The 112,532-nt window shown below is 39.0% G+C and overlaps 9 protein-coding genes across 21 annotated transcripts; 6 read left to right on the forward strand and 3 right to left on the reverse strand.

Annotated features, from left to right (window-relative positions):
• Window positions 1-458: 458 nt before the first annotated feature.
• Window positions 459-4,389, forward strand: LOC117552436 (overexpressed in colon carcinoma 1 protein homolog). The gene is made up of 6 exons (XM_034225844.1): window positions 459-664; window positions 1,319-1,343; window positions 1,490-1,525; window positions 1,657-1,733; window positions 2,448-2,514; window positions 3,023-4,389. Exons 1-5 carry the CDS (start codon window positions 604-606, stop codon window positions 2,495-2,497), a joined length of 249 nt encoding a protein of 82 aa, XP_034081735.1. The 5' UTR covers window positions 459-603; the 3' UTR covers window positions 2,498-2,514; window positions 3,023-4,389.
• Window positions 4,390-4,661: 272 nt separating this feature from the next.
• dclre1c (DNA cross-link repair 1C, PSO2 homolog (S. cerevisiae)) lies at window positions 4,662-11,533 on the reverse strand. Its single transcript, XM_034225843.1, has 15 exons — window positions 11,303-11,533; window positions 11,116-11,167; window positions 10,707-10,791; window positions 10,392-10,451; window positions 10,218-10,273; window positions 9,931-10,032; window positions 9,658-9,730; window positions 9,378-9,518; window positions 9,148-9,249; window positions 8,254-8,390; window positions 8,036-8,090; window positions 7,713-7,801; window positions 7,499-7,596; window positions 6,178-6,264; window positions 4,662-6,019 (listed from the first exon to the last, which is right to left on the reverse strand). The coding sequence occupies exons 1-15, from the start codon at window positions 11,409-11,411 to the stop codon at window positions 5,310-5,312; spliced, it is 1,956 nt and encodes a 651-aa protein (XP_034081734.1). The 5' UTR covers window positions 11,412-11,533; the 3' UTR covers window positions 4,662-5,309.
• A 290-nt stretch (window positions 11,534-11,823) lies between these two features.
• On the forward strand, window positions 11,824-13,792 carry meig1 (meiosis/spermiogenesis associated 1). Its single transcript, XM_034226127.1, has 3 exons — window positions 11,824-11,916; window positions 12,851-13,007; window positions 13,545-13,792. The coding sequence occupies exons 2-3, from the start codon at window positions 12,861-12,863 to the stop codon at window positions 13,671-13,673; spliced, it is 276 nt and encodes a 91-aa protein (XP_034082018.1). The 5' UTR covers window positions 11,824-11,916; window positions 12,851-12,860; the 3' UTR covers window positions 13,674-13,792.
• Window positions 13,793-15,006: 1,214 nt separating this feature from the next.
• Window positions 15,007-22,863, forward strand: tmem243b (transmembrane protein 243, mitochondrial b). Of its 3 annotated transcripts, none has more exons than XM_034225879.1 (5): window positions 15,007-15,141; window positions 17,958-18,222; window positions 18,625-18,675; window positions 19,551-19,655; window positions 20,275-22,863. In XM_034225879.1, exons 2-5 carry the CDS (start codon window positions 18,145-18,147, stop codon window positions 20,392-20,394), a joined length of 354 nt encoding a protein of 117 aa, XP_034081770.1. In that variant the 5' UTR covers window positions 15,007-15,141; window positions 17,958-18,144; the 3' UTR covers window positions 20,395-22,863. The 3 variants fall into 3 exon arrangements, with proteins under 3 accessions (XP_034081770.1, XP_034081772.1, XP_034081771.1); XM_034225881.1 differs by having other exon boundaries at window positions 15,118-15,136; XM_034225880.1 differs by lacking the exon at window positions 15,007-15,141 and adding an exon at window positions 15,187-15,403.
• A 394-nt stretch (window positions 22,864-23,257) lies between these two features.
• On the reverse strand, window positions 23,258-34,367 carry LOC117552452 (CD9 antigen-like). Of its 2 annotated transcripts, none has more exons than XM_034225877.1 (8): window positions 34,105-34,367; window positions 27,667-27,769; window positions 25,493-25,590; window positions 25,258-25,332; window positions 25,057-25,158; window positions 24,529-24,618; window positions 24,040-24,123; window positions 23,258-23,874 (listed from the first exon to the last, which is right to left on the reverse strand). In XM_034225877.1, the coding sequence occupies exons 1-8, from the start codon at window positions 34,171-34,173 to the stop codon at window positions 23,809-23,811; spliced, it is 687 nt and encodes a 228-aa protein (XP_034081768.1). In that variant the 5' UTR covers window positions 34,174-34,367; the 3' UTR covers window positions 23,258-23,808. The 2 variants fall into 2 exon arrangements, with proteins under 2 accessions (XP_034081768.1, XP_034081769.1); XM_034225878.1 differs by lacking the exon at window positions 34,105-34,367 and adding an exon at window positions 31,087-31,330.
• Window positions 34,368-37,093: 2,726 nt separating this feature from the next.
• Window positions 37,094-49,188, forward strand: cunh12orf56 (chromosome unknown C12orf56 homolog). Of its 2 annotated transcripts, XR_004569980.1 has the most exons (15): window positions 37,094-37,505; window positions 40,164-40,359; window positions 40,920-40,935; window positions 43,868-44,039; window positions 44,120-44,275; window positions 44,641-44,729; window positions 45,001-45,145; window positions 45,675-45,769; window positions 46,219-46,308; window positions 46,408-46,495; window positions 46,579-46,653; window positions 46,875-46,952; window positions 47,697-47,878; window positions 48,049-48,221; window positions 49,052-49,188. XR_004569980.1 is itself a non-coding variant. In XM_034226096.1 (14 exons), exons 1-14 carry the CDS (start codon window positions 37,236-37,238, stop codon window positions 48,152-48,154), a joined length of 1,758 nt encoding a protein of 585 aa, XP_034081987.1. In that variant the 5' UTR covers window positions 37,094-37,235; the 3' UTR covers window positions 48,155-48,705. The 2 variants fall into 2 exon arrangements, 1 of the variants encoding a protein (XP_034081987.1); XM_034226096.1 differs by lacking the exon at window positions 49,052-49,188 and having other exon boundaries at window positions 48,049-48,705.
• On the reverse strand, window positions 48,822-69,515 carry LOC117552538 (acyl-coenzyme A thioesterase 1-like). 7 transcript variants are annotated; one of them, XM_034226099.1, is made up of 11 exons: window positions 69,324-69,515; window positions 68,180-68,427; window positions 55,112-55,211; window positions 54,474-54,664; window positions 54,215-54,378; window positions 53,992-54,111; window positions 53,758-53,840; window positions 53,582-53,675; window positions 52,876-52,956; window positions 52,562-52,697; window positions 48,822-49,251 (listed from the first exon to the last, which is right to left on the reverse strand). In XM_034226099.1, the coding sequence occupies exons 2-11, from the start codon at window positions 68,370-68,372 to the stop codon at window positions 49,127-49,129; spliced, it is 1,287 nt and encodes a 428-aa protein (XP_034081990.1). In that variant the 5' UTR covers window positions 68,373-68,427; window positions 69,324-69,515; the 3' UTR covers window positions 48,822-49,126. The 7 variants fall into 7 exon arrangements, with proteins under 7 accessions (XP_034081990.1, XP_034081989.1, XP_034081991.1 ...); XM_034226098.1 differs by having other exon boundaries at window positions 69,313-69,515; XM_034226100.1 differs by lacking the exon at window positions 69,324-69,515 and adding an exon at window positions 68,758-68,778.
• An 853-nt stretch (window positions 69,516-70,368) lies between these two features.
• On the forward strand, window positions 70,369-86,196 carry ssbp1 (single-stranded DNA binding protein 1). Of its 3 annotated transcripts, none has more exons than XM_034225874.1 (7): window positions 70,369-70,458; window positions 71,892-71,962; window positions 72,065-72,122; window positions 72,219-72,359; window positions 81,769-81,856; window positions 84,612-84,700; window positions 85,257-86,196. In XM_034225874.1, the coding sequence occupies exons 2-7, from the start codon at window positions 71,939-71,941 to the stop codon at window positions 85,298-85,300; spliced, it is 444 nt and encodes a 147-aa protein (XP_034081765.1). In that variant the 5' UTR covers window positions 70,369-70,458; window positions 71,892-71,938; the 3' UTR covers window positions 85,301-86,196. The 3 variants fall into 3 exon arrangements, with proteins under 3 accessions (XP_034081765.1, XP_034081766.1, XP_034081767.1); XM_034225875.1 differs by having other exon boundaries at window positions 70,393-70,458; window positions 71,877-71,962; XM_034225876.1 differs by having other exon boundaries at window positions 70,404-70,458; window positions 71,908-71,962.
• A 248-nt stretch (window positions 86,197-86,444) lies between these two features.
• creb3l2 (cAMP responsive element binding protein 3-like 2) lies at window positions 86,445-111,954 on the forward strand. Its single transcript, XM_034225873.1, has 12 exons — window positions 86,445-87,553; window positions 102,732-102,978; window positions 103,756-103,970; window positions 104,057-104,135; window positions 104,817-105,019; window positions 105,483-105,629; window positions 106,043-106,101; window positions 106,243-106,311; window positions 107,609-107,708; window positions 107,962-108,091; window positions 109,513-109,751; window positions 110,149-111,954. The coding sequence occupies exons 1-11, from the start codon at window positions 87,455-87,457 to the stop codon at window positions 109,725-109,727; spliced, it is 1,563 nt and encodes a 520-aa protein (XP_034081764.1). The 5' UTR covers window positions 86,445-87,454; the 3' UTR covers window positions 109,728-109,751; window positions 110,149-111,954.
• The last annotated feature ends 578 nt before the right edge of the window (window positions 111,955-112,532 follow it).

The following is a 112,532-nucleotide window of genomic DNA, read 5'->3' on the forward strand; positions in this document are numbered from 1 at the left end:
CACGGGATTGATGAAGTTGCCTCGAGGCACAACTCTTAATTGTCTTCTATTTAGAAGTAGGTTGCTTTGGATTCTTGACATATAATATGAGCTTTACTTTACTTTCAGGAGAACTGACTCTCAAAAAAGGTCATTTGTATTATTTGTTGGTATTTTCAATATTTCTTTGGCTGTGTTGCTAGCTGTACTGCATCTATTAAAAAAAGAAAACTTCTGTCCCCACTCTCCTTTAAACCCACTCAATTAACCTTAACTGTATTCTGGCTGAGCTGCAGATATGAAATAGATTCAAGCGCCTTCATCCTACATCTTTCAATTGTGCATGGATTTTAAAGACACACTAAAACACACACACTCCCTCAACAGCAGGGGTGAACACACTTCTCGCAGTTTCTTTTCTCTCTCTCTCCTCCCCTCCTCCTCTTTCTTCTTGCCGTCATTTTAATCCTTCCTCCATGCTGAGAGTTCAGTGCAGAGTGGAGAGAGGAAAAGAGGAAAACAAAAAGGACCCGATCCCTCGTTATTTTTTCATACCTGTCTCGTTCTTTAATTCTTCTTCCTGTCATTTGTCAGATCTTCTTCCTCTGTGGGATAAGGTAAGACATGGGATGTGGAAATTCCTCACCAGCCACCAAGAACAGCAGCAGCAGCAGCAGCACTGCAGGTCAGAAACAATGTGAGAGTTTGTGCTTTAGAATATTTCAAATGGTGTTTATCTAATAGCATATAAAACATAATAATCCTATAATTTACATAGCACCTTTTAAAAGATTCTGATTCGAAATCAAAGTTACAACGTGCTTTTAAAACATAATTTGATAATTAGGTTTTGTTTAAGAAAATGCCAGATGATAAAAGTGAGTTTTAAGAAGAGATTTAAATGTTTTTTTTGCAATATTAGAGAACACAGGAAGATTATAAAAAGATTCAAAACTTTTGAACGACTCAAGTCATTTAGGTAAATTGTTCTGTTACATTTTGCTCTTAAAGGCATCGTCAGGGATTTATTTAACCATACAAAGCTGATTGGACAAACCCATACCTGTTTGATGTTGTTGACAGCTTTGCTAACACCCACCACCTGTCTAACATTGTTTCTAAAGACACCATATTCTATCATTGAGTACACTGAGTAAGTGGTATTTGTTTGTTTATATTTTATATGATATTCAACGACTAACAATAACAGTCAGTGGAGGACGGTAGCACAGCAACAGGTGTAAATGTGCTTTTTTAAAATAATGTGAAAAGAAATATTAAATAGTAAAGTCATTTACACACTTATTCATTTTATACATCTGTCTGTTTGAAACTTCAGGGCAAGCCGAGTCTTCAACAAAGGTGTAAGTTCATTTTACTCAGACACACGCACACACACACAATTTTAAGAACACATTTGGATTTTAAAACGTGTCTGTGTTGTTTGACCTTTCTCTGAAGTTTTCCATTAACGTATTCAATTTGTGTGTGTGTGTGTGTTTGTTGACAGATTAGAAGAGTCTGTGGCAGAAGAGGAAAAATGGAAGTGAGTCATTGAATAGATGTTTTTAGTGCATAGTCATATATTCTGTACGTTTATACATGAATGGATTATATAAAGTATATTTTGCATTAACATTAAGGACAGTGAGTTTGTGTGTGTGTTTGTGCATATAGGAACTACGGAGGTGTGTATGTAGGTTTTCCTACAAACCTGAGTGACATTCCTACAATACACATCGGATCACTCAGAGGTAAAAGACACACACACACACACAACAAACAAAATCCAAAATGTCAACAAAATCCATTAGAGATCAAATGCTATGCTTTATTTTCCTTCTTCTTTTTTTTAAATGGCATTGGGCTCCATGCAAGAACCCAAAATGATTCCTTCGTATGTGGCACATTGAAATGATTTGACCAAATGTGAGCTTTCACAACATTTTTCAAGTTTATAGTCGGCCACTTATCACAGGGGAACATTTTACTTTAACAAGTATTGCCTTTAATGTTTAAATATCATGGGTTTAAAAAAAGTGGTTGGGTTTGATCTTTAAAATGTGTTGAAGGCAACATACTTACGTGCCAGTTTAATACATATCTAAATCCAAATAACATACACACACACACAGCTTCAATTTCCTGTTGAGTCTCCAGGGTCATGAGAGCATGGGAGACAGAAAACACTGACGACCACTTCACAGTCGGCACGTGTTTGTTTCCTTTTGTATATATTTATGTACATACAGTATACATACATATAAATATATTCACATAACCTGTGTATAGCATTTATATTTTGTTAATGCTACACATGCATTTAATTGTTATGAACGACAATTTATTTTCCAATAATGCCGTAAAGCTGTCAAAGGATTTATTAAATATTTCATTTTATTAGTGCTTCACGTGTATTTAATTGAATGTTTGATGTGTGTGTTAATTAATGAAACTGTCGTCCACAGAGCACGACTTGTCGACCCTCGGGAGGCCGCTGTGGAGGGACGGATCCTGATTTTAATGAAGAGCCAGGTGTGTGTGCTTTGCTTCAGTGTGTGTGTGTGTGTGTGTGTGTGTGTGTGTGTGTGTGTGTGTGTGTGTGTGTGTGTGTGTGTGTGTCGACCTCCAGTTTCTCTTTGCTTTTTTCTCGTTAGTGAGAGCTATAATGCCACATCAGCTTTTAAAGAGCCGTGCCAGGGTTGTTGCTTTAGGCTCCAGAATGAATGAAACAGTTTAATAAGTACATTTGAACTTATTTGGTGTTTTGATTGCATTTGAAGCAGATTCCATTTACCACTAACTGTTTACATCTATGGCTCTGAAGCCATAACTTTTTTGCAAATTATTAATAATCTCTATAGTTTAGATTTTTGTTTTTATTTTCACTATATACATTTGCTCTCTTTAATCCTTCAGGATAAAGCTCAATGTTATATTAACTAATTAAATATCATGCACTGTAATGTGCTTTTGTTTCATTTCCGACCAGTTCAATAAATCCCTTGAAGTCAATCCTGCTGCTCTTCTTTATGCCTCTTAGTGAACTGAAAGACGGAGAAGAACTAAGAAGAGGAAACCCTGCAGACGTCCTTCAGTTTGCCATCAGAGACTCACAGAGTGATGAGGAGCCGCTCTCATCTTCTCTCGCTGCTTCGTCCTCCGTGAGGACTGTGCTGGGATCAGCTCCTCCTGGTTTTGCTTGCTGTGTAGCCTGTTGTAAAACACACTGGTTAAAGACTTGTGTGCTTCTTTTGGAAGCAGATGGACTCATCACACAGTTGCAGTTTAAACATATGAAGGTGCTTAGATAGTTGACTCCACTTCATTTGACCTTATTGGCTTGTTGTGTATCTGCTTAATGAAACAAGAGGCAGACGCTGTGGTAACTCTCCTTGTTGAGGGAGTACTGAGTTCATCCAAATATGTAGTAGGACTAAATGTTAAATATAAATAGGGATAAGTGTGGTGATATTCAGTCAACAAAAATCAACAAGTGTCAGTGTATCCCAATCCTTTTCTTATGTGCCTCACTGCTCTATTGTAGTCAGAAAACTATTAAAACCACACCGATGAGCAACACGGTTGCACTGGTTGGCATTTACCTTCATTATCATGAACACACACACACTGTATTTTTATTTTAACAGCCTGCTTCAATCCAATGTGGAATCATTTGCTGCTGAAAATAGTCCCTAACAAAAGCACTAATGACCATTATTTTACTAAATGACGTTAGCCTTTTAGGAATATACAAATATAGATCAATGAGCTGTTTTCATATATTAATTGTACATGTCCATGTTCAATAAAACATTTGATTTAGGGAGCATGTTTCTGTAAGGTTTCCACAGTATAATACCATAGTAATGAAGGCTGGATTAACGTTTAGTACTCACGTGTAGCTTGTATAGTTTGAAATGATAACGTGCAGACTCTTGGCGTCTCCAGGACACGAACAGCATTAAGTGGCTCCTGCTGTGAGAGGACGTCAGAAAATCATCTCTCCTTTGGGCATTTACACAAAATGAAAGCTTTATGAATGTTTTTGAGTGTGCTGTTCTTACCATTTGTGCTCAACGTGAACCCACCTGTTCTCTCCCACGGACAATACCTGTTGGTTTCTTAGGAAGTGGCTAAAAGAAAGCACATTATGTCACACACATGACACTGGCTCGGATGTTTCTCAATTTGATTATTTAACAGAAGAAATCCTTGAAATGTATTGTATATTGTAGCAATTTGTTCAAGTCTGTTCAAATCCACCCAAATAAACCACAACCTGCAAATGTCTTGAGGTTGTATTTCAACACGTTTCAGCCAATTTGAATTAGTAACACATTCAGAGAATAGAGCTTATTAAAATGACTTTGTATCCTTCCTTCTCACCACATCAATCCTATAGTACACATTCACTGTATTTGAGTTAATGTAAAACAATCAATCGTAATATTAATCTTGCTCTGTGATGCTGTTGTGACATTTCTACACAAAAATGTCTGTTTTTGTTGTTTCGTTTTTTACTGTCTTCAAAATGTTTTCCTTTTGAGATGCTAAAATGTGTAAGAAAGTAAATGATTTCCCCTGAAAGCTGCTTCTCTTGTTTCAATCAAGTGATCCTTTTGCTGACTTTTGTTTAACCATGAAATGTAAAAGACAAATAGATAATATAAACGGCAGGATAAAGTGAGGAACAATGGTTTATTGAGCAATTATGTTAACCAGCCCAAAGAGAAATACATGAACAAAAACAACAGTGACTAAGGATGTATTTGAATAATTCATATTTGAGATACATTGTATTGTTTTCAGCATGTCGGCCAATAAGTAATGAGAAATTGCAGGACAGAAGGGTTACAGGTTTAGTTTTTAAATATAAGTAGAATTTCCCAGAATACATCCCAAAATATGTGCTATTTCTCTCGAGGATGAATATTCAAATGTTATTATCAGTATAATTTTAATGGTTGAAAGAAAGCTTTTCTGTTGAAATGTAAAACTTTATTTGGTTTAAGAAACTAAAAAGGTTCTGCTTTGATACACAAGGTTATCTACTTCATAATAAAGAAGGAATGTTTTAAATAATGAACAAAAATGTCAACAAAAAGGAACAAGTCACAGGTGCAATAATGAATGTAGGGCGGAAGTGAACTTAAAGTGCCTCGGTGAATAAATGGTTCGTGCATTGCTTTGCAAACTGAGGTGTGTGAGGTTTAGAGGTTCCACTGTAAGGCATGTGTGGTCTTATAGAAAGGCATTAAGTGTTTATGAAACAGTAATCCTGCAGCATGTAGGTGGACGAGTAGAGCGAATGTGGCTCAGCAAAACCTTCACATGGAGCCCTGACTACCCTTTCTGATGACCACCTCCTCTCCTGACGCCAGCTTCCTGTACAGCTGCGACAGTTCATCAGGATGAGGCGCTTTGGACTCAGGCGTGCAGGGGATATCGAAGTCTGACGACGCCTGAGACTCTGAGAGCTCCGCCTTGCTCTCCTTCTCCTGAGTATTTATCCTGCAGTCTTCATGTTGCTCAGGGCGGAGGATCAGCGTGTCGGGGAAATACGAGTCCTGGTTCTGGGAGGAGTGGTTCGACAGCGAGGCGGAGAGCGTCAGACTGAAGTTTTCATAGTCATCTGGGGTTTCCTCCTCCTCACTGAACAGTTCTGGGGTCTGTGAGCCCGCCATTTTGGAAGGGGAGGGGCTGGGGACAGAGCAGCAGGATTGTAATTGGCTGCTGAGGCTGTTCTGGCTGTCAGGAAGCGTCTCCGTGGTGAAGAAGTCCTCCCATTTCGGCGGGTGTGAGGAGCCTGCAACCTCAATTTTCTCAGCTTCCTCTATCGTCTTTTCCACCTCACCCTGACATAGATTGTTGTCCTCCTTTTCTTTGTTATCCTCCTCTTCCTCCTCTTCATCCTCCTCTTCACCATTGGACTCAGTGCAGTCTGCGTAGTTGCGTGAAACAGACTGCGTGTCTGTGACTGTCAGAGGAAAAGACTCCTCTGCAGACACAGGGGGCGCCGCTTCCTGAAGAGCTTTCACTAAGGATTACAGATGAACAATAAACGTTTGTTCATAATAAATCATTTAAAAAAAGTATTAGAGCCATTGTAGGCTTCAATGTATAATAATAACACATTTATACATGCACCCAAATATAATCCCCCCCCAAAATTAAGGGGTTAAAATAACTACGCACCATTTTTTATTTCTTGGTTCAGCGCCATCTTCTTCCTCACTGGTGCCAGATCCAGCCCGTCAAACAGCTTCTCATCGCTGTCTGAATCTAAACAGAAGAGAACAGACACTCAATACTTTAAAGGTCCCATGTCATGGCCATTTCTACTGATCATAATTCCATTGTTGAGGTCTACTAGAATAGATTTATACTGTGCAATTTTCCAAACTCACATTGGTTTCTCATACAGCATCTCTGTATAGTATGTGTATTCACTCTCTGTCCTAAACGACTTGCTGGAGCTCCTGCCCCCCCCTGGGCCTCTATTGTTTGTTATTTAAACCGGTGTTTGTGGCAATTTGTTTGTTTCAGGCTGCTTGCCTGCCATTTTGTTCACCTGTTGTGCATTAAAACAACTTATAACTTTTACCAATCCCATTCTGGTTGTGTTGCTTCCCTTTGATTCCCCTAGCTCAGAAGGGAACGTAATAATACCCAAGATGTAAACAATGGAAAAAGAGAAATCTCCAACGAGGCGTTCTGGGGCAGCATGGACAGGTATTTTCTGTGTTAGAGTTTTACTCGCTACAGGGTGCACTTTGAGGGTTTGTGACTCTGCAGACCGTTTACATGCAGAAAAAGATACATAACACACAAGGGGACGGGTAATAACCGGAAAAGCATGACATGGGTCCTTTAAGTTTGTTAAATGACAAAACGTTGTATAGCGTGTTGTTTTGCCCATTATCTGCTGGCAAGTCATCCGTTCTCCTTATTATATCTTCGGAATATCATTTGCTGTACCAAAATAAAGAACTTCATTAGAGATGCACATTCACTTTTAACTCTATTGTTATTTTTCTCACAGACACACACACACACAGGCCCGAAACACACACACATGCACACACAGGACCCAGACATGCATTCATTGGGCCGGCGTGTTTACCAAGGAGAAGTTATTGGGCTTCAGGGGCGTCAAAAAGGGAAAAGGGCCGGGGTCGGCGCTCTGTTGGGGGACACATCTTCAGAGAGGTAACCTGGTATCTCTAAGATATCCAGCTGTAAGAATGCTCCTAATTCTCTTTGTGGTTTGTTTTTGAAAGAGAAGCTCCAAATGAAGCTTTGATAACAGAATGTATTATTTTATATTTTCAGATGTAAAGAATGAAAAGTCCTTCCAAACGTTCAGCTAGCTTCCACGAAACAACATTTCATATATCAATTTCCACATACTGTAAACCGGCATTGAGGCTAAGGAAACTGTAACAGATGTCACATTTTGCACAGCACCTGTTGTGGTTATATAATGTATATGAAAGTGTGTGAGTGTGTGTCTCACCATATGTAGGTCGCTTCACCATGCAGCGTTTGAGGGCTCCCAGAGGTTTGTATACTGTCGCTGCTTGATCCGACTGGTTCCTGCACATCAGCATCAGCCTGTTAAAGTACAAAGTGTCAACAAGTGTCTGGCAAATGCAATAACAACTCAGACTCTTACAACACGTCTTAAAATAGTTTTGGAGGTTAACGTGTTGTATCAAATCTTCACTCACATCTGTGTAACTTCAGTGAGTGTGCGACCAAGAGGGATGACACTGGGGTAGATGTTGACGGGCTGGAGGTAGGAGAGGAAGTCTTTCAGCTGAAATCAGAGAGGCACATACATTTTAAAGCACATTATTTCAAGAAGAACATTAAGAGATATTACCCATTTCAAATGAAAAAGCTCAAAATGAAAATAGTATAAAACATATAAAGAAAAACGGTTTAAATTGTACTTTCTCAGGTTCTTTACATTCAATTGTACATTTTTGAGAGTGATATGCAAGTGCATATGTGCAGAAAAATAAACATTGTAAGAATCTATATGTAGTACCTCTAAGTAGGAGGAATGGAAACTGAAGCACGCTCTGAAGGAACTTGTTCCTGTTCTGGAATAAAAAACAGAAAAAAGGCATCCATAGATTTATGTTGAATTCTTCTTTCAGTGTTTTTTTTCACTAAGCACTTTAATTGACTGCTAAAATGTTAATATATCATGACAAGCGTTTGTAATTGAACAAATATTCTGGATACATCTGAAGTTGCTCTTACTTTATGACAACGTTTGTTTTCCTCGTCCTCTCTCCGAACCACATGGTGGATGGTTTGATGCTGATGATTTGAAGAGGGGTCCCGTCAGACGCTGTGCAGCCACACGGCAGCCGGCTGCCCTGGAAAAACTCCTCAGCCTACACACACACACACACACACACACACACACACACACACACACACACACACACACACACACATCACACACACACACACACACACACACACACACACACACACACACACACACACACACACACACACACACACACACACACACACACACACACACACACACACACACACACACACACACACACACACACACACACACACACACACACACACACACACACACCACACACACACACACACACACACACACACACACACACACACACACACACACACACACACACACACACACACACACACACACACACACACACACACACACACACACACACACACACACACACACACACACACACACACACACACACACACACACACCACACACACACACACACACACACACACACACACACACACACACACACACACACACACACACACACACAAGTTGAAACGACACTGACACAGGATTATACACACATTTGTTTTGAATAATAGTGTCAATGACAAAAACATTCTAAAATGAATGGCATGCAATGGGAGAGGTTATCTTATGGGTTTTATTGAAACTACATGCACGGTAATAAATACCCTTATCTGTTATCTGCTGCTTGTTTTTTTATTAGCACAAATGCACGGCCCTTCTTTGTGTGTGTGTGTGTGTGTGTGTGTGTGTGTGTGTGTGTGTGTGTGTGTGTGTGTGTGTGTGTGTGTGTGTGTGTGTGTGTGTGTGTGTGTGTGAGAGACATTAAGTGGGACCTTAGGGTGTCGACAGGCATGGATCTGCGTCCGGCGGTCAGTGGTCACGTAGCTCAGGAGCTCCGGCATCTTCTTGAACATCTCTAGACTGTTGACATGGATCTGAGAGTAAAATAAATATAAATGCAAACATATCATTGTGCACTGCTTTAGGAGGAGATGGCCACACCTGCATGTTTGAATGTGTTCATGAAAGGATATTATGGAAAACAGAACCATGTTTGCGCTACCTGTGTGTTGAACTCCTCTCCCAGGTTGGTGAACAGGTATTCATATCCATATGCAGCTTTACAGTTGAGCCACACAACATGATAAGCACTCTGACTGATCCAGTTTCTAACAAGCTCTGAGATACCGTCCAGACACACCTCCTGCACACAGAGAAATTACAATCATTGCATCTATGGTTCAAATACATTTTAGATCAAAACAAATGAACTATTGTTAGTATGAGTTTTATCAACAATTCCTCTTTGTACTTCATAGCCAGAGACCATCCCAGAAACGTACCCGAGTGGGAATCTGGAAAAATCGTGGGTCATAGAACGTTGAGTCCAGATAAATGCTCTGAATATCCTTCACTCTGAAACATGAAAGAACAGCGTCACACATAAACTGTGATAAGGCAAAGGTGACAAAGAAGAGGGGGGAGAGTGTCTGAAGACGGGGTTTAGGTGACATTTTTACATTTAGTCATTATCCAATTCCTAAACTTTTACTGTCTTGTTACTTTTGAGAAACTTGAAGAGGCAGAAAACTGTGAAGATGTTCATCAGGACCGACCTGGTGCCAGAGTGCAGATGTTCGATTCTTGACACATCTCCAGCTGCAAACCTGAAGTCTCCTGTATACAACACGTTCCCCTGAGAACCCTCAAACAGGAACCTGCAAACACACACACCATTTCTCAAACCAAAATAAAACCTTTAACATGGTTTGAATATGTATTTGCCCTGACAGACCTGTATTTTTAAAATAGCCTATACATATGTTACATTTCAAAATATTAATTTGTATTAATCAAATCAGACAACTTTCTTAAAGTCTAAGACAGTTGAGGTTCAACTTACATAACAGAGCCGGGACAATGTCCTGCAGCGAGCAATGTGACCAGAATCTCTTCTTTCTGTCAAATTAACACCAGAAAGAGAGTTACAGAAAATCAAATAGGGAAACACTTACAATTAGGAAACTAAATCTACATGTGTGACTGAATGACTACAAAACAATCCTCAGTTGTTTACCTCTCCAGATGCCTCATCAACCAGAGAAATCTGAGTGGGACTCTCCAGCTCTAATGCAACCTAAAACATGTAATTTTACCAGGATAAAAAAAAGAAGAAAATTATTTTTTTAAAGTTTTTGGGAAAAGGGACAAAACCTCTAATTTGACCAAAATACTAGAAAGCAAAGCAGAGATGAACATGACATGAAAAACAAAACATATTTTCTGACACACAGAGAATCAACTTAAGGTAGAAAACGTCTGTCACAGGATGAATGCTCTAATTATCACATGCATACACAATGAAAAATGAGAGGAATAAAAGGTAACTTACAATGTATTCCTCCCAGAAAGCGTACTTGGGATTGTTCAGAAGAAGTTCTTTGGTCACGAAGGAGCAGTAAAGCCTAACTGTACGACTATAAACCAAGAGAGAAAACAATAATATAGCAACATATAAATGATATCTCCCCCATTTAGTTTATGTGAGTTACAGTATGTGTCCAAGTAACTTTGTGGAATTCTTTATTTATTTTCAGTTTAGCAATAAAGCTTCATCATATAATCTTGCATCTGGCATATAACTTAAATTATCCATAATGTAACAAAATACAATATTTTTCACTACATTTTAGTGGATTAGAAGGAGAACATTTAAATACTAAGGCAAAGTACAAATACCTAAAAATGTACTTCAACTACAGTACTTAAATAAAAATAAAGTTATAAAATAAAAACTTCACCTGAACTGCAGTTTTCTCCTGAGTATCGGTGCTTTTAGTCCTTTCATATGATCTGTCAATAAGATAAAACAGATAAACAACAACGACAACCTGTAATTTGGTGTTATATGTCTGTGGATAATCCATTTTCATCCTAACTTCCATTAAACACTCATGGTTTGTGATGCTAGCTGGCTGCCAGGCTCACCTTTGTGGCAGTGGGAGAGGAAATATGCCCGGGAATGTAGGTTCTCCCGGTCGAACCGATCCAAAGACATGGTGGGATACTCCTTCATTCGACCTGCAAATGAACTCATGTTTATGCCAAACTGTTTTAGTGGTATCTGGTGAAATTATTGTAATGTTATGTCCAGCGGAGAGAGCATATTTTGCTGTCATCTCCAGTGTTTGTCCCGCCCATTAATTTCAGTTCCTCTTCTTCGTCGTCTTCGTCGTTTCGGACGATTCAAGTGCATTTGGTAAATATTACCGCCATCTAGTGTCGATGTATACTCATTGGTGTTCTTCTTGAATTGAGCCTCTGCTGTAAATATTGTTTCACACTTTTCTTGACACATGCTTCCCTTTAAGGGAAAACCATGTTAACAGATCCAACAAAACGGTCCGTCAGTAGTTCGTTTATGTATTGTTTTGCTGCTGAACGTATTGCCTTGTCGTTTGGCCCCATCTCCTGGAAGCTTTTGGCTGTTGTCCTCCAACACAGAAGAAGAAACCTCACGGTAACCAGGCAACCAAAGAAAAGCTAATAAATATCACCGCATGCTAACTGACGTCCGAGAGAAACTAGTTTTCCAAACAAATGTAAGTAAACAGTTATCAGTATTTTATATCAAGTAATTGTAGGGTAATGTATGGAAATTGAACTGTATGAGAATGTAAGATATTTTTAATGGACGTTATAAAAAAGTAGAGGTCATAATATAGTCTTTGTTTACAGTAATGCTCGAAACTCTATTTAAGAATGTTGTATTTCAAAGAAACTAATCGAGGAACACAATTTACTTTTCTTTTTAATATGTCACAATGCTTAGTGCCAATTCTTAAGTTCGGCACGCATTGTAAAGCATCACTTATTTTTACTGAAATGTCACTTCGACACTCACAGTCTGACTGACAAAATGCGTCAGTTCCGTCTGCCATCTGTCGCCTGTAGGATCATGTTCATGTCTAATTAGCCTCCACATCTTAACTAAATGTTTAAACTCTTGTGCATTGTTGATTCAACACATGGTTTTGATGAATATAAAAGAAAAAAACAAGAAATTAGCCGAATATACATTTTCCTAATCCCTAGAATACATGTTTGTTTTTGTGTTAATCCAATAAAACCAGTCAGAAATGAAATAAAGGAATATAAATCAAAAGGTGGTATGGTAATCTTCTACTGCTCCCTCTTAAAGTGTAGAAACATTTTTTTAAACATTGTATATTTTTAAAGTTATTTTACAATGCTGTATAATATAGTGACTGACATACACACAAAAGACAAGAAAAACAGGATGGAACAGAGTGATAATAAAAAAAAGTGTAACATACAATAATAATGTAAACAAATAATACATAAATAAGGATAAAAACAAAGGAAGCTGAGCTATTGACAGGTTGGTGTGCATCTTTCCAGTGAAACAAAGCTAAGCATATGGCAAGTAAGGCCAATTATAAAGCATTTTTTGTTATAACTTGTCACTCTGTTTAGCAGAAATGTAATAACTTGTGCATTTTGTAATATTTCCAGCATCACCACCATGTCCTTTACTACTGATAACAACTCTACACCAAAGTCCATGAGCCGAGCCAAAGGATGGACCGCAGAGATAGAAAACCTTTTCAGATTCCAGCAGGCCGGCTACAGAGATGAACTGGAGTACATACAAGTCAAACAAGGGTCCTTGGTAAGTATAATGATATGAATGTGGAAATGATTCACAAATAGGATCACTGTCATCTATTGTTTTCTTTATCGAAACATCAAACACCAAATGTTTCTTGTAAATGCAACCCAGGAACAAATGGTCATTGTGTCAGGAATATTGTGCAAACAAATTAACTTAGACATATAGACAATATACAAGGTCCTGATTTTTGTCTAGGACCATTTTTAATCTATTAAATCTATCTTTAGAATTTGGTCAACTTAAAACAGATATCATTCTCTGTACATATTATTGTTATTAGTTTGTTGTTGTGTTCATTGGTACATTTAATGGCATATCACTTGTCTCACAAACTCTATTTTTGTTTGTTTATATGAAGCTTCTGTTCTCCCAAATTGACAGCATACTAATTTATTTTCATTGTGAACAAAATACTTGTAGGCATTGTGTCCTTTCCTTTTAATGTAACAAAAGATTAGAGGAACCAGGAGTTCCAGTAAAATAACCAATTTTAAATGATGTTAGAGGTTATTAAAAAAAATGTTTCTGTCTCAGGTTGACAAATGGCCAGAGTCCGGCTTCGTGAAGAAGCTCCAACGTCGAGACAACACATTTTATTACTACAGCAGGAAAAGGGAATGTGAGGAACGTGACATCAACAAAGTCAAAGTGTATGCATATTAAAAGGTGTTCTGGCCTCCATCAATATAATAATACAGCCTGTTGACACACACTATATCTCAGATTCACCCCTGCCGAAGAAGATGACCTCTGTTTTCAAATAAAGGATTTTTTAAACAGCTGATAAGATTGTTTTTGTGATCATCTAGGTGGGTGATTGTATTTTTTGGACCAGTGCATTTTGTTCCCCACAATGTGAACCTGATTTTCCTCCTGCATGCATGGTTTTACCAAAGCCATAGTTCACTTAAAAGTCCCTGCCTACTCACTTTCAGTATATGATAATAGTTTAAAAGGAGACAGAAGACGGCTTACTCTGTGTTTATGGATACTTTTGAATTATTATTCCCCAAACATGAGATTTTTGAATGAAGTTATCCTGGAGTTGCAGTTGATTCTGAACAGTTAAAAACAAATAAGGCATGTTAAACTGTGTGTAGGATTTTTTTAATGCGATCACTTTAATGCCTTCAGTTATAATTACATCATTACAGTAACCAAACATGTTTTTCTTACTGTATTAAGCTGCAGGGTTTAACGAGGAGAGATGTTATTCCCACTCATGACCTGTTTAAACATTTGATGTTTTATTTTGCTGGGATTAGGCCTGTCACACTCTCCTCATGTGATGCTAACATGAGGGGTGAGATTACGAATAGAGCCCCCATTGCTCTCAGATCTGTTTTTTTCTTCCCCACATCAAGGACATATCGCTGCTTGGTTAATGAGAAATGTATTCTTTATTCATTAGAAAGATAGTTTACTCGTGGTGTTGCAAAGAGAAGTATACCATTTGAAGTGACTGACTCCTGCTGCACAGACAGCCCTGCACACCAAGGCAGGTGAGAAATGCAAAATGACATTACTTACATTACATGATAAAACTACATCAATGATTCAATAATCATTCTAAATCATAAGGTAGTAATCATCATTTTATATTTTAAAATGTATCAAGGCATTTTTTGGATCTTCAAAAAGTTAAACTGTTAACTGTATGTCTATTTTGTATACTTACAAAACAGTTGTTTGGACTTAAACACCATGAATGGTGAGTTACACATCCACCCACCAAACTCCGTTCATGATTTTGAAGATTTAATGTTTTCTATAGTATTGTATGCATAAGGTAAACAAACTATCTGTCTCTTAAGGTTATTATTTAACTATGTTATAATTCTTCTTGTTGATAATATTATTATTTTCTTGGGTTAAATTCAATGTAGTTTTACAGGAAAACTGTTCTTTTTTTGTAATTTAGCATAATAGCATCCACAGTTTAAATAGGTTACTTTCTGAATGAAGTTTGGCGAGCTGCGTCAGTGAACCTGCTACACAAGCTCTGTCGGCTCAACAGTAAACTCGCCTTTAACAGCTTGAACTGAAGCTACCTGGCTTATTCCCTTTAATTTATACTCGACACTATTATCAGAAGTTATGTTTCCATTGGAGTCAACATGGAAGCTGTAAGGTAAGCGAGCCAGTAAAGTAGAATAGTAGAAACATTAGCTTACAGCTTCTTCTAAATGTCTTATTTTCAATGTAGTTCTGGCAGGTTAGCTTAGCATCGTTAGCTACCTGCTTTAGAGTTGGCCTCGTAACGGGTAAAGCTCAAGTTAGCTAACACTACAGAAGGTAGCCTTAATGGTGTCGTTTATATTCGTTATTTTATACCTGACTTGTAGGATGAACTGATATAGTGTGTAGTTTCGGTTTATTCTATTCACTTAAAGGTAACGTATGCTTAGGTTGCTATTTGGCTATGACTTACAAGGCTAACAAGCTGTGTATGTTAAAGTTTCATTTGTTTTCTTACCTATTGCTGGCAAGGTACGCCATTTACTAATCAAGACAATTGCTACTATAAATTGGTAGATGTCACAGACATTGTGTTCATTTGTGTGTTTTGCTCCAGATTTAATCTCTGAACATCCCAACAACATGCTACTGTTATGACTGGAGCAGTACAATGTCTTCTCTATATCTAAAGCTTTAAGTTAATTTACTCATCTATATTTTCTAATGTAAGCGTCTATTCCTACCCCCTTGTCTTTCAAGTTCTTAGTACCGACTGTCACTGCAACTCGTTTTGTGGATAATATGGGAATTAACCCATTTTATTATCATTATTTTACACATTGCAAAACAGTTTGAATCACATGGCAAACACACCCTGACCCAGTGAGCCTGCAGGGGTTTGAAGAAAAAATCTAACAATCGATACAAATCTCAAGCTGTGAAGTCATACAATTATCGATGATTTTATTTAGTTATTTGTTGTAATTACTTGTACAGCTGTTAAGATGAGTTGATTTATCAGAGAGTAATATATTTTTGGTTTCTGAGGCATTTCTCTGAACTTGTAAATGGCATTTTTCATTGCATAGACTATATCACTAATCAGTTAATCAAACATACAATCCCCACATAAATAAATGATGAAAGTCTGAATAAGTGAATTCTTTTAGATGTTGGTGGTCTTGTAGTGGACAAGTTGACAAAACCAATATAAAGCTTACCTAAATGCACAAATGAATGTGTCTTTAGTATTGAGCTGATTTGAAAAGAGATAAATGATTGATTTGTTTTGATAAAGTCTCAAGGTTTTATGGAGCTACTATCAGCCCACACATGCCTAAATATTTGTCTTCCTAGCTCAGTTAAGTCGTGGGTTTTCTGTTTAAGAAGCCTAGTGAATCACAAGGCTCTGGAGGAATGTAGCTTTAGGCCAGGTTTATGCCTGGTTATAACGAAGCTCTTGTTTTCCACTGTGGGCTTTTTCTGCTGAGAAAGCTCTGCAAGGGTTTTATTTCCTTTCCTGCTGCCTTCTGACCCAGAAAGAAAGCAACTGCAGCTGTGAGAAAGAAACGTAACCGTAATTCAAGGAAGCTGGAAAATCAAAAATGTTTACAGCTTGTTTCAACAATGTATTGCTTTAAAATGCCTCATGGTGGTTTCCCCCTGGGCCTCTTTGATACTTGGTGGAAAAACTCTTCCTAAACAAATACTTTTATACAAGTAGTGGTTTTTGTGGGCGTGAGAGGAAGCTCAGGGTGGTAAAAGTACTTTTACCATCCTCTGGATGTTGTTCGGTTTAAAATCTCTTTCAAAAATGTAATGGATCCAAGATAAGGCCGTACAAGCTGTTCTCTTTTAAGGTCTCTATTGTATTGGGTAAAACGTCAAGTCAAAGTTCAATCTTGGATGTCGCAATATCCATTTTTTTTTTTTAGCTGATCTGGAGCTTGTGGTGAGAAAGCTTTAAGAAGATTAAGGACATCACCAAGACAGAGATTCACATAAGATTTCAAAAACTGACATTATGATGAATCAATGAAAAAGAGTTGCTGAATAAAAGCACTGTTTTTATTGGGGTTTAAAGCAGGTTCAAACTTTAGATGAACTAGACTGTTAAACAGAACACTATTATTTTGTTTACATTATAGCTGAATCATTATGAAGTTAAACTTTATTTTGATTTCAGCTTCCTCCTTTAAACCGCTATCATCATCTTGCTGTTCTGTTTCTGTGAGATGGAACTGACTTGTGGTTGTTATCGCACCTGAGAAAAGAGGAAGTGAAGAGGATAAGCTTCAATAAGAATCTGTTTTCTTTTGCGTTTTAATAATCAGCGGATTACTTCCACGGTGTGTGTGTGTATATATATATATATATATATATATATATATATATATATATATACACACATATACCGTTTCTCTTAGAGTTTTAACGCTGCCATAGTAATCCAAAACTTGAAATATATTCTTCGTCTTTGCATTTTAAGAAGCAGGAAACAGCATTTTGCTTTTAAATGACCTTATCAACTGAATGCTATGCAGTATTGTGGTTTATAAAAATGTCTGCTGATAAAATCATTGTTTAATTTAATTTTGCATTTTAAAATCACACAGCTATTGCTGAAGTTGAGTACGTTTAACTATCTAAAGTTAAGCAATAAAAAGCTGTGCTAAAGATAATAAGAAATATAAATGAATAAAAACAATTGTTTAGTGGATTAATGAAGGAAGAGTATACATTTGATGTGATACTCATAAACTTAACTTCCCTGCAGCCGTACTTTCAACACTTTGATTTTGTGAACTCTTTATTGCTTTGCCAGAAATAATAAAACATGTATTTCTTTATGGCTTACAAGAAAAGCAGGAAGTTCCAGAACATGATGAGGATGATGATGATGATGATGATGATGATGAGAGAGCTTTTAGTGTCTGATTGTGCACTGCACCCTTTGTAAACATTTCCTGTTGTGATGTTCTGCCACAGATAAAGAATCCCACCCACCTGATGATCCGAGTCTCCCACTCTGCTGACGCCGTGCAGCGGGACGCAGACGGAGGCTAGCTTGTGAGCTAGCTAGCATGCAGCACTGGCCCGGGGTCTCCAAGAGGAGGCGCAGCTGAGAGGGCGGGGGGGGGGCGCTGCAGAGGGTTTGGTGTCTACAGAGCCGGCCATGGATGACTTCAGCACCAGGACGTACGGCACCAGCGGCCAGGACAACAGGCCTCTGTTCGGGGAGACCTCGGCGCGGGTAGGAGCCTGGAGGGAGTGGGATGAAAACATTCGAATCAACAGCCTTACTTTATTGAACCCGGGGGGGGGACTTGGATTTTGGAACAGTTGCTTCATTTTAGAATATTGTAAAATAATATAAAAACACTTCCTGAATGTAAAGAAGTAAACATTTGCACATTGTACTATATAACAACAATACATATGTAAAAATATGTATGATACAATATTTTTAGCGTTTTAATGTTATGAATAATAATACATTACATGCATATATGTTTCTTTCTGGCTTCCCTGCCCTGTTGTGTCTCTCACATTCAGTCTTTAACAAATGTAGAACTCTAAGGAATACAATATATCAGGCTTTAAATAAACGGACGATGCAAATCTGATCATCTTTTATAAACGTTGTCCCTTTCAGGATCGAATCGTCAACCTGGCTGTGGGGGGAGTCACGTCTCTGGTTGTTTTAGTAAGTACTCATTATTGAATGTCCTTTTACCACTTACATATGTAGATGTTGCTCCAAAGTAAAAGCTTGAGAAATCACCCAAATCTTTTACAGCGGCTTACTTAATGTATAAAATAAAAATGTTTGTTCTATTTGTTTCTGTTCTTAATGACTGTAGTGAATGTGTTGGTGATAGTAGTGTGCAAGAGTATTTCTTTACCATAACTTTAGAGCTGCAGTTGCAAAGGGGCATTTACTGTGTGTGCACCTCGTTGGAATGCATAAAGCGTTTTATTTAGCTTTAGACTTGGTAGGGCGTAGGGTTCCTTTTAAGTCTGAATGGTTATAACTGATCTGACGTCTGTACTTATTTCAAATTCCTACATGCTATTATGCATCTTTTTTAAGTTTGCATAAATTCTATGATCTTTTTAAAAATCAATTTTCAATTTTCCTCATTGAACCCATTTATAGTTTTACTTTCAGCATTAAAGTGTAACCTGTGCCACGAGTTGTACGCAATGTTTCCTGATCTCTGAAAGAAATCTATTTATGGATGCTGACACAAGAGGAAAAGGGAGTTTGCAGTTAAAACAATGAATCATGTGTTTTTACTTCTCCTTCTGCAGACAGACAGTGTTTCTCCACACTGTCTGTCTGCAGAACATCAACTTACACACACCTCCAGCACAGCGCTGTCTGCTATTCTTAAAACGAGCTGCGTTCTAACATGCACCATAGAAGGTCTAATAAATAAATACTGCAATTAAAGTGCAAAAGTCCTTCAGTAAAAATAACAGATAGATGAAACTGTAAATGCCAAATATGTTACAGCTGAAAAGCTTTTGATTATTTAAATTATTTTTGTGTTAACATTTGTCCTTTTTGTCTTGCAGGTGACTGTTATCAGTTCTTTTGTGTTCCCCTCGTTACCTCCGCGACCGCTTAATGTCTTCTTTGCCGTGTGCATCCTGTTAGCATGTGGATCTAATATAATGCTGGTAAAAACACCATTTTGTTTTTTATTTGAAAGGCTCATTAGTTCCTGTACAAATGATAACTTAAGTACATCAAAATAGGTCATGTAAAATGACTGCCCTTTAGATTTTTGTTAGATGTTTAATGGGAATGGAAACCAGGTAAATAGTGAATCTTAAACGTACTTTTTCAGATAAAGCTTTCAGTCATTTCATAGGTTTTTCTTTAAATTGCTTTGAGTCGTTGCAATCAGGGCTGAAACAATTAGTCAATTAATTAATCAAAGTTGACAAATCATTCAAATCATTTTTATCGAGTAAAACTTAACCGATTCTCAGAATGTCAGGTATTTATGCACTTTGCTGCATGTATTTATTTTATCTAATTTTTTCTATTTATTGAACAATGTGTGATTTTTGGTTAAAAATTCAGACATTTCTTTCACTGTTTTCAGACATGTTTGGTGAAAAATAAATGGTGTTTAAATAGTCAATATGAGCCGCCTTGCAACTGAAAGTTTCTTGTAAAAATGTAAAAAATAAAACTGTGAAAAACAACGTTTTGTGGCTTAGTGATGTATAACATTTCTACTCCAGCCAAACTGCCATTATAAATAAACCTTTTCATGTTTCTCCCTGTCAGATATACTGGTACCGGCAGGGTGATCTGGAGCCTAAATTCAGGAACCTGATTTACTACATGCTGGCATCCATCCTGCTGCTGTGTCTATGTGCCAACCTCTACTTCCACGATGGCAGGTGAAGGTGAAGAGGAAGAGGAAGAAGGGAAGACATGGCCTTGACACATGAAGGACTACATGGACAGCAGGGCTCATCTCAATCTAACTTTTCCCAGCTGACCCGCAGCAAACTGGAGATACTTGGACCAAAACCAGTGAAGCTTCTAATGGTTCCAGCTGGAGGAAAACTTGTCAGACCTGTTGGTGCTGAAACACAAAGCACTGAACACACACACCCACACACACACTGTGTTACAGTGTAGAAATCATGTACTTATAGAGGCCAAAACTCTGCCTGGAGACACACTGCTGGAGGGTGAAACAGGTGTGTCTACATGCTCATTTATTTCATTTCTTTCTCATAATAACACACTCTTAAAGTCATGCAGGAAAACATTGTGTTTGATATCATGATGCAATAGTTAAAGGAAAAATCTGCCTGTTCGTCTGGTTTTTGTAGGTCATATCTCTTCTGTGTCATTTTGAACTTGGTATCTTATCTAAGTTGCTCATTAACTAAATGAATATCTTCAGAACGTTGGAGTATAATAGTGAAATTGTGAATACAGTCATTGATGGAGGGCCCCAATGGTCTTCACCTACAAAATGTATGTATTATGTTCCTCTAAACTCCAATCAGATGCCATCTTTTGATTTAATGGTGCATTCAGGGTCAAAGAATATTAAGTCATATGAACTTGACAAATGGAAAAGCCAGTGTGAGGTGCAAATGCTGGAAGCGGAGACGTGATATCTCCCAAATCTGTAGTATATATAAAAACTATAGAGTATGTACTGCAAACATTGTCATGTCTGAGTTTAGGGTAGCAACCAGCAAAAGAAGCGGGTTGTTATTTCGATCATTCCAATCATTATTAAGAATATAAAATGTCAGAAAATAATAAAAAATGACCTGAGAAAAGTGGTCATCTTTGAACGTCTGAATCGGAGAATAATTGTACAGAAAGTGTTTGATAATTGCTTTATTAATGAATGAATGGTCCAAGTAATGGATTTTATTTATAAATCAACAAACTATGCTTCCGCTTCTCAACACATCAGTAAATTGTTTATCATTTCCACTTCAATTCTTGTATTTAAACCTATGATTTAAACCTATGTCAGGCATTTTTGAGTTGACAAATTTCTCCTGAATGCTCCATTATAGAATCTGTGAATTACTATATTTGAATTTATGCTTTCAAAATTGATTTTTTTTTCCACATACATTGTTGCCTCATTTGCCAACTGTTGTTTTAAAATATTTGAACATGGTGGGTTTTTCCTTTCAGCAGGAAGTAAATGATGAGCATGTAAACACTCCGCAGCAGTATTCAGTACTGTAGACTCTAGTAACAAAGTAGCTAACAAAGCAATAGCACAAGCAGCTTCTGTGACAAATATATGCAACACTTTGTATGTTTTATCTTTCTCTGTCACTGCTTATCTGATTATCGCTGTGGATTTCATTCATTTTCCACTTCTAAGAGGATTTTTTAGAATTGAAATGCTGAATTACACTGACTCACTGCCAATCCTTGCACTAAGTATTGGTACACACTTTAGTCGAAGCCATGCATTGCACACACAGCTGTAGCACAAATGGGAACAATAATTGTTGTACACTGAATTACCCCAGATATTTAGTAACTATATCACATTGATGTGTCCGCCATTTATATTTTTGCACTAATTATTCTGCCATTCACAAATCTGAGCTGGGTTTTTTCCAGAAGTAGCTTTAATTTTGACTGTTTGATTCGCTGTCTCTTTGTTTTGCATTTAAATAAGAATTATAATCATTGAAACATTCTGTATTTTAGCTCAGAGCTAACCGTGTTATAAAGAGGTTTGTTTATGTTTTTGCAGGTTAGGGAAACACTACGGTTTACAGACGTGACCCGTGACATGCAAACAGAATAGTTGAACTAAAGCCAGACTGTCTCCAAATGTAGCTCAGCACTAAAGTTGAGTGGATTTTGGGACGAATTCGTTTTAAGTACACTTTCAAACTTTCCCAAAGCCCAATGTGATGATTTTCAATTATTACCTGAAGTCCAAGACCAAAATACATTTAATTTACTGTCAGAAGACCAGCAAATATTCACATTTGAAAACTGGAAGCCAGATAACCGTTGTCATTGCTTTAAAGAAAATGGCTTGAACAATTAATCAAACAGCCGTATTCTCACTTTCTGCCAAAAAACTAATTCTGGTGTCATGTTTGGTCACAGGAAATACCAAGTGTCAAAAGTTGATCGTAAAACAAGATTTCATCAAGAAATGCCATAAGACTAAAAGTGTTCCTCTGAATACGTTATAAAGTGAAAAATATGAAATGTATCATGACTTCTAATGTTTTCCAGCTTTGCTCCTCCAATGACAAACATCTCAGTGCTATACAAACTGAGGAGTCGACCTCACCACAACTTTAGGATCGTCAAAGCCATGTATTTCATTGTTTTATGGAATAAATAATCCTGTACCCTGAATGCCTCTTTGCTTCTCTCTCACTGTGTGTAATGATGTTTACAGCAACACAGATGAAATGCAGAGTTACAGACTCTTCTGGACCATTTGGAATTTAGATAACTCAAATGCAGATGAGGGCCTGCAGATTAAAGGCCAGTTATGCATTTACCGTGTTAGGTAATAAAAAATTACTTCATGTGGAAGCCAATATTCATTTGCATGAGACTTTTAGAAGTATTTTCCTCCATCAAAACTAGGACGTGGATACTGTAAGCTAGCTCAGAGTTTGTTTTGTACTTTTGAGAAATCTCTTATGATTTAGTATCCACTTTAATTGTACTCCATCTTCCCTTTCTGCTCAGTAAAATTACCTCCCACCTACAATTTATCACAAAATATCTGAGTAGCACCAAACAGTGGTTATTCGTTAATTTATTTGGCATTTTAAAGATACATTGGAACTGCATTCATCAAAAATATTTGCATAAAACTCCACAGTTCTGCGTTTATAAAAATCAAAATTCATGTAAGTTCAGGCAAACGTAAAATACAAAGTAAAACCAGTTAGCTACAAAAAAAAAAAGCCTGTTATATTACAAACCAACCACAGGCAATGTTATACATAAATTGATCCGATATTATTCTAGATTCTTTCTTCAACGTCCTCCAGAGGGCAGCAACGTCTTTAAAAGTAGTGCGGACACGCTCTCTGTGAAACTAAAAAGTAGCACATTAATTATTATTGGTACTAGAATAAAAAGTGTACAATTTCCCAGGCAAAGGAATTACATTTGTACCCAAAGTGAAGAAAAGCAAACAAATGAGGATCCATACGGTCGCAGAGTGGTCATGCTGTATGGATCCGGGTAGTAAACTATAATATGACTGTTATGATCATTAAATAGATTTAAACTCTTAAGCAGTTGTGTGGGAAGACATACATTTAACACAGGTGTTTTTTTTGTTCAGACAAAGTCCCGGGACTTCTTAATAGCACAGCAGAGCATCATGCTGAAGATCATCCCAAAGATCTGAAAGGAGAAGGACGACATGAATATACAAAGGGTGAAAAACTTAAACTTTGGTAAAAGATCAAAACATGTATGTGCATGTTTCTTTTAATGTCAACTGCTAAGTAATTAAAGAATTATAAATGTTGGCATTAAAATCTTTTCAGGATGTGTCATCACACTCACCATGATGATCCCGATACCAATGCCCACCCCTCCGATAATGTGCAGTTTGGTGTTGAACATCTCGTCGATGGCAGCCGGACAACTCTGACGGAAGCAGAAAGAAAAGGCATGTCAACATTTATTTTGAAAAATACGGGTATACATTAAAATTGTATTCATACAATTCTTAAAAAGGCTGTCACAAAGAAGTGGTTTAGGAAAAGCCACCCAACATTGATCAATGGATGTAAGTAATAAAGACAATGGACATGTTGCTACTAGATTTCCACAAGTGGATCGGGTACATAAAACCTAAAAAGTCCAACTCTAGCGCACTTTATTGAACAAGTAAAAAATGAATGAAAATAGAACGTGATTGAAATAGAACTGTGATTTTTTTACCCTTTTTGAGATATTCCCCTGTTTAACCTTTCTTGAATTACAGCAGTAACAGAACATCAAACTGAGCCCCTGTATGGTCAGTGAGAAACACTGAGTGTGTGTTGTTACCGTGGTGATGAGGACCTCCAGTCCTTCCTTCTTGGGGCAGATATCTTTAGCAGCATCGATCACCGTCCCTGTGGGCCCGCAGCAGTCCAGCTGCACACACACACACATCACAGCGTTTATTAGTCATTTATTCCTACAGCAGCACACCCCTACTTTATATTTAAAGATGTGAGAAATCATTTATTTTCAGATCAACTGTTGTGTTGCTATTTTTACTTAAATAAAGTGTTCTTCTTCTTCTTCCACAAAACAAAGAAATAAACATATATAAAAAACAAATTAATAAATATTGCTGCATGGCTTCTTTGTGCCAAAATATAGTGACTCCTAAATCTGCCTACCTATTGATACCATCAACCTATTCTGTAGAAATATAATTTCATACCATTAAATTACAGTAAGGTCCTGATAAAAAAAGTTTCGCAAGAACTTTCCAGAATAAAAAACATCCTTGTATACATGATAGCAAAACTCTACAACTCAAGTAAGCAAAGACACTCAGGTGTAAATGTACATGTGAGTACTCACTCCGAAGTGGATGAGACGCAGCGTCTCCTTCAGTGCTTCCTGTTTCGTGTCCTTGTAGTTGTTGTAGGTCTGCTTATAAAACTCTGTAACATCCTCCACCACCTGCAGACAGAGACAAAAGACAAAGAAACAGCAGAGTTCAATGCCAACTCCACAGGCAAATAATGAAGTCTAAGAAAGGGTGTGTGTGTTTTTGTTTACCCTGTCCTTGTTGGAGAGACCCCAGATCCCAGCAGCCACCTCCACAGCGAAGATGAGGAGCAGGAAGAAGAAGAACTAAAAAATAAAAATAAGAGTTCAGTTTCTCAGCATTTTGTAGACGCATAGGTGAAAGACATTCATACCATTCATTCAGCAGACACGTGAGTTTCTGACTGAACATTATGTTCAGTTTAACCAATTAAAATGTTCCACTGCTGATCAGAGAATAACTCACCAATCCCAGCATGCACGGTGACTCCTTCATGGCTCCGCAGCATCCCAGGAAGCCCACCACCATCATCAGAGCCCCCGCCGCAATCAGGATGTACACACCTGCACAACAAGATGCACATTAGAGATGGACAATATAAACCCTGCAGGGTACTTTCCCATAAACTTTTCTTTAAATAAATACTCTTATTGAGTCATGATATGGCCATGCTGATGAGATAATGAGTACAGCTTGTACATATGTAACCTTGTTAGTGGTCCAACACATACAGTATATAACTCTGACATCAAGGTAAATCCAGAGAGCCGTTCCTGATTTTCTACTGAAGTCAGACAGACATTCAGGTTATGGAAGACCCCTTTCACGAGGATACCCATGTTTTTCTTTACACTTTCACATTGAAACCCCACCTGACTTTCTGTTGAAGCCATTTGCCAGGAATTCTCCAATTTGTAAAAAAACAGGTTCTTGTTTTCTCTTCAAAAATGGTGGCATGCTGCTCTGATTTATCAAACGTACTATCTGTCAACCGTCACTTTACCTGAATGAGACTGGAGATTATGATGTCTAATCTAAAATCAGTAACACATTAACTCAAGAGATTTACTCAAGTGCTCTCATGCTACTTCCTATTTCTACTACCTATATATTTCAGAGGGAATTATTGGTACTATGATTTGTCGATATTTTTTTGCATCAAGTATTTATGCTTTTATACCCCAAGTACATTTTTCTGATTATACTTTTATAAATCTATACTACAATTTTAATTAAGTAACATTTGTAATGCTTTAATTGACTTTCTTATAGAGTATTTACACTGTGGTACTTCCACTTATCTAAATGGATGTTACTCTGCTAAACCCAGGCAGATACACAAGAGTCCATACTTTGTGTTTCTTTACTGCCCTGCCTCTGCATGTGTTTATGAATCATGTTCAGCATTACATTTAATCAAACAAGTCATAAATTACTGTGGACACATTGCCGAAGTCAAATTCCAAATATAAATTGTAAAAAGTGATTTCAGTGCCATACATTTTTAAGACCCATTATCTTTAATGTGGCTTTCATAATGATTAATCATCACAAAAAAAAAATGTAGGAAACAATAAGCAGCCTGCTGATGTCATGGGTTTACCACCACACAAATATGTGTCCTCCTAAGCTATCATTAAGATGTTTGTCATTTCTAAACAATCCTCTGTCGCCTCTCTGCCCACTTCACTTATCAGTTTGATGGAAACACAAAGACAAGAAGGAGGGCGAGAGTCTTTTTTTCAGAGTGCTTCAGAGAACAACAGTGGAGATACAAAGACGTGGCTGTGAGTGTGTGAAGAATGAAGCTATGTGAGGAGGACGGACCCTGGCCTCAGCTACCCTCTGCAGCGGGGGGGTTTCTACAGTCAAGTTGTTCCTGTTGCAGCAAAGGTGCATCCTTCTGATACACACACAAAATCACTAGACCCCTTCCTGTTTACCCCGTAGTAGTACACTTCAAGACTTTTTTTAGGACAAGGACAACTCACGATTGTATCTATAAAACATTGAAGGGACATTTTGTGGTGCCGAATTGCCCAAAAGGAAAGACAGCTATGTGAGTGGCATTGGGCCTTTATTGTTATTATTAAGTGCAGAGGATGTGTGGAAGCGGTCCAGATGAATAATCTTATACCTACATACAGTGAGGTGCTAATCATTTAGTAAAAAGCCTGAATATCTAATATATTTGAATATCATGTACATGTAGGGTGAAGGGTGGCCTGAGTTGATTAAACGCATTATGCTTCTGCCTTTTTTGGGGTAAATACTTGCCTTTCACTCACCATTACTTTGTTTACACTAATCGTGTTGTGTGTGAAGACGGAATACAAATATAAAAGTGAGGGCTGCCACCATATCTAACCAAACCAGGGACAACGTACTTGGGACTATTTGAGACTGGGTGCATGAAGACAGAATTTGGTCTAACATCGTGTCCTAATTAAAAGGTGTCTCAACACTGGTTCATGTGTGGTAAAGTGAAGCTCGAGGGTCAAGCTTTCTCACTGTGATTGAGGAAATACTTTGATTTGATGCTCTGGCAATACAGCTGCAATGTTGTTCTACTAACTGAAAGACTATTATTGTAACCTGGGTGCAATTCTAAAGAAGGTAGTGTAATGTAAAGGCCTTACCGGTGAAGAAGACTGTAGGTGAGTCATCTCCTGAAAACAGTCCCTCTGTCCTGGTGTCAAAACGCAGCCAGAGGCCCACAGCCAGCACCCCCGTACCTGCCAGCTGCATTAAAGAGGGAAAGAACCCTGTATTCAAATCTATATCCAGATCTTTCAACATCAAGTCAATGAGTGTATTTCCTGCATAAAGATCATCTTTAGATACAAAATCTGCTGTTAAACAATTCACACACTATTTAGCTATGCAGGAATAATAACGGTTTACACTGGAGAAGGAGGGGATAAAACGTACAAAGAAAGAAAGTCAAGAACACTTCACATTCATACACATTTCCCTCCTTAACACACCCAGAAGAACCTGATCAACAAGCAGAACATTTGACCCTTAACCACGGTTGCTAGACATATGTGGCTGAAGGCTTTATTATTAGAGGTTTTACTACATTTGCCACAGCCACCACATGCATAAAATGTTGGATTAAACATTTTATTATATGAATTCCCATATATCAATCCAGAACATTGGAATAATTAGTAAAAGACAGTGAAAAAAGTATGTTATTGTTTGTGCGTCTCCCATAGTGTTCCCACAGCAATGGGGGATGACTCCTCAGCAACCAAAGTTCAGCTCTTTGTTGCCACCCAAATAACTTTTCCATCACGTCCTCAGCGTACGGCTGACGTCCTGTTGTTGTGCAACTGGAGACGGGACTGACACAGAGTACCCCGCGCTAACTTGTAGCATTGTGTCCCAACATGTCTGCCTTCCTGCTGCAGACTGATGACCAATTCATCATCACATGTGACTCCACCTCAGTGTGGGTAACAAATAACAATTAGGGATACTGTGACATTGCTTATTTTTAACAGCTTACTTTTTATATTAGCTGCTCACTTCTTTTATATATTTGTATACTTCCTGTAGCACTTTCCCTTGGCTGATCCAACACTGCAAATTCACCCTTTGTGTGACTAGTAAGGGATTATCTCAGTTTATAAAAGTGGTTATCTTATACAAGCAACTGATTATTAGTTTCTAACTTGTTTTTTACTGCCTGCTAAGTAAATAATTCAAATCAGACACCACATAATGAACCAGACAGACAATGGTCTATTAGGGTCATTGTAGGTGTAAAAAGATTATTTAGTTAACTTATTTTATTAAATAAGGGGCCATTTGTAAATGTATTACTTTAATCCAAGATGATATCCATGTTTTTCTAGTACATTTGAATCTTGAAAAGTAGGGAATGTATTAACTATGACCACAACTACACTGAACACCCAAATAAAGCCTCATTTATTTTAATACTCTAAGTATAATTTGGCCAGTAAAGGCAAGCACTAAGTGAGGGTATACAACATCAGTATCTGAAGAGACTCCCAAGACACTTTGTCATAAAACATGAAATCAGAGCTTTTCAGACTACGCGTTCTACTTGGTTGTCAGAAATATTTCTCAAGTGAATTGTATCCTTATGTAAACCCAGCAGCAGTTAATGTACAGCACCATACTGAACCGTCTTGTCACTATAAATCGTAAATATTTAACAAAGAAATCCTCTGGCAATTCCAAGCGTAATGTGAGGTCCAGAGACCTTTGACCTACTGGTCTAATCAGTTCATTCTTGAGTAAAAGTTATGCCAAATGTGAAAAAATGTCCTTAAAGCGTTCCTGAGATGTTCAGGAGTATGGGACTGACAACGCAAAAACTGAAAAAGAGACAAAAAAATGTAAACAGGACATTTCCTGAATGATAAATGGATATTTGTGTTAAAGTGCAGTAAACCCTCTCAAGAGAGTTTTGTTTGTTTAGTCGAGGCACTAGGGAGCTGTCCTAAATATCCTGGAAGAATCAGTAGTTTCCCCGAGGTTCACATTATTAACTCTCATTAAACACAAACGGCACTCCGCAGCAACATAGCCGTACAGGCAGTTTACAAGAGAGAAATTAATGATTGATAGCTTTCATAAGCCTCAAGAAATGTACCATAGAGCCAATACAGCCATAACACAGGTTCAACACTAAAGCAAAACTAGTTTCTTGTGAAGAAAGAAAAAATGAATCCCCCAGGACTTGTGGGAAATGTAGTTTTTTTTCCAGGACCAAGGAGCCCAATTTGTTTACAGTAAGAATTCCTTACCAACAGCCCAGTCATTACATGTTAGAATAAATAACTCCCTGATGTTTATGCCTCTGTGAATCAGACCTTCAGTTGTCATCTCATTTGTCCACCCAACTGCAGACTAGAAATGTCAAAACAGTCATTAAGCAAGGACTACAAGTCACTGTGTTATTCTAACACTGCAAACAGGTCATTAGAGTAATTATATAGAAAGCCATGTGGATATTTAGACAGAATTCTAACAAAACAAACGTTTCTGTTATGCCTCCTCTGGGTGTATCAAGCAAGAATTTCCTCTGCGGAAGTCAATACCCTTATTTTTGTTTTTAAGATCAGGACGAAATGGAATGTTAAACATGTGAAAACAATGAGAGTCCAGTTATTCCTGATTAGCTGACTTGTATTTCAAATGGAAACTTGAAGGAATATAGAAGTGGTGGAAAAAGCTTTGCTGCAAGATCAAATTTCTTATAATTAAACATCCATTAAAATAACATCCAAGTCATTTCATAAACAAACTTAAGGACTGAGTGAATATTAGTAATAACTTTAATTTCCATAAAATGTGATCACTTGGATAACTGCCTCATTCACCCTAATTTTAGTAATTTTTCTTAAATAAAAATGTGTGTTAATACCAATGAATACATTTCTGAAAGTGTTTGCTAAAATCTGATCTACTTGTCCAAACACTGCTGATTACTCATTCGATAAGGAGGAGAATATTTGTATCTCCATTGGCATCACCACATGCATTGTAATGTCATGACCGGCATTGTTTAGTCAGAGAACACCTCACATTATCCAGTGACAACTTCCTGAGGCAACAATGAGGCTCAGAAGACAGCAGGTAAATACGTTTACCCAAACTAGGATACTCTTCAAGCTAAAGAAAAATGTATATTCCTTAGGATTCTATTAATTAATTCACCTACATTTTTTAAACATTAAAAAGGTTTTTAAGCTTGGAAGACCCGAAAAATAAATGTCCTTTAGTTTTGAGTTTGATTAAAATTGCCTAACATGCCTTTTTATCTAAATGTATCCTCAAACAACTATTTAAACAATGCGGTACTAATAGAGCATTTCTGATGTATGAACAAGCAACCTCACACCTCAGACAAAAGCAGAAACAAAGACTTGAAACTCAAGCATTTAAAACGTATTTTCACTTCTCTTTTTTCTTTCAAATTCCCTGAAACCAGTTTAAGAAGCTACCAAATGCCTAAAACTGCTTAATCTGACCAAGTCTCATGTTTCAACCACAGCTACTACTGTGTGAGTGATACATACCCAGAAGAGGAAGTTGAACACAAACACCAAGTATTTGATACATTGCAGTGCCCCCATGGTTCCGGGTTCAAGATTGAGAAGGTTTTTTGTAGAAGCAAAATCCAAAAGTGAGAGGTTTCTCTGTTCAAGCGGTAAACCGTGTTCTTTGTGGGCGGCAGAGACAACACAGAGTGTACAGAAGATTTTTGTTTGAACCGCACCCTTGCATGGCTCACCTGGGTGTACTTAATAGGAAGTGAGGGGGCAGGGAAAAGGGGAGGGAGGAGATGAGGGGGAGGGATATCTGTTGCAGTGGATTTCACACAGAGTAAAATGAGAGCAGGTGAATGCAATTCAAAGAGCAGGGTGATTACTCTGCAGCATAAAGTCCAACAATGTTTTATCCAAAGCCACTTCCAAATTCAGAACAGCAAGATTCCTTTAGACACAACAGCTTTAAACCACAAAAGTTGCTTTTCCAAGATCTAGTCAAACATGTGGGTTTTTTGTATATTAAAAAAGACATGTATACTTTAACATGTTTACATATTTACCTAATTTGTTTAATTGTAGATGTCATCAAACATTCTTGTCACATTTGGGTTGTAAACATGTATTGATCATATCATTTTATTTTTATTTTGTGCTGTGCCAAGTATGCTGGAAATTAGATTAGCCTTGGTCTATTCCTCCATTAACAAACGCTTAACGTATATCTATAGGCTTCTTGTAATTCTCTGACATGGGGACAAATCCGGTTTACGTGATTTAATAAGGAAGTAAAGATGAGAAAAAAGGGTACACAAAAATGAGGGCTGCAACTTTAAAGTTAAATATGTCCCTATTACGCCCTTGCATGAGCGGTTACACTACAGAATATGTGCGCTCACATGCGTTCACTAGTGAAAGTTGTTTGAATGATTGGATCACAATGTGTCTTGGTGTTCCTTAACACTTTTACTGTGTTTAAAACATTCCACATTTGACCCAATCACCCAAAAAGCATTCATGAAAACAGAGACTTTGATACGTTGACCCAAAGGTCAAAGATCGACCAGTTTGTTGGGGAACATAGAGTTACATTTGATGCTAAAGTTCACTATTGCATCCTCATCATCTGTTGAGCAGTGGACAAAGTGGCTTTTATCCAGATCTGAGGTTTAAAAGTTTCGCAAAGCACTTCATGACAAAAAGGCACGGTACACTCAGACACTTAACAGATCTGGAGGATTTAAAACATGTTGGAACAGCAGCTTGCAGTAATGAGAGGAGCTAATCAGAACATGTTCCAGCTTCTGCTCTATTTTCTAATTTATAGTGGAACATTTTGTACCACAGTACCATTTTACCTGTCCAAAATGTCCCTATACCAATATTAATTTTAACTTTCAGTAAGCTCTGTTCTCAGGTGTCTTTGCGTTCAATATTTGTTTGCATATATAAAAAGCGATTGGCTGCACATTTTATTTTGAATGAAGGAGAACTAAATGTATGATTAAATGATAACACAGTGAGTAAAAGATACTGGAATACTGACAGATAGGAATAGATGAAAAATATGTATTATTGAATAAATATATCACATTAGAAATCATGGAACTCGATCTACCAATCTCCGCCTCGTTTTGAATAATGTGTCTTAAGAGAAGTGAGGCTTCGCAGGTGTATTCACAGACACCTCCAGGGGCTGTGGTTCTCTGTTGTTTGCTATGAAACTGGAGCCCTCTCTCCCAGTAGACCCAGTGAAACCAACAACACCAGCTTTGTCTCCAAGCTGCTAGAGCCTCCCCCATCTCTCACTCTCTTCCTCCTCCCTTCCTTCACCCTTCTCTGCCATGAAGTGTTCTGTTAGCGTTCTGTCCAGACTGCAACATGTTCGGTTTGTGTGCATCTCCAGACTGGACCTTTGTTTAGTAATTGTTTTAAAGATAAGGAGATCAATGGAAGAGTGAGAGGGGTTTGTTACAGAGGGGAGAAGACGCAAAAGAGGGAAAAAAGAAAAGGAGGGAGTAAAGAAGCACAACTTCTCAGTCCTTTCATTTGCCTCAACCACACCCCCTGTTAGGATTTATCAGCATTTTCAAAACTACAGCAAGACCAAGAAAGGTTTTTATAAACCCCAACCATGTGTCCGAGAACATGAGAAGATGTTTCATTTAGAAGTCAATTGCACAAATTAAAGTATATTTCTTTCCCATATCCAGGACAATCCTCATCTTATATCTTGCTTTTGGAGCAAACAGAGTTATCTGACAACGTTATCATTTAGATATGACAATAGGAGAGTATACGGTGTGGAAAGAAGTCATCTGAAATGTCAACACCTTAGGATAGCATTTTTTAAATCAGCAATGGAGACTTTTCAATAATTATTTTGCCATATTTGACCCATTTTAAAAGACAGTTGATTAAAGGTTTCAGATATAGTTTGAATATTTTCAGAGGGACAGTTTTTTGTAACGTTAAATCACATAAACAGTAGAAACCCAAAAATTTGAAGCTAAAAATGTACATACTATTTCCCCATTTAGTAAGAGTAGCTATACCATGTATGTTGCATTCAAAATGATGATGAAGTAGAAGCATCAAAATACACTTAAAGTGGCAACATTTGTGATACTGTTTATAATGTATATACTCTGTAGATTAACTAATAATATTACATCACAATTTGTAAGTATATTTATATTGTGTATTACTGCAAATCTGCAGAGCAACTATCAAATACATATTTAGTTTTAAAACAGTGCAATATTTGCCTCAAAAAGGGTAGTTGAGGAGTATAAAGTCGCATAAAATGGAAATGCTCCAACTGACATAGCCCTAATGATGATAATATACAAAAAGCAAACATAAATAAAATGATAATATTGACCACAAACATAATTATTATTATTAAAATATGCACGGTTTTTGGTCGATTCTGGCTCGATCTTAGACCTATATTGAAAATAAAACAAATAAAAAGGGATAACCGTTTTTGGGGTAAGATTAATCTATCTTCCTCTTTAACTATTATTTTTGAATATTTTAACTTACCCAGAAGACGAAATTAAAGATGAAGAGAGCGTGCTTGAGGCAAAGCTCCCAGCTGCTTAGAGCCGACATCTTGATGTTGGTTTTAACGCTGTTTGTTTGGATTAAAACGGTTAAATATCTGAAAATCTATCAGCGGTTGTCCGTTCTTATCTGTTGCGTTCGGCTCGGCTCGGTCACTTCCGGCAGTTGTCGGCTGTGTGATGTGTTGAGAGGAAAGCGAGAAGATCAACTGCTGAACACCCACAGATAAAGCCTGTCTTTCTGTTTATTGTTTGTCTTTCTTTCTGGCTCACACCGGAAGAAAAACAGGAAGACACTATAAATAAAGCTATATTCTGAATGTAGGTATGCTAAAAAGTTAAAAACCCTATAAACACATGGTGTCAAATTCCACTCAATTGCTGTACTCAACTAGGCAAAAATAATACTTAACCTAGTAGTATTTCATTTCATGTTACTTTATACTTCTCCATACAGGCACTCTAATACAACCACTCTCATATTGTTTTGCAGATAAAGATTCTATATAAACTATTTTAATACAACAATTATTTAGCATTTAAAATATATCTGTTCATTTGTTGACAGATTGTTTAATTCATTAAGATAGATATGTGTGACTGAAAAATGCATGTTATTTTTTTATGCTTGGTAAAGTCAGTTTGGCTGCCTGTGAGGGGAATCATATTTGAAAATGCACATGTGATTATTTTAATTCTCTTTGTGTTTGATCATGATGAATCTGTGTGATCTTTAGCTGAATTAACCTTGGCCTGATTGCCTTAACTAAGGCATTGTTGCCTGTAGCCCTTTGTCTTGAGAACACAGGCATGCAAAGTAGCGTAAATTAACAAATATAAAACACTAATAACTCAACAAAAAATAATAATAGTATAAAACAGTGAATATTAGATCACTTAAAAATAGTTCCCATACTGTCAGTGGTTTCTGTAGACGGCAACAACATTCATGAATTTGGCAGTGAGAAAATAGTCACATGTTCAGAGTTTGAACTTCAAACCTCATTGCCAGCTTTCGAAATGCCATCAAGGTCAACACCAACGATAACCAGTGTGTGTGTGTGTGTGTGTGTGTGTGTGTGTGTGTGTGTGTGTGTGTGTGTGTGTGTGTGTGTGTGTGTGTGTGTGTCTGGCTATACTTTCTCTCTCATTCTCTGCTGGAAATGTGACTGTTTTTCTGTTAGTGCAGAACAAAGACGACAGTGTGAGCAGTCAGCCCACAACTTTTGTTTGCAGCTGCGCAGAAACACACAATGATGATGATAAAGATATGGATAAATATGATGAGGGTGATGAAGGTGTTAGCAACCAGAGTGACCAGCTGACCAGAACCACAGCAGAAGGAGTAAAATAACTCCAAACACAGAACTATTGAAATAACGTTTATTGACATCCGTTGCACTTGTCTATGGCTCTGATGTGCCTTTTAAGTAGTGCAGTATATCAATGATTAACTCTTATTCCACATGCACACATTTTAACCTCAGAGTATGAAAATAAGCTGGTTGCACCACATTCATGATGTCATGTCCACATCTCCATGATCACATTATAGCTACATACTTAGTATATAGTTACATACTCCTATCATGCCTATTTAATGTTTTATTGTATTATATTCATCATATTTTAATATTACGGGTGCTATCACTACAATTCTGCATGCAATCCTGCATTGTCTGACAGTAAATCTCTGAAAAAGAGGCATTTGAGGCAATTTAAAAAAAGGTCAGACTTTTTATGTGAGTGCAATTGACTATATGTGTTGGTTCTGATGGGGATTTTTGAAATACATTTTTCAGTTTCATCCTTAATAAACCTGCAAAAGTTTGTGTGTCTACAATGTCTCAGTCTTCTACTGAGAGGCATAAAGACTGAGTGTGTTCCTCTGTGAAACAACACTGCCTTCATCTCCTTCATGGTGTGTGTGTGTGTGTGTGTGTGTGTGTGTGTGTGTGTGTGTGTGTGTGTGTGTGTGTGTGTGTGTGTGTGTGTGTGTGTGTGTGTGTGTGTGTGTGTGTGTGTTTGTTTCAGTTTGCAGAACAACTCGGCGTTCATCATTGCACCCCTTTACAAAGCCTTCCTTCAGAGCTGCAGCCGCCTGTGTGTGTGTGTGTGTGTATGTATGTATGTGTGTGTGAGTTGTGTGACAGAAAGAGGATAAAATGAAACAGAGAAGGAGAATGAAGAATTAATCGTCACATTTTCAAAACAAATCCAGGTTTCGATCAACCCAAAGTGTCTTATGATAAACCACAAAAGTTCCAGGGTTATAAAAACACCATGCACACACTTAGACAAAGGATATGTCTAATACATAAAAAACCCTCTGAAGTCAATATAAATCTTCATCTGATGTCAAAGAAGGCATTTAAGGAATGACGAATCTGCTGTCCTATAGTGGTTACATTCAGAAGCTAAAATAACATCAAACCTTTCACTAGTGATGGACAGACAAAGCTTTATGAAGATTTTGATCAAACAGTGACATCTAGCGGTTTGAAGTGAGTATTGAATTGTTTAATTTTGCTCAAAAGCACTTACATTCACTGAATTTCTGAGAAAATGTGTGAAATTATGTTAACTACAACATAAAAGAACAGTGTTAATACCCATAATTCTTTAAGGATAGAATATATTATTAATTGTGTTTCAATGCAGAAATAGCAAGGAGATAACCACATTGGTTCAAATGTACATTAAAGATGAGATGCATCATTAATGCCATAATAAACAAGATAAAAAAATAAAACAATACAGATATTTATATTTTTACACTTAGCATGTAGACCTAAAATAAATAAATCCCCATCCACAGCTCCATGTATTCTGGTGTTAAGTGGCTACAGAACTTTTAACAACAACAATCCTTTATGTCCCGGCCAATCAGCAGGGTTGCTCCTCACGGCGCGGACCAATCAGAGAGCAGTGTGTGCTGATGGAGCGAGACAGCGGCGGTTTACCTGTCAGTCAGTGTCGTTACCGGGACGAGCACCGCCACCTTCCCGGTAGATTGTATCGGCGTCAAATCCAAAGTTAAACGATGGAAAGCAACGCCGGACCCCCTGCTTCGCCTCAAAGTGGAGGTTAACGTCACAAAGTTGTCACCAAATGCTTCCCGGTACCGTCATGGCTCGGACCGGCTCCGGTGCCCTCCTCTGGCGGCGGAACATGAAGCTGGACACCTTCCTGAAGCGGAACACGGAGCGGGCGGTGTACGAGCGGATCCGAGCCTACGAACCGTGCGTGGTGATATCAGAAACCGTTAAAAAGGTGTATATGCATGTGGTATTGAGCGACGAGCGCGTGTATCTTACAGAGTACCCGCCACGTACGCTCACCGAAGCCTTTAACTTCAGGCGCGTGCGTCACATCGAGCTGGTGAGTTTAAAAATCATATTAAACTTCTTCTATTTTCAGTGAAAACTACAGCTACAGCACAGTAGTGAGTGTAATCATTACATTACATTGCATTTAGCTGACGCTTTTATCCAAAGCGACTTACAATAAGTGCGTTCGACCAACACAATAATAAAATAGTAATCGCCTCCAATATGTTTCATTTTGATTCAAGACGGAATTGTTTGATATTTAAGATAGGCCTATCAAACATAGTGAAATGTCCAGAGCTCAATCTATCATCTTTGAAATATTGTTTGACTTCTTAACATTGACAACTAGAGATCCACTTGCTTTTCATTTGTAATTTTCTTTAACCACATCTCTTGGCCATTATAGGTGTTGCAGTTGTCATGGAGATAGCAAGTGGACTTTCTGTTGAGAATTGGCCTTCAAAAATGTACTTAATAAGTTATCCAAATAGTTATGATTTTCGTGCATCAACTAAGCAATCATTTATCCACAGCTATTTGTTAGTCGATAAATATATTGTACAAGCTAATACGACAGTTTCAGCTCCCAGTAAATAGTTGAACTAAACATTTTAAAATGTTGTAATTGGCATTTTGTTGAAGAGTAATCCAGATTTTCTTTTATTTAGATCAAGCAATAATACAAATAATGATTAGATGCAACTTCAACTGTGATTGTAGCTTCCAGCTTTCAAATTCAGCATATCAACTTTAAACTTGTTGGCTTTATTAGATGGTTAACTGAATATTTTGAGATTTTTCTACTGGTTATCGAGAAAATAAAGCAGTAATTAAACTAATGAGTTGCAGCTCTTTCTGCGATTTAAAGCAAAAATAAAGACCATCATCATTACCTCCTCTGTGGTAGATCCTGCTTCTAGTATTTCCAGAATCACATTTACCATCTTGACACATACAGACAAGCTGAAAACAATACCGCTGCGTAGTGGCTGGTTATTACCTGAACACATTAACTAATAGCCTACTGTAGTTAAAGTCTTAAGGTTACAGATGTTTTGATTTACAGGTTTCACCATTATTTAGTTGAGTCCTTATAGGTTAGTAATCCTGCCTCGATTCTAAATGTCCCCTGTGCTGTTTCAAATCAAATATAAAGCCCTGTGCAGCAGGATTCTTTTATCAGCTTGGAGTCATTTTATTAAATAACTGCAACTATTGATATATATATATTATATGATTCAATACATGTTTAGTGCTGCAACTAATGATTATTTTCATTTCATTGAAAATCTCTTTCTTTTGATCTTTTTATGTTTTAATTGTCTTGGTTAACCAATGCAAGGTTTTGTGCACCACCTGAGACCCCAAGGCTCAGGGTCTTAAAAAACCTGTTTTGTCGAATACAATTTAAAAACAGACATCATTTGAAAATGTAAAACAAATTAGTCAAGATCAAACAATCAACCTGATCAATGAAACAGCAAATCAGGTTAGCTACAATCCTCTGGGACTGCAACTATACAGTACATACATCCATGTATGTATTTGTTAATGGAAGACAATGGAAGACATTCAAATAAAAAGTCAAGAACCAAATAATTTGTTCTTTGTAAATTATTAAAACTTGTTCAAAGTTGAAAGGATTAATTTATAACAAATATCCTGCAGTACTTGCAACACAGATAGTTGATCTGAAGAAGTCTGTTAATAGTTGACAAGAGCTTCTTTCTAGTATCCCATATGTTTTTTATAGGGTAACAATATACATATGTTAAGGTGTTTTAGCCTTAAAACACCTTTAATTCGTCATGATAATATGAGGTTCTCAATAATTAAACATATCAAAATGTGGATAAAGAACAATTAAAACCCCTGAAAGATCAAGAACAAGGTTTTTTTTGTTTATCTCTGTTACAAATAAAAAACTTGAATGGCCGAGTCTAGAGTTTTACAAGAGGGTCAAAGTAGATTCAAGCTTAATACTGTGTTATATGTAACCCCACATAACACGAGCTGTCCAAAATAGAAGCTGCGTCTGTGTTTAGAGAGTAAGCCTCTCATTAACAACCTTATGTCAAGTAAGTCAGGTCGAAGAGTTAAATTCTTCCTCGGTTTAATCCTGTCTGCATCACACTGTCAGCCTCTGGTCTGTGTTGAATTTATTTCACCTCACTATGACTGTAATAAAGAAGATAATAGATGATTCAAAATACAGTAACATTAACTCTTTCTAAATAAATAAAAGAAAACATGTAAAAAAGTCTTTATAAATATTTGTGAAAATCTTAATAAACACAAGGATACAAATACATATGTAATATAAATTAATTAATAAATACAATTGTAAATAAATATTCAAAATAATTAAATGTAGACATGTATTCTTATAGTAATTCAAAATTATTAAAATGTAAATTACTTTTGATAGGTGTGACTTTTGTAAAGTATCTTTTTGTATTTTGAACATACATTACATGTATTATTATCATTATTATTATAGTTATACTATTATATTTAGATACATTTGACTTAACTATCTTATAATATATTTTACTAAGTACATAAGCACTAAAATGTATTCTTCCTATACTAGCCTGTTCTATATCAATTAATGCCCAAAAAAGTATAGAATATAAAACTGGGCTGAAAAGATGGCGTACATCGAACATCTGGAACACAGATCCGTATTTCCATTTTCTCTCTGCAGGTCAACGACCTCCCAGACTTCCTCCACGGGAAGGACCGGGAGCGCTGCCAGCACATCCTTATCACCTACATCACGGACAAGCCTGCAGCGAGGGGCCGTGATTGGCTGAGGAGAGACAGGAGGGCGGGACTTCGTCTTGCTGCCCCTGCGTCCCGCAGACCCAGCGACTGTCTTACAATACCACACACCTTAGGAGGTAAAGAACCTCTTCAAATGCACGAATAATCGATTATCATACTCTAACAAATCATTACAAATACCATGCAGTGTGTAAAAGGACAGTGAAACATTTTGGCTTTGCACACCAGCACATTGGGTTAACACATTTGGCTCGTAAGGACAAGGTTTCAGCTTAGAGGCCACATCTTTAATGGTGCTTAGACTCAGGAAGTAGAACAGGTCAGACTCTAATTGCAGTGTTGATAGTACAGTCTCTGGCTCTTCCTGTCTTCCATATTTGAAGTTCCCTCAAGGACTCAAAATGTCCCTCCCATAGCCAATACCTTGCATTTTATGTGTAGGATGAAATCTCAAGTGTCACATTATTTTCTTTTAATCATATGCTATTTGTTTTTGTTCTGGTTTTGTTAATGACTGTAAATATATTTCATTTATTCACTCACCTGCTTCAGAGTGTGAGTGGCTAAAATATGGGTAACAATAGCAGTGAAGCTCATGTGTTGTATTGTTTGTCTTTCTTATTTGATACTTTAAAGTATCGTTTTAACTCTCCTGTGTCTTTTGTTTCCCTGACAGGTTATCCTGCTCAGAGGTGAGCTTCACACCAACACACACACTCTCTGGTTTGTCAGGTGATATCCATGAATGGAAACTGAGACTGGCTGTGGTTTCTTTTTATTTGTATCCGTCGAAACTGGTTCTTAAAGAAGCATAATATCCTTTTTAAATCAAATACATTCTCGCTAGCCTGAACTGTACTCTAAACTAAAACTTGTTTCTATCAACCACTATTTTTTCCCCAACTTAAAGGATTATTAACACTTGTTTAGCATCCCACATGGTGTATATTTATGTGTTTTATTTAGCATTTCCCTTCTGTCTATGCAAAGTGTGCCGGAAGGATTCTGTATGGGAGTCACGGAAACAGACAAACTCTTCAAGCTATAAAATCTTTACAGGTGTTTTTGTCAGCTGGACTACAAGAGAGAAGGAGGGTTAGACTTTAAGAGCTCAAATACCTGGATTTATATATATGGTAAAAGGCTGGTGTTTGCACTGAAATGCCAACACATTGCACAAAAAGTCAAATCTCATCTTTGCGGTTTCGGTTGGGAAACATCTAAATAATGCGTAAAGTGAAAGCTGGCTCTGTTGTGAACCTCCTCAGAGTCTCAGGTAGCTCATTTCTTATTTAATAAGAGGCATGTTCCACTTCAGTTTACCTGCTGCTCATTGTCATTGTTCACTGAGGGATTTAAAGAAGTTCATCCACGGCCACTTCTTTTTACAATATGCTTAAAGGTAAAGGAACAACATACAATACATTTTACATTAAAGGTGGGGTAGGTAAGTTTGAGAAACCGGCTCGAGATACACTTTTTGTTATATTCCATGGAATGCTCTTAACATCCCGATAGCAATGAATATCTTAATTGCTTTGACAAAAAATCCATTAAAAAATGTCATCTGTGGAAGCCGTAGTACTGTAAAAAGTACAACCAATCCGTTTAGCCGGGCCGGCTAAACGGATTGGATTGCCGCCCTGTCTGTCAGCCTTCCATCTCGTGCACGCACAAATGTATCTCGTGCTCTCATTGGGCGTGCCGTCATTGGGCGTGCATTGCAGCAGTACTTCAATGACTCGCCAGCAACAGGCGGCCACTTTCACCAGTCTGCTGACGTCATGTGCGCGTTCATGTGTGTTGGAGGAGGTGCTCTGTAAGGAAGTCTGAAGGAAGGGGCGGATTATTTTCGGCTGTGTACTTTCAAATTTTAGTGCACTCGAGCCGGTTTCTGAAACTTACCTACCCCACCTTTAAGGTCTGAGACCAACAATGGTTTCATTAGCGTTACATTTGGAGATAATTTCTTTTCAAATATAGAAATTAGTAAAAATCTGTATTACAAGTTCATAGACTGAGCTCTGGTCTTCAAACTCATTTTTCCAACCAAAGATATGTGCTCTCCAATGTGATCAAGAAAACTGAAAAATGTCCCATTTAGAAAACACATCTTGCAAATGTATGGCATTTAAACATGTGTATCATTTACAGTACCTTCATCACATTTGTACCTTTTTATATACATAACATTTTCCTGGGTAATTTCCGTCCTTTTCATTAATTCCTCTGTGTTTTGTGTTTGTGCGTCAGTCAGGTAACAGGAAGTGATTTACGCTTATTGAACACTGACTTGTTGCCTGGTTACAACAAATGACGCACTGATTTTTCGACGGTGTGTGTGATGTTAACTCAGGAAAGTGCAAATGCTGCTGTCTAATGCTCATCTGTCTCTCTGCCTGAGTGTAGTTCACCCCTGGGAGATCATTTAACACACACACACACACACACACACACACACACACACACACACACACACACACACACACACACACACACACACCCACCCAAGGAAGTGATGATGGATCTTTAGGGACATGAAAGCAGCTTACAGCCTTTGAAATCCTTACCTTCAAATGACTGAGCAGGCTGCTGGTGGGATGGTGGTGGAAATAATCCCATGTTTACTACTTGCAAATGAAATTGTGTTCATCAGACCACTTGGTGTAAACTGCAGAGACAAGATACAAATGAGAACCATTGAAGATTATAAACTCAGGATTAAGGACTATCTGACCGCTTATTGCACACATTAATATGTCATTGTTTTATGTAAAATGCTGTTTTATTACCGTGGTTAGTTTCTTTTAAGGGCAATTGGTTGTTTGTAACTTCTTGTTGTTTAGCTTGATGCCTGTTGCTTTATGCACATTGTGAAATACATTTTGAATCTCAATGGGAAACACTCGTTGTTAATAAAGGTTAAAAAAATGATTGCAGAGGTTAAAAAGTTCTGTGCCGGGTCAGTTCAGGACCTGTACAAACTAGTAAATGCACATCAAAACATTATTATGACAGTGCCTTACTGTATGTTCTGGGAGGAAATGATTTGTATTATCTGTAGGCAGTAGAAGGAAGACAGGAAATGAGAGTGATGCAACAAAGATCCCTTAAAATTAAGCCATTGGAGCTCACTGTACTGTATCACCTTTTCTCAATATAGCACTGTATCCTTGCAGTGCTTCTCAAAGTGTGGTCCGCGGACCACTGGTGGTCCGTGAGCGCCCCCTAGTGGTCCGTGGGTATATTGGTAACATTTCACATTTGAAATAAATAAATTTATTTAAGTTTTTCGCACTCTCGCGGGAATATCTCCGCAATGGAGCGAGCTTAAGTTTCACTTTCGATTGCATGATATAGCCCAGATAAACACCTTCATCACACATGTTGCCACTTGTTTGTACCATTTTCAGGCGATTTGTAAAAAACGATGTGTTTTTGGATATTTGTGGCGTTAATTGGTCCGCGAGTGTTTTTTTATTGGTTAAGTGGTCCTTGGTATGAAAATGTTTGAGAAACACTGCTTTAGAGCTAGTATAGTCAATATTAGTATTGGTAAAACTCATGCTTTTCTATCCACGTTAAGTTAAAGTTAACCTCCTCCATCTCTTTCCTCTCCATCAGGAGCCCCAGTGAAAGTGCGACAGAGCATCACATGTTACCGCCGCCGCGTTCTGCCTCCTGTCCAAACCCCGACACTTTGGGCCTCCTGAGGGTCCCTCACCCCCCCTCCACAGCCTCCTCCCTCTACTCCCCCACCTCCAATCATAGACTGTTCCTCTCCGATACAGGCCAGGTACCCCCTTCAAAAACCTTTTTCTGCATTTGGATTCAATCATTTAAGAATACAGAACATGACGTGTGTGTTGTGTTCAGGTACCGAGGAGGCTCATTACAGTTTTGTCTCGCTTGTTGGGAAGAGACTGTGTGAACAGTGGAGAGGAGAGGGAGGCCGAGCTGCATCTGTACGCAGTGTCACCTACGTCCAGACTCTACCTCCACCTGCAGAGCTCATGGAACAGCTTCATTATTGTGAGGGATCGTTATTAAAGTCTCTCACCCATTTAGCATTGCACTCCCAATAAATTAACAGACTTAAGACGGAATGTACAAAAAAAAAATCAAAGAATCACATTTTTTTTTACACTCATTCTACTTCCTTATCAAAACTTGGTGCCTACATTACCCACAATGCTTTACATAGGTCCACTGAATCGTTTTTGATGTGTATTTCAGTGGAGGTCCACTTTAAGGCCTAACAAATTTGTTAACACCATGTTCACCTCAAAAGCTATCTGAGGAATGTTTCTGACATTATCGGATTATTTGCCATCCCTTTTGAAAAGCAATATATATGTACCTATATTTGTTTGTTTATGGTCCTTGTGTGTGTTCAGAGGTCCACTCTGTCATTAGACCCGCTCTACAGAAGGAGGTGCAGTGTCTCGTCTGACTCTTCTCCTGGAAAAGCACTTCCTGGCATCAGGTAACCACACACTTGATACACAATACGGGGCTCTAACAGGAAGAATCTTTAGTTTATCTCATAGACATGTGAAACAAATCTTCTGCTGGACATTTGATAATCATTGCACTGGTTATTTCACAGGTTTTCCTCTATTACATTAACTTAGAATGTACACAATTTCAAAGCGGATGAGATTGCCTGACTTTAAATAACATCACCTAGGATTTTGAGAAACTTGGATGAACATTTTCACTATTTTCTGACATTTTATAAACCTGTGTGTGTGCAGCTGGGAGCGGACTGCTCACCTGTTTGCTCAGCTGAGCTCGGAGCTGCTGCAGGAGGGGATCGGAGTGGAGAGTCTGTACCTGCTGCTGCAGGAGCTGAGCACCGCTGCGCACCGCAACATCGCTCTGCGCCGACTCTTCTGGAGGGTGAGGGCTCCAACAGTCACACTAACTAATAACAACGCAACATATTCTAGAATAATTGTGTCTTTACATTTTCTGGACCAAACTATTAATTGATTATTGATAAGGGAAATAAAATGGTTTCAGTATTGGGAATTCAATTTTTGGCTCCTCTGCTTACCTTCCACTAGCTCAACATATCTATTTGCAGTTTCAAGATAAAGAAATCCTAATAAATATGAAGTGCCCAGACATGTGGTCAAAGCTCTTTTCCTGTTGGAAGAAGTATTAATAACTATACTTGCTCTACAACATCTGTGGGTATTGTCCACAGTAGATGACCATTACATGTATGATCTGTATGTGTAATGTGTATTTGTAAAGCGCTTTGAGAGTCTTTGATAAAGCGCTATAATAAATACAAGGATTATTATTATTATTATTATTATTATTATAACATGTCCTCACAAAGACACACTTACATTCAGACAAATGTGAGTGTGTTCCACACCCAGAATAAACTTCAGTAGAGATTTGTCATGTTGTGTTTCAGTCCAGTGAGGTGTGCGTGTTCCTGGTTCAGACTCTGGAAGAATCTCTGCACGGCTGTCAGAGCCTCCATGGAGTCTACACGGCAGATCAATTACTGTAAGAGTGTGTGTGTGTGCAGGATTGTGTGTGATCTGAGGTTGTAAGCTGCTTTGATTTTACACAACACACTTATGGCTATTTTAGAAGGCAGAAGGCTTGGTATGTTTGTGTTCATACTCCTATATTTATCTCCCTGCTTCCTGTTTGTCAACCAAACGGAAACTAATTGTATTGACTGTATATATATCTTTTAAAAGGATTAAAACACAACAGCATACTTTTAAAACAGTCAGCAGTGAGGAGTTTTAGGAAAATAGTTTTAACATGCAAAAATATGTTCAGTGTCATCCTATAAGTTAAGTTCTGTGTTCATTTATTAAGTCAACCACGTGCACAAATCATTCGGGCTAAAGAGAAGATTTGTTGGTCCAGAGAGTAATTGTATATGTTATATGTATGTTGTATAAATGCTCTGAGTCTAACACTAACTCGATGTTTCTGCATAGACTAAGCACTCTGATCGTGCAGACGCTCGCCGTCATGTTCAGAGAGACGGAGGTCGAACCAGCCAGATTCAACCTGCTCTCTGCCAAAAAGTAAGCATCCCACCTGTGCTCTAAATATTTCAAATCTATATAAATATCTAAATACATTTTTATCCTGCTGTAAACTCTCTTTTTTCTCTCTCCCTGCAGAGGTGCCCTGGCCTCCAGAATGCTGCTTGCCTTGATTTGTGATGCAGAACTACAAACACAGAAGCAAAGATCTCTGGTAGATTGTGAGGTCAGCGGCTCTCTGCTCAAATATATATCATAAATATTATTTATGTAATCCGTTTTAATGTAACCCTTGTCCTTCTCTGTCAGCTTCAGGCCTTACTAGCGGAGTATCTGGACTCTGCCTGCTCTCTGCTCTTCGAGCTGCTGCTTTTAGGCCACGAGGTGAGTTTTAACTGCAGGTCGACATACATAAACGATGGTTGCTACCTTACCTCCACATACGAATCAAAGTTATTAGTATGTGATCCTGTTTTGAATTAAAACATTTGCAGGTCTATAACAATCAAACTATATATACTAAATATATTCTGTATTTGTTAAAGGTTGAACCTCTTGAGTCAGCCGGTGACTCTACACGTATCTGTAACTTTTCTGTGTTTTAGGCCAGCAGATGTTCCCTGACAGAGAACTTCCTGTCTGTTGGCTGGATCCTCCGAGTCCTGCAGCCTCATCCTCACCTGGTAAACTTCCTTACTGTAACTCAAATACTGCCAGTCCTTTTTTTACTGTCATTTACTGTGTTTTTTTCAATGACATACTGCTCGTTCTCTCCTACAAAAGCTAGGCTCTAACAACACTGTTATCAGATCAGTTTTCTCTCCTTATCTCTTTCTTATTAGCATGAAAAATGTACCGGTTGCAGCCTCAAAATGTAACCAGCATTGGTAATATCAGTGCAAAATAATTCTAATTCGATGAGATTAGTAAAATCTTTTTTATTTTGGTTCTTAAAACTTTGAAAGAGTGAGACATCTTCTCTTTAGTGGATAGTGTAAACTTTCATTCCTAATATGGCAATAACTTTTAATTAAGTCCACTTAATGTAAAACCCTGACTACACTGACTTGTATCTGTGTAGTTTTTCAACAGCATAGAGAAAAAACACTCAATATGTTTATTGTCTTTATTCTGTTGTTAATGTAAAGCACTTTGGGCTGCATGTCTTGCATGAAGAGTGCACAAATGAAATCAATAAAGTATATCATTACTATTGTTTGAGAGGTGTTTTCACATTCCTTTACTAAAGGGGAAGGTGTCCGTGCACTTTTCCAAAATTTAAGATGTAAACGTAACATGGGCAAAGTTAAATTCGGAATGTCACAAATTTGAAAGCTAACCATAAAAGCCAGACACATATAGAACTTCACTGCTACATGCTGATTATTTTGTGCACAACACACTCCTCATCTTTCTCCTCTCTGCAGATGTCCTTCGTCAGTCACCAGGCCCAGCAGGTGGTCGTGGTTCTGTCCGACTTGCAGGACTCCCCCCTCGCTCCCTCTCAATCGGTGCTGCTCTTCCAGCGCTGTCGCCTCCTGCTGGCCTGCCTGCAGTACAACAACATGCTCGCTCAGCATCTCAGGTCTCACTTCAGGGAGGAGTTCAGGTCTGTGCTCAACATTCAAGGAATTTGGGAATAATTAACCCATATCATTTCAGTAATTTATGTACAGTCACAAACTCAAGTGAAGTCTGTCAACATTGCACACGTTGTATCAGGTTAAAATAAGACCCTAATGATGCAAGTTTAATGATCTGTTTATGTCTTGCCTGCAGGTACTTTGTGAAGCTGTCCTGTGTTGAGGTGAAGCTGCCCCCTCTCTACCCGATCAGCCCCCCCACCCTGCGGCTGGTTGAGCAGATCCTCACTCTGCTCAAATGATTGCACAAACACACGAGTGCACTTACACCTGGAGACAGGCTGTGACAGCGTGTGCCTTTACCAAAGCGTGAGTGAGTTTAAACTCGTAACGCATGAAGCATGTCTGCTGCTGTTACAAGTGAAACTCAAGATCCCAGCAGAAAGAATATGACTTTTATTTGTTTTATTAATAAGTGTTCCTATGATGCTGTGAAGCAAAAATCTTCTCTGGAATTCATGAATGTAAGCATTGCTATAAGCTAAATGCTAAAATAGCGATGTTAAGCAGGTATAGTGTTTACAGATTTCACCATCTTACTTTAGCATAGTAGCGTGAAAATATGATATTTAGCAATGAAAACAAATGTTCCTGATGTTTGTTTAGATTCTGCCTGTGTTTATAATTTAACCTCTAGATGTCAAAACTAAATCTGCAAAGTGTTTAGGTGATATGCACTTTAAATAAAGTTAAAGATGAAACTTTGAAATCTGTTATAAATGACAGCTGAATGTGATAGAGATCACTCAATATTGTTTCAGTTGAGATCAAAATAAAAAGTATTACACATGCATAGATGTTAAGATGTTTGGACCATGGTTTGGACAGATGAGTCTCCGCTGTGTTTTTTGTTTTGGTGCTTAAAAAAATATTAAGGGGTAATATTCTTTGAAAAACAGTAGACCGACATTTTTTGGAAGGTTGATTTAATAATTTAACAAAATAAAGCTGATTTAAAATAGTATAATCTTTTTGTATTTAATATCATGTACAATTTTTAATAACATACATTTTCTGACACATTCACAACCTATATTCATTCACATTATGGCACATGTTAGAGGCACAATTTGATCAAAGGCACAACCTAATGTGATAATTAAAAGTAATAACATTTGATTTGTTCTTCAATCCATCAGAGGAAGTGGTCAACACATTGAAGAACCAGTGAACATGTCTTCATGTTAAATCATGGGAATGGTTTGTGTAATCCGTCACAACTTTGCTCTGGGACCTGAACTGGAGTACATATTCTGCTGCAGGAAAGCTAAGATCTTTTTCCAGGAGTCTTCCTGAGCATCTGAATGGGGTTTGGTTGTTCCTCCCCACAGCAAAATCACTGAAACACACAACGCTGTCTGTGAGATTCACAATTGGAGGATTATAGCAGTTACTTCTAACATCAACACCAGGGTATTCTAAAATAATAATGTATCTTTGCACTCGGAGGAAAATAGCTACACCTTATGTAATTGGCTATTCAAGCCAACCTCTAATGTAATTATTAAATAACAGTTAGCATGTGTCTGCCATGCTATATACAAGTTACAACCAGGGTGTAAATTGCCAATTTGGCTTGTAACGGAGGTGATCTCTGGGGCCATAGATCTTGGCCTCCGTTACGGATTATATAACTTCATTATTGGCGAAGTATATTCATTTGTTCCACCCTAAAACATTGCACAAGAAGCATGTTATGAAGGTAGATATAGTGCAAAATGCAAGAGCGTGAAAACCTGATGTGAGCACTTGCAGAAAAAAAATCTGAGTTTGTGTGCATACATTTACACTTCTTCTTGACCCTCAGAGAAGGAGAAGATGTCGTGTCTTTCATACAATATAACTGATTCTCTTCTGTTGAACATGTTGGATTGTGTATTGTCCGAGTCAGGGTCCTTTTTATTTTACTGTAACTTTGGAAGTTGTGTTACCAATGCTTACTGTTTATTTGATACCCATTTGGTAATGCAATTAATAAAAACAACAAGATTTGGGTTCGTTCTTCAGATGACTGTGACGTTAACGTGTAAGCTCAATAATGAACTCCAGCTCAACCAACCATATTGTAATATCTAAGTAATCATCTTGAAATATGACATTAATAATTGTAATATACACACATCTTATTGTGAGGCTGATTTCACATACACTACTTTGACGTTAGCTAAATAGAAAATAGCATGGATAATTTACAAAGGCTTTAAAAACACAGCAGGAGCCCAAGACAATTATAAAACTTGTCATTATTTCAGTACAGTTCAATTTGTTTTATTTTCATAAACGGTTATCAACCGTTAGTGCCAAAGCAGTAGGCTATAATATATTAATTACTGCTGTAGCTAGCATAAACTCAACAAAGCTAGCGTTAGCTGGCTGGCGGACGTTATTTTGCCGCTAAAATGCACGATATAAAACGGTGGTCTTCAAAACGGATTTAATCCTCAATCACAATAATAATATTCAAAGTAATACTGGGCAAGTAATGGGCAACATTTACCGTTGATTGATGCGCCATGTCAGCGGACTGGTAGCGACACGAACCGTTAGCCACGCAGTCATCCGGTTCGACGTGACTGACTGTGGCTGTGACTGTGTGACTGACCCGAGCCTTGTTGCCCCTCCCTCCCCCCACATCTACAGGTGAAAATTACTTTTGCAACACATTTATCGCAAGAAGTGTAGCAAAAGTCAAGACCGCAGATTCGTCGATTTATACTGCCACAGAGCAGATTCGTCAAGTTGTAATGACTGATTTGAGAGGTTGTAATAAATAAAGTTGCAGTTGTAATGGAAAATATATTTAAAAAATATGTATTTTTCTGCAAGTGAACATTTCATCACTAAGTTCATTTTTTTTCCTACAAGCTACAAAACTTTTTTTTTCTTCTGTGACTTCAAATTTGGTTCACAGTTACGTGGATATTTTATACAAGTGTAAATGTATGCACACAAGCTCAGATTTTTTTTCTGCAAGTGCTCACATCAGGTTTTACACACTCTCGCATTTTGCACCATATCTACCTTCATACATGTGATTATATGTAATGTATGCATCTGTTTGTCGCGATCTGTCTGTGTTTTAGTTTGTCTGTCTCTGTTTCCTGTTTTAGTTTGAAAAGTGTTCCCCCTCCCGTCTTGTCTGTTGCTAGTGATTGTGTTCACCTGGTGCCCTGTGTTGTCTCCTCCCCCCTCACCTGTGTCTTGTTGGTTTGATTGGTCCTGTGTGTATTTAGGCTCTGTTTTCTTGTTAGTCTGTGGCCCTTTCTCATTTCTCTAACTCCCCTCCTCGACTCCTATCCTCGAGACTTAGTCCCGCCCACAGGAGATGCGAGCGGAGGAGCCGAGGAGGGGATCCGAGGAGAGAGGAGGGGAAGCAGCAGGCGGTTAGAGAAATGAGAACTCCTCTCTGAGCGGTCATTTTAAAGAGACGTCCATTAATGATGACAGGAGGCACAGCAGCCTCTGTCTGATGGACAGATGTGTTCATGATGACTTATATATTTACTTTTAATTCATTCACAGTGCGGTATAATGAGACAATAACAGGCTACAGATGCGGGGACACACACACATATATATATATATATATATATAAATATATACAATTTCAGAATCAAACAGAGCACTCATAACGTAACACTATCAGAGACTGGATATATCCCCCCCCCCCTCTCTGGTCGCTACAATGAGGAAAATAAATTACGCAGAGGACACCAAACCAACTGAGACCTGTCTGTCCGCCGCATCTACACACACACTGTACCACACACACCTACACATAATCAGGCTACAGCCGTTGTGTATTTTATTATGTGAAGCACTGAATGGTTTTAGAAAAATATTGACTCTTTGTTTGTAGATATCTACTAAACTAAAGCAAATAAAGAGAGAAGGCCTGTTATACTGAGTGATATATATTTTACATGCTTTCTGCATGGACCTCACAGCTGTTCTCTCTGTAAACATCGCGTCCCGATGAGAGCAGTTAATAAAATAATATCCAGGGGATGCATGCAGAGCTGTCATTGGCTGAGATAAGTCCGGCCGTGCGTCACGACTCTTTGAAACATCTCTGTTGCCGGAAATGCATCCGCGAAGGAGCCGTGGAGGACCGTGGAGGACCCATCAGTGTATCCTCGGTTATAGCTCCTCCATAGAGCCTCCTCGATGCTCGGTCCTCGACGTGCATTTAGAGAAATTAGATGTCATTCAACATGGCGCGCTAAAATTCATTTCCGGGTCACTACCGGAGGACCGAGGAGTCGAGGAGAGGGATTTGATGAAATGAGAAAGGGCCTGGGTGTGTGTGAGGTCCTTGTTGCTGGTCACTGTGTTCAGGGGAGACAGTCATATTGAGGCTGTGTATCCTGTACCACAAAGAGGAATAAATGCCCACACCGGGTTATATTTGAACTCTGCCTCCTTACCTGGCTGCTCAACGGTCAGCTTCACATGACTATATACACACACACACACACACACACACACACACCGTAGTGTTGACTATTTTCACTCAGACGCAAATAGAATTGTGCACTATAGTCAACAAAAATGTTGTTTATTGCTGCAGTGATGTAGCGTTGGATCCTGGGAGTTTGTCATTGAGGCTTTCACTGCCTGTGTATCATGTGGGACCCTGTATAACTCACCTTTCTGTCCATCCTTTAAAAACTTAGTAGCTCTGAAGTGAGGGGAGTAGGGCGGCTCAATCAAATGTCCAGCATCCGGGTATTCGAGTCTCGTCAGCAGGTGCTCGTTTCCTGCTGCACGCATCATCTGTGCCATCTGAGGTCAGATAAAAACATCCAAAATGTAAAGAGAAGGTATGGAAGAAAAAATGTGCACACTGTTCAATATATAACATTACATATTTACAAATGTGTATATGACTTTATATAATTAAAATATATATTTGTGAAGTGCTTCTTAAGGTACTCATAGGTATGTGTGCGTGTGTTCTCACATCCTCAGCAGACTCCACTGTGGGCCAGTTTTGATCATCATCGCCGTTCACCAACAATATCGGACAATTTATTTTCCCAACCTCAAAGAGAATACACAAAGAACAACTTCAAAATGCCTTTTCAGAATAAAGCAAAAGTAATCAATAAAAAAAGCGATAGTAATGAAGGGCACTTTAACTAAAACCCGGAAATGTGTTAGCATTTTAGCCATTTCTGTTCTCTCGTCTCAAACTCAAAGTTTTCTCTTTCGATTAGAGGACTAAAATAAATTCTGCTGTAAATAGAAGCTGAAGAGATTTTAACATTTTGTTTTTACGACATAAAACGTGTCAGTAAATACCCAACACGTTTTCTAAAGCTTCTATGTGTGTTCAAAATAGCGTTTGCTAACAAGTGCCTAAATGAGACTACTAAACGTCATCATGCTTAACATTAGCCACCTTTAGCTCAGCGGTGGTGAAGTCATGTGACCTAGATGTAGTTAGTTTATTGCCTTCAATTAGATCTCTGCTTCTGTAGGTTGCATTAAGGTTTCAACATTTATAAAAGTGTTGTTAATATGTGGAGATTATCTTGCCGAAGCAAAACATGTTAGCCCTTTAGGCGTACGAACATTTTGAAAAATGTGTCATTAATGACTTGGACACCATTTATTTTAGAATTTAGGCCAATAAAAAGCCAGTTTCCAGTTCAACAAGTACTTACGTCCACTTTCTGTGAGATATCATCGGGAATCGGTAGGCCCATACCTCGCCAAATCTCGTAGTTGTTCTCATCCATGCGCACCTTGTGTACGTTCCTGTTATTACAAATAATTGTTCCCATCAGTCCAGCTTTTGTGTACAGTAGTTCTGTGACTGACAAAATAACAGAGTACCTACGTGATGAACTCATTGAAAACATCTCCAATGGTCCCCCCACGTGCATGTGTGTGGTTTCCACTAATGCAAACACAGCAACGAGGCTGGAACAGAACACAAAGAGAGTTATCACAGTTTGTTATCAGGGCCAAATCTCAAACTTGAAAATGTTCAGCCCTCTGTTGCACAATGTCTAACAGCCAAGACTTCTGATTGTAGTTGTTTTGTTCTATTGCTGCTACTATTGTCACTTGCCTTAACGACACTGCTCCAAGCTGCCAAGGAGATGCTCACGATCGAGCCGAGGGACAGTCCAAAAAGTCCAACTCTGTCCGACATCACCTGAGGATGGTCCCTGACGATATTAAACGCTGTCTGTATCGATGATTGGAGAAAAACAAGAACGTTTGATACTTGTCTTTGACACACATGAAGTCTGAATATAGTATATTAATAGAATATCATAACCAAGACAAACCTCAAAATAGTTGAGCTCTAACTCTGCTGTGTTAACCTCTGCAGGGTTAAAATACTCCAGCGCCATAGAAGCATAACCGTGAGACGCCAGCAAGGCCGCACGATATTCCAGCAGCCCCCCGCCGCCCCCCCACATATCCAACAGGCCGGGGAACGGACCTGGCCCTGAGGCACGCACAGACATAATAAAACAGATCACTTATTATGCTATAATCCAACCAAATGCAGGGTAGTTATTTAGCTGAGGCAGGTGTACCTACCATGGGGTATGAACAGGGTCCCTCTCACTCCTTTCTCTTTGATGTCGATCCTCCGGACCCCCGGAGCCATGTACCATCTCTCTGTGAGCACGGAGGCCAGAGGATCCTGCTCCCTGAAGCCCACCCCAACATGTCCACTGTACACCGAGATGTTGACTAGCTGAGGGATGCACACGTTCAACTTTCTCAACCTGACGGGTAAAAATATTTTCATTTAGTTCCGTTTTTAGAGTGAATTTGCTAGTTTATAAATGCAGTTTTATGTTACACATACAATCATTTGATCATTTATGAGTTCTGTATTATTGATAGTTCTGTATTTTCTAATTTATTTTATTTTATCTCACGTTTTTTTTTTCTTTCTGTAAACATGTTTGTATTATTGTATGAAATTAAAGTATGTTTGAGTACTCAAAAAAGCGCTTTATCAATTAAATGTACTGCTATTATTAACAAATATATAAGCAAATATTATATATTGTATGTAATGTTTATATTAGCTTAGGAAATTGATATGAACTCCATTCAAAAAGCAAGCGTTTAAAGTTTGGTTGCTTGCAATCCTAACCTGAATAAGCTTGAATTAAAATAAATGTCTTGGCTAATGTTTAGATTCAGTCCCTCTGCAGGTGTATTACCTGAGGCCTTCCCGGCTGCCTGGGACAGGACGCATACTCCACAACAATCCCATGGCTTCTTTCCCTGTGTAGGTTCCCCCACAACTCAAATCATCTGCAACTAAAAGAAGCATTGCAATATCAATACAACAAAGATTAACAAGCAATTTGGCTGTAAACGGAAGTACAGGAGGAGCTGATGTTGAACTTTGTTACAGCCGCTGCTTTCCTGGTGATATTCATTATGTTGTGTGTGTGTGTGTGTGTGTGTGTGTGTGTGTGTGTGTGTGTGTGTGTGTGTGTGTGTGTGTGTGTGTGTGTGTGTGTGTGTGTGTGTGTGTGTGTAGAGGCTTCTCAATACTCAAATTTCCCCTCCTCGACTCCTCGGTCCTCCGGTAGTGACCCGGAAATTAATTTCAGCGCGCCATTTTGAAGGACGTCTCATTTATCTAAATGCACACCGAGGACCGAGGATCGAGCGTCGAGGAGGCTCTCTGGAGGAGCTATAACCGAGGATACACTGATGGTTCCTCCACGGCTCCTCCGCGGATGCATTTCCGGGAACGGTGGAGGCGTGACGCACGGCCGGATTTATCTCAGCCAATGACAGCTCTGCATGCATCCTCTGGATATTATTTTAGAAACTGCTTTCATCGCGTTGCGATGTTTACGGAGCGTCCACACTACAGCTCCAAAAAAAGCTTGGAGCTGGGCGTGTCTGAAGCTTGGGGATGTTATTCAAGCAACACGACCAACAACCAATCACATGAATCTCCCGCCCCCGACATACAAAGCAAAAACCCCCGGGGATTTTATGGGAGCAATATATATATATATATATAAACTCCCCAAACAGGCGAAAACCTACCAGTTTCACCCACTGTCTCTGCCACCTCCCTCCATGCCTGGTTCCTCCGGTTTGTATCCGGGTAGGTGAAGAGGGTCTGGTCATACAAAACCGGGTGATTCGCTACGGCGATAATTAGTTTCTCCTCATCTTTTTTTGAAATATAGAAATGAACGGCGGGATATCTCTCCCAGCTTAGACGCGGTTTGATTGGCTACGGCTTGATCTGTCAGATTTTCCGAAACGGGATTTGATTGGCTGGCGCTGGCTACTCCGGCGTCGCCATTGTACTTTCAATGCAGAATGGTACAAAAACAGAGAGTGGTTAATTATTTGCAAAACCACTAAACGAGCCTTATGTGAAATATGCAGATGTGATGCTGTCAAACGGCTTGTAACTTTCTCCAAATGTGGAGATGACAGCTTTGTAAATACCGAGTTAATAACTGGAACTTTTCACAGAGCTTACTTCAGTCAAACACCAGCCAACATTCAGCTTGTCAAACAAGAGCGTAGCAGGAAAAAAGAAGAGATGGAATGAGCAACTGCGCTGTCATATGTGGGCTGGTCTGTATAGTTTAATGTACAGGAAAGGAGTGAGCAGAGGGTTGAGTTGTCCATTCTTGTTCTGTTTTCTCTGACTATCTTCCTCCTGAAGACCCTCTCAGACTTTCATTTGCTCGCGCTACTAAAGAGACACGTTACCATGGAAACCAAACAATGGTGTAGCTGTATTGAAGTCCGAGTGGAAACAGTAACATTTGGTGCGTTATGTTAGAATGAAACAAATCAGATTTAGTCAGAAATCGGGAAAAATGCAGGATAAATATGACCCCGGGAGGAAAACGGGAGTCTCCCGCGAAAATCGTGAGGGTTGGCAAGTAGGCTATGTCACATACACACGCACTTTTTGGCCCCCCCACTTCTGAAATGAATCCGGCGCCGCTGGTGTGGATGGGTCGTCACAGAATCGAGACGAGGCAGTGCATTGAATCGCGCGAATGGACCGTGAACCAGTCAAGTGATTCATTCAGGAAATGAAGCAGTTGCTGCTTCGGACGTCACATGTCACGTGATTTGAAGCAGTTGCTGCTTCGGACGTCATATGTCACGTGATTTGAAGCAAGCTTCGAAGCACTGCTTCTATGGAATAGGAAGTCCAGGGTTGAAGCTCCTTTCGAAGCTTCAGTGTCAAACTGCCATCACTATTCAGTAGTGTTCTGTGTTTAGTGTTGTGTGGGTAAAGAAGACCCAGGTTAGCTCCGCGGTTAGCGCCTGTCGGTTTAGCAGCAGCTGTGTTTTTGTGCAGCCTTTTCACTATAGTTCTTCAAATCTTTATTCTTCCCCTTAATCTTATTATTAGTGCGAATGCTGTTTACAGCATTCCACTATAGTACTTTGATTCTTTATTCTTTCCACTTATTATTATTTCAGCCATAACTTCAGCTTATTTTCAGCTACAGAAACCATTCAAATATTAAACTATTCAGCCTGTTCGGGAATCGATGGGATACCTTTAACTTCTTCAAAATATTTCATACTTTTTGAAATATTCAGCTTTTTTAACTTTTTTTAACATTGAAGTCAATGGGAGATGCCTTCAAATCCACTTTTCCTAAACTTTGCGCCAAATGCTTCTCCTTCCACATAATTTCAGCTAGACACTTCATTCTAACTTTCAAATGATCACAAGACCTTCAGCTATTCAATTCATATTCAGGTTTTTGATATCTTTTAAACTTTTTGAGATATTGAAGTTAGTTTGGAGCTTAGCAGAGTATGGGATTAGTTTTGTATCATAAAGATAAAGCAACACTTTCTCAGAATAAAGCAAAAACTATAGGTTTAAAAGAAAAAAAACTGAGTCAAGCAAAATAAAATAAATTTCAAAAATAAAACTATAAATTGCAAACAAATCATTTGTGTAATCTTATAAAACGGACAAGTCAAATCAAGCAATCTGATTGGTTCCTAGCCGTGATATACTGAGCATATACCACGGGTAGAATTGTAAGTTACTTTTCACAACAAGTCAGTATCCCTCCGCGTCTGAGAAAAACAGTATACCGTTGGGCTGAAAAGCAAACTGGAACAAGAAAGCAGCGGAGAAGTAACGGGGCAGAAACCCTCCTTTTTACGCAGCGGTCCAGACATAGACATCAAACGGCAAAACCTATTCAGTGTGCAGTTCCTTTGGCATTATGGCAGGGATATCTAGATACTTTCCAAGGTTTGACATAATGAATTGAGCTACTTTTAAAGCAAGCAACAATGTTTTCAAATCTGTAATCAAAGAGGTCCGCAAAAACACTATCGACCAATCAGATTGCTTGATTTGACTTGTCAGTTTTATATATTTACATTTCTTCCATTACGAAACAAACTTCGCGTTGGGCCGAACCACGCCCCTTAGCTGTGATATAATGAGCATATACCACGGCCTGTCGTGAGCTATTGCTTAAATGTAAACTCTAAGTCTTTTTTCTTTGTTTTAACATAGGTTTTTGTTTGCCGTTCTTGTTTCTTCTTTCTCAATGATCAGACTTTTGGTCTCGCTGCAGCACTCTCATTTGCGCTCCTTCACTTTTTGTTTGAGATTCTGACACAAACCTCCCAGGTGGGCGGGACTTGTTGCTAAGCTTCCTGTACTGAATATCATAGTCTATTGCCTTAATCAATATCTAGTCAACTCTAAAATACCACATATATGCAATGGCATGATAATATTATTGTGACAAGTGGAGTATTCACCTGGTGTTTCCAGAAATTAGACGTAGATGCAGCCAAAATCGACGAAGGCCACTTTCGTTTTTCCATACATCTGCAGGCAGTCTGTAAGGGCAATCCGACAACCCACACAGCTCTAGTTTACGCTGGTAACGACCTAGAGCACACCCCTCAAGTCCAGAGATGTAATCCGAAGACATGCAGCGATTTCTTCGGTCGTTAATTCAGAAAAAAAACCTAGTGCGCTCTGCCTGGCTACGTTAGCTAGCTGTTTATGTTTGCACCTCCAGGATATTTGCACCTCCAGGAAAATGGCGTACTTATATATATATATACAGAGTTGGGTGTAACGCGTTACAAAGTAACGCGTTACTGTAATAATATTACTTTTGTCGGTAACGGAGTAGTGTAACGCGTTACTTTTATAATTTAGTAATCACACTACAGTTACTAACATTGCCCGACACGCGTTACTTCGTTACTTTTATAAAATAATCACACTCACTGACAGACAAGAGGGGTTTCCGCCGCAGGTTTATATACATGTAGGCCTATGTAATCTGCGCGACTTGCGAGACCACATCTCCACGTGCAGTGCTGCATAAACATGGCTGAGTCTTTTCATCTGTAAACTCCCTCAACGGGGCCGCTCGCTCTCTTTTGTTGATCGCCCTCTCACGGGTGAACAGTTCAATGTCCCGCTTCATTGTAGGAATTCTGCCATGTCTCTACCACTTTAGTTTGACCATCTCTGTTACTAAGTTATGGAATACTAAATACATAAGTAATTAGATACCTTACCGTTACTGCGCTCATAAAGAATGATAAGAATAATGCGTCTTGAACTGGTTTCATTAATTAGTGTATTTACGTTTCACAGACTGTTAGCTTGTTGTGTGGCTGGTAGCCTATTTTAGAGCATATAAAAAGAAAGACTTGTGTTATGTCTTCCTTAATGCAATAGTAATTGGGGGTGCAAGTGGAGTCTCGCAGAGGCAAAACTGTGGCGCGCACACTGTAGGTGTGCCGCAGTCTGCGTGATCTGCCTGTAGGGAGGGGCGGGCCGGCCCTGCGAGTAAAGTAACGAGTAAAGTAACGAGTAAAGTTTGTAAGTTTGTAATGCTAAACATATCATTTTCTCACAGGATATAGAATGAGACAACACAGTTTGTATCCATTATGTATGAATAAATGCTTCAGATCTTCAGACCCACATAGTAAGATGTGAGCATGGTCCTAATTGTGTTGATATGCAGCCTATGTCTGGTCTGTTTCATAAAGCAAATCTGCCACTTTTATATTGTAGAATTTGTTAAATTAAAGCAGTCTTTAATGGCTTGTCCTAAACATAGCAATATATGCTTTTCAAATGTAACATACAAATAACAGTATACAGTTTATATTGTGTATCACCTTTAGCTTGAAAATACATAGATGTGTTTTTTTTTATCTATAAAATAAATAAATAGACAGGCAGACACTTTATCAATCCCAAATTGGGAAATTATTTAACAGCAGCAGTGTGTTCAGGTATTACAATATTTAAAGTTGGAATAAAGTATAAACACAACACAAGTATAATGCACAGCAATCCATAAGATGAGTCCGATATGTTCATGAAAACTCCCCAGGAGACACCGACACTAACGTGGCCGAGTGGACTCCGGAGTTTGCTGCATGAGTTGCACTGTATGATCTGTGGTGTAGTGGGCTGTCACTCAAAAACTGAGTAGCCAATGGGGACGCACCCCTGAAAGTCCCGCCCACCTGGGAGGTTTGTGTCAGAATCTAAAACAAAAAATGAGGGAGAGCAAACGAGAAGAGCTGCAGCGAGAGCAAAAGTCTGATCATTGAGAAAGAAGAAACAAGAACTGCAAACAAAAACCTATGTTAAAACAAAGAAAAAAGACAAATGATTTGTTTGCAAATTATAGTTTTCTTTTTTAAATTTATTTTATTTTGCTTGACTCAGTTTTTTTCTTCTTTTAAACCCATAGTTTTGCTTTATTCTGAGAAAGTGTTGCTTTATCTTTGTGATACAAAACTAATCCCATAGAAGAGAGGCCTTTTTCAGATTTTAACATTAGAGTGGATGGGAGCAGCTCGTTAACTCTAGAGTGCTTTGATCTCAAAACAGAGTGCAGGACAGCTCGAAATTCTCCCCCAAAAATGTTTTAAACTTGCCATAATTCCCAAACCCTACACTCCTCAGAAATATTTTTTCATGAAAAACGTAGGAAAGTGTGCATCTGGACCCGGTGACGACATTACCTATTGACGCAGCAACCACTGTAAGTTATATTCTTCTTTAATTAGACTTCTCTGTTTCATTTATTCGACTCTGTATAAATTGTTATTGTAGCGTAAACGGCTAAATCGCGTTTGAGAGATTTTAAATCTCAGATCTGCTCAGGCGAAACCTGCTTTACAGGTCTCAGCACTCAAGCCTGCATTAATATAGGCACGGCCAGTCTATTGATAGCGTGAAGTACAACCGCGTGACTCAGTCATTTTGTACCTTAACAAGCATTTAAATACCGCATTTTAAAATCTGATGAACTCAGTGTGCATCTGGACCCGGTGACGACATTACCTATTGACACAGCAACCACTGTAAGTTATATTCTTGTTTAATTAGACTTCTCTGTTTCATTTATTCGACTCTGTATAAATTGTTATTGTAGCGTAAACGGCTAAATCGCGTTTGAGAGATTTTAAATCTCAGATCTGCTCAGGCGAAACCTGCTTTACAGGTCTCAGCACTCAAGCCTGCATTAATATAGGCACGGCCAGTCTATTGTCGCCCATCAGCTGTAGATAGTTAACTAATTAGAGGGCCGTGGCCCTACAGCTGTGAGAACTGAGCAATCAGGCGTCCATTTCGGGTAGCTCTTTCCTGGAGCGTCAGCTTCAGCGTCAGACAGCCGAAGACTGACAAAGACATTGGAGTCCTGCGGGAGTAAGACTGACAAAGATATTGGAGTTCTGCGGGAGTCACGAGGGAGGCAAAGAGGAGGCAAATCCTACTCTGATCGAGCTGGTGTCTTATTTCTCTTTTCTTTAGTTTTCTAGCCCCGCATGCTATAATCATGTGTATTTTCTCTATTCCTGTTCATGTGTCTTCTCGCAATTATCACTGGCCGTGTGTATCTCCTAATCGATATAACCGGCCTGCTCTCGTCTATCCCACGTGCTCCACTGAGATCCAACATCTAGTTTCTGGTGGCCTGTGGAATTGCCAGTCAGCTGTTCCTAAGGCTGACTTCATCTCTGGCTACACCTCCCTGCAGTCTCTGGATTTCCTTGCTCTCACTGAGACCTGGATTACTCCATCCAACACATCCACCCCAGCAGCTCTCTCCACTGCATATTCCTTCTCCCATACACCCAGACCCACTGGCAGAGGAGGTGGCACTGGTCTCCTGCTCTCTCCCAAATGGAGCTTTTCCCTCTTCAAGCTACCTAACTTCACTCCTTCCACCTTTGAATTCCATGCCGTCACAGTAACCCATCCTATACAGTTAACCATTGTTGTTCTCTACCGTCCACCAGGCGCCTTGGGGGACTTCTTGGAGGAATTAGATAATCTCCTCTCACTCATCCCTGAAACTGGCCCTCCCGCTGTACTTCTCGGAGACTTCAACCTCCAGACGGGGAAGATAGACGAACTAACATCTCTGTTAACCGCCTTTGCTTTCTCACTGTCTCCGTCCCCACCGACTCATAAAGCTGGCAATGTCCTTGATCTCATATTCTCAAGGAACTGCGCTACTTCTAACCTCTCTGTAAACCCGCTCCACACATCCGATCACTTCTTCATTTCATTCTCTCTATCCCTTTCCAAACATAACAAACTAATCTCTTCTCATCCTGCACTTGTCCGCCGTAACCTTCGCTCCCTCTCCCCCTCTAGCATTGCCTCGTCGGTGCTCTCAGCCCTCCCTTCCTCTGATTCGTTCCATCTCCTGCCTCCAAACTCTGCTGCAGAAACTCTCCTCTCTACTCTCTCATCCACTCTGGACTCGCTCTGTCCTCTCACATCTCGGCAGGCTCGTCAGTCCCCTCCTGCTCCCTGGCTAAATGATGCACTGCGTGCTAATAGAACCGTCCTTAGGGCAGCAGAGCGGAAATGGTGGAAATCCAAACACCGTGACGACCTCCTAACCTATCAGGCTCTCCTCTCCTCTTTCTCTGCTTCGATCTCTCAGACAAAAAGCGCTTTCTTTCAAGATAAGATCCAATCTTCCTATTCCAATCCTAAAAAACTATTTTCCATCTTCTCCACCCTCTTGGACCCTCCAAAAGCTCCTCCCCCCTCCTCACTTCTGCCAAGCGACTTTGTTACCCACTTTGAAAAAAAGGTTGATGATATTCGCTCTTCTTTTTCTGACTCACCTTTACTCACCGCTGGGTCACCAGACCCTCCTTCCACCAACACACTAACCTCCTTTTCCCCTCTCTCTCCAAGTGAGGTTCTTACCCTCATTACCTCTGCCCGCCCTACCACCTGTCCTCTGGACCCTATCCCTTCAAACCTCCTTCAGACTATCGCTCCTGATATTCTACCGTTTCTCACCCATTTCATCAACACTTCTCTAACTTCTGGTCACTTTCCAAACAGTCTCAAGGAGGCAAGAGTAAACCCTCTCCTAAAGAAACCCACTCTCAACCCGTCTGATGTTATAAACTACAGGCCTGTCTCTCTCCTCCCATTCCTGTCTAAATCACTTGAACGCGCTGTCTTTAAACAACTCTCCTGTTATCTCAATCAGAACAACCTTCTGGATCCGCACCAGTCTGGTTTCAAGGCAGGTCACTCCACAGAAACTGCTCTCATTGCTGTCACGGAGGAACTGCACACTGCCAAAACTGCATCCCTCTCCTCTGTCATCATCCTATTGGACCTGTCTGCTGCATTCGACACGGTGAATCATCAGATCCTCCTTCGCACTCTCCAAAAACTTGGAGTTTCAGGCTCTGCACTTTCCCTCCTCACCTCATACCTGAAAGACCGTACCTACAGGGTGACTTGGAGAGGGTCTGAGTCCGACCCTTGTCAATTAACTACGGGGGTCCCTCAGGGCTCTGTTCTTGGTCCCCTCCTCTTCTCCCTGTACACAAACTCGCTCGGATCAGTCATTAGCCCGCATGGTTTTTCTTACCACTGCTACGCTGATGACACCCAATTAATTCTGTCCTTTCCCCGCTTAGAGACCCAGGTCGTTGCACGCATCTCTGCTTGTCTAGCTGACATCTCTCAGTGGATGTCTGCTCACCACCTCAAGCTCAACCTTGACAAGACTGAGCTGCTCTTCCTTCCGGGAAAAGATTGTCCCACTCTTGACCTAACAATCAACATCGGCACCTCAGTTGTTTCCCCGACTCAGACTGCAAGGAATCTGGGTGTGACCCTAGATAACAACCTGTCCTTCACTGCAAACATCGCTGCTACAACCCGTTGCTGCAGATACACGCTTTACAACATCAGGAAGATACGTCCCCAGCTGACTCAGAAAGCGACTCAGGTTCTGGTCCAGGCTCTCTTCATCTCACGCCTAGACTACTGCAACTCCCTCCTGGCTGGTCTACCTGCATGTGCCATCCGACCTCTGCAGCTCATCCAGAATGCAGCGGCTCGTCTGGTCTTCAACCTTCCTAAATTCTCCCACACCACTCCGCTCCTCCGCTCCCTTCACTGGCTTCCGGTAATTGCTAGAATCCACTTCAAGACACTGGTACTTGCTTACCATGCTGCGAATGGATCTGGCCCTTCCTACATCCAGGACATGGTTAAACCGTACACCCCAGCGCGTGCACTACGCTCTGCATCAGCCAAACGACTCGTTGCGCCCTCGCTGCGAGGGGGACCCAAGTTCCCATCGGCGAAAACACGTGGGTTTGCTGTCCTGGCTCCAAGATGGTGGAATGAGCTCCCCATTGACATCAGGACGGCAGATAGCTTGCACATCTTCCGGCGCAAACTGAAAACTCATCTCTTTCGACTCCACTTCGAGCGTTAGAACTATTAACGAAGCACTTTTATACTAATAAAGGACTGGCTTACCTAAAGCCAGTTGAGTAGCACTTGAAATGTTTGGCTCTATGAAACCTGATGTACTTATATGATTCTGTTTTCTTCAAGGTTGTGTCTTCCTGGTCGAATGTACTTATTGTAAGTCGCTTTGGATAAAAGCGTCAGCTAAATGCAATGTAATGTAATGTAATGTAATGTAAAAAACCTCTCCTAGGTTGGAAAATAAAAACAAATTATGAAAAAATATTAAACAAAATGTCTCTTGAGGGCATGAAGAGAGAAAAAGTCCAGCTAGCTCCCAATTGATTCCCATGTTAAATTGTTCCGGATCTTTCTTCAGAGCAGAGAGAACTACACTTTAGACAAACTGCTCCCATCTCCACATTTCAAACCCAAAACCCAAAAAAAAAACATATTTCAGTTCATTGGGGTTCCCTGATGCTCACGGTCAGGTAATTTTTTTATAAGACCCGTAGTTTTTGAACATGTAGCACAATTGTCAGATATAATCCCCAATGCATTCTTATGGGACTCAGTGCTGCAGTTGGTTGTCATGGTGTTGCTGGGCAGATTGGAGCCACACACACGTGAGTCACATCATCCAATCAGAGCAGACACCACAGGTGTAAACATTCAATCACTACTGCTTACATTTAATATCTTTATTTAACTCCTTCAGCCTAATTTCAGCTGCAGGATCCATTCAAATATCAAACTATTCAGCCTTTTCAACACATGATGAGAAACTTTCAACTTTTTCAAAATATGTTATACTTTTTAAAATATTCAGCTTTTTAAAGTCTGTTTTTTAACATGGAAGTTATTACAATGCATTTGAGCTGTAACAATTAACACACACACACACACACACTCTCACACCAACACGTTCTTACTCCCATCCCGTCACATATTGACGGACGGTCAGGGCCCCTTCCCGTCGCTATATTACGTACAGGGTACCCCTTGACCGTCAGGCTTCTACGGGCAGGGCGTCCCATAGACCTTCATTGCGGACAGCGGACCCCTTGACCGTCAGGCTTCTACGGGCAGGGCGTCCCATAGACCTTCATAGACCACGTGATCAACAACAATGGCCGACCTTCGTGTTATTCTCGGTGGAAAATGCCTATTTTAAGGTTCATTTGGCCATTAAAATTCGTTTTGATGTCATTTTATGCGATTAATATGAGTTGTTATTTCTGATTATTTGTGCAGTAGATGTACATGATGTTTAGTTTGCTAGTTATGACGAAGATTACTTCATGAATGTGTACACATTCATGGTTGCTAAGGTGGTTGCTATGGACGCTGCAACAGCTCCCAGACCACGTGATCAACAACAATGGCCGACCTTCGTGTTATTCTCGGTGGAAAATGCCTATTTTAAGGTTCATTTTGCCATTAAAATGCGTTTTGATGTCATTTTATGCGAGTAATGAGTTTTTATTTCTGATTATTTGTGCAGTACATGTACATGATGTTTAGTTTGCTAGTTATGACGAAGATTACTTCATGAATGTGTACACATTCATGGTTGCTAATGTTTTTTTTGGTGGAAATGTGTTTTTTCACAGCAAAGTCACCCTCTGTACTTGGACTTATTGGGAGAATCTAAAGGCAAGAACATCCCAAATATTCATTTTGCCGTCTGTGAGGAAAATAAATGGGGCTCAGAGCCTCGTATTTTTTAAATCTTTTTTTCGTTCTAATTTGATATTCTTTTCAAAATAACACACTGTTATTTACTCACCAATAACACACAATTATCCTTGCTTTTATTTATTGGTTTAATTCCATAATCTCTGGCTTTTTTGGCGTTCGTCAGGAACTGAATTTCAAAATAAAAATAACCGGAAACAGACGTAGGCCTATAAGGGACATTTCGAGCATCATTGCGATTGTCAACATTTTTGAGTTTAGGATGGCCGAAGACACTACCCATAATCCCCAGCTATCGTTTAGGACTACAGTCCCCGTGATTAATCTTCAAGGTCTGGAATTGGATGTTGGAGTGGCAGTGCGCCAAGGTTACGCCGAGCGTCAAACAGCTGTTTGAAATGGAACGAAACCACGCCAGACTATCCAAAACTGGAATCGAACGCCCCCCCAGAACTACACACTACACTATTGTGTTTCGCAAAATGTTCTATGGGACGTCTTTACTGAACGTTTTCGTTTTTCCCACAATTAGAAGTTGCCAGTATTAAACACATTGGTGTTATCAAATGTAAAACATATAATTAATAAATGGGTGAAAATCGCTGTCCATAATGCGCAGCATTAATATATAGCATTAATATATACCCTCATGACAGCTCATTGTTACTTTGTAATTCTACTCAACTACAATTCAGAGGTTAACCTGGTATTTTTACTCCACTACACTTATTTGAGTTACTTTGCAGATTCTGATTAATGATGTGAAATATAAACAACCCTTAAATCAGACTTTAGTTACACCTGAGTAAAATTCAGGTAAGGTGATTGTCAAGTGCCAACAATCAGGAGAGATATTTGATAGTTGGTGCTTGAGAAGACTAAACATGTATCTGCAATTGACATGAATGGAAACGAGTAATAAAGTATATTCATTACTCGTTATTCTCTACTAATAGTTAATTAAAGACTGTATATTATGTAACGATGCTGCCATCAACACATCTAAGCGTATTATGGGATGTCATCAAATGCCGTTGGCATGGCGACAGATCGTTCATCAAGTTAGTTCAAAAGTTTGCAGTTCAAATATTCTTCTGCTTTCCCAAGCCTTTTTACTTTCTTTTCTCATCTTAATACAAATTAATTCACTACTACTTACATCTGATATTTAACTCCTTCAGCCTATTTTCAACTGCAGAAACCATTCAACTATTACATTATTCAGCTATTTCAGGACATCAAGGCTATACATGTTGTTGTTTATACCTTTTTTAAAAACCTTTTCTTTTAAATATTAAGCTTTTTCTGCATTTTTTTTGCTAAAAGCAGCTACCATTCAGCTAATAACACATTCAGCTTTTTCTGCATTTTCAGCTAAATTCAGCCATAAATGTTCACAATTTACAGCATTTTCTGCAGGAAATGCATTTTCTAGTTTTACTTGTTTAACGTGAGGTTTTGTTTTCCCGTTTGGGTAATACTTATTATGCTGGATAAGCTGTAAAACTCTCTTTTGGAGTTCTCTTTTTGTTGATTGTTAGACAATCCGTATTGGCATTTTTGTTTGTTTCAGGCTGCCTGCCTGCTATTTGTTTCATCCTTTTATAATCAAGCCACTTATAATTATTACCAATGCCATTCTGGTTGTGTTGCTTCCCTTTGGTTCCCCTAGCCCAGTAGGGAACGTAACAAACTTATAAATAAAATAAAATAAACTCATATTATTAAACAAAGCTGTTTCAAAATTAAAAGCAAAACATTTCCATAGTAAGGGGAAAGATGTAAACATTAGTTTGAGGAGATAAAAAAGAGGATACCTCACCAGAAACAGTGCCTCTGTGATCACTGACATAGTGCCCGAAGGCCTCCCAGTAGTCCTTGTCCTCGGACTGGTGGAGGGAGTGAAGGGTCACTGGAGATCCTGGAGGCAGATTCTCCACCTGCACTTTGAACGCCTCGTCCACCATAGCCCGAGAGGGGTGCACGGAGACAACCGGGGGGCCGGTGTGAAACATGCTGGAGAATCCTCTGTGAATCCACGGCTTGAGATGTTTGGTGTAATGGCTTAACCTGGTTATTGGTAGAATTTGAATAAGCACATTTAATCAAGTACAATTTAGAGGTTCTTATACTTTGCTTCAATATGAACACTTTATGTTACTTCATTTATATTAAAGATATAGTCATAATTATTGCATTATTACAGATAAAATACCCCAACAGTTACAAAAATGTAATCAATTCAATGTTACTCTTATACCTCCTTTATTTCAGTATTATCACTTTTTGAAAATATTGTACTTTTTACTCCACTACAGTTATCTGATAGAGCGTAATTACTCTTTAGATTCAAATTAATAATACAAAATACAGATAAACAAATAAAAACTGATATATTACCATTCAGCATAATACGTAGAGTTGTTGTACTAATACCAGTACTTTCGTACTTGTAATGCTTAACTTTGACTTGTAACAGAGTTTCTCTACATTGTCGTATTACTACTTTTACCTAATAAGCGTATTTCATACAAGTAATAACAACTGAATTAACATGTTTCCATGCACTAAATGCTGCCTTCCCTATTATCTTGTGTCTAGACTTTTCTGTCAAAGTAATAGAAGTACCAACATCAGGCATTTATGATCAGATACTTGCAGTTGAGCTCTGTGTAAAATGCGGACAAGATACATCTTTAGCAGGTGAAAACACACTTTTACAAAGTTTTAACTAAGCGTGAAGGCACCACGAGTTAGCTCTCTCGACCGCTAGCCTCAGTTAGTTTAACCAGTTGTAGCTCCACAAGTTAGCGTTGAAATTAATTATTAAAAAACGACATCCCGCCCCAAAACAAGCAACCCTTCCCATTCTTCAACAACACAGTTGTCATTTGAATGCAAATTCTGCACGTTCAATAGACATGTATTCGCCGTTAGCTCACAAGCAAACCTTACCTTTGGTTTACCTTTCAAGAAGAAGTGCCCACCTCGACCCTTGGAACCCTTAATATCACTGAGCACTGGGATTAGGTTCAGTGAAGCCAAGGACAAGCCGTGAAAAGCCATTCTCCTGTTTTCTAAATGAAACCCTTGTTTATAAGAAAACCCTACAAAGTTCAATCAAAATACTCTTTGCTCGTGATTTTGGTCGCGTTGCGTTCAAGTTATGTATGTGTAAATGAGAACCGTTAAACCTGTTAAATTTCCGTTCATTAATCATCATATCATTGCATTGATTGAACTCATTTGCTATTAACTTATTAATTTCTCATCCGTTATACTTTATTTTAAAGAGTATAGTTTTGTAGTTATTAATTCAATACATGTTCAATTTATTAAATAGTTTCAGGTTAATCTACACAAGTCCATAACTTTGAAGCAGCTTTCAAATGATGAGAATAGCTTTATATGATTAGCCTATATAATAATTAATAGATACATGAATAATATCTTAGTAAAGAAATACGACATTATAGCTAAACAGGACATGGCAACAAAACAAAATAAGATACTTGAATGTGAACAAAAAAAATAAGATGGGGAAATTAAAGGTTGCAAAATACATTTGTAAGATGTAACTTAATGTAAATAAAAAAATATTAATTTGATTTTATCCTATTAAATCAGCCAAATATTGCTTTTAGGCTGAGTTCATGATACTATATATTCTTATGTGCAACATAAATGTGTTTATGTGTTTTTTTTTAAATAGGGTGTTATCCATCAAAGTCACAACATGATGTACATTATATTATCCCGTTTATCAACTTTAACTGTGTATAAATGTGGCATCATGTGATTATGTGTTTCGTAATATGTACAGATAAATGAACTTCATTTATGATTTGCTTAGGCAAACCCATCAATAGTATATTATATGTAAATAATATATATATAGTTATAACCAATCATTTTAGTTAAACTTCACTTGTGTGCTTTATATAATAGTTTAAGTCTGTAATTCATATCATGTTCGTTATGACAAATAAACAAATAAAAAAGCGGAACCATGTCAACTTCCGGTATATTGCCGGACCTATCTCGGAGACGGACCGGAAACAGCGTGAGTTTACCGAAGTCTTCTCTGAAGTGTTGCACCTGGTAAGTTTTAAATAAGCTCTCTTTTGGGCTCATATTCTACCTAAAAACGGTCACATGTTCAGTGTTTAGTTGCTGTAACCTGTAAACTAAACCACGTTGATAAAAACGTGAATTTCTAAAGGATGTTATTTAATGTTTCCATCCTAATGGCGGGAGAGCCCAGGAGCCTCGTTGCTGCTTTGACTTTGAGTTGACGTTCAAACATTATCTGTTTCTTTGACTGTGTATAGATCTTTCTACAGACCCGCAAACACTGAGCAGACTTGTCTGTAGCAACTAATAATCTCACCAGACTCCATTGAAAAATATTCTCATTTACTTTGTGCTTTGGCTCATGTCAAAATTACAATGAAACTCAGGTTTATTGCTAAGTATGTTTTCACTATCTATAATATTTCAACACAAATATGAAAAGAGGTCCTGTAAACAGAACAAAAACATACACAAAATTTAAAGCATAACTTGTATAACGAGAGCTGTGTAGGATGTAGGATGCATATATATGGATATCTAAAATAATGTATATGATGTTTGTTTTGTGTTCACATATCTTTAATCAGATTGTACAGGTGCATCTCAATACATTTGAATATAATGGAAAAGTAAATTAATTTCACTAATTCAATTTAAAAGATGAAACTCTCATATTATATAGATTAATTTAACACAAAGTGAATTATTTTCCTTGGTTGGGCCTCCTATTGCATGAATGACTACGTCAATGTGGCACGGCATGGAGGCATTGGTACTTTTCACAGTGTGGGCGTGTGCCATTATGAGACATTGTCAAGAGGAAGATGAGAGACACGACGAGACCCAACAATGCAGACGAATCGAAGCAACCTGGCTTCAATAACACCTCAGCAGAGCCAATGGCTGATCGCCTTCATGCTGTGCCGATGCAGTATTCCATGTTAAAGGAGGCCCAACCAAGTACTGAGTGCATACACATGAGTATACTTTTCGGCAGGCCGACATTTCTATATTTAAAAATATTTTTTTGTATTGTTCTTAGGTAATATTCAAATATGAGATTTCATTAGCTGTAAGCTGCAATCAACAAGATTCAAACAAATAAACGCTGGAAATTAATCAACGATTTTCCACTTTATTGAGATGTATTGCATAAGATTGCTTCCTCTTCATACCTCTTTGTGCTGTTAAATATTCAGTTGCTAGTTTATTAGGTACAACTAGCTAAAGGTAATGCAGTCTAGTACAACAGTCCTGCATTAAAACCTTTTTATGGTTGTTTTATTCAGGGGTTGATTAGCTTTATTATCTATACTATTGAATTGTATTTAATTTTTATATGATTTATGGTAAATAAAAAGGCCTTTCTTGTTTGTATAGTTTAAAACAGGAAACTTTACATTAATGTCAGTGTTGTGCATTCCTTGCATTTTTTTTATTATTAGATTTTTGTTGTTCAGATCACTCTCTTAAAAGTCCTCAGAGCTGTCTTTGCAGCGCAGACAAGATGTTGAGAAATGCCTCTGCACAGGTGAGCATCAAGTGAAGATTACTAAACCAGATTTATTGTATTTTAAACCTTTTCCTGTTCTCTTCTTTACAATGCTAAATATTTGATCTCTTCCTTCCACAGATCTTCAGGCAGGTGGTGAGATATAGGAGCACAGAAACCAGCCTTATCCTGGAAAGATGTGAGTAAACGTTCCTGTATACCTGAAGAGAACAACACTGACTTGCCTCTTAATAGCTGAAGCTCAAATGATGAGGGTCTCTGTTCTTTATTCCAGCGATCAACCGCGTGCAGCTGTTGGGCCGAGTGGGTCAGGACCCGGTGATGAGACAGGTGGATGGGCGTAACCCCGTCACCATCTTCTCAATGGCGACCAATGAAATGTGGCGCTCTGGAGAGGGAGAGACGAGCACAACAGGTAAAACGTCTTGTGATACTCAGGGCTATAATTACAGAATATTACGTTTCTTTAAGCCTCAAAAGTTTGCACAATGCTTAAAATGAATGATTTTATTTAATGAATATACTCTTAATTTTTTTTACATTTAAACATAATCTTTTGTTTCATCTACAAAACCACTCATGTAAACGTAACATATTTTAGTGTTACAAAATAATCATGATAAAAACATACAATCAGTTAATATGAATAGCTGGTAAAACATTTGTTGACAATATGCATGGGTAGCTGTTGCTAATAAGGTGTTCTGGGCTTTTAAAATCAATTATATAAATGAATTAGTGCTAGTAATCAGTTAGGGCTGCAACAAACGACTCATTTGATAATCGATTAATCTATCGATTAATGAAACGATTAATCGACTATTCGGACTATTATGCCTTGCACAATTTCTCAAGCACTCTTATTTATCAACTTTTAGATTTAGCTTGAGGTTGTTTTAGGCATGTGGAAACTAACAATGAAGACAATAAAGATGAATACTTGATTCAAAAATACATTTATTATTAAATTAACTAAACAAATTGCGAACAAAATTAACATTGCTTTTTATTTAAATTAAATAAATAATATTTAACATCAAAAGAAACAACATGTTTTAACAAATCGTATTAAATAATCTGAAGACAGAACTGTAAACAGAATAGCTGAAACTTTAACAAACTAAATAACTCGGATACCTCTAATCTTTAACCCATGTTTGTATAATGCAGTAAACTCTGTGTGTTGCTGCTAGCATACATAACACCTGATGTGGAAAAGTTACTCGTGGATGGGGCTACAGAGCTACTAGAAAGACAGTGGAACCCGGTGCATTCCTCCGTCTGAATGTAGAGCACTTTTGCTAAATGTTTAGACAAATTGCTCGTCTTACCGCCCTTACATGCTAAACACTTGCACTTTTGGTAACGAGCATTGTCCACATCGAGACGGGTAAAGTTTAACCACACCTCGGAGCGCGTTCTGTGTTGCATGCATGTAGCAGCTGCGTGTGTGTAAACTGCCCCGCCCCCTCGCACACAGACGGGGGAGAGAGATCTCGTCTGATCGAAAATACATCATAGACGCATTTGTTTGTCTTTTTGCATATTAGAAACGAGTTGGCGACACTAAGACTGCGATATAATGTTTTTGTAGCAATAATACATGACATATATTTTTTAAATGTCTCCAGTACCGATAAAAAGACCAATAACGTTGGAGCTTAACGGCGCGTAAAACACACGTGATGACGTCACCAACGACTGAATTAGTTGGCAACTAATTTGGTAATCGATTAAGTCGATTAGTTGTTGCACCCCTAATGACAGTATGCACATTTTCAGGGTTTTAATTTGACGCTGAAATGGGTGTACACACCCAGATTCTATGTAGCTTATCTTTTCAAGTTGATTCAAATCTGCTAAACTCTTAAATGTTTTTGCACATACAGAAAAAAATCCACATTCATGCTACAAACATGATCCAAACAAACTCAGATTAAAAAAACTGACTTACACCTGAGAAATGGTTTCAGTTTGTTCTGTGAATCTGACATGATGGTGAAAGACCTCACGGTTCAAGCTTAAGAGAAATCCCTCTCACCAGATCTGGATATCTTTCTCAAAGTAAATGATAAACTTCGATAGAGGACTTATTGTAATTCAAATGTACCGTTCCCCGTGTGATTTCATGTTTTACCACATGACTCTAAAAAACAAACTGCAGTTTAGGCTTCGGACTTTGATTTAAGGCGAGACACGGCAGGCAAAAACATCGTTTTTCAAGTACTGGTCAATTTTGAGATTTTGTGCTATTTTGATTCCATAACATGTTTTCTTTCAGGCTTTTGGAAGGAAAACGTACAAAATACACATTTAAGTGTTTATTTTACTATAGTTTGTTATTATTACATTATTATTACATTGCATTTAGCTGACGCTTTTATCCAAAGCGACTTACAATAAGTACATTCGACCAGGAAGACACAACCTTGAAGAAAACAGAATCATATAAGTACATCAGGTTTCATAGAGCCAAACATTTCAAGTGCTACTCAACTGGCTTTAGGTAAGCCAGTCCTTTATTAGTATAAAAGTGCTTCGTTAATAGTTCTAACGCTCGAAGTGGAGTCGAAAGAGATGAGTTTTCAGTTTGCGCCGGAAGATGTGCAAGCTATCTGCCATCCTGATGTCAATGGGGAGCTCATTCCACCATCTTGGAGCCAGGACAGCAAACCCACGTGTTTTTGCCGATGGGAACTTGGGTCCCCCTCGCAGCGAGGGCGCAACGAGTCGTTTGGCTGATGCAGAGCGTAGTGCACGCGCTGGGGTATACGGTTTAACCATGTCCTGGATGTAGGAAGGGCCAGATCCATTCGCAGCATGGTAAGCAAGTACCAGTGTCTTGAAGTGGATTCTAGCAGTTACCGGAAGCCAGTGAAGGGAGCGGAGGAGCGGAGTGGTGTGGGAGAATTTAGGAAGGTTGAAGACCAGACGAGCCGCTGCATTCTGGATGAGCTGCAGAGGTCGGATGGCACATGCAGGTAGACCAGCCAGGAGGGAGTTGCAGTAGTCTAGGCGTGAGATGAAGAGAGCCTGGACCAGAACCTGAGTCGCTTTCTGAGTCAGCTGGGGACGTATCTTCCTGATGTTGTAAAGCGTGTATCTGCAGCAACGGGTTGTAGCAGCGATGTTTGCAGTGAAGGACAGGTTGTTATCTAGGGTCACACCCAGATTCCTTGCAGTCTGAGTCGGGGAAACAACTGAGGTGCCGATGTTGATTGTTAGGTCAAGAGTGGGACAATCTTTTCCCGGGAGGAAGAGCAGCTCAGTCTTGTCAAGGTTGAGCTTGAGGTGGTGAGCAGACATCCACTGAGAGATGTCAGCTAGACAAGCAGAGATGCGTGCAACGACCTGGGTCTCTGAGCGAGGAAAGGACAGAATTAATTGGGTGTCGTCAGCGTAGCAGTGGTAAGAAAAACCATGCGGGCTAATGACTGATCCGAGCGAGTTTGTGTACAGGGAGAAGAGGAGGGGACCAAGAACAGAGCCCTGAGGGACCCCCGTAGTTAATTGACAAGGGTCGGACTCAGACCCTCTCCAAGTCACCCTGTAGGTACGGTCTTTCAGGTATGAGGTGAGGAGGGAAAGTGCAGAGCCTGAAACTCCAAGTTTTTGGAGAGTGCGAAGGAGGATCTGATGATTCACCGTGTCGAATGCAGCAGACAGGTCCAATAGGATGATGACAGTGGAGAGGGATGCAGTTTTGGCAGTGTGCAGTTCCTCCGTGACAGCAATGAGAGCAGTTTCTGTGGAGTGACCTGCCTTGAAACCAGACTGGTGCGGATCCAGAAGGTTGTTCTGATTGAGATAACAGGAGAGTTGTTTAAAGACAGCGCGTTCAAGTGATTTAGACAGGAACGGGAGGAGAGAGACAGGCCTGTAGTTTATAACATCTGACGGGTTGAGAGTGGGTTTCTTTAGGAGAGGGTTTACTCTTGCCTCCTTGAGACTGTTTGAAAAGTGACCAGAAGTTAGAGAAGTGTTGATGAAATGGGTGAGAAACGGTAGAATATCAGGAGCGATAGTCTGAAGGAGGTTTGAAGGGATAGGGTCCAGAGGACAGGTGGTAGGGCGGGCAGAGGTAATGAGGGTAAGAACCTCACTTGGAGAGAGAGGGGAAAAGGAGGTAAGTGTGTTGGTGGAAGGAGGGTCTGGTGACCCAGCGGTGAGTAAAGGTGAGTCAGAAAAAGAAGAGCGAATATCATCAACCTTTTTTCAAAGTGGGGTAACAAAGTCGCTTGGCAGAAGTGAGGAGGGGGGAGGAGCTTTTGGAGGGTCCAAGAGGGTGGAGAAGATGGAAAATAGTTTTTTAGGATTGGAATAGGAAGATTGGATCTTATCTTGAAAGAAAGTGCTTTTTGTCTGAGAGATCGAAGCAGAGAAAGAGGAGAGGAGAGCCTGATGGGTTAGGAGGTCGTCACGGTGTTTGGATTTCCACCATTTCCGCTCTGCTGCCCTAAGGACGGTTCTATTAGCACGCAGTGCATCATTTAGCCAGGGAGCAGGAGGGGACTGACGAGCCTGCCGAGATGTGAGAGGACAGAGTGAGTCCAGAGTGGATGAGAGAGTAGAGAGGAGAGTTTCTGCAGCAGAGTTTGGAGGCAGGAGATGGAACGAATCAGAGGAAGGGAGGGCTGAGAGCACCGACGAGGCAAAGCTAGAGGGGGAGAGGGAGCGAAGGTTACGGCGGACAAGTGCAAGATGAGAAGAGATTAGTTTGTTATGTTTGGAAAGGGATAGAGAGAATGAAATGAAGAAGTGATCGGATGTGTGGAGCGGGTTTACAGAGAGGTTAGAAGTAGCGCAGTTCCTTGAGAATATGAGATCAAGGACATTGTCAGCTTTATGAGTCGGTGGGGACGGAGACAGTGAGAAAGCAAAGGCGGTTAACAGAGATGTTAGTTCGTCTATTCCCCGTGTGGAGGTTGAAGTCTCCGAGAAGTACAGCGGGAGGGCCAGTTTCAGGGATGAGTGAGAGGAGATTATCTAATTCCTCCAAGAAGTCCCCCAAGGCGCCTGGTGGATGGTAGAGAACAACAATGGTTAACTGTATAGGATGGGTTACTGTGACGGCATGGAATTCAAAGGTGGAAGGAGTGAAGTTAGGTAGCTTGAAGAGGCAAAAGCTCCATTTGGGAGAGAGCAGGAGACCAGTGCCACCTCCTCTGCCAGTGGGTCTGGGTGTATGGGAGAAGGAATATGCAGTGGAGAGAGCTGCTGAGGTGGATGTGTTGGATGGAGTAATCCAGGTCTCAGTGAGAGCAAGGAAATCCAGAGACTGCAGGGAGGCGTAGCCAGAGATGAAGTCAGCCTTAGGAACAGCTGACTGGCAATTCCACAGGCCACCAGAAACTAGATGTTGGATCTCAGTGGAGCACGTGGGATAGACGAGAGCAGGCCGGTTATATCGATTAGGAGATACACGGGGCCAGTGATAATTGCGAGAAGACACATGAACAGGAATAGAGAAAATACACATGATTATAGCATGCGGGGCTAGAAAACTAAAGAAAAGAGAAATAAGACACCAGCTCGATCAGAGTAGGATTTGCCTCCTCTTTGCCTCCCTCGTGACTCCCGCAGGACTCCAATGTCTTTGTCAGTCTTACTCCCGCAGGACTCCAATGTCTTTGTCAGTCTTCGGCTGTCTGACGCTGAAGCTGACGCTCCAGGAAAGAGCTACCCGAAATGGACGCCTGATTGCTCAGTTCTCACAGCTGTAGGGCCACGGCCCTCTAATTAGTTAACTATCTACAGCTGATGGGCGACAATAGACTGGCCGTGCCTATATTAATGCAGGCTTGAGTGCTGAGACCTGTAAAGCAGGTTTCGCCTGAGCAGATCTGAGATTTAAAATCTTCTCAAACGCGATTTAGCCGTTTACGCTACAATAACAATTTATACAGAGTCGAATAAATGAAACAGAAGTCTAATTAAACAAGAATATAACTTACAGTGGTTGCTGCGTCAATAGGTAATGTCGTCACCGGGTCCAGATGCACACTGAGTTCATCAGATTTGAAATGCGGTATTTAAATGCTTTTTAAGGTACAACATGACTGAGTCACACGGTTGTACTTCACGCCATCAATAGTAGGGATGCACCGAATATTCGGCCACCGAAAATTATCGGCCGAAAATGGTTAAAAAGGCCCTTTCGGCTTTCGGCCGAAAGGGTTTTAGCACCGAAAAAATATCACCGAATGTCAGAACAGGCTTACGTTGGTAACCTAACGTGTTGTTGTGATGACGTAATAAAGACGCGGCGACCATGCTCGCGGCTGGCTCACAGGGGGGGGAACATTGTCCTTTGTCATCGAGATTGCCCTGAGCCTTTAACAAATCGTATTAAATAATCTGATGACAGACTGTAAACAGAATAGCTGAAATATTAACAAACTAAATAACTCAGTTTCCTCTAATCATTAGCCCATGTTTGTATAATGTAGTTAACTCCGTGTGTTGCTGCTAGCATACATAACACCTGACGTGGAAACGTTACTCGTGGATGGGGCTACAGAGCTGCTAGAAAGACAGTCGAACCCGGTACATTCCTCCGTCTGCATGCGGTGCACTTTTGCTAAATGTTTAGACAAATTGCTCGTGCTTACATGCTAAACTCTTATTGCACTTATGGTAACAAGTATTCTCCACATCGAGACGGGTAAAGTTTAACCACACCTCGGAGCGCGTTCTCTCCGCCATCTCCGCAGTGTGCTCCGCTGCATGTAGCAGCTGCGTGTGTAAACTGCCCCGCCCCCTCGCACACAGACGGGGGAGAGAGATCTCGTCTGATCGAAAATACATCATAGACGCATTTGTTATCTTTGCATATTAGAAACGAGTTGGCGACACTAAGACTGCGATATCATGTTTTTTAGCAATAATACATGACATATATAAATGTACTGTATGCATTCAAAAGTGCTGAATAAATGTTTTATGGACCCATAATAGTGATTATTATTTAAGTTAAGTTTTGCCATAATCATGTCTATTTCCATAATCAGGTAGCTGAACAACATTGGTAAAAAATTTATGCATTATATATATATATTTCTATTAATCATTTTCGGCATTCGGTTTTCGGCCAACTGTTTCCTATTTTCGGTATCGGTTTCGGCCAAGAATTTCCCATTCGGTGCACCCCTAATCAATAGACTGGCCGTGCCTATATTAATGCAGGCTTGAGTGCTGAGACCTGTAAAGCAGGTTTCGCCTGAGCAGATCTGAGATTTAAAATCTTCTCAAACGCGATTTAGCCGTTTACGCTACAATAACAATTTATACAGAGTCGAATAAATGAAACAGAGAAGTCTAATTAAACAAGAATATAACTTACAGTGGTTGCTGCGTCAATAGGTAATGTCTTCACCGGGTCCAGATGCACACTGAGTTCATCAGATTTTAAATGCGGTATTTAAATGCTTTTTAAGGTACAACATGACTGAGTCACGCGGTTGTACTTCACGCCATCAATAGACTGGCCGTGCCTATATTAATGCAGGCTTGAGTGCTGAGACCTGTAAAGCAGGTTTCGCCTGAGCAGATCTGAGATTTAAAATCTCTCAAACGCGATTTAGCCGTTTAAGCTACAATAACAATTTATACAGAGTCGAATAAATGAAACAGAGAAGTCTAATTAAACAAGAATATAACTTACAGTGGTTGCTGCGTCAATAGGTAATGTCGTCACCAGGTCCAGATGGGTCCAGATGCACACTGTTTGTCTATTTGCGTCTGTAGATTTCTCCTAAATTCACCAAAAGTTAGCATTCTAACGTAACATAAAGTACCGCGACCGCTGTGTGCACCATGTCAACAGAGGTATCGCTGGAAAGCTGTGTCTATCCTGCACAATCTCATCGGATCCAAATATGGTAATTTCCTTTGTATCAGCAACCAATCGTGAAAGCACAAAGGGGTCTTAAACCAAGAAACGAAATCTCATTGGCTGGTGTACATTTTTGACAACGTGATTCGTTCAGATGCGTCACGTGGTGTGCTAAAACACTTCCTGGTTAGCTTTCCGCTAGAAATTGAAATCTCAAAATGCCAAAAGAACGGCGAAAAAAACGTTCACAGAGAAGACGACAACAATTGTCACTTGCACGAAGCAAGGTTATACAAAAAACAAATGACCCCGAACATGAAATACCTTCACGGAGTGCATCGATGCGCAAGCTGTCATCCAAAGAACAGGAGGGTTTAGCTAGCGCCTCACTGCAATCTTTAAAGGTCGTTTTCTCAAAATGAGTTTTTTCTCCTACTCTGAGTTCGAAATTTCAACTTCAGTAGCACGTACATACACCAAACCTTTCAGTTATATTCCTATCAATATTATGAAGGCTTTTACAGAAGGGTTTGTTCATATATAATTCATAGCCTGAATTATACAACATTGTATACCTAAAAACATGGCAAAAATTGATATTTTAGGGCTGTTGACAGTATTTTCTGATTTATGGAATGATAAAAAGAGATATCCAATATCCCTTCTGTAAAAGCCTTAGATACTAATATGACTACAAAATGAAACAAGAATTTTGAATCTGGCTATATCCAAAGTTCAGATTTCGATTCCTGAAATGTGTTAAAATATGTGCATATTTAATGAGATAATGGATCATTTGCATATTTAAACATGCTATTTCAGAAAACTTGTAATACAAAAGACAATTGCCTTATAAGTAATTAACTGGAGAAATTTCTAGCTGATACTTTAAGTTAAAAAAATTACCCTATTTAATTTTGCGAGACACCTGGGGTGTCTCGCCTTCATTTTCAAAAAAGGTAACTAATTAATTTGAGAATACCTGAAGACTCTTATGCAGTGACGCTGTTCAAATCCTGATTAACAAAGTAAAGTATCATTCAAGTGTGTTGTTTAATCAGAATATGCTTCTGTCTGGGTAAAAATGTTAAAGACAATCAAAGCTAATTGAGCTTTTGAGTATTAATCTACCAAAAAACATTCAAATGTTGACTTTAACAGATCATAAAGCGCTGATATCCTATGTACAGGATTTAAATATATATATTATTCAACTGGGATCAGACGGGGACCTAATGTACACGGTAGTAGATTAAAAACAAAACAATTCTTATGAAAGTTTATTATTGGCCAATATCAAAAAACGTGCATAACATTATATAGTATAATAAAATGTGATTTAAAACAACAATGAGCAACATTGTCAAAAGACACAACGTATAGAAGTGGGATTTCTGTCTCTGATAACTGTCACTCTTTTTTTTTAAATGTCTTTCCTTGTTTTAGGTTAGAGTATTTCACACATTTGTATCTCTTTTTTGTAATTCTCTGGTTTCTTTACTTTGTGTTAAAGCACTTTGAACTACAACTCTAGGGTGCTAAATTAATAAAGTTTAAAAATAATTGTTATAGCGTTTGTTTGTTTGTAGCCTTTATTTAACCAGGTGAAGCCCCTTGAGATCAAAATATTTCTTTTTCAAGGGTGACCTGCAGGACATTAGTTACACATGTAACATAAAAACAACAGAACAACAATAAGGATGACATACAACATAATGTACAGTTTACAAACTCTATTTACAGAGACAGGTACCATGAGTATCAAACAGCATGTCACCCAGCCGAGTTTTAAAATGATGCAGGGGAACCAAAGTGCTCAGTTTTAAACATGTTTGCAGACTGTTCCAAGTTAGTGGAGCTGCACAACTAAAAGCTTTCTTCCCTAAGACAGTCCTAGCACTTGGCACATTTAATAAAACCACATCATAAGTAAGATGTTTTCTAAGTGCACTGTGTCCATCTTTAACGAGGGGCTGTTTTTTGTCTCCAGGTGACATCAGTCAGAAGACGACATGGCATCGAGTGTCCGTATTCAAACCAGGTCTGAGAGACGTGGCCTACCAGCACGTGAAGAAAGGGTATGACTGGTTACTTATTTTTTATTTAAGTTATCTTACTTTTTTAATATTATACCGTACAGCAAGCCGAAGGGGCGTTCTACAATGTGATGTCTGCAACACTGCTTCTCTAAGAGTGATACTCTATTCTAAAATGTATATTTCCAGCATCCTAAATGCTTTAAAAGTGGCTGTAAAAATTCAGTTTCGCCTCGTAAAGAACAGCAGCTGTGGTTACATTTATCTCAGGGTACAGAAGAATCCTGTGGTTTAGTTTCATAACAGAAATACAGACTGAAAAACCTCCGTACAAAGATAATCTCTTGCAGGATGATCCTGTGCTTACACAGCTGCTGGTTTCTGTCAGCGAGGAATCTAGAAATGTTTTGCATGACCTTCATTTGGCAGATGGACAGCAGTGGAATGATAGAAATGTGTTTCAGTGAGAGATTCTTTCGTGAAATATTCCTGGTTGGAAACCATTGCAGGCAATTTTTTTAGATTTTATGTTTTTACATCGTTGTAATGATATACCTTTTTTGTTAGATATATAAATTACATTTCAAAGAGCAGAGTTTCCGTTAGCCGGTAATTTCCGGACTATGACCGGCAAAATATGCTGAAGACCGGCAAATCTAAATCTCTCCGGTCAAAATGTCCGTCAAAATAATTTTCCCTCAATACCGCATCAGTTGCGCCACTTCTGTGACAGACAAGAGTACATTCTAATGTCTAACATTTAATGTGGAGAAAGAGATTTATCCTCCTGAAGCGGAAATGTTGACCCCTCATGTAAACAAATGCATAATGCTGCGCTATACTTTGCCGCCACAACCCGTTGCCAAGCAACGCTTATTGTTTAGGCGTCCGCAGGCAGTCATATCATTAGCCAGAACTAAAAAAAATCTAACAAACTCTGTAACCAAGAACAGATTTTCCCATCTGGCCTTTTTATACATTAACTGTCTCTTAATTGATATTCAGGAAACTTGAATATTGACATATTGATATTGTCGTATAAAATGTAGGGCTGTCAATCGATTACAATATTTAATCGCATGATTGTCCATAGTTAATCGCAAATTAATCGCACATTTTTTATCTGTTCTAAATGTACCTTAGAGGAATATTTTTCAAGTTTTTAATACTCTTATCAACATATGAGTGGACAAATATGCTTTATGCAAATGTTTGTTTATTATCATTTGAACAATGACAAATATTCTCCTGAATATTCTCAACACAACAACCTGGAACCTCTCTCTCTTATGGCGCGTTTCCACTGCAGCGGGGTAGCCCCGTTTAAGCGTCCCTAAGCGTCCTCGCTCTGGCCTCGGGCTGCCTCGCTGGCCGGCCCAGGCCGTGGCGCATTTCCATTACAGTTTAGGACCTGGGGTAGCAACGCAGTGTAGGCGGGGCGATCGGCTTTGTTTTTGTTCACATTTCGAGTTGTTCCGTCGAGCTCCCGCTGGATTTGATCATCCCCAATGAGATGTAGGAACGTCGTCACCTCCTCGGTCGACCACGGTGTGCTTTTCTTATTAGACGTTGCCATTTTTGTAGCTCATCCGTTTACAAAATGCTGTTTATAAAAATGCTGCAAGCTTGCTTCTAGATATATATGCGACGCTAGGGATGAACTCGCGCGCGATCTTGTGACGATTCTCTCTGACCAATCAGCAGTCGAGAGTGTTGACGTCACTAGTTCAGCCGGAAAAAGAGGGAAAAAGTACCCGCTGGCCGGTTCTAGGCTATATGGAAACGCCACCAAAAACCGGCCTGGCCGCTTGAGGACGGTTAAGGACGCTTAAACGGGGCTACCCGCTGCAGTGGAAACGCGCCATTACACTCTCTCCCAACCCTGTGTACTTCTTTGCACTGAGCCAGTTGCTCAAACAGACAAGCCTGTTTACAGTTCTCGGCGAAATGCCTCTCCTCTGTCTTCATAACAGTCAAAGCATGAGACTGAAGTTCCCACCTAGGGTCAAAATAATGCGCTGTGATGTGCAGTCGACACATTGGATGCGATCCGAATGATCTAACGCAGCCCCTCGTCCTCCACAATGTTAAGCTGTAGCCACCCATTTAGCTATCGCTGTTGTTGTCCAGGCGTCTCCCCGGGAAAGTTTCAAGCGTGGTCTGCCGCAAGCAAGCGGCAGGAGCGGGGCTGTCAGCATCAGCTGCGTGCTTGGCTTGCTGTTTAAAACACCTTTTTTTTGTATCCATATCTCTCTAGAATCTCCCACCATCCAACTAACAACAACGTCAAGCCTTTGGGCTCTGAAACTACGGGGCGGGCCGAGGACAAATACACATGCGTTAATCGCGCGTTAAAATAATTAGTGGCGTCAATTTTACAGCCCTAATAAAATGTAATTTGAGGTAGTTAGAGTATTTATTTTTATAGCATGCATATAGTTGACACTTTAGTCCAAAGTGGATGATTTCTCTGTGGAGTTTTACTTTTTACTTGATCTGAAGGTCTAAAACTGAACTAAAGTGTTACGTTTTTAATTTTCTTGGGATTGTTTTTCATTATAACATATTTTTGAGCGATAGAATGTAGTAATATGTTTAGGTCATTTCCGGTTAGTTTCATTCCAGTTTGAGGTTTTAGATACAAGCCCCTTATTTCGGTGCCCTGCCTTTTTTTTTGGAAAGTGTTATTTCCAAGTGCAAGATAGTAAAATAAATCTGCCATCACTATATACTTCTGCCAACCCTGACCTCGGAAAATATTTACCTTTATGCAACTGATCGGGACATTCTCTTTCAGATCCAGGATCCTGGTGGAGGGGAAACTGGACTACGGAGAATACATGGACAAGAACCAAGTCAGACGCCAGGCCACCACCATCATTGCCGGTATGGAACAAACAGATATAAAGTCCTTATATTGGTTAATATGTTGGCCATTTTTCCTAGCCTAGATATAACATTGCACAGCTTTTAAAATGTATGCTGCATAATCAAATGCATTACGATCACCTCTATTAAAATGTCTTCTACATGTTTGTTAAAGCATTTATTTCAACATATTTATCACGTTGTAAATAGTGGTTGTTTACACATTCTTATTAACCTCGTTTTTTTGGGCCAAAAATACAACATCACGTTCATATTACAATGAATTGTGGGGTAATAAATCAGAGTTATCTTGTTAAATATGCACTCTGGAAATCTGCAGAAAGTGTTAGCAGGATTTTGATTAATTCTTTGTTAAAATTATGTCATTTAACACTTGATGTCGGAAGTTTGATAAAAGTCAGATCTTATAAGTTCAAATTTTATAAATGTAGGTTTAAAAGTCTGAATTAACTGGCATCAGTTCAACGAGAAGGCTGCAGACAATTTTACATTTTTAGGGAAATTCTTCTAATGTTGGATTTGTTTAGAAAACTGATTTGTTTTCCTTTTTCAGACAACATCGTCTTTCTGAGTGACAACTCTCGAGAAAAATCCTGAAGCCCTTTCCTCTTTGTCTCCACCCAGCAAGACAAATTATTCTTTTGATTCTATTGTTTATACAAAAATAACATTGGGAACCTGAAGTTAACCAAGTAAAGGACTGCAGGTAGGGGGGGGGACAGGATATACTGCGACACTCACATCATTGACTGTGGCGCCTCCTGCTGACTTTAAATGATCAAGACAAGCAGAAAGAACTCACCTGTGAAGTATAAAACACACAGATTATGATTTCATTGTGCTACCTGTACAATAATGTTACAAGGATACATCTCATGCCCTGTTTGCAAGTTTGATGTGTGAGATAGTGTTGGAAATAAAGTACAAGAGGTTGTAGAAGTTGTCACACTTTTAAGAGCAACTCTCACTCACGTTTAGGATCATAGACCCAAGGTATGATTCTTTTGCATTAGTTAATACAACATCTCTTCAGCTTCAATGTTATTGGTTATTATTTAAACAAAGTAAAGCATTTGTTGTACTGGTCTGACTTGTCTCTGTGTTATATGTATTTCTTGCACTTCTCTTTATGCAAATCTCTTGTGAAAGAAGGTGGTTTAACTGGACAGAAATATGCGGATGATTGAAACTCTTTAGAGTAAAAAAAGAAAAGAAAGATACCAGCATGCAGGAAACACGTTCAATTCAATTAGCTATTTTCTTCACGTCCTCCTGCATTTTGTTTTTGTGTTGATAACCCTGAATAGGGCAGTAAAACAGAACATAGTTTGCTTTTTATGTTCTGTCTACTCCTGTTTTCTGCTTTGTCACTTTTTTTGTCAGTTATCTCATCGGTTTGTCATTTCCTCCCTAGGCCGAGACTGATTCTATCATGTCAATACTTGGTTAATTTCTCTGTAATGGTTGCTATAATACACCTTTTTTTTCTAAAATATTTTTGTCTTCACATTTTGTTCATTTTCATTCATGATGTGTTACTGTGATGTATTACTTCACTGTGTTAACTGCTCATACATTCACTTATAACACACTTTTATAGAGGTGGACAAGTAAAACCTAACAATTCTAAACAAACTTTATCAAAAAAATAAATAATAGTATAATTAAAGTTGAAATAACGTATACAAACAAGTACATATTCAAATATATAATATTTAAGAACATTTAACCATATTTCTCTAGTGGACGCTAGCTGGCTCCCTGACAGTGGGGGCGGTTTGAAGCTAAAGGTATTCTTGGCTAAAAACGATTGGTTGCAGGTTTTCTTAAAGTCCTTACTGATTAGCTGCGCTACGTGTCAGTTAAAGGCCATGAAGGCTGTAAAAATGATCTGATTGGTCAGGAAGCTTGATATGGGCGGGACCATGAGTTGTTTAGAAACCAGTTTTTAAAAAGCTGCGTGAGACCGGAATAGGTTGAGTGCATTTAAAAATAAAAGCACAAAACTTGTAAATTACAGGATTTAGGGTGAAGGTAAAAGTATATAACCAATATATACACATAGTTTCTTTCTTTATCATTTCAAATTTAATTATTTGCTACTGTTATCAAAACGTTATATTGCATCGAACTTCAATTGACTAATATGAACACACAAATATGAAGTGATTGTTTTATTTTGAAATCCATTACCGGAAATGATAGGCCTAGTTCGTTATTTTAGCTATTTGATGCAACAAAACAGCTGGAACAATTGAGTCACTTCAGATTTTACCATGGACTATATATATATGTGTTATCTTCGTTTAATCAACGATGTATTACATTGCATTTAAATTAAACGCTCTCACTTTTACTGATTCCTTGAATGTTTTGTGCTATTCTCATTTTATTTCTCCGTTTCTGTGTGACTCCGCCCATCCACATTCCTGGGTGTCTGGGCTGTGAAGAGGAGGAGGAGGAAAGAGAAAAGTAGAGGGGCTGCAGAAAGAGAGGGGATGATAAACAACAATACTTCTGTCTGACTGCTGCAACTTTCTTACACATTTACCCCAAAGTTTAACCCAACGAGACGTGTTTCTAATTCATTTATTTCACAAGTTGTCGGGACCTTTTTTCTTTGGCGGAGTTGGAGCTTTCGACTTGACTACATTTGCAACTAACCCCCGCTGCTGTTTTCACTGCTTTTTCACCCGCAAAAAATACCAACAAACCCCGCAGAAGTGCAGAGGGAGTGTGTGTGGAGGAAACATGGAGATCCTGGATAGTAGTGAGCCGTTCCTGCACTGGGACCGGAACCTGAGCGAGCTGTCGGAGGCCGGGGAGATCGACTGTGGGCTCTACACCAATGTGAGTGATCGATAAGGGAAATAATCACCTTTATTTGATTGAGACGAGGTGGGAGGGAAATGGGTTCTGTGTGTGTGCGTGTGTGTTTGTGTGTCTGGGGTGCCCGGCTCTCCCTTCAAAATGTGAGCCTTGAGGTCCAGGATGCAAACTTCTTCTTTCCTTCATTTAAAAAAAAAAATGCAATTTTAGTAACAGAAAACAGCAAATAACATAAACTATAAACATTTACATATCGACATTAGAGAAATGTAAATCTATAGAGTATCTAAATAATGGGAAAACCCACCTGAGTTCAATTTATTCCAGGATTATCACTAACTATAGTAAAATACTGCAACTTAATATTACTTTACTAATACAATATCCGAAAAAAAGTTCGTTTTGTTTATCGAACATGTCCAAAACTCAAACATATCTATTTTAAATTCACTTTTAGATCATATAGAACAGAGAAAAGTAGCACAAACTCACATTTTAGAAGCCTGATTTGTGAATTGTTTGCATGTTAAATAAAACAAAGATTTGAATAATGGGTAGATACACCGGATACATCCAATCAGAATTCAATAAACGTTTATAAGATGTTTCCATTATGCAAAGTTACTGAAACCATAGGCCTCTGTGGGCCGAGAGGAGAGTGAGTGAGACGGAGAGAGTGAGGCATTGTGTGTGTGGGTGTGTGTGTGTGTGCGCGCGTGTGTAGAGACAAGGAAGGGTGCATCTGGGTTTATAGGGGATAAGATCCAGCTGGCTTGCATATCAGGAATCAGACACCACAGAGGTCTAAAACACACACACACACACACACACACACACACACACACACACACACACACACACACACTTCTAGGAAAACCTGCAGACAGGTAAAGACTTGAGGTAAAAGCTGTAAATGTACGTCCTTTTAAATGTCTCGATGGTACAATTCCTGTCGAGTCGCATCAGAGTTAATCATGCTGCTATTTTCTGTAACAGTATTATTATGTTTGTTTGCTATCCAAAAGTGAATGACGTGATGGAGAGGATAATGGCAAAAAAACAAACACAAAACACAAGTTCATTTTAAAGAGCAGCATCTGAACCTCAAGTACTGCACTTTATAACTTTACACTTCAACTCCACTACATTTCAGATAGGCATATTGTATTTTTAACTGCTTTACATTAATATCATGTATGCTACAATGCAGTGCAATACAGCTAATACAAAAAGTAACAAAAATTGGCCCCAATATAACAATCCCCAACAGGAAAAGCTCTGACAAGTAATGGTTTGTGATTAAAAAAGAAATCGTATAATATTCTACATAGAATACAAAAACTGTTAAATGTTCCATTCTGCATCATGCATACTTCGATACTTCTGTTCCTTTACCTCAGTGTCATTTACGTGTGGTGTATTGATAGACTATGGCATTTCCCACTTTCTGAAAGTCGTCTGTTTTGAAACGGAAGTTGCATTATGGGAAATGCAGGGTTTTTTGCATCTTGACCTATATTAGGAAGATATTGAGCTGTGCCGCTTGGATTTTAGCATTTTATTTCAATATTATTCTTACTTTTTACAGTGTTTATGTATGCACCAATGAACAGAGGCACATTCCGTGTGTTCTGATCCTCAGACCGAACATATGAATATAAATCTTTATACCTGCAGCACACAAAGGCCAGGTTGTGTGGAGCAGCAGGACTAAGATGCTCTTGTTGAGTGAGGAGAATATTCTATATATATATAGGAGAGGCATGAACTGTATGTGTGTGTGGGAGAGGGGGGCGGCATGAAGACGGCAGTGTTTGAATGTGAGGCTCTTTGTTGGGTCACTCTCACTTTCTCTCTCGGGGGTTTGTTGACCTGAGATTCCTCACGACGACGTAAAGCCTCCCCTTCTGTGGGCAGCATGTGTGGGAATCAAACTTCTGGTATTCCCATCTGTACTTCACTTTATTTAAGTTCCCAGTTAGTTATGAGTAGTATGGAGATCCTGTATTCAATTAAAAGTACTAATAGTAATACTAAAAAGGAAATATATATGTCTTACACTATACTCTAACTTTTACTCTTGTGTTGTATACCTGTCTCGTTCTATTTCTGCTTGTTTTAATTGTTTTCTTTATTGACTGTTTATAATTGTATTTACATTTGAATGTTTTTTAGTTTTTAGGCACTTGCCAAATACCAGGCTCTAAGGTTAGGGGCTTGGCAATACACCAATATTTTATACCAAATTTTGTATATCAAGGTTTTTTCTTCTGGTTTTAAAGGCTGCATTACAGTAAAGGGACGTCATTTTCTGAATTGACCAGACTGTTCTAACAGTTCTATTTCTTGCCTTTACAAGTCAATCTATTCTGTGTAATGAGTACTTCTACTAAAGTCCGAATAACTTGTGGTTTATTTTTAGACTCTATTATGTACACATGCTGATTTACCAGCTTGGGAGTGTTCAATACAAGTTGGATTATGGGAGTGTTGCATCTCTCACATTCCTTATGTCACGTCAACAGCAAATGATTTAATCACATAATAGATTTAGTCAAATGGGTATATAAAAGTATCCACAACAGTACAATACACATTTTTGAAGTTTAACATTACACAATTTAGCACCACAAATAGAATCCACCTTCTCTGTGTCTTTACTCTGGTGAAATAGGGTTTAAATAATCAAGTTCTTCAGGTTTCAGATAATAACACATGCTCAGTGCGGGGGTGGATCTTCGTCTTTCTTCTACAACTCAACAATCCTTTTTGACGTCATCCTGACTTAATAATGGACATGTCTTACGTGTTTCTGTGATGTGACGAGGATCCATTTTTAGAGAGGGCAACTTGAGGTGAAATCAACCACTTAATCAAAAATATCTACAGTTATTCTTTCAGAAACAAATCCAGATAAGAGTAAAGATTCTTCATGTTCTGCTTCAATCATTTTTTATATTTTGTAATCAGAAAATGATTTATGATTGAAATGATGTCGCTAATCATTGATCAGGTGATCAAAAAAGAAATTGAAGTGATTTTTGGACTGACAAAACAGGATATTTAAAAAAATGTCTGATATTTTTATAGACAAAATGATTAGTCTAGAACACAATTTCTTTTGGAATTAAAATTCTGCTTGTTCATAATTATTACACCTTAGAGACCCTGTTAGTCGGTTTTGTTTCAGTTCATGGTTTCGTCTTGCTGTTATGCTTTCGAAATACTTTGATGTATTGATGATTCAATCCTGAAAACAATAATTGTTTAATTATTTGTGATGCATTAAGGCACAGCTGGGAGATAAATGCTTGTTCTTAAATCTTGGCATTTGTTTCAGAAAACTTAGATTCCCATTCAGGAATAAACGGAGTGGCTTTAAACATAAATGCCACTTCATGCACATACTTGTGCCTTTCAAAAAAGGAACATTGGCATGTTGCTCAGCACATGGTGTACTCATGGAGAGAGGAAGACACATGCAGATGTTTGCTCTGCACATGCTCCAGGGTTATATAACACTCAGCAACATACCTGCATAAAGACTCACCTGTTTCTTTGAATACAACTCCAGCTGTAGTGCAGCACTGTTATTAATATACATTATGGCTTTGACAGCTCAGGTACTGCACTTATGTACCATTTTGAGGTACTTGGACTTTACACCAGTACACATTTTTACTCCACAGCTTCACTTGCTTTTCAGAGTACAGTAGTTCATCCACTTAATCTGCATCAGCTGGAAAATGCATTGTGACAAAGTTGATAACGGGGCTGTTTGTCTGAGAAACCTGGGAACATTCAACTTTTTAGATTAACTTTGTTCTCACAGGATAGTGAAACAACAGACATGATGATCTTATGGAAATAATGCATTGCTACAGAACTAGAAAACATCATATAAAGGAGTTCAAATGAGCACAACTTTAAACATTCCAGCAGTAGGAAGCATAATAAAAGTGTGAATAAAGTCAGAAGAATATCAGAAAATTACTTAAAGGTTAGAAATGTCCAGTTATTGGAAAAATGTCCCATGTGTGACAAATATACACAAATATGATGATCTTATATAAAGCATTCCTTGAGATGAAACCACCCAGTAGTAGTTATAACCTTTTACCCAAACTTAGAATTTTGAATGTGGTATTAGAACGTTGACTCAAGTAAAGGATCTGAATACACACACTTATTTCATTCAACAAGAGCACACACACACTCATGGAGTCAAAGGTAAACATCTGGATCCACAGTGCACAGCCTGTTCTCCGTCGGGGCAGGGCATCCTGCTCTCCGGTGGCCTCACTCTGTCCCTCTCTCACTCTCTCTCTCACACACACACACACACACACACACACACACACACACACACACACACACACACACACACACACACACACACACACACACACACACACACACACACACACACACACACACACCATAGCTTGTATACAGATAATGAATAAATGATTGATTTTGATGATAATTTCACATGTAGTCACTTTTTATTGACCATCAGAGGTCAAGTGTCTCTGTTGTCTGTACCAGTGTTATATATTCACTTCCTTTACTTCAGTAAAAGTACTGAGTAATTAGTTACATTCCGGTTTGAATGCCAGTTTTCTATATTGCAACTGGTACAACCTCTGTAAGGCAGGTAGAGGGACGCACCTGTGTATTATAATGCAGCACACACACACACACTGTTTCCACTGCAGGCGTGGTGCCGGATCTTCAGGTCGGTTGACTAATCTGTGGCTGTGTGAGACAGTCAACATTCAATATTAAAGTAGATATTTGATATTTCTGCTTCCTAGTTCAAGTGCTTATTAGCGAATGTCACGGCTCCGCCTACACTGCGTTACTATAGTTACTACCCCAGTTCCTAAACTGTAATGGAAACGCAGCATAAAGTGAGCCTGGCCTACCAAGGCCTAACTATACCGTACTAAGCCGTGCAAGGCCCTGCAGTGGAAATGCACCATAAGGCTTCTTCTGAGTTTCTTCTACACATAGAAATGTTGGCAAATGTAGCAAATATCTGTGTCTGATTGCCTATTTATTCACTTCTCGATGCTTTAATCGGAGCCACCTTGCATTGTTGAACTCTTTTGGCACCGTAGATTTACACATGGTGTGCACATGGACTCACGAAGGACACGTTTGTCTCCGAACTGATGCAACTTTTCTGCTGACTTTGAAAGTGGCCTCAAGTTTTGTGCTGCAGGCCGGCAGCCGTTTGAGAGCAAAGCGAAGGTAGTAATCAGTGTGTGAGGGATCATTATGGAAAATCCGCAGGAGCCACAGCTAAATTTACCTCCCCTGTCTGTCTCTCTCTCTTGATTCTGCCTCCCCCCGTCTGCCCCCTCTGGTTTAGCTTCAGGCTCCATAAAAGGTTTTAAATGGATGTGTATGAGCTTGTGTTTGAGGTTAGCAGGGTGTGGGCTTAATATCCCTGTGAGTAAGGAGATATACTCCCTGCCCTCAAATCAGCCTGGAAGCAGTTTAGTTGCAGCTCAATGAAAATGCAGCGAACTTATTCCATCTCTTATTTTGAGTTCTATTTGATAGTTTTGGGGCAAGAAACAGAAACATCCATGACTTTAAAGTTGCAGAATCATTGCTTTTGGGGCTTGTTAGCAGTTGGAAACATCAAAGTGTTTAAAGCCTGCTTATTAAACAGTAAGGTGCACACTTTGATGTTTTTCTTTACGGATGTTGCAGCTCATATACTGTCTCAAAGTGTACAGTTAATGCTAGTTTAGGACAGAAACCTCTCCTGTCTAGTTAACCTTTCTCCCCCCTTTCCCTCTCTCCTCACCCGTCTGTCCTCCGGGGTGAGAGTCGAGACGAGTCGACTCCTGTCCAAAATGCCACAAAGTTCCCCACTGCTCCCATTCTTTGGTTTGCCATTTAACCTCCTTCTCTTCTTTCTTTGTGAATGATAATTCATCATTCTTTTGCTCTCTAACTGTCCCATTGTGTCTTTTTGACTCTTTAAGTCTTAATGTTCTCCTTATATTTGTCTTTGGACATTTATTTTTCTATTTCTTCTTCTCCCAACTAATCAGTCAAGTTCGAAGGGTTGCACACAACTGTAAGAAGACCACATTTATTACTCAATACTCAATTTAGCAGCATAGTCCTAATTTGGTTTTTGCACTTAGAGTTTGATGTTTCCAACTTTTTTTGTCAGAAAATAAAGTTGATTTTGGAGAATTTTGCACAAATTAAGATTGTGATCAATGAAATCCTTTTTATTTTACTTTGAATATAAATGTTTTAAAAGGTGCTAAGGCTTGGGTAGTGTTTTTGTCTTTGTCGTAGGTACATTTTTGGCAAAAGTAATGGCAAATGATATGATTTGGGAGAGAGGAAATCAGTTGTCTGGGTGATTTCTTTCAGCTATCTCACCAAACTAACGGCAAATCACACGCAAACACTAACATATATGTGTGAGTGTGTGTGTGTGTGTATATGTGTGTGTTTCTTGACATTCAAGCATGCCTTGGCAAGTATCCGCTTCAGAGAGCTCGGCTTAAACGGAGGAATTAAGATGAGAGGCGCGCCTTAACAAGTTCCCCACAGTGTTTGCTCTTTTCCAGGGATTAAAACGATCCCTATGGGGTATGTAACAAGACTTGCATTGACCCAGTTTTTACCCAGAATCCTGCAGGAGGTGGAGGCAGGAGGCCATCATAAAATAAGGACTTTAGTGAGCTTGACAATAAAAGTTTTAGGGGGAAATCCTGCAGCAAACAGCCGGATAAACACATTGAAAGCACTCGAGAAGATTTTATCTCTTAAAGACATAAAATATGTGATTTACAGAAGATAATTTTTAAGTGATGAGGGATTTAAAGTTGATGGACATGAAAAAGCGAGAAGGAGCAGCTTTTGTTGGAGGAATATGATTAAAATAAAGCACAAAGGGAGAGCTGGAAGAGTTAAAAAAAAGTCTACTACTTGAGTCACGGCTGGATGTGTGTGTGTTCGTTTAGTGGTACTTGATGACTGGTCAGTGTTACAGTGGGATGGAAAAAAGTTGTGTGTGTGTGTGTTGACCCAGTTTATAGCAAGCACACACACTTAGGATGAGACAGCTGTGCTTGTTTTTGATGCAAACATGCAGTCTCAGCTGTGTTTGAGGACAAGATGTCTTCAATTGGCCCAAAACTTTGATTGAGCAAACTCTTATCCGCTTATTATAATAAAGGTAACCCTTCTGTGTTTAGGAGCTTTAATCATTCTAGAAAATGACCACAATGTCCCATTTCAATACTTCTATCACCATCCAATTGAAGTTGAATTCAGGAGTTACTTCATGTTATTCTTATTGTCAGCAAATCACATGAAACCAACAATGTGTTATACATCTTATAATACTACATTTAAACGGAAGATAATTAAAGGCATAATTAAAGAATTAAATCGAGATTTTGGACACGTTTTTTTCTCTCTTGAAAGAAAGATAGATTAGAGAGGATACAACCTTTGTGTATAGTTAATATAAACCACATGGTACAGCAGGCTAGCTTAGCTTAGCATAACGACTGGAAACAGAGGGAAACTGTTCTGTCTGAAAGTCACCAAGTGTGGAAAAAACGATGTGTGTTTTTTTAGGGCTTAGTGCAACACTGTCTTTATAATCAAGAAGGAGAATATATTGTTTACGTTTTTTTAAAGGTTACCTAGGATAATTCCCTAAAACAGTTGTCAAACAAAACACAAAAGTGCATTTTTATCCACATTTTGTCATAGTTTTCAATAAAAAGGCAACACAGACAGATGTTTGTTAGCAAGATCAGTTGTGTTTTTGTCTTTCGATGGGATTTATTGGCAAAGGGAATAGAGACGGATTCAAATCCAGAGTTTTTCCAGCCAGCCCTGGTGAAGTCATTATGTAACATCTGGAGGGTCAGTGTGTGTTTGGATGTGTGTGAAGAGTGGGGGTGGTACTCTGGGATCGGTCAGTATGACAGAGCAGGACTGGAAAGTTTGTGTTACTGTATTGTGTGTGTGTTTGGGTTTGGGAGGCATCAGGAGAAAGACGGTGGGGGGGATTTTATAAGAAGGGGGGGGGGGCCTACAGGCGGCGAAAATGAGACGTTTTTCCATTTGTCATCGTCTGGGTTTATTCTTCATTATCCCCTTCTGTTCATCTGCAGAACCACACACACACACACACACACACACACACACACACACACACACACACACACACACACACACACACACACACACACACACACACACACACACACACACACACACACACACACACACACACACACACACACACAGATAACGTCTGACTCATAGATTTGACCTTTGACCCGGGATGTTTTCCACACTATGTCTCTCTGTCTCCATTCTGACATTTCCTAATTTGAACACACTTCCTGTCACGCTCCTTGGCTTCTTTTAATCAAGTTTGAAAACATTTATGAGACTGAAAGAAAGGGAGAGGCCACAGTGTGAAACAGGAAATGGATATTAGGGTTTATAATGGATCTGCTGTGATTTCTGTCACTCTTCAGAGCTGTGAGTGGGTGGAGAATAAACACAGGCGGCCCGGCTGGACGTCACGCCTCCTTTTATTCTCTCATCCTGTTGTTTACATCTGTTAACCATCCCCCACCCCCAAAACAACCCCGTCTAAAGAAAGAAGTAGTTTTGTGCAGAAACGTGCAACATCTTCGAAGGATTTTGCAAAGGTTCCTTGATAACCTTTTACAACTATACAATCGATAATTATGTTAAAAAACGTAATTTTGATGGCACTTCGCAATCATACAAGCTCTTGGGATCATGTCTAGAATCTGGGCCACGGAGTGTGTGTTGTACTTTTATCCTCATGAGAAAATGCTGGAGTCTCATGCATTTCTGTGGAGCTAGGTCACTCTGCAGACATTACGGAGGGAGTGATGTAATGACACAGATGCTGGTGTCTGCTTGTGGAGACTGTAAGCACTGTGTTGGAAATGATGCTTTCACACATCAAGTTGCACCCAGTCCAAACCAACCCCCCCCCCCACCCCGATAAGGCCAAAGATAGCAGCTTGAATGCCTGTGATTCGTCTTGCTGACACACACAATATCAATGCAACAGCCTCGAGCCTCAGCGCTGTTACAACCAATGATAAGACTTCAATACAGTCCTGTTTACTGCCAGGGTTATCTAACGTACACACATAATGGGTTTAGTGCTTTAAAGAGATTTTTTTTGGCTTGTGTTTCATCACATTACATGTTACTTGTTAGACGCTTTTATCCAAAGCGACTTACATACTCAATACTGTGGACAATCCCCACAGGAGCAATTTGGGGAGAAGTGTCTTGCCCAGGGACACAATGACATGCTGACTGCAGTGGGGTTTGAACCTGTGACCCCCTGATCCGAACACCTACGGACAACCCACTATGCCACACACACACTACCATACTATTATTATTGAATGATCACTGAACAGCTGTTTTTCATGCTCTTAGAAGGCCAACCATGGTCCTAACAGATTACATCTGAATCGTTGTCATGCCTGACATTCAGACTGAAAAGCCATTTAAACTCTATTGAGCTCAGTTTGGTCTGTTTGCAGCATGATTTGAAAAAACTGTCCTGATTTTCAGAAAAAATTGTATGAGGGTCAAGCATGCCAAGAAAGACCTTTTGGAAACACAGGGCGGATACACTTAAATATTTTAGTCTTACATATTGGATATGTCTATGTCTACCACATTTCTGTTTTTGTACAGGGTGTCATTATGATTATTTTTGGCTTATGCTAAATGTAAACTTTCACAATAGTCAAAGAAATATGCAGATTTAAGAGTTCATATATCTTCTTTGAAAGTCAAAAACACTTTATAACTGTAACTATAACCTGCATGGCTTTGGTCCTGAAATACAACAGCTTCAAAAAGCTCTTTTATTGGATTTCCTTTGGCCTCGGATGTACTTTGTTTATGTGGGATGCTAGTAAGGTAAACTTCGGCTTGCTACGCTAACCCGCTAATGTTAGCTTTCAGCTTAAAGCACAACTGAGCCTGTGAACTTAACAAAGGTCATGGTCTGATGAAAAACAATATGTTTCTTCACCTTGTTCTTTTTGCCTTTTTGAACGTAAAGTTCTTGCCCAGAATTGAACGTATTGAATGATTGTGCAGATACAGTTTCTACACATGTACTTCAGCTCAGTGTTTAAGCAGCACATTGTTAGCATCCCTGCAGATTCTCACAAACTGTGGCTCACAGCTGCAGAACTAGTGCAGCGGAGGTTCAAATATTCAAATGGCTTGATCTTTTTATCTTAAGTGTTTTGGGAAATTTCACCAGAGTGCGAGAATGTTGTGAAGAAGACAGATAAACTGCATTTTTATGAGAGACAGGCTGGGAAACTGAGCTCCAAGAAGTATTTCCTCTATGCGCCAAACACCATACAGCTGAGTTATTGTTTCTTCCCTAGAACTGTACTTAAAAAATATATATGATGTTACTCGAGCAAGTTCGGCAGATATTTCAAAGTGGATTTATGGATGTTTATTTATGTTGAAATAAAATCAATTTCGAATCAATTTCTTTATTTAATAAATGCACAACACTGCTTGGGAAGTCGATACACAGTTCTTGCAGTATAATTTGTATGACTGGTTGTGAAATTGTAAGTTATCTCTTTAGACTTTAATATGATTATAATGGGACACGTGTTTGTAATGTGTGATAGATAAGGGCCTCGATCCAAATCAAACAAGTGAGTCATTCAGTGTATTCTGACATGACCTTTGTGTGTGTGTGTGTGTGCCTTTTTTCTTAGTGTATTTGTGGTGTCGTATCATCCGCCAAAGTACACACAGATGAGTCCAAGGTACACACACACTAATACACACACTCGAGGGAGATTACCCTTGTCCTTTGTGGGTCTGTGTGTGTGTTTGTATCAGAGTTTCCTGAGACCCTTTCACATCTGCTTTTCAGGGGAGGAAGGTGTCACTCTTTCCTCTTCCTCCCCCCCCGAAGTTTAAACCTGGAGGAATTAGAGACCTGAGGACATTCCTTCCCTTCTTTACCTTCTCCTAAACTATTCATGTAACTGCTAACTAGTGACCAACACAGCTGTGGGGCTTTTATTGTGAAGCTTCACTCTGCTGTGATAATTACCCCCAGAAAGAAGGATGTCAGTCTTTTGGCAGGAATACGGAAACATTACCTGCACCTTTTTAAAGAAAGTAAGTGGAGAAGGTGTAGCATGGTCCAAGGAAGAAGTCATTACATTTTGGAGCGGATACAACTTTAGTTTTCTTGTTTTTAACAGTACATTTTGTTTGTAATTGTACTACTTTTAGATAATTGTTCTGCTCAAACTCATCTGACTCAGTTTGACGTCTCGCCCTTCATCCCCATGTCTCTGATTTAAATTGAGATCAGGCCTAATAAAAAAGTTTCTGAAAGGATTGTCTCCCTTAGGATGACACAGGATTTCTTCACAAAAACACTGATTCCCCCCTATAACTCTAGAGGTAATCAGCATTTCCTCCAGCGTCTACCGTCTTCGATTGCAGCTTAATTAAAAGATTACAATCTGCACATTCAGCGATGTTATTCAGGAAAATATGAGAAAGGCCTCTTTGTTATCCCCTCCGCGTCTTCAGTTACAGATTATTGCCCTACTTCCAGTTTGAACTCCCAGTTTTTCTCATTCAGACTTCAGGTTGGGTTTCCCAGCTGGAGTGTGTCGAGTTACAGTGAACCTCAAATAACACCTCTGTGTCGGGATGAAGAGACAAAGAGCGTTCTGTTGTGTGTGTGATGGGCTACACTGGCCTGCAACACGTTTTAACCACACACTCCCACTGCTGAGATGACAGGGAGCGTACACAACTCCTCACTATAAGCGCCTTTCCTTCGACCTCTCCTATTTCCTCTTTTTAAACAACATGAGGCTTTATTCCTTTCTGGGGGAAAGTGTAACATTGTGGAGTAGCTCTGGGCTGCAACTAAAGCCCCAGTGAAGCCGGTATTTGTTATTTTGGCAAATTATCACCATTCAAAGTATGCCCAATTAGCTATTAGCAGCTCTTTTCTTAAATGCACCTATTGATCTACAGACACCTTTTACTGGATTATTTCAAATGAATACTTTGTGTTTTGTAGTCATAAACATGTATTTTTCTAGGATTCCCAAGCAGATTTATGGATGTTTATTTGTGATGGACTCAGAAAAAAAGCAACAGAAGGACGTTTGAGGGTTGAGAGTTTTTAAACAGTTTAATTGCCCTCCGTGGGTTTCTGTTGCAACTTCTGAGGGCGATGTCAAAGGTCATTTAAACCCACAAAATATGGCTTTGTTTATTTTTAAAGATGGGTTCTGTATGTAATTACTCCACCCTAAAAACGACTCCATTTTTTTGTTCACATCCATGATGTTTTTTCCTATTTTTGACTGAAACAAAATCAATCTGATTTTCCTTGCTCCTTCTTAGGACTGATTTGAAAAACGTTAGTTGAAGCAGCCTCATACAGTATCTTGGCGATGGAAATGGACCCATTCAGTGGATTAATGTGTAAATATTTGACTTCCCCTTCTTGCAGTAGGTTCACGGTATGCTGTCAGTGTTTACACACACACACACACACCCTTATAGGGGAGCATATGGTTGCAAGAGTGTGTGTGTGTGTGTGTGTGTGTGTGTGTGTGTGTGTGTGTAATTGAGGCCACATGCTTTGGCGATCGGTCATCCACCCTGCTTCTGTTTCCTCCGTCTTCATTTCACTCTCACTTTATACACTCGGATGTTTTTTGTCGTCCATCTTCTCTCTGATGTTTCGTGCCTCTGTCTGAAATGTAGATGTGACTGTAGATTTCCAGCCCTTTTCCCTTCCTAACCTCTTTCGCTTTCCTTTCCTTCTCTTCCTTTTCATTTTTTCCTTTCCCTCTTCCTCATTCCTGACCTTACTTCCTTCTATTCCTTTACTCTCATGTCCTAACCTCTCCTACATTACCTGCTCTATTCCTTCCTTTTTGCCTTTTCTTCTCCTTCAGTATCTTTTCCTTCCCTTCTTTCCCTCCTCCTTTACGCTTTTTCCTTCCATTTCCTTTTTTGTCCTTTCCTTTCTTCTTTCCATGAGTCCGACTTTTCCTTTCCTCCCCTCTTTTCTGTCCTTTCTCTCCTTTCCCTCGTTTTCTTTTACCCCTTTCCTTTCCTTTTCCTTCCTACTTGCACTCTCTGTACACTTTTCCTTTGGCCTTTAAAACTTAAAAAAAGTCATTCTCTTTTCTTCCTCTTACTCGAAAACGTGCTTCGATTTGCTTAACTCTCCTCAGGCAACAGTTCATAACGTCACAGTTTCATGTGTTTTTATTTAAAATAGTTTATACTCTTTTCATTGGCTGAGCACAGACTGGCTAATATTTGATTGGACGTGTTCAGGATATCCTAACCGGCAACAGAATTACATCAGAAGTATTTTTATGTTCTGAAGAGGGCTATGAGTTCGAGCGAGGACAGACTATTGCATTGAATAATGTGGATTAGTTGTATTAGACTTAGTCACTTGAGATTAGTTCACTCTCTGCAATTAAAAGCTAACTTTCCTTGGAATGAAGTGTATTTTTCTTAATACCAGCACAAGGTGTACTATTCTGTTTTTTTAGGGTAAAATCTGAGAAAAAGGCAACAAAAAAGCTAACCATTCTTTGATTCCTCCTAGGTTATGATTGTTTAGTTTTTCTCTGTTTCATATCATTGTTGAATTGTTGAAAATATTATAAGGTTTTGCAATGTTGGTCAAACGGAACAAGGGACTTTTACAAACAACAATACAAAAATTAATTTATTATGAAAATACCTGAAATCACAGTTTATTGGCAGATTTGTTTTCATGTAACATAATTTATTTAGGATTTTCTGCCTGGTTAACAGAGATCAGAAGCCCATGTAGTGTGGCAAAACAATTTAGCTTAAAAAAAGACAAACCTTTTTAGGTGCTTCATACATTTCCTTTGACATTTTAACACAGGTGATGTGTGTCAGTATGTTATCAACACCTCACCTGCAGGGCTCTTTGTTAGCCTCCGTCACGACACCTGAAGAGGAGGAGGACACAACATCTGCACGCTCGCCCTGTTGAGAGATGACGGAAAGAGATAGACAGCAGGAATGTGGAGGAGGAGAAGGGGGGGGGGAAGATTAGGAGGAGGAGGGCGGGGTGCTCACTTCTTCATGTGTGTTAAACATTTGAGAGATACAGGGAAATCAGAATCTGTATACTTGATTTATCCTGGGGGATTTTGTTAATTAAAACAGCAATTCCAAAAAAGACTTCAAAATGTAAACCAACATAAGAAGTGAAGGTAACAGTAGGAAAGACAATGTTACAATGTCTATTTAATTGAATTTGCTCATGTTGGTAGTGTTGAATATCTTCATTATTATGTTTTAAATGTTTTCCTTTTATGCACAATGTTTCTGTTACGGTGTGTGCAGGAAGCAGGACCCAAATGCAGATTAAAGTATCAAAAATATCTCTTTTATTTCAAGGCTATACGATAAACAAAGACAAAACAGAACACTCACCGAAGACCAAGTCATAACACAAGACGAACCGACAAAGACAGACTGAAAAACCAGAACTTAAATACACACAAGACTAATCATGCAAACAAGACACAGGTGAAGAGGGAGGAGAAAACACAGGGGCACCAGGTGAACACAATCGGGTAATCAGGGAGGGAAAACAGACAGAAGGCAACAGGCAAAACAGGAGGTGAACACTTTTCAAAACAAAACAGGAAACCAAAGACAGAAAAAGACAAGACGAAACACAACACAGACACATCTTGACAGTTTCATATTCAATTCTCAGTCAAAAAATGTCCCTGGGCTGTTTTAATAAAAATGTCATTCTAATAATAAACTGAGTTATTCTATTCTTAGATGTTCTACAAAATGATGCTGCAGGGACAACTTCTCCATGTGATTTGTAAATGTACCCACACTGAGAGAAAGAGAAACAGTGAAAGACTATTATAAAAGTCTTTAATTATAGTGCTTCCTGGGGGGGATGGCAGAGGAAACTTCAAGGAGAGGGGGCAATAAACAGTCTGTAATTACAGGCAGGCTGTCATACCCTCTATCTTTATATAATTATCTGTCTCTGCTTTGAATTGTCATTAAATACATTTTCTCTTCCTCTCTTTAGCACTTCTCCGAGCTCCTGGACGATCTCTCCCAGGATGCTTTGCTGGGCCAGTTGCTCAGCGACCCCTTTCTCTCGGGGGTGAGAGGCGGAGGCGTGGAGGCCATGGAGGGGGAGGACGGCAGCGACCTGTCCCCCTCCTCCCCCCTCCCCCCCCACATCACAGCGGAGCACAGCTATTCGCTCTGCGGAGACAGCAGGCCTCAGTCCCCGCTGTCGCACCTGACCGGAGAGCAAGGCAGCGACGCAGGTACATAAAGCCTTCAAAATAAAAGCACTCTTATAGTAAACACCAATAACTTCATTAATAACTCAAGTAGTAATCCCTCATTCTCTTCATTAGTTTGCTTCTCTTCCTTACTTCTTTCCTTTCCTTTATGTATTCCTTCCTTTCTTCATTTCCTCCCCCTTTCTCTCCCTCTTACTTATTCAAGTCCATCTTTAAGGACAGAGAACAAGAAACCATTGGTCAATGTGATTGCTCTTATATCCCATAATTGAAGTCGTTTTAAACTTGTGCCAGTTTTTAATGTTTCATAATAGTTTATTTTATTTGCATATTGACTGGTTAAAGTGCCATTTCATTTGTGTTTTACGACCGCTGTATTCGTCTGCCTGTATTGTTTTGTGTTCATTTGTTTTTTTACCTGGTTAAATAAAGGATATATCTATTTGATTATTTATTAGTTTTTTCCTTTCTTCCTTTGTGCTTTCATTTCCTTCCTTCCTTCTGAGAATGACTTTCTTTCTTCCGTCCTTCCTAATCGTTCCTGCTCAAATGCTAAATGAAAGTTTAATTTCAGTTAAAAGCAGCCATGAGTTAAACATGTTTTATACCTGCAAATCTGATGTGTTCTTCTTGCAGTGATTTACAAACTACATAAAAAGTGATTACAAGTGATAACAAGATTTCCTTTAACATTATAAAATAAAAGATAAAAAGATGCATTTGAGATGTTAGCCGAGGCGTGAAACGGAGCAGAATTGACCTCCCAGAAACCCTGACATGTCTCCTCTTGCTCCTCAGAGTCTGATGGAGAGTCAGCTGATTGGCCCATGGAGCAGGAGGACTCCATCGACAGCCTCTTGTGTGAGACCCCCTCCCTGCTCCCCACCCTCTCCCTCTCTCTGGTCCCAGGTGAGGGGCCCCGGGCTCCTGAGAGCCCCGCTGTGGCCCCTGCTGTCCCCCCCTCTCCCCCAGCTCAGCCCAGAGTCAACAGCAGTCAGGGCAAAGCCTTCAAGGTGAGGAGGACACAGGACGATAGGGATGACAACTGATATTTTTGATGATCATTTGACTGTTGTTTAACACTGTTGTCTATCTACAGATTAAAGAGGAGAACATCATCCCGCAGATTAAACTGGAGCCTCATGAAGTCGACCAGTTTCTCAATCTTTCACCTAAAGGTCTGAATCTTTGTCACTCACTGTTTGTCAGTTATCTATTGCAACAAGGACCCCTGCTGGAGCTTTGTTGTTACATCATGATGTCCTTTGCATAGTCAAAGTATCATAAATATCACTTTAAAGGTCTTGCATGCATCATTTATGCATTTAAATGTATTAAAACTACAACAAATATCTTATATTATGTAGAGTAATGTACTTGCATTATCCCAAATGAAAACCATGCGTTAGTTTATTGGTTATCTGCCGAAAGCAGTCAGAAATTGAATTTATATACAGTTTAAAGACACTTTTTAACAATTCTACCTTTTTCAATCTGGGGGATTAACAGGATTATTTATTTTAGTTTTTGGATGTCTCAGTGTTAAGTAATCAGAAAACAACCTGAGCAAAGTGAGAAGCAATGATTTGTAACTTTAAATAGTTTTATTAAGTGTTTTCACCCGTTGTAATCACTTAGTTTGGTTGTCTTTTCAGAGGAACAGACATAGTGAATAATTTGGCTCCCATGTAACAACTCCTAAAACGCTGGAATTTAAGTTATCAAAGACACAGGCTGAGAATAAATTTGAAATATGAACTTCAACGGTCCTTTGAGAACAGCTTAACTCATCAATACCTTGATATATTATCCTTAAATACTTCTAGTTTTAATCTTTCAAATGCTTCCTCCGGTCTCAGGTCTGGAGGTGCTGCAGATGCCTCCCACTCCTCCCAGTTCCCACGGCAGTGACTCTGAGGGGAGTCAGAGTCCCGTCCACGCCCCGCCCGGCCTCTCCTGCCCCCCCTCCCCCTCCAGCCCCCCCCCATCCCAGGCCAGCCCGAAGGTGTCTCCCCGCGCCACCTCCTCCCTCTCCAACTCCCCTCTGCTCACCGCTGCTCATGTAAGCACCATCTTAGTTAGTTAGGTTCCTACTTCATCTACCATTCACTCACTGCAATCTACATTTCATCACACATAAACATCCAAATATATTCCTGTTGGAAAGAGTAGACAACCTTGTTCCAACTAAATCACAGTTTATTCTAGTAATCATCAAGAGAAAGGGCCTTTGGGGTGAGAAGTGTTCTAAACAAAGTCACATTGTACTGTATAAAATATTGCCATCAGTTTACATTGTCACATATTTTCTCCTGTTCTTCCTCCATGATCCAGAACTATCTAAATACCAAATACAAGACATTTTCCACCATTTTAGATTTTCTTGAGAAGATCTTTTAATTTTGTTTTATATTGTATCCTTTTATATAGAGTAAAGGTACTTTTGCAAATGCCCGTTTAAAACCTGGCTTCAACAAACGTTTTTTGAATCATTGTGATTAAATATAATGTTTGTTTGTGTGTAGAAGCTGCAGGGGTCCGGCCCGTTGATGCTGACGGAGGAGGAGCGTCGTACGCTGGTGGCTGAAGGGTACCCCGTCCCCAACAAGCTGCCCCTCACCAAGGCCGAGGAGAAGGCCCTGAAGAAGATCCGCAGGAAGATCAAAAATAAGGTACAGACTGATTCATCCAGACCGTAAATCACCATCCATATGCATTTTTAGTAATCCATTAAGGCTGTTACAACCAAGACAATATGGTGAAAGATTTGTATCAGATGCACAAATATGTTGTTTGATTAAGTTTATTCTCTGATAAGAATAAAGGACAAGAAGAACTGTTGGTTCATGCAACACTTATGTACTTTTTATATCAAATCCACCAAAAAATGAGGAAAGATATTGCACTTTCAATATAAAGCATAGATTAAAATATAATTTGATGGCATGAAAAGTAATGTTCACAAACTCTCCTCTTCTGTATGCACCTGTTTACCTGTATGCCTTTAATATTAAACTGAATATTTTTTTCTGTAAAACAACATAAATGTGCTTTCTTCCTCTAAGTATATTTATCTTTGTCTTAGATTTCTGCTCAGGAGAGTCGCAGGAAGAAGAAAGAGTACATGGACGCTCTGGAGAAGAAGTAAGTTCTCCTCTTCTTCATTATAGCAGAGGGACTGGAAAATCAAAAGAGATTAAGGTTAAATGCAATATCAACAAAACGAAAATAAATAATGTGCATTGAAGTGCAGTGACTGACCTGCAGTACTGTTTCTGTCCTCAGGGTGGAGACATGCTCCAACGAAAACCACGAGCTGCGCAGAAAAGTGGAAAACCTGGAGTGTACCAACAAGTAAGAGCAACAGCCACTAATTATACACACATACTGTATTAATACACACACTACTGCACATGGGATTGCCTTTAGATTCAGTGCATGCCAAGAAAGATGTTTTTATACACGAAACTCAGCCTATTCAATGAAAGAAGTGCTCGGTTTCAGGTAACAATGCAAAAGTCAGAAACACTGTTTAATAGCTAGAGGATCTTTATTTCCCCACTAATATGTTATAAATCAGTTTGCCGGTAATCAGCAGTTCCGTACATTACTAAAAAAAATCAAACATTGTCGATATCACCACAATTCAGCGGTGGAGATAATATTTACTCATTTTGAAAATAGTGGTACTATAATAATTGAATTAGAGAGGAATAATGTGTCGGAATACATTTACTGAATTTTATTATTGAATTAAAAGCTTCACCATGCATAATCATGAGGCTATTTGAATGTAAAATGCTCAAGCTGCTTCAATTTAGAGACCGTGTTGGTGCTCTCGTTATGCATGGATGCACTGTGTGTGTGTGTGTGTGTGTGTGTGTGTGTGTGTGTGTGTGTGGTGTGTGTGTGTGTGTGTGTGTGTGTGTGTGTGTGTGTGTGTGTGATGCACAGCTGTATCAGGTCTTGTTTTTGTTTTCCACTCAGTGGTTTATCATTGCTGTCTGAAAGTTAAATGAACCATTGGCGTGTGTGTGTGTTTGTGTGTGTGTGTGTGTGTTTTGTTTAGCCGTCTTTAATGAAGCAACAGAACAAGTCCTTTGACTAATTCAATATTGTTATATACAGTCAAGGTACAAACAAACAAGGTTACTTGAAGCGAGAGTGCAGAAGGCATAGGTTGTAAAAAAAAGAGCCCTCCTGTGATTTATCCAATTACAACCTTTTTATAGTCAAAGATCAACATCTTATGGCGAAATAACTACAAACTTGATTATAAACAGGATTGAAAACGTTAAAAAAGTTATATATTACAATTCTTAGGGTAAGATTTGAACAAAGTCATGTAGGGGATTCAATAATAATACAGCATCACAAAAGGAAAGGAACTTAACAATAATCATAAAGTAACAATGAACTACAACCCTATACAATCCTTTTTATTATCAGTGTTATAGAAGTACTCTATTTTACAAAAAAATACTTCATTGCATTTACAAATAAGTAAGTTACATCTGCGTTCATTATGTTTTCTTTGTGCTCTCCCTCATGCTTGTAGTTCATCAGATGTGTGTGTCCTTAACCTGTGTCTGTTACATATGTAAGACGTATGTGGTGTGTGTGTGTCTAACCTGTGTGTGTCTCTCCGCAGGTCTCTGTTGCAGCAGTTGCAGTCTCTGCAGGCGGTGGTCACCGGAAAAGTCCCTAAATCCTGCAGGATGGCCGGCACCCAGACATCATCATGCCTAATGGTACTTGTGTGTGTGTGTGTGTGTGTGTGTGTGTGTGTGTGTGTGTGTGTGTGTGTGTGTGTGTGTTTGTGTGTGTGTGTGTTAGTGTGCGCATGCTATTAGGAGGTTGTGGTGGTGAAACATCGATTCAAAATATTGAATTGGGAACATCTGCTTCCATCATTCATTAGCAGCTTAGCGTTGCTTCATAATTTATTTACTCCCCCCTTCTCTCTCTTCTACCTTTCTCTCTCTCCCCCCTCTCCCTCTGCAGGTGGTTGTTTTGTGTTTCTCTCTGTTTTTGGGGAGTTTTTACCCCAGCAGTATGTCTCCCTGCTCCACCATCACTGAAATTGGCCTTGCCTCCAAACAGCTGGATGTCAAAGAGTCTTACACAACCACAGGTATTTAAACTCACACATACACCCAACAAACTGTTCAACGGTGAATATTTGGCTAGTTAAAGACAGCAGTGCAACCCGCAACATTTAAAAAATAATCGTCATTTATTAAGATACATTATTGCAGGTTGAAGGAGCACATTACATTGGAATGTCTGAACAGGCTTCTCTTGAGAACATACGAGACAAATTAAAGATAACATGTCATTTTAATTTGAAGAAGATCTCAATATTAAGTGATCACAATTAAAGGGGAACTAAACCCGTTTTCATAAAGTATTCCTATGGTGTAAGACAGTAAAAAAATGTAATTAAACCAACAATTCTCCTCCAAATCCAAATACCTAGCGGGCTAAAATACTGTGTCTCTCTCGTCTAAACTGACCTCTCCTGGTGCTTCTATTGAAACGAGGCATTACTTCCAAAACTATAAATATATATTCCATTACAACATCGGCAATAATCAGATTCCACCTACAGCGCTGCAATAATAGCCACAGAGCCACTGATGAGAAGAGCTGACCTTTCACTACATCCTCTCTGCTGCCTCCCACACACACACACACACACACACACACACACACACACACACACACACACACACACACACACACACACACACACACACACACACACACACACACACACACACACACACACACACACACATCACACACACCCACACACACACATCACACACACACACACGGCACGCACACACACACACAAACACTTTTGTAATAGATATAATTTTCTTAACAATCCAATCCAGTTTCCTGCCCCATCCTGCCGCCATGCAGACAATAACATAACAAGTGTGTCTGTGTGTTTGGAAAAGTGTGTGTAGCTCCATGCACAGCTGCTGACAGTGGGTGTGTACATAGGGTTAGGGTTATGAGACAGTGGGCCCCTTCAAACTGACATCCAAAAGACCCCAATACCTCAGAGGGTAGAGATTAAGAGATGTTAAAATTGTGTACCTCTTTTAGTGTTGTTTCGTGTTCCATGTAGTTGTTTGGGTCTTTTTGTAGTTCTGTTTTGCCTTTTTGTTGTAGTTTTCTGTCTTTTTGTAGTCACATTGTGGTCTTTATAGTCTGTGTCTTTGAATTAGTTTTGTGTATCTATTTAGTGATTTAGATTCTAGTTCTACTCATTTCATGTCTCTTTCTTGTCTCTTTCTGTGTATTTGTAGTTTCTTTTGTTTCAATATTTGTGTATTCATAGTTATTTTGTGTCTCTTTGTAGTTGTTATGTACTTTTTATCTCTCTTGCGAAAAGGCATTATTCAATATAGACAGTATATACCTACACAAATACATTTTGAACTTTGCTTGTATATGTTAAAAGTTTGCCTTTTGTTAAATGCAGAGATATAACAGAAAGGTAAATTAAAATGTATTTTTTCATTCTTCTTTTATTTAAAGTAAAGTCAAGGAATCTGTTGTCCACCTTCGAGGACGAGCAGCCGCATCTCCTCGGTCTCGGTGGGGAATATCCCAACCAATGGGAGGAGGCGCCGGCTGTTGTCATGGCAGCTTGGGCGTCGCTCGGAGCAAACAGAAAGTGGTGGAGGAGCCCATCATGGTGGAAACACTCGTACCACAAAGAAATAATAAGCAATGAAACGCAGAACGTCTAAAAACGTGCTGCTGGACCTGCACAGGTAAACAGACTGTGCAGATACTTAGAATATAACAGAAGAAGAAGACGTTAGCATTAGCAGTGGATAGCAACATTAGGGTTTAGGAAAGCGGAACTATGTATATGTATATATGTATAAATATTTGTTATAAAAAAATGACCCAGAAAGATTAGAAAGCCAGTTAATTGTATTATATATAAGGCTTTATAATGGACTCTTCACCGCACTACACTTTTGTATTTTCTTTAAAATATTTAAAAAAAATGGCTGTAAAGTGCAGGAAAAGCCCAGAAATACACACGGGAAAAGCTTAAAAAGTACTAAAATGGACATTTTAATAGATGAAGGATCCCTAAATGTGATATAATTTAAATAAGGTATTAAATTTGTAATTAAAATCCAATGTTATGTGTTTTCAGTCTTTGGAGAGCAGCAGCAGTAAAGTGATAGAGTTGGATCGGACGGTCAACGAGACCTCATGAGATTCATGTCAACACCCCCACATTATCCCACCATCACCCCCCCTGACCCTCATGATGACCTTTGACCCCCCACCCCCTTCTAGACCTGGTTCAGTGTCCTGGAGGCAAACCTTCATACAGTAGTTCCACTGCTGACTGTTCCATCTCTGCTTAATCAGACACACTGGTATTAGTATTAATAAATAATGTTATAATAATAATAATAATAATAAGAAGGAGGCACTGGTTGCTTTAATTTCTTCTGAAGTAAAAATGCACTGAATAATTTTTACGTGAGTCAATCATTGACATTCAAATAGAAATAGTGAATTTCAGACAGTGGAAAAGTATTTTAAATATGACATGTGAGGCTTTTTACAGGACACTGAGGGAGAGAACCTTTGTATTTATAGAAACCTTTTTTTGTTTTTTTATAAAGTTATTGCTCTTTGTAGTTCTTTTTAAATGTTTTATTCTATTCCAGTGAGCCCCCTTTTGATACTTTTGTTTATGTTCATATTGTGTTTTTTTATTTTGACTTTATTGTACTCTTTTATATATTGTTATATATTTTCTTCAGCTGACTTTACATTTCAAAGATCCAAGGCCTAACACGGGTTCCTGCACTCATTCAAAACCGTTTTTATATTTTTAAAACCTTATATGAATCTGCAGTTCGAAATCTGTTGTTTTATATTGTGAATACTGACTGCACATTTCAAATCCAGTGTCAATAAAAAGCTCAAAATATCTGTTGAGCATCCCACAATTTTACTTCTCCTCTAGGATTTTTTGACATTTGAGGAAATATTCTTGTGCCTTTTCGCCGAGAGTTAGAGATTATCAAGCGTATTTCGCCTGATGTCCAACTTTTAAAGAAATGTGTACTGGAACCACAGAATGAACTCTCTTTGGCCTTATTTCCTGTGATCTTTTTGCCTTAAACACTTTCACTGTCAGCTATTTATCTGCTCTGATCTCTCAGCATTTGCCAAAAAAAACTTTCTTCCCAGAAGTGAAAAAAAAAGTATCTATTTTTGTAAATATAAGTTGTTAATAAATAAGCAAGTCTAAAACTGTCTGGGATGTGGAGTTTATAAACCAATCCATCATTGATCCTGAGTCTTTTGGATGTGATTGTGATAAATGATGAACGTAGCTTTGTCCTTACTTCTGTTTCCGGTTCACTTTGTTTGTTACAGATCATGGCTTTAAACATCTTATTTGTTCATTTCAAGTTTATCGCAAGTCGGGTTTTACATTTATCTTCTTATTTAAAACATGTTTTCTGATGTGTGTTAAACCCATTCCACTTTCTGTGCATCCAAGTTGTAAATACAAACATCCCATTTGTTAAAAAACTCTTATCCAGTTTTGAAAGTATAGCAAGAAGAAACATAATAAATTGTATATAACAAACTGAAGATGAAATCAACTGTAAAGACAAATATACCAGTTCAATTAAGAGACTAGAAAACACTTTCTATAACCATACTTTAAGTTTTGTACATCAATCAGTGGCTAGATTGTCAAAGATTTATCCTTAAATGTTTATGTTGTTAGGCCAAAACTTGGACTTTATTTTGAACATTTCAATGGAAATTCTCTTCTAGTTTAGACTGAAACTAGCTGCAAGTGGAGAGGGATTTTTCCAAAATTAGATTTAAAATTCCATGTTGCTTCTGTGTAAAGCTCTTGTCTTATTGCTTTCAAATGAATATAGTATTTTTCCTTAGTAAAAAGCATATTTTGGCAAAACCTGATTGTGTGTGTGGGTCTTTTTAATGAGAATTTAGAAACAAAGAAAAGACAAACAAAATGGTATTGAAGTATAGAAATAATGTAAAAAGTAACCATGGTATTTTAAAAGGTCCCCTATTATACTGTTTTCATCAATATATTATAGGTCTCAGATATATACAATACATGTCTCTGAACGTGTTTGGCTCCAAATACCAAACAGATCATTGCAGCATCCCATAAACCCCTCTGTTTCAGCCCTGTTTCAAAAAGTGCTGATTCTCTGTCTGTTACTTTAGATGAAAAATAAGGAGCCACTCCCCACGCCCCTCTGGGAGATATTTGGTTAAAAAGAACACAATAGGCGCTTTCACAACCGGAGTACTTTTTCCCAGTATAGTTCCGATATAGTTCCAAAAATGTGCGTTCACAACAAAAAAATCCGGAACTAGAACTTAGTTCATTACCTCATTCACACCAACGCAACTCCGGTTCAAGCTCCGTGCTAGAGGTTTTCAGGTTCAGAACTGGTGTCGGTACCAGATGTGTTCGAGGTACCAGATGTGTTCGGGCCATAGAGGTTCGGGGTCCGTCTCTTACC

The sequence above is a fragment of the Gymnodraco acuticeps genome, unplaced genomic scaffold (assembly GCF_902827175.1).
Source record: "Gymnodraco acuticeps unplaced genomic scaffold, fGymAcu1.1, whole genome shotgun sequence".
Classification (NCBI taxonomy): Eukaryota; Metazoa; Chordata; class Actinopteri; order Perciformes; family Bathydraconidae; genus Gymnodraco; species Gymnodraco acuticeps.

Coding starts and splice junctions, on each gene's coding strand:
- LOC117552436 (XM_034225844.1), top strand. CDS start 604: ATGGGATGTGGAAATTCCTCACCAGCCACCAAGAACAGCAGCAGCAGC. Junction 665..1,318: donor CAGCAGCAGCAGCACTGCAG/GTCAGAAACAAT, acceptor TTGAAACTTCAG/GGCAAGCCGAGTCTTCAACA. Junction 1,526..1,656: donor GCAGAAGAGGAAAAATGGAA/GTGAGTCATTGA, acceptor TTGTGCATATAG/GAACTACGGAGGTGTGTATG.
- dclre1c (XM_034225843.1), bottom strand. CDS start 11,411: ATGAGTTCATTTGCAGGTCGAATGAAGGAGTATCCCACCATGTCTTTG. Junction 10,274..10,391: donor TTGATGAGGCATCTGGAGAG/GTAAACAACTGA, acceptor TTAATTTGACAG/AAAGAAGAGATTCTGGTCAC. Junction 8,091..8,253: donor AAAACAAACGTTGTCATAAA/GTAAGAGCAACT, acceptor TTTTTATTCCAG/AACAGGAACAAGTTCCTTCA.
- meig1 (XM_034226127.1), top strand. CDS start 12,861: ATGTCCTTTACTACTGATAACAACTCTACACCAAAGTCCATGAGCCGA. Junction 13,008..13,544: donor AAGTCAAACAAGGGTCCTTG/GTAAGTATAATG, acceptor TTTCTGTCTCAG/GTTGACAAATGGCCAGAGTC.
- tmem243b (XM_034225879.1), top strand. CDS start 18,145: ATGGATGACTTCAGCACCAGGACGTACGGCACCAGCGGCCAGGACAAC. Junction 18,223..18,624: donor TCGGGGAGACCTCGGCGCGG/GTAGGAGCCTGG, acceptor TGTCCCTTTCAG/GATCGAATCGTCAACCTGGC. Junction 19,656..20,274: donor GTGGATCTAATATAATGCTG/GTAAAAACACCA, acceptor TCTCCCTGTCAG/ATATACTGGTACCGGCAGGG.
- LOC117552452 (XM_034225877.1), bottom strand. CDS start 34,173: ATGTCGGCTCTAAGCAGCTGGGAGCTTTGCCTCAAGCACGCTCTCTTC. Junction 27,770..34,104: donor TCTTTAATTTCGTCTTCTGG/GTAAGTTAAAAT, acceptor TCTTTAATGCAG/CTGGCAGGTACGGGGGTGCT. Junction 25,591..27,666: donor ACCTACAGTCTTCTTCACCG/GTAAGGCCTTTA, acceptor CTTGTTGTGCAG/GTGTGTACATCCTGATTGCG.
- cunh12orf56 (XM_034226096.1), top strand. CDS start 37,236: ATGCTTCCCGGTACCGTCATGGCTCGGACCGGCTCCGGTGCCCTCCTC. Junction 45,146..45,674: donor TGCGCCGACTCTTCTGGAGG/GTGAGGGCTCCA, acceptor GTTGTGTTTCAG/TCCAGTGAGGTGTGCGTGTT. Junction 46,309..46,407: donor AACCTGCTCTCTGCCAAAAA/GTAAGCATCCCA, acceptor CTCTCCCTGCAG/AGGTGCCCTGGCCTCCAGAA.
- LOC117552538 (XM_034226099.1), bottom strand. CDS start 68,372: ATGTTTCACACCGGCCCCCCGGTTGTCTCCGTGCACCCCTCTCGGGCT. Junction 54,665..55,111: donor GGCAGCCGGGAAGGCCTCAG/GTAATACACCTG, acceptor TTTACCCGTCAG/GTTGAGAAAGTTGAACGTGT. Junction 52,957..53,581: donor ATATCTCACAGAAAGTGGAC/GTAAGTACTTGT, acceptor ATTCTCTTTGAG/GTTGGGAAAATAAATTGTCC.
- ssbp1 (XM_034225874.1), top strand. CDS start 71,939: ATGTTGAGAAATGCCTCTGCACAG. Junction 72,123..72,218: donor CAGCCTTATCCTGGAAAGAT/GTGAGTAAACGT, acceptor TCTTTATTCCAG/CGATCAACCGCGTGCAGCTG. Junction 72,360..81,768: donor GGGAGAGACGAGCACAACAG/GTAAAACGTCTT, acceptor TTTTGTCTCCAG/GTGACATCAGTCAGAAGACG.
- creb3l2 (XM_034225873.1), top strand. CDS start 87,455: ATGGAGATCCTGGATAGTAGTGAGCCGTTCCTGCACTGGGACCGGAAC. Junction 105,020..105,482: donor CTCTGCTCACCGCTGCTCAT/GTAAGCACCATC, acceptor GTTTGTGTGTAG/AAGCTGCAGGGGTCCGGCCC. Junction 108,092..109,512: donor AGAGTCTTACACAACCACAG/GTATTTAAACTC, acceptor TTTTATTTAAAG/TAAAGTCAAGGAATCTGTTG.